This window comes from Epinephelus fuscoguttatus, linkage group LG22 (genome assembly GCF_011397635.1).
Source record: "Epinephelus fuscoguttatus linkage group LG22, E.fuscoguttatus.final_Chr_v1".
Taxonomy (NCBI): domain Eukaryota; kingdom Metazoa; phylum Chordata; class Actinopteri; order Perciformes; family Serranidae; genus Epinephelus; species Epinephelus fuscoguttatus.
This window is the reverse complement of record NC_064773.1, coordinates 25,052,018-25,196,196: the sequence shown is the minus strand read 5'-3', so window position 1 is coordinate 25,196,196 and position 144,179 is coordinate 25,052,018. Positions and strand designations below refer to the sequence as shown.

Sequence of the window (144,179 nt, the reverse complement as noted above, 5' to 3'; positions counted from 1 at the left end):
GAATATTCGACTGTTCAGATATTTGTTCATTGGGTATTAATTTTTCTATTTTGGGATTCTGATATTCAGTTGTGGGGTTTTTTTAATGACAAAAAATTATAAATATAGATCTCAGTGTTTGTCATACATTGATTTATTAGTGACAACCAACCAGAATAACATTGACCACCACATATTTATTTTTTTTCTTTCTTTCTGTCTTTCTTTCTTTCGTTCATTCCTTCATACATATGTTCATTCATTCGCTCTTTATTTCATTTCTGCTTTCTTTATGCCTCAGTACCAGCAATAGCCATGGCTGGAGGCTTAATGTTTTCAGGTTGTCCATATGTTCGCACGTCTGTTCATCTGCCCATCCTATTCTTGTGAATGTGATATCTCAAAAACGCCTCCAGGAGCTTTCTTCAAATTTGGCACAAACATTCACTTGGACTCACTCTATGCGCTGGTTAGATTTTGATGGTCACAGGTCAAAGGTTCAGGTCACTGTGACCTTATTCGTCTCATTCTGTTCTGTACGACATCTATTGCACGTCTGTCCGTCCTGGAAGAGGGATCCCTCAGTTGCTCTTCCTGACGTTTCTACTTTTTTTCCCCCATTAAAGGTTTTTTTTGGGGGAGTTTTTCCTTATCCGCTGTGAGGGTCCAAAGAACAGAGGGATGTCATATGCTGTAAAGCCCTGTGAGGCAAATTGTGATTTGTGATATTGGGCTTTATAAATAAATTTGATTGATTGATTGATTCTTGTGAATGCAATATTTCAAGAACACCATAAGGGGATTTCTTTCAAATTTGGCACAAACCTCCACTTGGGCTCAACGAACTGACTAGCTTTTGGTGGTTAAAGGTCAAGATCAGTGTGACCTTGGATTCATCTCATTGTCATAAAAGCAATCTCAAGAACACCTTAAAGTGAATTTCCTCAAACGTGGCACCATTGTTCACTTGGAATCAACGGTGAACTGATTAGATTCTGGGGGGCAAAGGTTAAGGTCACTGTTACCCTGTATCTGTCCCATTTTCAGGAATGTGATATCTCAAATAGGCCTTGAGGGAATTTCATCAAATTTGGCTCAAATGTCCACTTAGACTTAAATTTGAACTACTTTGATTTTTGTGGTCAAAGGTCATGCTCAGTGTGACCTCACAAAACATGTTTTGGCCATAACTCAAGAATTCTTACACCAGTTATGACAATATTCTGCACAGATGTCTAACAGGATTTAATAATGAAGTGATGACATATCCAAAAGGTAGAAGGTAACTATAAAAAATGAGTAAAACCATATTGCATTGTGGAGCTGCAAACAGTGTATTAATTTGCTTAGTCCCTTCTTGCCTTGCTCTTTCACTCTGTTTATCATGAGGGCTCATCTCTGCACTGGGGGTGAGAGTCCACCTGCACACACACGCTGACATTGCTTACTGTTAGCATCATACGGCTAACATTACTTAATGGTTATTGACAGCTTTAATGTAAAAGTAGAGCTTTTTCTGTGTTGGTGTGAGTTTGTTGGGACTATTAAACGGCTTGATGTCAGATGCTAGCAGCTGCTGCTGTGTTGGTTCATGCTAACCAGACAGACATTGAAACGCCCGTATGCCAGGAGGAACACGGCCCTGGAGACAGTCATTCAGTGCTGTGTAACAAAAACACAATTCTCAGATCTTAAAAACAACACTCAAAAACACCAAACCTTTAAGAATATTTTTTTTATATTAGCAAGTAACAGTACAAACAACATTACTGTTGAAACACAGCCTTTAATTAAACTGAAAGTCACACTGTGCTGTCTGGAGCCGAATTGTGTTAAGGACAGCCCTAGAACAAAATGTTGAGACATCATCACCTTCAAGTTTTTATGGTGAACTTATTAGCAAACAGTTGCTTACAGTATTTATACCTCTAGCAGACACTTGGTGTACTTATTTGGAGTCATGTTTCTGGCCACTTGATGAATGTAGGTCCAATACTGGTCAGTACAAGAGACCCCTGTAACACAAATATGTTTACATGATACACTGTTAATTGTTAAACTGTGATTATAGCCACTTTAAATTTGCACACACAGTAATAGCCACATTTAATTATCAGCTATGTCACATCTGACTTTTAAGAAAAAGCATTTAACTAAAGTGCAAAGCTGGTTTTCTCCTTTTTTCAAAAGATGACCTTTTTTTAATTTGCTTTCTAATTTCTTTTAGCTTAAAGAGAGCAATTAACTATTTCTAATCACAAAGTGCTGAACTCTTGATGTGTTTTACTTTAAAACAATCCAGTGTGTAGGTTACAGGGATAATATTTCATTAAGTGGAAAGTGGACATCAAGTGAAATCTATACATCATTCCCTCTTTGGCCTGCCCAAGCCCCCACTGTGCTCTCACTTCTTATTAGAAATAGGTCAAGGACCCTTGTGCCCTGAGGAACATGGGCTCCAAACCTCTAAACCATCTTACCCCCAGTCCTCATTACTTATGACCTCACCGGGTACCTCAATAGCAAAGCCCAACCCTTCCTGCTGTTTCTTTTTCCTTTTAGTGCCACCCCCAACTTCCATCATCTTAGCCCTATAGCCTTCACCTTCATCCCCTCCATTCCCCAGCCTCGACCTGCGGCCTCCTATCTGAGATAATCTTTACAGTGATTAATGCAAGAGGGAGGTTGAGACCCTGCTGCTGGCCCATCTCTGAGACCCATCTCAAATCTCCAGCCTGCTGTGGGCTCGGGCAAATATGAAGCGCTGCTATTTTAGTCTCTTTTTATTGCTGTTTTTGCATCTGTGTTGCTGTAATCTGCAGCTGAGAGCGTGTCACAATCATTGGCAGAAACACGGGAAAACACCTTACACAGCACCTTGTCTTTGATGCGTTTTCAGGGGTGATAGGAGCGTCATGGGATTCATTCATTCATTCATTCATCTTCTAACCGCTTCATCCTCTTGAGGGTCGCGGGGGGGCTGGAGCCTATCCCAGCTGACATCGGGCGAGAGGCAGGGTACACCCTGGATAGGTCGCCAGACTATCACAGGGCTGACACATAGAGACAAACAACCATTCACGCTCACATTCACATCTACGGACAATTTAGAGTTATCAATTAACCTAGTCCCCAATCTGCATGTCTTTGGACTGTGGGAGGAAGCCGGAGTGCCCGGAGAGAACCCACGCTGACACGGGGAGAACATGCAAACTCCGCACAGAAGGGCTCCCACGCCCGGGATCGAACTGGCACCCCTCTTGCTGTGAGGCGAGAGTGCTAACCACCACACCACCGTGCCGTCCGCGTCATGGGATATGTGATTAAATTACTAGATGTAAATTGTTTCCCACTGTATCACGTTTAGAAAGCCTGCTACTTTATTCAGTTCTCCATTTACTTAATTTTGCCTATTTTTTATGCCATCACACAGGTGACAGCTGTGGTCAGAAGCATCATGTTTTCAGATTGTCTGTCTGTCCACAAGTTGTGTATGTCTGTCCCATGCTCATGATATCTCACGCCTTGAGGGAATTTATTCAAATTTGGCACAAATGTTCACCTAACGATGATCTGAGTAGAATTTGATGGTCCTAGGTCAAGACCACTGTGACCTCATCCTCCCATTGTTGTGAATGCAAATATCTCAAGAAGGCATTGATGTCCACGTAGAATCAAGGATGAACTGATTTTAATTTTTGTGTCAAAGGTGAAGGTCACTATGACCTTGTCCATCTCAATCTTGTGAACTCAAAATGTTTAAAGGCGCTGTCTGTAAGAATGTGGCCAAAACGGTTGCTGCACTCAAATTCAAAATACTGCCGCGAGTCGTGTCGGCCGCATCATAATGTTTGCAAAACGCCTTTCTTGCCATTACTCAACACCATAACTCAGGAACAGAAAAGGAGATATTTGGTCAGATATTGAATTGGTGACCCTAATCGTGGGTGCCCACCTTTAAACTGTGCTTATTGTGTCGATCATCTATGCTACTGCAGGGAAGATGTGTTTAAAACATACAACATCCCTATTTAAAACATTGTCAGTTGTCATGGCTACATATGAGTCTGGACAGACATGGATGTAAACTGTAACTGCAAGGCTGGGGCGGTATCTAAATTTTAATACCTTCTTATCTTCCCGAAATTTCACTGGGGTATACGGTATATGACAGTATGAGCAGCGCTACGTCAGTTAGTTAGTCCATTGGTCCAACAATCACCAACTCCAGTTTCCTTGAAAATAAACCCTTAAATTCACTGCGTTAGATGTAAAAAACAAAACAAAAAAAAAAAAAAAAAAACGTGATGTTTTCCCACACGGCCTCTGTCTGCTCTTGCTGGAATGCTGTTTTCAGTCCTCCAACACTCGGCGTTGTGGTGTCTTTTAGCTCAGCTGCCTGTTCCACCAGACGGGAGGCTGACCTCTGGTGGCATGTGCTGAGCATTACGTACAGAAAGAGGAGCACAAAAAAAAAAAAAAGACAGTATTGAAAAGTGATACTGCAAGAGCCTAACTGCAACTTGACTGGTTCGCAAAGGCATACAACTGCAAGGCGGTAATTATAGTTTATTGCTATATGTCACTGTAATCAGTTCTGTGTTATTTAAACGTGAATACAGACTCAACGTGTGCATATATTGGGGCTGTATATTTGTCCATGGGATTCTGCAGATCTGAGCAACTGTTAGTCACCACAGTCTACCAGTCATAATACCTTTCACAGGGCTTTGTAAATGACAGACCTTGGTGGCCATTTTTTCATGTTGTTCCTAGGGTAACAGGTTGAATCAAAGGAGTGCTCACAAGTGCATGCATATATATATATATATCTATATATATATGTGTGTGTGTGTGCGCTGCCCACTGCTTGTGTGCATGACTGTAACTGCATGATTATTTGAGGGTTTCCTAATGGCTCAAAACCTCTTGAAAGGGTATGAGCTGTATAATTTGTTCAAACAGTAAACCAATTGAATAAGAAGGTCAACGACTGAGTGTTTTTGGATTACAGGGATAATGATCATGCTGACAGACAAGGGCTTCCTTAACGCATCTAAGAACAGCTTGTCTGCACTGAGATCTGCCTCACATTTACCTGCAATAGGAAAATCATGCATGTTTTCATGCTCTGATTGCTTCAAGCACACCATTCTAAATCTTTAAATCATCATGATGGTTATGATCAGGGTCTCATGACACAAGATAAATGTCTTATATGCTTGACAATGCCAGTTTTTTTGGCCAAAACTGAGAGCTGTTAACCTTTTTATTGCAGTCAAAGTGGCTGTATGGCCTGCAGGCGCTTTCGGAAAGGTGCCAGGCTTTAATTGGTGAGCCAGTGATTTTCTGTTGTTGGGCCATTGATTTTTATTTGCATAGTTATTTGTTGATGGATACAAAGCCAGTGGCAGTCTATTGATCAAGCCTACAGAGGCTGCATTGAAAAGAGATGAGGCTGAGGGAAGAGTGAGGGATTAACCTTTAAATTAGAAAATGTAGACCAATATTAGTGAAGCCTAGCTTCATTGTGTTGTATGCATACTACTTACACATTAACACACCTTTTGGAAATAGCTATGAGCGAATGTATTCAGTCAGATTATTTTATTAATTTTGTTTTTATATTATCTCAAAGAAAGGGTTTATTATTTTTCCTTGCTGTCATCTGCAGCATGACAGTCCTGTGCATCCATATTGCCAGTCCCCTATACTGTCTTCTTCTCTGCCCTCTGAGAGGCTCAGACTATATAAGACCCACCTTCTTTAAAGTTGGCAACCAATCAAAAGTGACAAATGATAGCCTCTGACTGTTGCATCTCAAAGGCTTGTCTTATAGGGACATAATTATGGGGCGAATAGCAGTAACCTATCTCGCTGCCTGCTTGTTTGCTTGCATGTGTGAAACTGGGTTGCTTGAGAAGTTGTAGCAAACATGGCATCTGTTTACATTAATTAATGACTCTTTGTTTAGTATTTTTAGTCTCCATTTTTGAGGCATATAATTGTTCATTTCTGCTGTGTTAAAAAAACTAAAACAGGTAGACAAATGGCTCTCATTAAGAATCTTGAAATGAAATGAAATTAATTATTAATTTCATTTCAAGATTCTTGAAATGAAATGACAGATTAACAGTGGATTGATTGTTTTAATTATATTTAATATATAATTAAAACAATCAATCCACTGTTAATTTGTCCCATTTTAAAAAAGGAACCAAAAAACACAAAACATCAGAGTGTTCATTTTCAAATATGACAGAAACACAACACTGAAAAAAGGTAATGCATATTAAATCAGCACTTTGAGAATTGATGTAGTACAGAGCAGTAATACTCAAATGAAAGCCCGCAGGCCAAATCTGGCCCACGACAGGGTGCCAGTTGGCCCGCTGACCATTTTAGAATTCACAATGAAAATAAATTGTTTCACTATGGGGATTTTTTTTTTTTTTTTGTAATTAGGGTGCCAAAGTGCATTGAAAAAACATCAAAATAGAGGTGGTTTATTTAAAAAAAAAAAGCCTGAATGTCCTCAGATCTTAGCAACACCCCTGCATACACCTAAGGCCTGTCCTACAAAGCCAGTTCAGCTTACTTAGGATATCTTTTTGTTATCTGGCTTGATTAAACCTAACATTGGCCATCTTGATAACTGGTAACACGAAGCTGGCCATCAATATCAACTAGTTCAGTCAGTTCTGGGTTTTCCCTTTCCAAAAGATGTAGACACTGGAAATCATTTCTAAATATGAAACATAGGCCAAGAATTAAAATACATGCAGATATTAGTACATATGAAATTAGTATAGAGGGAATATTTTTTGCTATTTAGTTGAATGATGATGAAACTACTCTGACTATGTCATATGAAACACTTTACAGAAATGGCAGACTGTTTCTGCTACTGAAGTAAAGGGTGAAAAAGTAGCTTAGTTAAAAACTGATTTTTATCTGAGCGAAATGTAGCATTTATAATAACAGGAGCCAATGAACAGCGTATGGATTAGATTAGACAGTTGTCTCATGTTACTTTGAGCTGCAGTCATGGAATCGGAGTGTAAAAATAGCAACGTTGTCAGCTATCTCAGTAGACTAAAATATATTTTGCATTAGTTAATATACTGCTAAAATAATGTGTTTAGTGTTGCAAATGATCTCTCCATATGTTAGATGCTCTGTTTTAAAAACAGTGGAAATACAGCCCTGAAACAATGAAATAATTCTACTGAGCTATAACAATATATAGGCAGAACCAGCCTCATAGTACTGAAAACCCAGAGTTAAACCTGAAGTTACCTCGCTTATTCCAAATCCTGTTTATAGTCCAGGCCTCCGACCTCCGCTGGGCTGCTGCGACTGTATTTGCCTCTTGGCAAAGATGAGTGAGGACAGCAAACGTCAAAAGGTTCAAGACAGGCAATTCATTTGTTGTATATACTCATAAATATTAATGTTTGTTTATTAACTGGCCCCTGGACTCCTGTCATATCGCAGAATTGGCCCTCGGGCAAAGCAAGTTGAGTATCCCTGGCATAGGGAGTCTCTGCTGATTCAAGCGCCCCTAAAAATCATGCAAATGCATGCTAATGTGTCGGAACATTGGTATAAAACACCTCCTTATCGGGAACAAGTCCAATTTATTTTTGCTCGGTGTACACAAACAATTTCTCCCAATGTTTTTATAATTTGACCAGCTCAACTGAGATTAAATAAAGGAAACTCAATTCTGCTCAGATTGGCTAAATCTAACAAAGATTGAAGGCATTGTTGGGAAGCTGCCACATAAAAAAATATTTGGGAGAAAGGTTTATTGAAACAGTGCCACAGCACAGGTGCAAATTGAAACAGTCATGTTTTATTTGATTCCATACAAACACGTTCACATTGTACCTTTTTTCACATAATGGCACTGTATCTGTGTCACCTTTACTCCAATGCAATATGTTGTGGTTTCACAGACACTAGAGTATCCTCACATTGCTTTTAAATCTTGAAGGTCACACCTGACATTGTGCTGGTTCAGCTGCAAAGGGTCAGGTCACGGCAGTGTTCCACAGGGTGTCTGTGTTTACTTCTTGGTTTGTGTTGCCTCGCTTTAGATCAATCCGTAGCCAGATTAGCTTTGTTTAACAAGGTTTCTGAGGCCGACTTTGACACATCTCGTCCGCTCCACCGAGAATTTATCACATTGAGGAGAGCCAGCGCAATCCCACTCAATCCCCCCTTCCATGCTAACACCAATGACAAAGGCTCTAAATGGATTAGTGTAGGTGATTATTGCCATTGTCACCAGTCAATAGCTTTTGGGTGCGTGTTGTGTGGTGCCGCCCGAGTCTGTGTGTGCATGTGTGTGTCTGAGCAAGTTAGTGTGTTTAGCCTTCCATGTTAACACCTAATGAAAACAGCATCCTTGTAAGAGATTTGAAGGCGCCGTCCCCACCTGACAGAATGAGACGGTGTGAGAAATGGAGAGACGAGGAGCAAAGGAGGAGGGGACGGGCGTTGCTGTGGTGTCATCAGTAAGGAGGAAGGGGCGGGGGGTGCAAGGTGAGAGCAATTCACACTACAAACTGCATCAGAGACCCTCCCCGCAGAGAGCGAAGGAAATTGCCCAGAAAGAAGATGGACCGGGAGGAGGGATGGAAGGAGCGGGTAAGATGGGTGATTGTGGCGTTAAGGAAGAGAAGGGGTGGGCTCCACTCCGCACAATGCAGGGAGACTTGGCCACAGATCAGTCAGCCAGGAGGAGGGGTGTTGGACAGGACACGAGAGGGACAGCGGGGAGATGGGTAAAAGATGCAGGCAGGGAGAGAGGCTGGGAGAAGGAGAGAGACAGATGGATGGAGGTGTGACGGAGGCAGCAGGATATCGACAGGGGAGGAATTGTGTTTCAGGAACTCAGTGCCAGAAATATGTTTCCATCATGCAGATAGGAGGAGAGAAGAAGAGTGATAGAGGCAAACAACATGGAGCTATGTATTGCAGGAATGGCAGGGGGGTTAGGAAAGGGTTAGAGAGTCAACTATAAATAGTGAGACCCCTGAGGCGATGATTTTCAGTGGGTTTTTTGGTGCACAGCATTATGTGCAGAACAGGGAAGTGGTGTGTGAGCTTTTTTGTGTGTGTGTGAGGTCAGCTGAAGTGCCTCTGAATATGACGGTCAAATAAAAGAGCACATCATGTGTGTAGTTATCTGCAGCAAGTCATACTGTTGAATGTGCTTCCCTGCAACATGCGCTCGGATGCTGTTATGATTCTGGAAATCTCATCCAGGCTCTGATTTCAAAAGAGCAGCACACATAGGAGCCATATCTGGAAGGTTAGGGGATGTAGTTAAAGCCATATCTCTCTGTCGCACACACACACTTACAGACTCTATCTCTCACTTCTTTTTCTGTGAATCCAAACATTGTTTACTTAGCTGTTATTGCTTCCTCGTGCAACTCTCGAAAGACAGACTGCAGCGAGCATTGTGGGGCACTGCTGCGCCGAGGACTCCTTTTAGCATCAGTTTTCAAGCCGGTGTTACCTATCTGTTTAATTAGCAAACATCATGCCAAGTTGAGAAGTTTACAGAGGACTGCAAGTGAAAGCCAAGTCCGTCGGGGGTACCAGGCGTCGCAGCGGGCTAAGATCAAAAACAACAACAAAAACACAGCCTCGGTCCGCTCCTCCCTTTAAATGCAGAACTCTCCAGAGTGTATGAGCTGTGAGTACACAGCATTACAATATGTTCTTCCCACCCATGCTGATATTTAGCCAAGTAGTCATATCATGCCTCAAGAAAGCAGGACTATGACAAATAAGATTTAAAAGTGTCTCCACTCAGTTCCCACACTACAAGGAAGATTATTCATAGTTTAGTCTGCCACACACAGCTGCTGTAAGTATGGCTCCTGTGTATTGAAATTTGGAAGTATGTCATAATATCCTATATCCAACCATACCTTTTGGAAATGTTTTTGTTTTTGAATGAGTTTTTGCCAAATAATATGCAACCCCCCCCCCGACATATTGTAGCGCTGTGCCAGCTAATACATAACACAATTTAGCTAATATGATCAGCAAAGTAGTTAAAGGCATACTAAGCAGGATTTTCAAAAAACAACAACAAAAAGACTCACACAAAACGAATCCTTCTCAGTCATCACTTATGACCCACTAGTAGTTTGCAGAGGTGTCTGTATCTGCAGAGAACCTGCCCTCTGCCTGTATTTTCCTATATTCTTCTTATTTGGGTTTGTTTGGGACGTTTTCTGGTCGTCATTCTATAGGTAGTGGTGTGTAGCCCTAAGCCGATAGCAGCATGATGTCAGGACTCTATAAGAATGCAGCAACCAGCCGTGTCTCTTCTCTGCTCTGTAGATGCGAGCTGCACGTCTGTGTGTCTGTTTGACCAAGGGCAAGGTCGAGTGACACACACAAGTGCTTTGGCGGGATTCACAAAAAATCCAGCAGTGCAGCACCTTCCTGCAGGGTGGTTCGGAGGTGTGAGTGTGTCTGTGCTTTAGGACAAACCTCCAAGAAACAATCGGCAAATAATGTTTTGTGTGGATTTGCTGCTTTGTTCTCATTAACACTGATCGTGATCCCAAACTCCAGTTCTTCTTCCAACACAACAAGTTATGTTGACCTTAACCAGCAATGCTGCTGAAAAGTGACTTCCTGTACTTTGGTGCACTACTTTCCTCAAAATATCTCATACACTGGCCAAGAAAATATTAGCAAGCAATGGTAAAAAGATGTGGCTTAAGGTTACGTTTAAAAGTTTCAACAGATGTAGAGCCGCCACTCTGCCGCTGCCGCTATGTGCCTTTTACTTCTGACCTCTACAATCAACAGGTTTGAGTCAGGGGGTCTGAAGGCAAAAACACACTGGCGCCATGCGACACGCGTCAAAACAGACGCCCCCATTATTCTCAATTTACAAACCCACACCAGCGGCGTGTCAGTGCGCGTCGACTTGACGCGCCCCGGCACTTCTCGCTATTGTCCTATTTTTCAGCGTCACCGCCCTTGAAAAAGCGCTTCTTTTTCAGAGAAACTCCTATTTTTTACTTTTCAGCTCCTGTAGTAGCAGCTCTGTTGAAGAGCATAGAAGAAGAACTTTGGCGTCATTTATCATTTGTTTTACTGTCGTTGTTATTGGTTAGTTATTAGTCATTAATAACATATAGACAACGATAACAAGCAACTCACATGGGTGCCGTTGTTGTCTGGTTGTCCTGGTCGTCCTGGTTGTCCTGGTCGTCCTGCGTTGTGTGTTTTCTTTTTCTTCCTGCATCGTATTTCTCGTCTTTTGTTCTAATTAGCGGTTGGCAACCAGCTAGTAGTCACATTACCGCCATCTAGCGGAATGGAGTGTGCAGTAGAATTCTGGTTGACACCCTGCAGCACAACACTTTCTGTGTGTGTTGGGGGCGGCATTTGGCTCATGTGAATGACGCTGTTGTCATGTAACGCCACTGGTGTGTTTTGGACTTTAGGGACCTAGCAGGCACATATATGTTGACCATGTCAGACAGATAAGTTTGGGCAAGGCCATTCAGTGATTTAAATCCAATAAAATAAATTCAAATTGATTCTGTAACAGACAGGTAACCAGTGTCATGGTTTTAAAACTGGAGTAATGTGGGTTGTCTGGTTTACCAATGGCTTTCTCGGACACACCAGACAGAAGAGCGTTACAGTAATCCGGTCGACTGGAGATAAAGGCATGACTCAACTTTTCTGTTTCTGCACAGGAAAGAAACGGCCTGACTCTGACAATATTCCTCAAATGATACAAGGACACTTCAGTCATGTTTCTCTTGTGTTGTTCAGAGTTGAGGACAAGGTCAATGATAACACCAAGGTTTTTACGTGTTCCTTGGTGCTCTGCTTTTGCTCCAACAACAAGAGTTCCAGTTTTTTCCTTGGTTTAACTGTAAGAAGTTCTGGTCCATCCACAAACTTATCTCCACTTTATGGTGAGTTTACTAGATAAATGTATGTATACAACCCCCATGGAGAGTGAGTCATCAAAAATCATTGGCTTTTACCAATAAAATCAAATATTAGAATTCAGTCCAGAATTTTTTTTGACCACTTTGCTGCACAACAAGCACTGAGTGCAACATTTACATCTACATTGCCTCAAAGTTAGTGTGGTGAGTGTGTTGGCTAACGGTTGCCTATTTACACATCAAAGAGCGTTGGGGAGCACCTGGTGAATGTAATGTTTTGGTCTCCAACAACTCCTGAGCAAAGTACCTGGCCCCTTAGCTGCTAAAATACTCTGCAATGAGTAGTGAGTCCACTGTTGATGGGGGGATAGGTAGTGTGCAGTTGGTTTATCAAAGCGTTTTCTGTGAAATCTGCTGTGCTGCCTTCGACTGGATTCGGCCTTCCCAAGAGTAGTGAGGGTGAACCAAATAAAGTTGCATATTTGGGTGATAATCATCTGCAGGTTTATCACAACGAGCAACCCCTTTCCCATTACCCGTCACATCTTTGCCACCGTTAATGTCACTAAGTCAGTATTGACGAGTACAGCCTAAGGACCGTCTTAGGTAGCTACTTTTCTACATCTGGAGCAATATGTGTTGCTGCAGGCCAACGTCACTTTGTTTCTTTTTGGATAAAAAAAAACAAACGTTGGCTCGGGAATCTTTGTCAGCAGCCAATAACGTCACACCAGTGGTGTGTGTAGCACTGAAATGTTATGGATGCATCTAAAAATCAGTAGCTCAGAAAGGTCAGTGTCGAGGTCAGTTATTCCATGTTTTGTATTTTGCCCCCAGAGGTCACGGAGAACGATCCCATAAATTGGTTGAGTGCTTTATTGGCTGCTGTAGGACAGGAGCTCCTTCAAAGGCACTCTTACACACCGAACTGCACAAAGTATTTGGAACATTTCCTGTTTTAATAAAGCACAGAGATGAGGTGAATGTCGGTAAAAGCCTTATTTTACCGCATTATTGTGTTATCACCCAGGGGTTTAAGTACCTCCCGATTCTTTGGAAATCATGATTTGTTTTTCAATTTAGTCTGCCGGTCTGTGAGAAGAGTAGGTATCATCTTTTCTAAATCTCATTATGGACCAGAAATCTTCAAATATGAACTCATAACAGCTGAGAAAAGATTAAAATATGCCTGGCTTAGTCCCGAGAACGTCATTCTCAAAGGCAGTATGGGTTGTGAGGTTTGAGAAACCATGTGCAATTTAGCATGAAGACAATTTCATACTTCCAGCTACATTTCTCTCTGCCAGCCTGGAGAGGCTGGCTGAAAAGCTCTTGGCACATTCTGTTTCTAATGTGTTCACAGGCACAAATGGTTAGTGGGAAAACAATCCTGGCAAAGTTATACGTCAGAATGTTTGTCAGCCTCCCTTTTTTTTCCATTTCTCCACAGCATCTTTACATCAGTGTGCATGTATTTCTGTCTTTCTCCCTCTTCCCTCCTCTTACATTTCTCCATCCTGCAGTCACACAGAGTTATCAGGTACGCAAGCTCCTTTTAAAATGATGTGAATGCTTCGGTGGAGCCTGTTAGAGTTTGTCTGAGTTCAAAACCTTCAGCAGGAGCTCCTTATTTAGGGCAGCACACACAGATTCCCTTTCCTTTTGGCCTGTAGTTCCACTTCATGGACATCTATCTATGTATACCTCCAAAAATATATCTTGAGCCGTCCTCCTAAAAGGCAACATACAGTATAAATAACCCAGTTCGTTCTAACACAATATAAATTTAACTGACATCTGTCGTAATTGCATTTCCCAGAGATCAATCGAGCAATCAAATTGCATGGGCAACACCGTGGTATCTTTTGCTCAGAGATTTGAGAAATTTGAATTAGTGTCCATCTTCTCTCAGACATATGGTGCCTAATGGTGCTCATGCTAACAGTTCTTCTCTCTAGTATTTATTTCACATAATATTCTGTAGCCCCTACCAGGGATGTTACATTGATGACTTCCCCTGCATTAGATACTGACCTTATTTTCTCTGCTTTTCTTGACCAGTGGCTCTGAAATTCACTAAAATCAACATGCCTGCTGCTACTTGTCTTTCAGTTTCTAAATGTGTTTAAATGGTTATATTGTCCTTTCTTGGTTGAAAGTTTCAAGTCTCTCACCTCTTAATGCTGGTCGTCCTGGGGTGTGATCAGAAGTGTGCTCTGTTAAGGCCTTTATAGACTGGGGACGAAACCAAAAAATGGAACAAAAATATGGAATATTTGATTTTTTGTCACGCCAAGGCCGACACAAATATTTGCATTCCATTCATTCCACCAAAAATTAAATGTTTGCCAGTCAAACAATCATCAAGTCATCGTTGTTTAAACTATATTAAACCCACACTCAACTCTATACACTGGAGATGGGCTGGTTATTTCAAGTGTGCAATTCTGTGTAGGAAATCCAAAATTCAAAGAAATCTAAACGGCTGTGGTAAAAAGAAAAAAAAAAGTGTCTGAGCCAACACCGACACAGATGTGTAAGGTTAGCTGAAAAATTTGGCTGATAGCTGATACAGATACCCATACTGATGTTTTGTAGTTTGTTTTTGTTGTTATTTATTCCCTCTTTTGTGCCATGGAACCAAAGAAATCATCATTATAAAGAAAAAAACATTATGAAGCAACCCTTAATATAACATTTCACATAAAAAACATCAATTGCTGTGAAACAAAGTTCTTGCTCAAACTGTATTTATTCAAGTTTTTTGCCAAAACCTAAATTTTCCAACGTGACACAACGCATTGTAATAACGTTATAATCTACCTTCACCTAATACTTACTTTTACTTAATAGAGCTTGAACGCATCGTCATGTAACTCAGTGCAACTGGATGCTAATAGCTAATGTTAACTCGCTCTCCTCTTGCTGCTCTCCCTCAGTTTTCACAATGATGCTGTGTGGGGGGAAAAAATAGGGTGCGTCCCCTGACGTGTCGTAAGTAGGGATGTCCCGATCCAGCTTTTTCACTTCCGATCCGATACCGATATTACAGCCTTGAGTTTTGGCCGATACAGATACCGATCCAATCCAAGCACGTATTATACATATTCACTTATTTTGTTGTCAGTCATGTTAGAAAAGGTTTGATCAAGCAAAGAACAACTACTTAATCAGGTTAGTTAGAATGATCCACAACAGTTGGTATGAGAAACTGACCTGTTTATTGTTAACAGGGTTAAATAAACAAACTTTAAACTTGAACATTAACATTAAATAAAAAATATAGCTGGTTTGCTTTGGCTGCTTTGGCCCCTTAATAAATAGAAAATGAATCCACACAAGAAATCTTTAAAATGTCTAACAATGAAATTAAAATAGCAGCAAGACTCCACACACTTGTGCTTTGGCTCCCTAATAAATAAAAAATAGATTAACACCACAAGACATTGTGGACATTTAACAAACAATGCAGCCTTTCTTTTTCAGTTATTTTAGTAGTGTTTTTGTAGTCCATCCATGGCTCCAGTTTCACTAATTGTGCCCAAAACAATGCCATCAGTGCTCTTTACTTAAACCAAATAAAAATATCACTCTCAAAAAACCAGAGCACTGGAATGGACTGCTTGAATCGCGGAGCGCTGGGCCGGAAAACCTGGCACGGATTCCGTGAAAAACTGGATCGGAGTTCATGGATCGGCATTTTTCCATGCAGAAAAAAACCAGAGCACTGGAATGGACTGCTTGAATCGCGGAGCGCTGGGCCGGAAAACCTGGCACGGATTCCGTGAAAAACTGGATCGGAGTTCATGGATCGGCATTTTTCCATGCAGTCCGATCCGATGCCGATGCCCGTTTTTTGCTAATATTGGCGGCTGACATCCCTAGTCGTAAGTGCGTTTACGTTATCTATCCGATACCCAATCTGCAGGGACAACAGAGCACCATTAAGCTCGAGCTCTGCTTTTTAGCTTGCTCAAAATCAATGTGACACAACAGAAAAACATTGGCTACTGCCACTGGTGAATGTCATCTTATTTACCAATCGGTGGACAGCAGTCAAAGAGCCGTATGTTGGCCGATTTGGGTAATCAACTGTTAAAATGGTGCATCCTTTCGGAAAATTAAAGTTTTGGATTTGGTGTAGAGAACCTCGCAGAGATAGATGGTCTCAAATTTTAAAAGTAATTTGACATTTATTTGCATGAATTATTTGCGTCTACATCTGTATCCACCCAACAGTGATGTCACAGTGTATTTCCCCACCGTGGAGTACACTGTGACATCACTACTGCAAGGAGGGAAGTTAAACCACTGGTACAACATTTTCAGCCAATTTTTAATTGCTCTTTAAGTGTTTTCATTATTTTGTCTACCCCCTTCTACAGCAAAGTGGTGTGATTAATTGTTAAATTGGAGAAATTGACAGAAATTGATTGTGTTGAAATGTTGTATGTCATATTTAAAATGGCAACAGCTGCATAATGCTCACCCAGTTGCTTTTATAGCTTTTATACATTATTGGTAGAAAACAATATGATCTTCCATGTTTGGCTTTACTTTGATGTCAGCAGTCTTCTTTGTTTTTGTCTTGTTTTCAAACACAAGTTCATGTGATTCTTAAAATGGTCTTTTTTTGGCCACGGCAGCACAAGAAGACATTATTTGAGGACCTGAAATGAAGCCTGACAACCAGTCAGAGCGTTGGGCTGTCTGGCCAGAGGGCCCTCACACCCTGCTGAGCTCAGTGAACGGACAATTGAACATAGTGCTCGCTTGTCCTCACACATTGTACTCGCACATAAACACAGACACAGGCAAGCATACCACAAAACCCTCACAGCCGAGGCAGGGGGAAGATTGCTGTAAAAAACCCACAGGCGAGGCTGTAGAAGAATGTAACGATGACGATACATGTCTGAATGCTTTCATTCTAAAGTTTTCTACATCTGCTTTTGGACAACAATTACCCACTGTGTATTCCTCAATGTTAAAAGCATATTTGCTTCTTTCATATTCATCGTTCTGAATGTTTCACTGGAAACCCATCGTGTACCAACAATACACACAGACACACACACACCTGGCTGGTTGCGGAGGCTTTCACAACAGCTCCTCTCTCCTCCTACTCAAAGAGATGAGTCAACCTTAGATTTCTCTCATTGTTCAGCAGTCTAGAAATACCTTATTGCTGATGGGATTTTATACTCCACATCAGTGTTTTTATATTATATTTATGCAAAGAGAATGCATGCTAAAATAAGAACACTTGTTTAGCTTTTTGTTAATTCTATATTGAGCACAGCCAGTTTATTTATATGAATGTTGCTTTCCAAATAAAGTCTGACTTGACACGACTTGACAAGTGTATCTACTGCATGGAAAGTTGGGGTCTGTCCTGCCTTCATCCCACAGCTCCCCACCAGCAGGATCTCCGAGCTGTCAGAAGGATAACAACGCGAGGAAGGTCACGCTTTATAATGTTACCTGTCAGCCAGCCAATACAGCATCGCCCCGGAAGAAATTTAATTAGCTTGAAACGGCAGCGGGGAGAGAGGCGACATTAAAGGAATTGAACGATAACCAGCTTTTAATCCCGTCCTGGCGAGAGAATAGAAGAAAAGAGGAAAAATCGTTCTCTATCGAACAGTCGTGACTTTGATGGAGGTGGAATTCTTTTAAGGTGATATGCGGTGTAATTAGTAATGCGCATGTGTTTACAAGATAAATAAACCACCCTCACTCGCTTTGATGTGTAATGGAAGCTTCCTTAGAAATCACAGGCTGGCAAAGACTGGGCTCGCTGAGACAGCTATTTACACCATGTGCTATATGAGGCCAGCAGCAAAAAGCTTTTAGTGTTGTTTCCAGCATATTTGGGTTGCAATTGTACTCATGTTTTAGTCACTTATGATCCAATCAGAATGTAAAAGGAGTCTTGTTAATGTATGATTTGAATAGAATTTCAGGTTTTTCATGCTCACAAAAACACTGGTGATCATTTATTGTGGCTTGCAGCATTCAAGCAAGGTTTGTCTATGTATGGCACTTTATTGCAGCATGCAGATGTTGGAGTTAGTGCGGCAGTGCTTTTTCTGAGAGGCCTGGGTTTGAAGATTGCGACAGCGAGCGCTCACTCTGCAGTGCCATCGAGCAAGAAACTGAAATCCTCTAATGTCCAGGTCTTGTTCGATGGCAGCCCCTGACCCCTGAGTCTTTAAAGTCCTCCTCACCTCTTCAAAGCTCTTCTTGTTTAAATTGTATGCCTATAATCGAAGGTTTACATGTTACTTATTCAGTTCTTTTATGTTCCAAAATGTCCTTTTCTGTCTGAAGATTTTCTAGTTGTTGTCCTTGAGAGAAGCAATCACTGCACTCAATGTAAAAGCTGGAAGGCATTCAAGTCTTTAACAGCTGCTTTTCTATTCAGCATCCTGTCAGCATTACTGAGCTTGGTTAATGAAATAACTTAGAAACAGACTGTACTCATCTTTCTGATGTTATCAACAGTTGTGGAAGTGCCACATTTTTATATGGTTTTCCTTAAATTTCTCATGGAGCTGACACAGATTGGATACATTGGTGGATGTTTATACAGGCTGGAGGCAGTATGTTTTCGGGTTGTCTGTCCATCCCATTTTCCGGAGCATGATAGGCTATCTCAAGAATGTTGTGAGGGAATTTTGGCAAATTTGGAACAATTGTCAATTTGGACCTCACAATGAACTGATAAGATTCTGGTGGTCAAGGTCACTATGACCTCATCCTTCCCATTCTTATGATATTTTGAGAAAGCCTTGCAGGAATTTCCTCAAATTGGCACAGCCATCCACTTGAACTCAAGGATGAGCTGATTAGATTTTGGTGGTCAAAGGTCAAGCTCTTACATCTGTGTCATTTTTGTGAATATCTCAGGAACACCTTGAGGGAATTTCCACAAGTATGGCACAAATGTCATTTGGACCTAAGAATGAGCTGATTAGATTTTGGTGGTCCATGGCCAAGGTCTCTGTGACCTTAACAAAACAAGTTTTTGACCAAAGCTCAAGGAATTGTTTGCTAATTATGACAAAATTGAACATAAATGTCTAATAAGCATTCGTTTACACACATTTAGTTCGGAAGTCAGGAACAGCGACACAGAAATATTAGCTTCCAACTTGCAATGGATTGCAGCAACTTACTGAAACCTTTCATCCTCAGCCAAACATTATTCGAGTGAATAAAAAATTGCAGTTGCTGTTGACGGTAGCTTGGCTATTTCAAATTGGTGGTTTAGTGCACAGTGTCCCATGTTGCTCTACCTTCTATTATCGGCTTAGCACACTTCAAATCTCGACTTATGGGATAAAAAAAAAAAAAAAAATACCAGGTACTATCCACAATTTTTGCTAATGGAAAACCAAAAAAAGTTTAGCTAAGTAGAGCCGTGCCGGACCATGCAGTCTAAATTCATCAGTAGTTGGCTGAGCTAGTTAGCTAGTAGTAACTAGTACACTAGAACACTCGCTAAGCTAGTTAGTGTAAGCAGGTTGGTCTGCCATAGTGGCTCAGACTCAACCATACAGTGAATGGCAGGGTGTAAACCCTTTAAACAAACTAAAATAAGCAAAAAAGCAGTGCATCCACCAGTGTTCTCGTTTGTGCAACAGAGGGTTTTTCACTCAGCCAGCAGTCAGTTTAAAAGCTGTAATGAACTCAGTGGCCAATATGTTAAACCACTCTTGTGTTTTATTAATCCAAGGCATTGATTTCTATGATTACATCAGAGATAATGATTCTATGAATGAAACTCAATTCGTCTGATAAACAGAAAGGAGTAATCGCTCCATCCAGAGAAAGCTGGTGTCCCTCGAGGGACATCATTTGCCTCATATTCATTTAATATTCTAGCAAACATGATCTGGATGCAGTTTACTGACGTCAGATTGCATACTTTCTGATGTTCACATTTTCAAACGTTTTCCTCTGACTGATCCCAGACTTTGAGAATTAGTTTTTAAGTATGGGAGTTCATGGTTTATTAATTAATCTACAAGAGGAAGCAATACTGCTAATTTGAATACTACACAAACCACATCACCCACACAGCCTCCCTTTGTCTGTCTGCGTCTCTCCTCCTCTCACTGTCAGAAGAAACAGAAACATACTTCTGTGTTTTAGCTCCTGTTTTTGTGTGCAGCCATTCAGAGCTCCTCTTCCTCTAAAATATTCCCTCTGAAGCACTTAGCCTAATTAGAGATCATTTATTCCCAGAACTAATCAGTCCAAGTGTTTTTGTGTCTTCTAAAATAATAACATGAGAGAAGGCTGTTGCACTAAGTGAGGGTTCAACAGCCCACGCTGCTTACTAAATTTGACTCGCGTGTTGCGTTTTGTGTGTGCGCATGTTTGTGGGGTTGCTGTTATGCAAACCATAGCATAATTTGATTAGTGGCTAGAATTACTTAGCAAAAGAAGGCACATTGTAGGATTCCTCTTGATCTGTCTTCATAAATGTTATCTCATGTAAAAAGACATGGATTGTTAGGGTTGCATGCTGCTTCGCTCCCAATTTGGAAGCAAGAAATAACTTAATGAAGTTAAATTCTGCACATTCTTGATTAGATGCAGTCAGGAGTTGGCGGCAAGCAAACTGCTTTCAAAATTCAGGCTTTTAATCAGTGTTAACTCATCAATCAAGTCTCAGCTGAGTCTAAATTAGAGCTGTGTTGGTGGGAATGAATAGACAAAATTAAAATGGGAGGTTTTAAAAGAGGGAAAATTCAAGTCAATTTTCTTTTAACATTGTATATGCCAGATGCAGTGGTGGAGGAGTATTTCGAAGTATTTACTCAAGTAAACCACATTTTAAAATTTACTTTGATACAAATAAAAGTCCTCTACTCAAAATTTTACTTAAGTATAGAAGTAGTGAGGCAAGTATATTTAGAGTATCAGAAGTAAAAATACTAATTATGCAGAATGGTCCCTCCAAATCCATTACAGTAGTGTATACTTTTTGTCATTGTATCAGTTATACATGAGTTAATCTACAAATAGTAATTGTAGCTTTTTAAAAAAAAATGTGGTGGAGAAAAAAAATATTTACCCCTGAAATGCAGCGGAGTTTAAGTTTAAAGTAGTAAAATGTGGAAATACACTGAACAAAAATATAAACTCAACACTTTTGTTTTTGCTCCCATTTTTCATGAGCTGAACTCAAAGATCTAAAACATTTTCTATATACACTAAAGACCATTTCCCTCAAATATTGTTCACAAATCTGTCTAAATCTGTGTTAGTGAGCACTTCTCCTTTGCCGAGATAATCCATCCCACCTCACAGGTGTGGCATATCAAGATGCTGATTAGACAGCATGATTATTGCACAGGTGTGCCTTAGGCTGGCCACAATAAAAGGCCACTCTGAAATAGATCAAAGGTTAAGTAGATCCAAAATACGCTTAATGGAAAACTTGGATATTTTTCAACCTGGACCTTATTTTCCAATGTTTTTGTGTCTAAGTGGTGAATGTGAGTTTTCGCAAATGATGGCAGTGAAAGCACACAAATCTGTCTGCACATTATTAAATTCTCTGTTTTCCTTTTTTTAAAATTTGGAATCCATAGTTAGCCTAGCTACGGAGACTCAAGATGAGCCACCGCAATTGAGGTTTGGCTAAATTTAGAGGAAAAGGCACAATGTTGCAGATGTGTGACGCACATTTTATTAGAAATAGAAATAAGTTAAAACATTTTTTAATTGGTGTATATGCTGCACATTTTTACAATCTGAGAATGTAAAATCAACTTAGGCCTAGAACAATGAATGAAAAATAAAAATGTGAAGAAATAACAGTGATTTATTTCCTTTTGTTTTGGACAAACCCATAGGGGGCCAGTGTAGAGGGGATAAGGAGCAACTTGTGGCTTAAGAGATACAGGTTGCATACCCCTGTCCTAAGCTTTTGTGTGTACTGATGCCAGGTCAACACAATATCTCTGGCTCGTATCAGTACCTCCGCTCTGTCTGCAGCAGGCGTCTCCACTCTTTGAACACTATTTTGCTTGAGGGCAAAGTCCTTCGGTGCAGGATTTCTTCTGCTCTTTGACTGGCAGTAGTCATGCCAATCAAAATGGACACTGCAGACCGAGTGGTCTGCAAGGTGCAGTGTATGGACAGGAGTGTCAAGATTAATTTGTAGAACAACGAGCCATAACTTCACTGTGTCCTGCTAGAGTGCAGCTCAAGCCGCATATTCTGTATGAACCCAACCCAAGCCCGACACAGTGTATTTTAAACTTACCATCCTTGCTGAAGCATAGTCACACTATTGTTGTTACCATGGTTACACCTTGCCTGTATAATATGATTACACATGTGGCACTGTGTAAATGTGTCATAAGGCATTGATTTATATATAGGCTTATATAGGTAGATTTGTTTATCACACACACACAAATTACTTAATGTCATCAGCAGTCATAGATAATAAAATTTGATCCTCACTATTGGTCTGTGTCAGGTCTTCATCGTCAGGGTGTGTTGCATATATTTGTTGTTAAGTAAATGACTAATTCCAGCACTGAACAAGAAATAGCCCAACACAGAGATCTGTAGTAGGCCAAACTTGGCACAACCTGCCGGGTCCCGTCAGGCTTGGGTTGGGTATCTACACACTAGTTTTCTATAAAAGAAAAGTAGTCTATGAAAGCTGTGCTAAGTATTGCTTCTCATTTTGTTGGCACGATTTGGAAATGAGCAAAAATGAAATATTGACTTTTTAGATAACACTAAACTATGCTTTTTGTACTACAACACAAAAAAAACTTTTGCCAGGGCTCCTCTCTCCACCTCTCACTCCCGTTTCCACCCTTGTCTTCCGGCAAGAAATCACCTCTCATGACATTTCAGAACAAGACCTCTCGTTGCGCAAGAGATTAGACACACAATAATAAACAGACACTTCTAATGACAATCTGAGCCTGTAACTGAACCCCTAGAAAGTCAGAGATTCCAATCATCAGTTTGCAGCCCCTCAGTCGACAAAGATCACTCCAAGTTGAGCAGTCTTTTGGGGTTTTTTTGCCAGTCAGTGTGCTGTGCAGTGTTCTTTTGGGGATGTTTGGGTCCCCAGAATTTGCTCTCGACTTTCACACTACTCTTTGGTACAGGCTGCTGTGGACAAACAGGCAATGGCACAGAGGAAGAGAGGCTTTGTACGGTCTTCTTTCTTCTGTTTAGGAGTGGTGAATTTACAGCTCACAGTAACTAAACACAACACAGTCTCTGGCTTATGTTTGATGTCGGCAGAAATGTTGTAGTGCATTTCCAACCAGTCTTTAGCGCAGTTAGCTTGTTTACTATATAACAAAAAAAACAACAACAACAAATTGTCGAATATGTGTGATTCGACTGACATAACTCTGAGTAGAGCGGTCTTACATTGACAGCTTGCAATTGCCCCGGATGATTACGCTGCAGCCCCTTTCGCAGCTGCTGGTTGCTTAATACAGGCCATTGTCAAAAATTGCTGTCCTCATTAATTATGTAGGCACAAAAACATTAAAATAGGGTCCAGGTTAAAAACTATAAACATTTTCCTTTAAGTGCAGTACTTGAGTAGATGTACATTCCTCCACTGCACAGATGAATATAAAGTTGGTTGGAGGTGTTGGTGGTAAAAAAGGAGAAACCTTGTGACACAAATCTGAACATTTAGCATTTAGCATGCACTTTTGTGACAGCTTCTACCTTGAGGGACTGCAGAGTCACGGCTCTTGCTGACACTCTGCCTGTCATGTGTCCATTCTAGATGTTATTCATAGTTATATTTCAACTGCTATTGTGGCAATAGTAAGAAATGCATAACACTCATAATACACACACACACACGCACACACACACACACACACACACACACACACACACACAATTGTCTGGCGGCAAATAGTGTGCAAATGAAATCCGCATTACTGTAGGTCACTGAATTCATTTCTGAAATGGCAATTGGTATAATCTCTCAAGGGACTTGTTGTGAGTAGTGGGCCACATTTACCCAGTTACCCTTACACCCCACTGTAGATTAAGGAATACATTTACCCACTATCAACCCATCAGCTAAAGCCCATTTGTTCCCCTCTGACAATATGGATAGAACTGTTTTTGTCTGCAGTAAATTTTAACTGGGATGTGGCCGGCTGTGAAAACTGCATCAGAGGACAGGCCAAAAGCTTTTCCTGGAGAACAAACATCCACCCTCTTATCTCGTCCTTTTGTTTTATGAAATACTCTCCTCTGGGCTCATTAAGAGAAAATCTGGCTTCTTCCAGCTTTATCCGCTGTGATCTGAACCACAGAACTCAGTCATACAATTCAAAGTCGACCTTGATCTGCGGGCTAACGCCGTACAAAAAGCATTTGAGAAGTTCGTCAAAAGATTAAGTATTCTGCAGCAAACTGAAAGGCATCAAATCTATTCAGCTATTTTCCAAACATGATTATTTTTGGAGAGCCTAGGTCAGTATGGTGAAATAAAAATCTCTGTGAATAAACACAAGAACTGTCAAGTTTAATGAATCTATTACTTAAGTTACAATATCAAGGCTTCGGCTCCTGCTAAGAATCCAGTATTCACAGTGCAATCTATCTACACTTAAGTATCAGCAGCACTGCAACACAACCCCAAACACTGCTCTACGCTGCTGTATCGACTCCAGCTGTCTCCCTCTCTCAGGACGACCTTGCGAAGACTACTCCCCTCTTTAACCCAAAGCTGTGTAGCTAGCTCAGCGCTGTCTCTCCCACACCTTGTCCCCATTGTTGCTGATCTTATCGTTCAGCCTATCAGAGGACTAATGACCCCGGCAATCGTTTCTGACCTGTCAGGGGAAGTGCAGCTGCCAAAGAGAAGGAAGGAGAGTCCATTAAAAGATTAATGTAAGGAAGTGGACACTGTCCTCCTGGACCTGTGGAGCACTATAGCAGGAGTGGGGGAATTTGATTTATTGTCGTCCCCCCCCCCTCCTGACGCGCTGAACAGGCAGAGAAGGATGAGCGAGGTGAATCAGCTTGCTTTGTCAAGAACAACTTGCTGCAGGAGTGATTTTTTTGTTTTTTTTAGATTTTAAGTTTGAAAAAAGATTCTCACTGATGCTTATTAGGAATGTCAGTTTTGGTTAATTTTGCTTTTGTTAGCCTGACACCTATTAACCAATTAATTTTTAAGGAAAAAAAAAAAAAAGCAAAATGACATCAAGAGGCCTTTCATTTTAGTCCAGGACTCCATTGACTCATTGAGCTTTAGCACCGCATTTCAAAGTGCTGTGCATTTAGAGGTCATAAAATTGAAATGTTTTGTGATGTAAATGCCTCACCTTTTATTATTCATTATAGACAGTGGTGATAGACAGCTGGCTAGCTGCAATAACATGCGCACACATAGTGCCCACTGCCCACCCTCTGGTCTCTAGTGGTTAGCTAACCTTAGTCTTGGCTGCCCTGCACTGCACACCACCCATAGATTTCAATAATACCTAAGTATCGGGTGGCAAAATGGCACCTGTTCATTCCAGTGGAGTTGCTCCCCTGGCGTGTATGTCAAAAAGTTTTTAGCTTCCAGGTTTACTTCTGCGGTATTTGGCCCAATATTAGTGTTTCTCGTGTTGACTTACCACTGTAGTAACGTCTCGTAGTTTTACAAATGGAAAACCTCCATGGATCAAAAATTTATAATAGAGTCATTACTGACCCTCTTTGCAGTTTGAGGTGTCCTGTCAACAGTTTTACTGACTTCTCTTTTATAATAGTGGTCTATAAGGAAAATGCTTTTTGGGCCGCAGAAATTTTTTTGTTGCAATACCTTGAGTGACCACTGTGAAAAATTGGCTGCAAGGTTAGGCAGCGTTTCTGAGACCTGGCACTAACCAGGTTGGATGGGAGCTAGCTAGCAGCGTGGTGGAATGGTGTGCTGCCGCAACAATGTGCCCACTCTCTGGTCTCCGCCCAGGTAGCCCTGGTGAGTAAGTGGCTTCATTTTTAGGCACAAACCCCCTTTAGCATTATTTTACTTGAGTATGTTAGCACCGCTAGCTATTCTGACACTGTTAAAGGTGCTAGCCGTGATGCTAAAGGAGGTTTGTGGCTCAAAATAAAGCTGCTTACTCAGGAATAATGTTTTCACAGCAACGCTGTTGGGTCAGGATGGCATTACTAGCCGTTATCACCAAATGAGCAGCCCCAATAGCTAATGATAGCTCTCACCAAACTTGGATGGTGTGCAGTGCAGTAAAGTGAAGAGCAGCAAACTTAACCTTTAAAGCAACATGCGTAACCGTCAGAAACATTCTCAGCAGTTAGCTGTTGACATTTCTAATGCTAATGTACACACTTAGTTGTGATTGTCATTACAATTTTAAAGGTTAAAAATTTCTTTGGGAGTAAAGTGAATGTTTCCTGTTTGGCCTGGCATTACTCAGCAGAAACTTTGCTTTAAAGCAAAGTCAACCCAGGGGTCTGACAGGCCAATTAACCCGCGTTTTTAGGAGAGCACACTGCCCTATTTATCATTCAACATGCAGCAAGTAAGCATTCTGTTACTTTGGCAATTGTTTTTAAATATTTATTTGATCAAAGCGTAGAGTGGCATGGGCCCTGCAACCTGCCTCCATTACTCATGTGTATGGCATATTGTTGGCATTTGTGCAGGAAAAAAAAAGTTTCCTATTATATGCTTTTAGTAAAGATTTGCTGTCAAACTTGAGTTGCCTTGTTTCGCTGGCTCCTTTAGTGAGGGTCTGAACTTTTATAATGGGCGCAAACAATGACTTCTCCTGCACTGCATGGGCACTGACAGAGCTGGCTCACTGCTGAGACAGAAGCAGAGGGAGATAAATTATTCTTCACTTTTGATTGTCAGGTAAGTGTCTCTCTGTTTTGTTGACATCCAATCTTAAGCTAGGGCTATATCGAGCAGTGCATGCAGCTGGATCTGTATTTAACCCTGGAGATACTTACCCTAGCCACATATAGACTCCAGTATTCACTTACACACCAAAAAGCTGTGTTGGGCACAATTTCTTGCTTAAATACCAGTTGGCATCCTTAATAGAAAATAGCAGCCTCTAAAGGTTGGCATCCAGAATGAGGGTAATTCACTTCACATTCCTCCTCCCTCATTCTCCACCTCCAGTTGATCGTATCCAGGTTAAATGTTAATTGGACAAAATCCCAGACCTTCTTTGTTTTAATGGCTGCACTCCTCATTTTCTCTCTCACCACTGCAATCCTTACACATACTGTAGAGTTTCAGGAGAGATGGATGGGAGTGATTTCGCAAACACAGCTTGGCGAACTCAAAGACTCACTGTCTACATTCCTCAATGGATCATAACGGGCTTTCTTACCATTTGCTGTATTTGCACCATTAGCCAGTGATGACTTTGCATCTTACCCTGACTGAGATGAACAAGGTTGTCACTGTCAAATGACAATAAATAGGCTACTGTGGGCTACTGTATTACAAAATCATTACAGTGAAACATAAGAACTTCATGTTTACCACCATATCAGGTGCTGACTACACATTACAAGACCAGCGTTCAGTGTTGCTGAGTTTGTCAGCATTAAAAATAACACCCTTCAGTGCTGACCATTTAACTGCAGCATTAAACCTGCATTCACTGATTTTCTTTTGGCCACTTGGGAGCAGTGGAAACAAGCTGTAAACATAGACAATAAACATAAACAATATCACAGTTTAAGTGGATATGGGGAACTTGCAAACAGTTGCTTATTTACACATCCAGCAGCTACAGAGCAACATTAGCATTCATATTGTGTGTCTGACCACCTGGTGAATGTAAGTCTTATTTTCACTCTCCTTTTAGCTCTGCTCTGGTCTTTACTAACTCCTAAGAGAAATATCTGGCTCTTTAGCTCTTAAATGTGCCGCTGTGTTCACCAGCTAGTCACTAACTTTGTCTGTCTGGTACTCAGTACTCCTTTCAAGTCGAGTAAAGTCAGTGTTACTTAGTATATATAGCCTAATATCACAAATCACGATTTACCTCAAGGGGCTTTACAATCTGCATAGCATAAGACACCCTTTGTCATCAGACTTTCGGAGCAGATAAGAAAAAACTCCCCCCACAAAACCCTTCAATGGAATAAAAAAGGAAGGAACCTAAGGAAGAACGACTGGCAAGATCTCTCTCCTTGTAACGACGTCCAATAGATGTTGCGTGTGCAGAATAGGCCAACATAATATATAGACGAAACATATGACAAAGTAATATATAAAATGTGAACATAGATGGAAAAAAAATGACCCAGGAGGATGTCAGGTAATGTCAAGGTGTCGCCAAATAGGTAGAGCCTTTCCTTCACCATATAACCTGGAACAGAAGTGAATCATTCATACAGATAGGAGAATGAAACCAACGCTGACAGACGCTGCGGTTGAATAGTAAAAGAAAAAATCCTTTTGTAATGACTTTTCCTTGACATCAATGGAAACTGTCATGAAGTCAAGGAAAGACATCATGGAGAATTCATAGGGTCTTGACACTAGGCTCTGTAATTATGTGCCTGCAGATGTTACTGACATGGATCTGAAATTACAATGTTCTGAAGATGAACTACCAAAAGCATAATTTTTTTTCTTTTATGTTTTATTTTAAAATCTGATGATTTCGTTACTTGAAAATGGCTCTTTAAAAACAGATTATGCTATTATTACTATTTTTATTGGTATAATTTTAGATACCTTTCCCCAGCCGTTCTTACTGTGTTCTTTCATGCACATTATATAAAAGTCAACAGCCCAGTGAAAAATACTTCGTCATTACTGAGGTTGAAGTTGAAATAAAAAAGAAATATCAGCCACCAGTCACAAAGTAAAAATGAAATGGTTGTCACATTGAGAATGCTTGATCATGCTCACCCTCCTGTCCATTAATTTTTTATCAACATGAATCCCAATTATCATGGTAGAATGAAAGTAATTTATGCATAATAGGAATAAAAAAAAAAAAAAATTGTGAACGGTCGAATAGTGCTTTGGTTTAAATGTTGCTGCTGCAAGGAATTATGCAATGGCATTGTCTCCTTCACTTTCATAAAGGATGGTCCAGTTTATCCTATGATAAAGGAGATAAGAAAGGAGCACTGAAGCACCTTTCTGTAGCATCTAGAGAATGTGACCAGCTCTTGTCATGGCTGCCACTTAGAAACTTCTGGGTCATTTCACTCAGTGATGGACCTTTCTAAGCAAAAAAGACTTTTCAGCCGCAGCCAGAGAGAGAACTAGACAAGAGGAGAGGCTTTCACACTGCACGTAGTCATTTGATACATAGTTATTTGGTGTTATTTTTGGCATTTAAACGAAAAGGGTTTTTTGGGCTTGGCAGGGCTTCTCATTGGTCTGGCAGCCCGCCAGGTCTGTCCAATTATGGGGAAATGCTGGAATATTAAAATACTGATTACAACAGTTTTGTTCTTGTCATATTAACTTTTTGAAATCTGTACAACAGCTATGAATTCCCATAGAGGCAGGATAGGCACCTACCCTGAGATAAAATAACTTAATACATTTTTATCTTAATTTATATTATTAAGCATCAAAGGTTCTGTTTGCAGCATTCAGAGCACTGATATAGCAGCAAGGCACTATTTGCTTTGCAAGGATATAGTGGCGTAATAGTGTTCTGAGCAGAGAATGAAGTCATGCTAACTCATGGTTTGTTTTAATCCAAGCTTCTTTGTTGTTTATTTTAATAATTTGGTCTGGCCACACATGTATGTTCGTGCATGTGTTTATTCACATCTTTTAAGATTATAAAGCCAAACGCTGTTCTTTTTTCCGAAACCTAACAACATGTTTTTGTTGCCTAAACCTAACCTCATCCGTTTGTTGTTAAAGGAAAAAAGACATCAACTTGCGTTGTTGTACTGATGTAGTACAATTATTTTGAAAGACTGTATGTAAATGGTAAATTTCCTGTGAAAATTGAAGTGTAGTTTGAAAGATGACAACTCATGAAACAGGCAGAACTTGACACAGCGTCTCAGAACATCAACAAACAACGCGCCCAGGGGAGCTTTCAAGTCGTATCTGGACGTGGAAAGTCCATAACCAAACGTTGATATGTGACGAGAATGGAGTGAGAATGTAGCCTGAGTGTCAGACTGAAGCTCCCAGAACCTTCAGTCTAACATCGCCTCCATTGAAGGCGATTTACAAGGGGGAGGGAATTTGATTTTTCCCGTCAGCGTGCTAATGACACAATCCCTGATTTAAGGTACTTTTTTTTCAATTACAATATCACAACCAAAGGACCTGACTGATGTCTAGTTTCATATCACAGAAAGGTTCCAAGTGCTGCAAAATGACAGAAATCATTTGAAATGCACAGTGCTTACTTTCACTTTCTGTGGCCCTGGAGAGACAGCCTTCACATAATATTCAAATGGAGACAGAGGGGTCAACTCATTACACAGAAATGAAAATCACCAGCACAAATGTCACTTTCTTTTGTCTTTCATCTCAGAAATGCTGATTGATTCTGCAGCCATCACCTCAGGGATGAAGTCAGTGTCAGGAAAATATGCAGGAAAAAAAATAAACTGGGTTGTTTCCTGCATTTCAGGTAATGTGTGATATTTGCACACAAAATTATTCCTTCAATTTCTTTGTACCGACAGCTGGAGGTCAGTGTAGACAGTTGCTTGGAGCTATTTTTTCTTACATAATTTCCCACTGCTGTTTACCCTGAGCCATGTTCTTTCGTCACTATTTTGACCCACAGTGGAGAGTGACAGCACGAAAGAATGACTGACATAATGCAGTTTGATCTAAAAAATCTGATCTCTAAAATAGCGCTTAAAAAAACTGTGAAATGACAGAAATGAGACTCAAAACTTAGATCAACATTTGGCATCTTAAGCTAGTTATAACTTGAAGTGATACTCCAAATTATTTTTTTGTTATTAAAAGTATGAAAAACATGGGGATGGAGAGGAAACATACTGATTGACAACTGATGGATTGAATTTCTGTGGGTGGACTTGTGCACTCAAAGCTAAGTTTAAAGGGACACTCTAGAAATTTTGCTTTGCATTCTCAGTGAATCGAGAGACACACAAAAGACAGACTGATAAAGAGCAGTCAAAATCGAAGCAGCAGAGGCCAAGATATTCTGACTTTTAGTCCCTAATGGCCTGTGTCCATTAAGTGTTTTTCTTTGGCAGAAAAGCTGTGGCAAGGCGCTGGGGAGTGCTTCCTCCAAGGGTTCTTTTTTTTACTGACACGCCATGTATGTGTTTTGTTTCTATGACGACAGTATCTTGACAGTATTATCTTGACAGGGAGTTCAGGTGTCTTGGGGTCTTGTTCGTGAGTAAGCGTAGATTGGACCCTGAGATGGATCAGTGGTTTGGTGCGGCTTCTGCAGTGATGCGGCCGCTGTTCTGGATCGTTATGGTGAAGAGGGAGCTGAGCCAGAGGGCAAAGCTTTGGATGTATTGGTCCAGCTACGTCTCAACCCTCACCTATGGTCATGAGCTCTAGGTAGTGACCAAAAGAATGAGATTGCAGATACATGTAGGCAAAATGAGTTTCCTTTGTGGAGTGGCTGAGGTCAGCCTTAGAAATAGGGTATGGAGCTTGGAGTAGAGCCTCTGCTCCTTTGTTTCGAAAGGGGTCAGTTGAGGTGGTTTGAGCATCTGAATAGGATGCCTCCTGGGCGCCTCCTGTTAGAGGTGTTCCAGGCACGTCCCACTGGTGGGAGTCCCCGGGATAGACCCAGAACACACTGGAGGGATTACGTATCTCATGTGGCCTGGGAACACCTTGGGGACAGATTTCCCTGTAAGATTTTCCCAAAATATTTTTGCTCTTTTTTACTAAAGGTGCTCTTAAAGGTTATGGTAACATATGAAAACTCAGTAAGCAGAAGGAAAAAAATGTTGGACAGAGAGAAAAAGTTGGGTACAGGCACAGAAGGGCTAGCAGGGAAAAGGAGGAGTGGGTAGCGAGCAGAGAAAAAAAAGATGAGGTCAAGGATTCAGTCGTTCTGGAGTGTGGTCAAAAGCACTAAAAGCTTTATGCTTTAACAGGATTGTTAGGCAAGATACCTCAAGCCTCACTGGCTCATGTTGCTTGGAGCATAATGATTGGTTGGTGGGGTATTTTATATGCAGCATGGGTAATTAAATCGGTGGATACTGTTCCGGAATCGATATGAGCCCAGTGACATAAAGTATTACCACCGAACCACTCTGTGTGTGTGTATGTCCACACGAGTGTGTAGGGGACAAAGTCAGAGTCAGAGAGAGGGAGAGAGAGGGTGAGGAAAGGGAACACGAGAGGCGGGGAGCGAGGGACAGAGTGGGCAGCACAAATTGCAAGCTAAATTTTTATTATGACAGATGAGATGGGTTATTGGAATCCAGGCAAGGCTCTTTGACTGTAGATGCCATTACAGGACACGGCTGCTTTAAATCTGGGTCACCTATCGACTTAACCTCACATTGGGCATCAGCAGGGCCTCATTGCCGTGTAATTATGCCTGGAATAAATAGGGCATTTGGCTTGTGGCACTACACCACATAGCGTCTGGTATAATGGACAGTGTGGAATTCATTTGTTCTCTTCTGTTCTTTCCTAATCCCTCCTCTCAACCTCTATTAACTCTCAACATTTTTCATTTCTTCCTCTGAGCCCCCTTCTACCCTCTGGTTTTCAAGCCATCATTGTTTCTGTCCTTTTTTGTGCCCCGCTTTATCTTATTCCCTGCTGTCCTTGAGCAGAAGGAATGGGGAGGGAGGGGGTCACACAAGCCTCGGAAGGAATACACCATTAAGAAGGAAGTGTTAGCAAAACACTGTTCGAGCTGTAACGCAGGGAGAGATGAAATTAAAGACAACCCCCACTATGTGAATTCAACCACCGCAGCCCAATTAGGGAGCATAAATATTCTCTCTACACTGAAACCCAAAGCCTCCTTATCATCTCTAGCTTACTGTTGTTGGGAGTTCTGAAGATATTTTAGGTGGCCATTTGGCTCCGTAATGCCTGTTCAAACCAGATCTGAGCGCAGCACATTACTGCCTGCAGAAACAGTGCTTCTGGCACTTTGGCTACACAGCAGCTCACAAAAAAACCCCTCCCCCTTAAGCTACTAGCAGGGTGTACTCATACTCATGTGTGTGACCGTCTTCCTTTGTGTGTCTTGCTGTGAGGTGACCGGCTCAGTAATTGGTCCTAGAGGCTTTTACCTGGTGGTGTGGACTGGCCATGTCCCTGACTTTTTTCTTTTTCCTTCAACTCCAAGTGGCCTCATTGGCCATTTAGAGCTCATTACCAATACTTTTATAAACTGTTTCAACTGTCATGAAAGGAGGGGAAAAAAATGGGAGTACATTTTTTTTTGTCATTAATTAAACGCCAGACTTTTGTTGGTAGAAGTATGTGAGCTATTTTCATGCACATCACAAAGAGAACAGACGCTGGTTCCTTTGCCTTCATTAGAATGAATTCTGTACAACTTGGCTTTTATTAAAAACAACAGGGGTTCCAGTCCCCGCTTCTGCCTTCATTGTTTTTAATCTTTGCTAATTAATTTGAAGAGGTCCTGATTAAAATAATGGAATTGTCGGGGAATACATTGTCTTAAGCTTATATGAATTCAGTGCAGCTGTTTGAACAGTACATACAAAGGATATGCAATAATTAAATACTTTTGAGTCACTCTGAGAATGTCTTATTCTAAGGCACATGCATGTTTTTAAAACGCTCAATGTAGTTGAATCCTTTTCAGCATTTCTTAGTAGAACGTCTTTTCTGTGTTTACAGCATAAGTTCTAGTGGAGTGGGTTTGAAAGCATAGCCTACAAGATTATTGGTTTTCTAAACCCAATCGTCGGAATTAATTTTGGCCTTGCATGTTTTTGCAAACCACAGACACGTGACATTTGTACATTGTTATGTAGCAGATGTGTCAAAAATTTACGCTTCTTTACGTTTCAGCAGTGCTGTGGTTAAGGTGTGGTTGGGGTTAGGCACAAAAAACCCAGCAATGTCTTGGTTAAAAAATATTAGGTTTTTGTGGCATTACCCTGGCAGGAAACGCAGCATGTGATACTATGTGGAAACACTGCAACAAGTCTCAAAAAACACGTACTTTTGGTGGCTAAAAAGCTGCTGAAAACACAGTGACGTCTAGCTAAAAAATAGTCGGTTTTATTGTTTGTTGGTCTCAAATGGTGGTCTGCAGTTTGGCAGGTGTCACGCCTTGATGTCATGCCATCCACCTTACCCTCATCCACCACATGACAAAGTCAGCTCATACACTACGCTGCTTTGAAAACGTTATGATACATACCAAATATAAAAATGTAAAGTACCCATTGTTTGCATTGTTTGTATTTTCATCTGACGACTGGGATGGTTTTATCCACTTAAATCTTTACTATTCAAACTGTGGATGATGTGGAATATTGCTTTGAAGCTGACCAACGATATTAGTCTATTGATCATAGGTAAATGCTGTATCAGGATGGTGCACAACTACCAGAGGGTTGATGAGCTGGTGTTAATTCTTTTCACTGTTAAATTTTCTACTGACTGCACTGACTTATGCTCTACAATCATGCTCCACATAAGTGCAGTCAAGACAAACATTTAACGTATGGCTGAAAGGTCGAGAAGTTTACTGGAGCATCCCCAGGTTCCTGTTTTCTGTGAGAGTTTTGGTACTGTATGGCAGTGGTGACAGCAGTGCTACACAAGCTTATCTTCTCCATGATAACATTACATTACACCCGTGCTGACAGGCCAGATGCTGCAGGGTGAAGAAAAACAAACAACAAAGGCATCTTCAGAGCACAGATGTCTCTTAGTGTACTAAAAGACTTCAGATTTACTTATTTTCAACTATAGATGAAAAGAAAAAAACAAACTTTTTTCCTAATACACAACCTCTTGTGGTCATGACAATAATGACTGCTTTCTTTTAGAAATAAAGGCAAATATATTGTTATGTTACAGCGTCCCAAAACCTGACCCAGATCGAAATATCTCAATAAGTATAGGATGGTTTGCTATCAAATTTTGTACAGACAGATATGATCCCCAGAGGATGAATCCCACTCACTTTGGTGATCCTTTTCTCCCAGCGCCACCATCAGAGTTGGGTATAACGCGTTACAAAGTAACGCATTAGAGTACTTTGATTAGTTTTTGCAGTAACGAGTAACCTAACGCGTTAGTTTGCTGTTTGAGTAATCAAATACTTAAGTACATTTTCAAACAAGACATCAGTTACTTCCATTACTTTTAGAACACTGGTCCTTCAGCTCCGAAACAGCAACGGCTGTCGTTTGGTTGCTAATAACGGAGATAACGTTAAACCTATCAGTCTGAAAGAAGCCACGGAGCTTGTGGCTCGCTACGTGGTTGGAGAAATGCTGCCGTTATCTATGATGGAGTCTCAATAGGTGGAGTAGGACTCACTGACAGACATATTTCAAACTCAGGACTTGCATTATGCCTGGTACACGCTACACGCTGGTACTCACCAATTATCCCCGGTCGTCTTTCACGGCGTGTGTGATGTCATCGGGTTATTCTTGTCCTATTTTTATTTCACTATTATTTGAGTCAGAACTGTGTCTGTTCATGTGCCAGCCGACATGTTGTTGTAGTCACCTAAAAGCGTCAGCAGATGGCAGGAGCTACATTCGAAGTGCCATATGTAAACTGTCAAGCTACTGTATCTTCCACAGGAAGTTTTAACAAATGTTTCAGAATAAAAGCGTATTTCGAAAATGGAGGGATTCTCTCAGCCAAGGTTTTAAGGGGCTTTTAATTTGAAACAAGTGTTGAGTTTGAAATGACGGTGCGATATGTTAACTTTACAAAGACAACAGAGTGGATAAAAAGTAAATCTATAAACACACAGAGGGATTAATAAATAACGGACCGTCTATAATGTAGTTTGTTTCAAATGAAGCTGGGAGCCTCTGCAGTTGTGGTGAGTAAAAGCCCCGGCGCTATTTGTTAATGTTATTACTTTATGTCTGACCGTGAGGATGTACCATTGTTTGCTAGCTTGATGCTAATAACAGTAACTCAGTGAATCTCAGTGAAGGGCAAGTGGTCCATAATGTTAATTTTGGAGACAAAAAAATGTAGGCTTAGCGCCCTGTGGTCCAATGCCCAATAGGAAATGTAGAATACTCAAAAGTACTTTAAAAGTGCTTGAGTTACTTTTGTCAGGGAGTAACGTTGGAAGTACTTTTAAAGTAATTGAGGTACTTTACTCAGGGAGTAACGCAGTAAAATAACTGGTTACTTTGATTACTTTTAAAGTAACCCTTACCCAACACTGGTCACCATCAGGTGGACATTAGTAGTTTTTCAGAGAAATGTCACAGCAACTTTTGTCATGAAGTTTGGTTTTTGTCCCCCTTAAGATGATTTGTTTAGGTAATCCCCTCATTTTTTATCCAGCACCATCATCAGATCAAAATTTTGATTCGTGCATTATCTTGGTTAATGACCAAATACCTGCATAACTAAAGACAATCCCATTAGCCTCAGCAGTTACTTGTTTTTAGTCTTGTGCAACTATGACTACAATCCTAACCCAACTTTAACCAAGTAGCTCTGGTGACCTAAACTTAACCATCCAGCTGGCAGATTAGTGTCCTTGTCTTTGGCTAGAGAGGATTTCTGATTTTAAGACATAAAACTCTTGAGTCTGTGTCATGGTATTTGACGTTCTATACGTGACCACCGATTATGTAGTCGTAAGCATGCTGGAAACATTCCTCAGAGATTTCAGTCCATATTGACATGATACCATCACACAGTTGCTGAAGATTTGTTGGCTGCACATCCATGATGTGAATCTCCTGTTTCATCACATCCCAAAGGCTTGAACTGTTGATACAAGGCAGGATGGATCCATGCATTCATGTTATTTACATATAAATTCTGACCCTACTGTCTGAATGTCACAGCAGAAATCAAGATTCATCAGACCAGGCAAAGGTTTCCAATGCATCTATTGACCAATAGCCTCAGTTTCCTGTTCTTAACTGACAGGAGTGGCACCCGGTGTGGTCCTCTGCTGCTGTAGCCCATCTGCTTCAAGGTTTGATGTGTTGTTCGTTTAGAGATGGTCTTCTGCAAACCTAGGTTGTTATAAGTGGTCATTTGAATTACTGTTCCCTTTCTATCATCTTGAACCAGTCTGGCCATTCTCCTCTCATCTCTGGCATCAACAAGGCATTTTCACCCAGAGAACTGCCGCTTACTAGACGTTTTCTCTTTTTCGGACCGTCTTCTGTAAACCCTAGATATGGTTGTGTGTGAAAATCCCAGTAGATCAGCGGTTTCTGAATTACTTAGACCAGCCCGTCTGGCACCAACAACCTCACTTAAATCACCTTTCTTTCCAGTTCTGATGCTTGGTTTGAACTTCAGCAGGTTGTCTTGACCATGTCTACATGCCTAAATGCATTGAACTGCTGCCATGTGATTGGCTGACTAGCTATTAAAGTGGCTGGTGAGTGTCTGTCTGGCCAATGGATGTTGAGCCACTTGCTAATGTCTTCTACCCACTTACTAAAAGCACACAGATATGGAAGTTGGTCACCATTTGTCAAAGTCAGTTTGTTTAGGTAGCATTTGCAATCTTTGGTGGTCAATACCCTTTCGTAGGTTGACAAGCTGCTGCACACCCCCATACCTTGGTTGCCGTACTGTGTGCACACATAGGTATGTTGTCATCGTTTACAAACTATAAAAGGGTCTATAGGATATTTTGGGAGGTGCTGATAAACACTGATTTGCAAGCAAAATGTCATATTTCACAATAAATAACATATTTTCAAGTGCAAGAAAATGAGTGATCCATATTAAAAGAATATATATTTTTTCCAATAGCATTTGAAGGATTCTTCTATGTCAGGATCATTTCTGTCCAAATTTCTATTTCAACACTCTCCCCTGGTGCTCAGCGGGCCCCATATTTTGTCCGCTCTAAACAGGGTGTTCTGGTCTGCTCCTGTCTGTCCGACGGGCAGGCAGCTAAAAGCTCATTTTGGGTACAGCGAGTCAGAACACATGGAACCTGTGGTAGAAACTCTCTGAGTGCTCATCTCAGGCTGACAGCAGGCAGTCCCTCAAGCATTACCGTAGTCGGCCATGACTGATTTCTCTGAGGCAGACAGAGCCACAGGAGGCTAAATGTTCTGCTTAGGCTCGTCCGTTTTGATTTGCTCTAGATGCACGGCTGTTTGACATTTTGTCTTTTGGATGTGCTGTCTTTGTATTCACACTGTTAGCGACAGTTGTTTACACTCAGTAAACACAGCTAAAGGACAGAGAAAGCAAGGACAGGTGTGTGGGATATAATAGGAAATTATTTTTAGATTTTAGTGTGCTTTTAGATGACCTTTCTCTTGGCTTTTCATTATGGTGAAGTACATTGTGTGTTTTCACTATTATTAACATGGCTGATATCTGATGATCAGAATGCTGCAACCTACATTCAGTTATTTAAAACTTGGAAATGTAAATGATATGAATTTTTCAAGTGAAGGTCTCTGATGCCTACTTTGCTCTCAAAGCACATGAAATGTTTATCCGTGTGGATGCAGGTGTCACCTGTTTAGCAGATGGTGGACAGAGGGACAGGATGATTCATGCAGTGACCGGCTGCACAAATCAGTCTGCATGTAGGAAAAGTAGTTATTATATTTATCCAGTCAAAGCCTGGGATATTAATTTAATATTTTCCATTTGCAGACAATCTCTCATGTTGACAGTGGCAGCAAGAGGGATGTACCGTGCATGGCTTTTGTCAAAGCTTTTGTGCACAGACCTTAAAAGATTGCAGAATGAAGCATTTCATTTACTTTATTGTCCGTTTGAGCTATAGGAGGATGTTTACAGTGACAGCCTGCCAATAGAGAATAGGCTCAGGGTAAGAATAGCTAGCGCTGGAGACCCTTATGGTGTATGTACACTGCAGAACAGTTGCCAAGGCGACGTTATCACCCATTATCCATCATTGCAAGCAACAAATCCGGGCCCTGCTATTTATTCTGTTGTTTTCTCAGAAATGGAGGCGACAGATCGTGTGATGGTGAAGAGAGTACATTATTGATCAACACAAGACCCGACTTGTGCGCTTGTTCGTTCTCTGATGGCAATCCCACAGGCCTTCCAGTGAGCAGAGCGGTGGGCTATCTTGTTCGACGGTGGTTTATGGGACCTGTCACTGGGATGTGGAGGAGCATGTACTACAAAGAGAAGCCAGGCCAGGAGACTCCCCAGGGGGGGACGAGATGTGGCAGGTGGGGGTCAGAGGTTACAGGCTGTGAGTACAACAATCTATGGCTAAGATTCCAGGATGGAAGAAAGAGAGAGGGAAGAGTTTGTGTCGTCTGTGGGAGGTGTAATAGTTGATACAATACTTCCACATACTAATGGATACCACAAGCCTTTATTGTTGTCCAGAAACACAGGAAGAGACTTGTACCTACATTTCTATGATCACATAGTCTGTCCTATTCATCCTCATCAGGTGCCAAAAATACTCACCAAACATCACACATCAAAAATTCAACAGGGTGCTGCAAATACACTTCTGTCTTGTCTCTTTCATGTTTAAAAAAAGTAACTATTTAGTGCTAAGATCTACAGTACAGGCCAAAAGTTTGGACACACCTTCTCATTCAATGCATTTTCTTTATTTTCATGACTATTTACATTGTAGATTCTCACTGAAGGCATCAAAACTATGAATGAACACATGTGGAGTTATGTACTTAACAAAAAATGAAAAATAACTGGTGAAATAACTGAAAACATGTTTTATATTCTAGTTTCTTCAAAATAGCCACCCTTTGCTCTGATTACTGCTTTGCACACTCTTGGCATTCTCTCCATGAGCTTCAAGAGGTAGTCACCTGAAATGGTTTCCACTTCACAGGTGTGCCTTATCAGGGTTAATTAGTGGAATTTCTTGCTTTATCAATGGGGTTGGGACCATCAGTTGTGTTGTGCAGAAGTCAGGTTAATACACAGCCGACAGCCCTATTGGACAACTGTTAAAATTCATATTATGGCAAGAACCAATCAGCTAACTAAAGAAAAACGAGTGGCCATCATTACTTTAAGAAATGAAGGTCAGTCAGTCCGGAAAATTGCAAAAACTTTAAATGTGTCCCCAAGTGGAGTCGCAAAAACCATCAAGCGCTACAAGGAAACTGGCACACATGAGGACCGACCCAGGAAAGGAAGACCAAGAGTCACCTCTGCTTCTGAGGATAAGTTCATCCGAGTCACCAGCCTCAGAAATCGCAAGTTAACAGCAGCTCAGATCAGAGACCAGATGAATGCCACACAGAGCTCTAGCAGCAGACCCATCTCTAGAACAACTGTTAAGAGGAGACTGCGCGAATCAGGCCTTCATGGTCAAATAGCTGCTAGGAAACCACTGCTAAGGAGAGGCAACAAGCAGAAGAGATTTGTTTGGGCCAAGAAACACAAGGAATGGACATTAGACCAGTGGAAATCTGTGCTTTGGTCTGATGAGTCCAAATTTGAGATCTTTGGTTCCAACCGCCGTGTCTTTGTGAGACGCAGAAAAGGTGACCGGAGGGATTCCACATGCCTGGTTCCCACTGTGAAGCATGGAGGAGGAGGTGTGATGGTGTGGGGGTGTTTTGCTGGTGACACTGTTGGGGATTTATTCAAAATTGAAGGCACACTGAACCAGCATGGCTACCACAGCGTCCTGCAGCGACATGCCATCCCATCCGGTTTGCGTTTAGTTGGACGATCAACAGGACAATGACCCCAAACACACCTCCAGGCTGTGTAAGGGCTATTTGACCAAGAAGGAGAGTGATGGAGTGCTGCGGCAGATGACCTGGCCTCCACAGTCACCGGACCTGAACCCAATCGAGATGGTTTGGGGTGAGCTGGACCGCAGAGTGAAGGCAAAGGGGCCAACAAGTGCTAAACACCTCTGGGAACTCCTTCAAGACTGTTGGAAAACCATTTCAGGTGACTACCTCTTGAAGCTCATGGAGAGAATGCCAAGAGTGTGCAAAGCAGTAATCAGAGCAAAGGGTGGCTATTTTGAAGAAACTAGAATATAAAACATGTTTTCAGTTATTTCACCTTTTTTTGTTAAGTACATAACTCCACATGTGTTCATTCATAGTTTTGATGCCTTCAGTGAGAATCTACAATGTAAATAGTCATGAAAATAAAGAAAATGCATTGAATGAGAAGGTGTGTCCAAACTTTTGGCCTGTACTGTACATCTTTAGTAGGAACAGAGTTGTGGACTTAAGTGACAAATTCAATTCATTTCCCCTTATTTCCTGAATCAACAAATGTTAACGCTACTCATGCCCAGCAAGTAGACACTCAGGCTGCATTCACATGCTCCTCAGATGGTCCCATTACCTGAGTTTGGAAGTTGTTCTTTTGACTTTCTTGCTCTCATGAGCTTTAAGTCTGAATGTGAAACAACACGGACGCTACAAAGATGTGTTGTACATTATTGCTCAGAGCATTTAAACAACATACTAAAAACCGTTTAAAGCTTTAAGTTACAAAGTAATTTTGTCCCAGACTTGTTGCTGCACTAGTAACACCCCTAAAACTATCGAAGTATTGCTTTACCAGACTAATTCTAATGAATGACTTTCTGATTTATCTAGGTCCGTCGCAACTAATCGTTACAACCAAATCCCATAATACAAATTACATGTGAACCAAAAATTGGCATGCAGTATGTGAAGGAATAAAAGTTTATTACGTCATTCAAGCATTTACTTTCATCCACCATGTTTCTGCATATATTATATCAACTTGAAAACTTGGGTACCGAAAGTTTTGGTGACTTTTTGAGTCATTGTTACAATTGAAGGCCAGGAACTAATTTTTCTGATTATTGCAACACCACATGAATGCAGGGTCAAGTCCCCAGATTCACTTTGAATCAGACAGCATCCATGAAGAGCTTACATTACGTTACTGAGCAGTGGTTGGAAAAAATGATAGCAAAGATACTTAGGTTTACATCCAGAAAACTAGGAATTGCTATGCAAAACCTGACAAGGACAGAACAGAAAGATACAAAATTCATTCTGTTGTACTACTGGGTAATAGTGCTATATGCTATAAAAGGGACTTAGGACTTGATTTGGACGAGTCAGTCTTGTCTTGCGACTTGAGTGCAAAGACTTGGACTTAGGGTGCTCTCAGACCTAGAGTTGTCTTGCTTTGGTCCAAATCAGGGACTAATTTTGTAACAAAGTTGCATAATTGCCTAGAGTTGGTCTGTGTTCTCACGGCAGCATTTACAAGCGGACCAGATCAAATGCCTTGCATGAGAAAGCTGCTCTTGATTGGTCAGAATTTCCATGCGAGAAAAATCCAGGACGCAACAAAAATGTTAAAGAAGAGTACACTTGCAAGATAAACGCGACACTTTCTAGTGTCACAATGGAGGGACAACTACGCAGGTTGATTTAAGCGCTAGTCATTGTGTACTGTATTGCTGTCATTTTTCATTTTAGGCAAACCATACAGTTTGAAAACGAGGCGCGGCTCCAAGTAGAAAACAATGTATTGGATGTGCTGAATGCACATACTAAAGCAGTACAGGAGGAGTTGCACATGAATAATCCTCCAGGACTGTAACATGCTCATGTTTAACCCAAACAATGCATAATGTGACTGCAGTTGGTTCGGATCGAGGTCAGAACACGTTCTCGCCATAAACAAACCGCACCAGAGTTTTGTAACCAGACTGAGACCACCTCTTCAAGAAGGTCTCAGTCTGGTTGTTTTGGTGTGCATCTGAGTGTGATTGCTGTGTTCACACTTGCCCAAACAAACCACACTTAGGGGGCAAACCAACTTTCCAAGTTTTTAATGAACCAAACCAAACAGGGCAGGTGTGAAAGCACCCTTACGTTTCACTTGCAGAACAGAGACTTGATCTCACCTTTGGGAACAAATGAGCCGCAGTGCCACAGAAAGGGGATAGAGGTCAGAAAGTATTTGGAGAGTAACTGACACTATGTTGGTTTTGTTGTTGTTTTTCTCTGGAATTGGGAAGAAAAATATAGCATGAACTTAGTATTATTCTCTGAATTTTATTGTTGAAATAAAATTAAAATGATTGAAAAATGATCAGCTCTCTTAAATGTTGTAAAGAGATACATCTTCAGTCGATGTAAGTTTAAAATGCTTCAGTGTGTGAGCTTATTGAAAGAAAAAAAAAAAGCATGTGTAGGCTATACAGGGCTATAATGTGCTCCAGCTGGTAGCACACTACAAAAGTTGGCAGTACGTCTCCTAGCAACACTGGCCCTAAAATGTCAGTGAATCACTGCCACGGGAAATACCCACTCAGAGGCCTCAGGCTGAGATGTTGTTTCCACTAATATGTTCAAAAACGGTTTTAACCTATTTTTAAAAAATGGTGCGCAGTAGTTGCAGCAGCATTATAATTTGTATTTCCCTACATATAAAGTGAGACAGAGTCAAAATTTTGTTTGTCCCGTATAAACCCACAGACCCCCCCCCCCAATCAAAATAAGAGCAGTGCAACACTCTCTCTATGACCGATACAAATATGGCCTTCCTCTGTTAGAAAAGATATATGAGATGGAAGATACAAAGCCAAGGCTCTTAATAAAAATCATCCATTTTTGTCAGAACTGGCCAGGGGAAAATTTGCAGCAGCATCAATAGACAGCTCCCCCTCCACCTTCCACCCCCCCACACACTTCTTTATCTCATCCTACTTCTATCTCCTCTTCCTTCTATCTTTCTCTCTGAACAGCAGCACGCATCTGCACACAGAGAGGGAGGGAGCGTCACCTCGACTGTCACCGATATCTCCTAAATCATTTTGTCTCTTTCTGAAGGCTGACCTCTCCGCTGTACATTTTTGGGCTATCAAGTAGCGCTGAAAGTCACACTTATCACGAGGTAAGGGATGACTACCAGACTGCCATCTATTTCTCGATTTTCGGCCGCGATGGGAGTGTGTAGGTGTGATTGAATTCTCCCCACTCACCCTCATCTTGAGCATTTAGGGCCCACTGTGGGAGAAGTTAAGTTGACTATCCAGACCTGCGCCATGCATCCCTCAAACTAGATTACTGTTACTTCCTCACACCCTGGATGGAGGTTTATAGTCAATATGCTGCTATATGAAGAAAAATGTTGCAGCAGCAGTCGAGCTGCCCCCACATTTTCAAATAATGCACCACTGTTCTTGATGGTTTGTGAATCACTCCCTGTAAATGTTGAGTAGTCTGCACTGAGGATACTGAGGGGTAAATATGATAAGAGAATGCGTAAACACATCAGTCATACTGGTGTTGCGGAGGTTGTTGATATACTCCTGTAGGTGGGATTGTCATGCCTGGGGATGGTGGTGCGACTCCTCTCCAGGAGAGCATGAAACAGGATTACGAGCACATCAGCAAACATGCAAACCACAACCTTTATTTCGGGACAACTACTTGTCAAAATAATATGGTTGCTGACTTTAACCTTTTTTATGTGTGGTTTATTTTTCTGGATGTAGCGCTCACCCTAATATGAAAAAAATAGAATCATGTAAATGAACTTCCTGCAGCAACTAGGCACTGTGGTACTTTGTTTAAAAATAGTGTGACACACTTGCACCCCATGTGGAGCATTTTCACACGGTGTGATTTGTGTGACGTCACCTATTTCCTGGTGGTAACCAATAAAGCTTGTCCTTTTATTGCGGGGATGTCATATGCCATCTTATCACCTGTACAGAGTGTCCAAAGTGATTCAAAGAGAGCTTGTCATTCAAGTGAGAGTGACTCTTCAGCATGACTGACAGCTCTCTGCTTGCAGCACGTGCTCTACCACAAAAATTTACCAGCAGACAGGGGGTAAAATAGATTATACATTTGTTTTTTTTAACGCCTGTGTTGTGTAGAAAGAAATTAGAAACACTTGACATCATGTGTAGCAAATGATGAATTTATGGTGTAAATGGTGTAAGTGCCACAAAATAATTTGTGAATGTTTAAAAAACTCTCTAAGTCGTAACAATTTTCATTTTAAACGAGAACATAATTACAACTTAATTAACTGACAATAGTTTACAAGTCTCTGTAATTATAGAACACTGAGCACAGAAAAAACAAAACAATTTTCTAAGAATGAAGGTACTGAATATTTGGGGACATTACATTGTATGAGAGTGAATTTATTGATTTTTTTTTTTTTCTCCACTGAAACTTCATCAAAAATACAGAGCCTTTTTTCCGTAAGTAATGCAGCCAGTGATAGCACGACATACACTGTTGATGCTTATCATGATGAGATTGCATTCAGCACCACCCAATGAGACTACTGGACAAGCAACAGCAAGAAAGGCTGCCTATCAACCAGCCTCAAAAAGCACACAGATCTTAATCAATCATTGTCATGTTTCATGCTAAAAGATATGATGCCATTTCAAAGAGTTCAAAAAGTTTTTGTTTTTCACTAAAACGTTCACTAAAAGATGTGTTTGCCATCTGTGATACAATAAAATATTTTTTTCTCAACAACATATAACCCAAAGTGACTCAAGCATGTTTTAGTGCCATATTTATTTAAACATATTTTGATTATTATCGGAATAATATCATAAATAGCAATTATTTTGGCCAGAATAATCGCAACATGAAGTTTTCACAGTGTCCCATTACTTATTGTAGTGTAATCCACAAGAGACCATGAATATGCAGTTTGTAGATGGTCCCTTATGTTGATATGTGGTTTGATATAGTTTGTGACGTCGGTAGGCCAAATTTAACGTTAGGACTGTGTCTAATGCCAAGGTCAATGTGATGTAGAATACTGATGACAGATGACGTTGATATGCTGTTGGTTTTCAGTTGTGGTGATACATAATCAAAATCCAACTCCTTTATCTAATTCATACCTAAGACATTTAGTCATCACGTATGGATGGCAAAACCCAATTTCTGCAAAATTTCACGATGTTAATTTCCACACAGTGTTAAATTTTAACGTCAGTGGACATTTAAAATATTGTCAATCCAATTTTCAACCAGTATTTAATGTTTGTCCGGCGTAGGAGTCCTCCCCCTTTTTGCACCACCCCTTTCCCTCTCATAAATAAAGAACAGTCCCTTTTGCTATGCCTATGAGTTATTGATCCAAGAAGTTATTTGTAAATATCTTTCCAGCTTTACCTTATTGGTTAAGGCAGGAAGCTGCTGCCCCCTTCTCCTGGTACTGCATCTTTTAGTGATAACCAGAACAGGACCGCACGGGCCTGCTGACAGATAGGAGTAAGGGGGAAGGAGGGGAGGATGCTGTGGAAGTATAGGTTCCACCCCTGCGTAGAGGAATCCAATTGGACCTTGGCTTTTGCCTGCCTGCTCATATGACTGGCTGCCGCAGTTTCTCTCCTGACGCTTGGCTACCCACCGTTTGTCAGCCAGCTCCCGTCATGCCACACGCCCCTGCAGCTGTGTAGCTGTGGGCAACACACACCTTGTCGCCAGCACGAGAATGATAATATATCCATGAGTTAAGTGCACAGGCCGTCACGTCCTGAACACACGCACCTCGTCTCAAACGTAGAAACACAAGCACTCTTTTTTTCCTCCCCTTTACGCCTGTCCGATCACATATCCAAACAGCACCAACGACACTGTTACAGACTTCCCCACTGTCTCACCATTTGACCACTTCCTGGCTCCAAATGCCACAAAATCCAATCGCTGCACAGGTTGTGGTGTGAAATGAGAGGCGGCAGACACCCACTCATGTGATCTTTCACAGTCTGTTGGAGCGGAGAAATATGGAGCAGGAGGATGGCTTACCTTGATAAGCAGAGGAACCTTTCCTGTTTTTACACGATTCAAATATGGATACACACTACAAAGATGTATCTCCTCCCACCAGCCGCATGTTTTTCAAAGGACCCTCTTCTCCTTTCTTCTTCTCCCCGCCCTCCACTCCAACTCCTGCTTCCTCCATCAGTGTCGCCAATTGCTTTTTTCTCAGCCTGCTTTTAAATTAGTCTGTCTCCCCATCCTCGCCTCTCATGTTATTTTCATAGAAGGCAATCCAAAGTGAATTGCATGTTAATTCAAATATGGGATCACTGTCCCTCACAAGAGATAGTGGACAGAAAGCAATTGGAGCCGAGGAACAGGGTAGACATGTCGCGCAGACAAGCCCCAAATGTGTCTCCTGCCGGGCAGAGTGACAGAAAATGCAAATAATTTCCCCAGCCTCACTTAGCCAGTGTCTAGACGCTGCACTCTTGACTTTTAAGATACAGCACACTTTTAAAAACAATGTATCTGTGAGTAGCAGTTATTTGTCAAGCCTCTGATTGCATTTATAGGTCACTAACTTTGCAGAAGGTTTTGTTTATTATGTGTCAGAGGAAGTAAAAAAAGAAAACTTCTGATTAAAGGGGTTATTAATTTAGAAGAAGGCGTCCACACATATACTGTACACACACACTAAATGGGGAAAAAAAAAAAAAAAGCAGTCCTGGCCCCCAACTCCTTAGCCATGGCATGAATCACAAGCAGGAAGCCTGTTCTTTGGTCACAGCCATATTGATGAACATCTACATCCAATATGTTGCTCCATTGATTCTTCATTATTCCAATTCCCTTGACTGTTTCAATGTGGCATGGCAGCAAGATGTACACAATTAATTTGTGCTTTCTATTAAAACCGAGTCATTAAAAGCATGCTGCACAACAATTCATAATTAAAATACCAGCACCAGCGAGAGGTGAGAGTCTCATTAGTATTGGTGCCATGTGCTGTTTATTTCCTTGACTAATTTAAACAGCCAGTTTTAGCTGCTGCTGTGATGATTTATGTACTGCACATATGTATTCAGGTGCTTAGAGGCGGTGACAATACTGGGAAAAGTGGGTTTCTTTAAATACAAATTGAAGCAGTTGATTAGGGTCTTTAACAGGTCTTTAAAATATGTTTATGTAAAAAGCAACATGTTTATCACATATCACATGTTCATGTGACAGTCTCTTTTTTTAATGACCAAATCCCTTTTAAAGTAATCCCCATTTGCCTTAGCTGTAGTCTGTGTTTATGCTTATTAGCAAATGCAAGCTACCTCTGGGGCTGAAAAATGAAGCCATTGTCAAGTGCCAAAAACTGCAGGTCCTTAAATGGCCACTTGAGGGTGGTTCCAAGAACAATTCAATCCCTATGGGTGGCCATGTTAAAATGTCACACCTTACAACAGAAATAAACATGTTTATAGCCTAATACAAAAAACAAGCTTCTTTTCCATTCATGACAACTACATGGGTATGAATCTGTATGTAACTCACCCGTTTAAATGCAATTAAGGCCTATAGTTGTACATAATTATGGGCGTGGCCACTTTAAGTGATAGGTGGGGGCCATCCGTTGACAAGTTGCTATCACAGCAATAACATTGGTCAGGTAACATAACTCCAGATTCACAGAGTTTAGGCATGGCTGTAGCTGTCCTGTTTCAGTTTGCTTACAATTCATTAAAGTTAATTGTAACATTTTGGTCGCCAAAAAACTCTAGTTCAATGTTTGATTGTGCATAAAGACTGTGTAAGGAGCTGGATGTTAGTTTTTTTCCAGTCAGTACATTTTTACATGGTTTTTAGCTAGCGAGATAGCGCATTGTGCTAACCAACTTTGTTCTGTTTGTCTCTGTTTCCCGGGTTCTATGTTCCCCGCTCAATCAAGCAGGAAACATAGAACCTTTTTTGTGTAAGCGGAAGCGGAAGCGGAAGCTTTTTTGCAGGGTTAAGTGGGGAACATAGAACCTGGGAAACATAGAACCCTGGAAACATAGGGATGACCCCCCAACTTAGCACCTAGCATTAGCTAGGTTAGCTCTACTCTCTTGTCCAAATACTGTCAAAATTCAATTAGTAGCCTTTGATTAAATCACTAAACTCCGCAGGTCTTTATTTCGGACAGGCATTTAATTCCTTATACACAAAACTATTGCTCAGCAAAGATGGGAAATACGATCAAATTGTTGATTTGAACCAGTATGAATATACTGTAACTTGTATAAAAATTAGGTTTCAATACCTTATTACTTGTGTGTTATATTACGACACTTGTTTCACAGCACCCGCGGATAACACCACTTTATCCTGTTAAAATGATACTCATAAATTGGATAATTTTTTATGAAAAACACCTTTTGATTGTTTTGGTCAGTGGACCGTTAGGAACTAAAGGATTATATACAACTTACTGGGTAATCGAGTAATAGACACATATTCTGACTTAATGAAAGCTTCAAAGGAAGGGAGTCACCACTTTTTTGTCATGTTTTCTCTAGTGCTCATGGTTTCAGTAAAATAAAATTAACTGAGCTAATGACGTGCAACATTTATATCTGTTTCCCCGGTCTAACTAACGTTAGCTCAAGTGGGTAGTCAGCAATCGGGTTTTGTACATCCAAAGAACTAATATAAAAATAAACTGCTTGGTAACCAGACCAGGCCTCTAGTTGAGACAGGCTTTTATTTGTCAAAATGTGTAGCCACACAAGGCTAGTGAAAGAGACTGGACGTTCAATTGGGATTAGGCTTTTAATTGAAGTTTTACAGTATGTTCGCTTCTCGCTCTAAAAATCCAAGATGGTGACACCCAGAATACCGAAGTCAAGGATTCAAATGGGAGTCCACAAACCCATGGGTGACATCACGGTGGCTGTGTCCATTATTTTATTCCAGTCTAACATGCTGAACTACGATGATAAACATGGGGAATTTTATCTGCTAAACATCAGCATGTTAGTCATTGTTAACATGTTAGCATGCTGTTGGCTTTTATAAAACCACTGAGGCTAGACTTATGTTTATAATTGCCTCTGACTCGATAAAACCTTAATTTTGAGTGCCATTTACAGGTGAAGTCAAACACGCGCAGTAGTATTCCAACCAGCTGATGTTCTCCTTTAGCGCTGAATTGTTGAAGTATCAGTCTTTTGTCAATATCAGTGTTGAGTGCACAGTGTCACAGACATAGATCTATGCAGCGATAATGAGACACAATTGATTAGCTTTGCCTCTCAAATGAGCCCTTCACAAGGAAATTGAAATAACACACAGTCAAACCACACGGACATGATTAATGATGTTTTGAGATTGGGATCTAGTGGTATTTACATAATCAGCAGGGGAGAATTAGCTATTTCCACTGCTGTGTTGTGTGTCAACAGCAGCCCTACACTTCGTCAGTCTGATTGTGTTGCATTGTCTTAAACTCTTGATTTCTAAAATGCTTTGATGAAGTGATTGGACAGATGATGAAGAGAGTTGTGAAACTGACTTGGGAAAAACATCATGAATAACCATAAAAGAACATGTATGGATCTTCATTATGTACTTCCTGAGGACACAGAGGGGAAGCTTTACAGTTTCGGTTTGGCAACACAAGCAAATATGTATCTTTGGGCTAATTTACATAAACAAATAACATTTGTTTGTTTGTTAAGGTTTTAAAATCCCTGAAAACTAAATATGCAACAATCTTAAATTTGATTTATTTACCTGATTTCCCAGATCAGAATGGATTGACATTGGTCTGACAACAATATTATAATTAGTCCCAACCACTTCAAACCAGCAAGGAGAGTACAGACAACAACACAAGAAAACTCATTTAAAAAAACTGAACTTTTCTAACTCTGGCAGAATGTCATCCCTCACAGTAAGCAGCTCACTGTGAAAATAGGCTTTCAGAACCTTTAATGCTGTCTCAAGGTTATCATTATCAGAATTAGGAGGAGAAAAAAAACATTCTTATGTAATACAACATTTGCCTGCAACTTGTGCATTAACATAAAAATAAAGAGCTAAAGCTGTGAAGATTCACAAACTGTTGTTCCCTAATGAACCTTAAAACCGTTCCCAAATTGAATGGAGTGATGAAAGTGGGATTTATAATCGTCAGGGCTGGATGAAATTAATTGCCCTGCACATTTTGAATGGTTAGACAAAGTTAAACATTGCCTGCTGCTGAACAGTGATTTCAGTGTGTTGTCAAATTAGAGTTAATAGGTTATTGCAAGTTAAAATCATACAGAAGATAGAATAATAACATTAATAAAGTGTGCAGGAAAGTGAAGAATATGAGGAAGCTACTACCTAAATAATATAAAACCAACAAGTCAAAACTAAATCTACATATTAAAGTGTGTGTGTTACTTTTACGTTACTTTTACTTCTGCTGTGGTGTGTCTGTGTCACTCTGCAGTTACACCTCCAAAACGCTAGTTGGCAGTGGAGGACTGTGTTAAGTGCTGTAAAGTTTAGTTGATTCAAAACACACATTAAATATGGCTTAATAGAGACAATTTCAAACACAAGTACACAAATTGGCTTCACTTTAAATCGCAGAATTGACAGACAAACACTTGTCTTTATCTGCACACATTTCCCCCACCAATACAACATGCTAACGTTATTAGCACAAGCCTATGGCATTTTACATTGTATAAATTAGCCTAGCATCTAGCGATCTTTTCCTCTTCTCATATAAAACCAGGGACAACAGCAACATTTAACAAAGTTAACGGCACATATTTTGGCTCCATTACAACTCACAACATTCCCCAACAAAACAACTGTCTCATACTAAACACGTTTTCCAAGCAAATACAACATGCTAACGTTATTAGCGCCAGCCTTGGGCATTTTACATTGTATAAGTTAGCCTAGCAACTAGCGATCTTTCCCTTGTTTCATATAAAGCCAGGGACAACAGCAATATTTAACAAAGGTAACGTCACACAATTTGGCTCCATTACAACTCAAAACATTCACTGACAAAACAACTGTCACACTAAACACATTTTCCAAACAAATATAACATGCTAATGTCATTAGCGCCAGCCTATGGCATTTTACATTGTATATATTAGCCTAGCGATGAGTGGAGATTTCCTCTGTTCATATGAAGCCTGGATAAATCACACACAAGACTTAAAATGCTATTTTTGTGGAGGCTCATCTGTGAAATACAAGTAAATACAAGCTTCGTTTCCACTGAGAGAAATGGTTTCAGTATACAGAAACAGACAGGAGGTCTGCGTCACCGCACTGCTGAGCGTAGGGTGGACTAGTTCAACTTTCTGTCAACAACGTGGGGTGTTTTGAAAACACCCACATTTTATCGTTAATAATTTTATGTTTTTTTTCCATCTGCATATTATTTCCCCAAAGGAGGAAAATTTTGTCAACATCAGTTTAAACTCATAAAATAAAGTTCTCAGTCTGTTCATCCGACTTTAATCATTTTTATTACAGCAAAATGTGATGCAAAGCAGACAGACTGACCAACACCGTCATAAAACCTGTCAGAAATGCTGCATACACCTGACAGACTGAACTGTTGGCAGATTTGTCGCCCTCTGTGAGGCCAGAATCAACACGAATGAAACACTTCACATGCAGGTATCCTGCTAACTGAATGGCAACACCCAAGTGTTGTCTGTTACAACCACAATCCCCCATTCTTGTCTGCAGTGTTTGCTCCAGTTTGACTTTCCTGTACTGCTCTAGTTTGGAGGACGTGAGAAAGCAGTCGCCAGTCCTCTGTGAAATAATGTGCTGTTATAGTCACATGTGAATCCACTGACCTTGAAGTCAAGGTGTCACAAGTTAATGCCACTCTTCCTGCTGTACTCAAAGGTTCTTCAGCTTTACGCTTCACTTCTCTGTAGAGCTTGGGTACAGCTGTGTTGTTGAAAAAAAGTCAAGTCACACACTAGTGCTTTATCATGTAACCAAAGCCTTCATTTTTAACAGTGCTGTATGGATGCAGATCTTTGCACATGAGATAGATGATAGACTGTGTGTCCAGTGTTGGTTGATTTTTAGCGGCAGTAGGTTTAGCGTGGCCGTCAGCGGCTAACGCTACCTCTGGATGGTGGAGTGTGCGGCTAATGCTACCTCTGGATGGTGGAGTGTGTGGTGAGCCTTCATGTCGGTAGTGTTTCCAGGGTGTTTTATTCTCATATGACACTGCTTGCAAATCACGTGTCATATCCAGGTCCTTCTTTCCTTCTGTGTCAAAAAAAATCCACAATAAGTCCTGAAAATAACATCATCACCATCTAGTGGACTGAAAAAGCAATTGATCTTATTACTCTAGTACCAAAAGTTGTATTAAAATGTGTATTTACAAAAATTAATCATGTATATACTACAAGATTGATACATGGTGGTATCGACACAGTATGGCCACACAAAATATTGTGATACTATGCTGTATTGATTTTTTCCCCCACAACCCAGCAAAATGAATCATTTCACGATTAGGATTTGATACATTCAGTCCAATAACACAGATAAGATAAATATAGTATTCATTCATTCATTTTCCTTAAACACTTATTCTGCTAGGGGTCACAGGGGGTCTGGAGCCTATCCCAGCTGACATTGGGCAAGGGGCAGGGTACACCCTGGACAGGACCCCAGAATATCACAGGGCTGGCACATAGAGACAGACAACCATTCACGCTCACATTCACACCTATGGACAATTTAGAGTCACCAATTAACCTGCATGTCTTTGGACTGTGGGAGGAAGCCGGAGTACCCAGAGAAAACCCACGCTGACACAGGGAGTACATGCAGACTCCACACAGAAGGGTTCCCCCATCCAGGGTTCAAACCCTCCATCCAGGATTCAAACCAGGGAACCCCTCTGCTGTGAGGTGACTATGCTAATTACTGCACCACCATGTCGTTGCCAAACCAGAAGTTAGCTGCTAGGCTGGTGGAAGTCTCTGGTGTGCTTGCTTGCACTTGCAACTGTATTAGGAAAAAACAGTGCTGCACCTCCAGCGCTGTATCCAGTTCTCTTCATACATCCATGGTCATAATGTACCAAGTATGGCTGTAGCAGCAAAACCAAAGAGTGTACTGAACGCAGCAAATGTATGCTTTATTGCTAATGAATCCAAGTGTCCATTTGTAAGAGAAAAAGTGTAATTTCTTCTTTTTAAATGAGTCTTGCTTTAAAGGTCAAATTGTTGCTTACTAGTTGTGAAGTGTTCTTATTACTGCATACATTTTACCTCCAACCACCATGGCCACCAGCGAATCGGGATTCTTTGTTAATTAATTCAAGTCAGTAAAGTCTGGATATTCATACAGAGATTTAAAACAAAGATGTTTTAGTTGTGGGAGCCTCGGCATCGACATAAAAACACAAACATTTGCATCAATGAAACTTAATACACTTTTGAAAACCTCTGTGGTCCAGTAAACACACATGAGCCACGCACAAACGCACACACAGTGAGAAGTTACGCCCTGGGACAACTAAAGCTACTGCCTGTCCTCTGCTTGTTCTACCACAAAAAGGTCACTGCATGATTTATGCACCTGTTTAGTGAGTTAGATGGGAACTGTTTGTGCTTTGGGGCACCTGACCCGATCGAAACGTTGAAATATGAAAATGAAATTCTGTTCGTGAATTGATTTACAAGGTTGAGTGGGTGTTAAGCTGCCCAATCGGGAGCAGCTGGATAAATACGTACTTTGTGTTTTTGTGTATTTGTGTGTTCAGTAATGTGCTTCCTGGCTGCTCGAAGCATGTGTGTGTGTGTGCTCCATGCATGCATGAGGTTGCAGTGTCAGATCAGGTCAGTGAACAATGTGTAAGCCAACATTTGCATACACAAAATTAAATATCAAGTCTTGACATTTTTGCATGTGCCTGTAGTCACCACTAGATGAAGATATCAGGAAAAAAAAGTGCATGTGTGTTCCCATATTTGTGTGACTGTGTACTCACACTTTACTCCATTTCTCCATCAGATGCGAGCATCTGTCTCAACACGGCAGTGCGCTGTGTTGGAGACATGTATTCTTTAACATGGCAGCTCACAGGGGAGAGACACAGATGGATTTTGACTTCCTAATGGTTCTGGATGGCCACGGATGATGTTATTCTAGTTGACAAGGCGCTCCATAGCTGCTGTAATCAAACACCACCTGCATGCTTTTTTTCATAAAAATTTGAGTCTTCTTGTCAATGATTAATTAAACAATTAATTTAGTGGTGGCCTACATTTGGAAAAAGGCAGAAGTTGGCAGCATTCCCAAATGAGTTTGTGTTTTCTTGTGAAACTTACAACAGACTTGAACAAAACAGTAGATGAGTACATTTTGAAAACTTTAATAAAACATGGGAAGCGTGTACCGAATCCTCCCCTGCGATCTGCGTGGTATTACGACTCTTTTAGTGTCTTGTTGGATTCATCAGGCACACTTCAACTCATCCAGGTGGAAATTTTCACTCACATGGATTTTTGCTCCTGCACAGTATGTCATACAAAATCACGGAGCATGTTTTGTCACACGTTTATTAAGCAGCTACGCTTGCAAAAACTTCATTAATGAATAGATGTGAAGTTAATGATATAGAATTGAATAAAACAAATGACTCTCGCACTCGGGAGCTTTTAATTGAGAGCACGAGGCAGTGCATTCGAGATAACGCATTCACGCCAGAGGTAAATAGATGGTACTTGTGTGCACAAGCTTGTTTAGCATGACAGCTGTGTTGGATACATTACTGCATTAAATCAAACCCAATTACTGCCAGCTCATTGCCCTCATGCCCCGAGAGGTGTGTGATGCAAACGCACAAGCACACAATCCCTCAGCATTTCTGCGTTGAGGGGGAATCTTAGAATATGTGATGTAAAAATGGAGGGGACAGATGTTTATTTCAAAATGCATCTCCTGAATATTCATCGGAGGCAAGATCCCGGAAACATGGACGTTAACACAAACTTAAACATAAATCTCATTCATTTAAGATACTTCAACATGCACTGTAACAGCTCCTTTGTTGCACTTTCTCAGTGCTTTTTGATGTCGAGTTTGCTGTGGTGTGCTAAGGAATTGCTCCAGTGTGGCCCAGAGTGCTGATGTTGCTTTTATGTGCTGCTGCTGCTGCTGCCGCCTTGCTTTTTGTCACTTTAGAGGGTCAAGCAACACACTGTGATATCCGCTCCAGCACTTAGATGCAGTATGTTACGCTGATGGAGGAGGCTTTTTGGGGACAGCACTACTGGGATTGGGTTTGAGTGGTAACCTCTGAAATGGAACGATGGATGTATGTGTGCGTAGCCGAGTGTGTTTAAAAAAGAAAAGCGGGGCCACACTGAATGACAGGTGAATGGACTGGTAAAAGACACAAAGGGGAGAAGGCATATTTAGAGACTTCGAGGGCACAAAACAAGGAACAGGAATGAAAAGAGAAATAGGTTGGGGGACTTCAGACCCTAAGACAGCCAGATGACAGAGAGGAGTGCCATACACACTTCAGCTGAGCGGAGGAGCCATGCCACCAGTTCTCTCCACTGAGACACACTGGAGGTGTCTGTCAGGTCAATTAGTACTACTGTGCTTACATTTTCCACCTGACTTCCTTCATTAGTGTTTTTGTCTGCAGCTTTTAGCCTCCTCAATGTGTCTGCATGTTCAGTCATACTTCGAGCCTTTCCCACATACTCTTGGTGTGAACCACGGCTTATGAAAGTACTGCAGGTTTGCCAAGCACCCGACCTAGAGGAGGTCACAGCTTTAATGTTTTGGGCTTTTAGCCATGCTAGCTGTTTATAGTGTCGGCCTTTCAGTTAGTCGGCCGGTCTCTCTAAAACTTTGTTTCAGACTGAAATATCTCAATCATATCATGATGGATTACCATACAGTTTGGTACAAACATTCCTGTTCCCCAGATGATGAATCTTAATGACTTTGGTGAACAACCTGCACTACCAGCATGTTAACTTTGGACTCACTTACTCAGCTGCATCTGTATTTGAGTTTAGTACTAAGCAGTAAATGCTACCATTAAGGGGGATTTATACTACGCACGTGGCCTATGCTGTTGTGAGCATTTATACTTGTGCAGTGATGTGTCTGTGTCACCCTGCAGTGACACCTCCAAAACACTAGTCGGCGGGAGGGTTTCTGTGAAGTGCTGAAAAGTTTAGTTGTTTCAAAACACACGCAAATACACAAAACCAATCCCAAACACAAGTCGTTGTTGGACACATTTTCCCCACAAACACAACATGCTAATGTTTTTAGCACAAGCCTGTGCCGCACAAAATTCAGCTCCATTATAACTCACAAGGTTCGCTGACAAAATGACTGTCTTATCCTAAGTAAGTTTTCCAAATAAGTGTAACATGCTAACATTATTAGCACAAGCCTATGGCATTTTACATTGTATAAATTAGCCTAGCGATGAGCAGAGATTTCCTCTGCTCATATGAAGCCAGGATAAATAACACACTTAACACTTGACTGAAAATGCCATTTTTGTGGAGGCTTTATTGTTTTCACAATTAATTGTTTCGTGTATGTGAAATCAAAGTAAATAAAAGCTTCAAAAAAAGGAAAATCCAAGGCACTCTTCTTTAAATGTATAGAAAGCCTTTGCTTTCTATACATTTAAAGAAGAGTGCCTTGGATTTTCCTTTTTTTTTGACGTCTATATTCCCACCAAAGAGCACCTTCGTCACATGATTAGATGAACCTTCTGAGCACTCTGGACTTTGACTAAATAAAAACTTCCTTTGCACTGAGGGAAATGGTTTCAGCTTACAAAAATAGACAGGAGGTCTGCTTTGCTGTGACATGTAGTTACATTTCTGGGGAGGTGCAAGTAAGGCTATGGTGTAGGGTATGGCATGGTATATCACCAGGGCCAATCTTCAAATGAATGGCACTACTAGCCAGCTCCCACCTGACCCAGGTGGTGCACAGTGCAGAGCTGCCAAGGCTAGCGTTAGCCAAGCAATGGAGATCAGAGGGTGGGCAGTGGGAACTATTTCTCCATATGATAATGCAGCCAGCCTGCTGTTTGTTAGTATAGCCAACAGAAAATAAAATGAAAGACCAGACATGTACATCACTAAACAATACAATTTCACCACCTCTAAATGGATAGCAGCTTGAAATGCAGCACTAAAGCTCACTGAGTCACTGGAGCACTGGACTTAAAGGAAAGGTCTCTTGTATTTCATGTCATATTACATACTTTTCTTAAAAATAACGGGCTAGTTACCCATTAATGGATGTTGGGCTGTCGAAAGCAAAATTAACAAAAACTGACTTCCTTAGCTAGTATGCTAGCACACTAAACTACAGTGGTGACCATGGTAAGCATTAACTGCTTAACATTAGCATGTTAGCATTGTCATTGTGAGTATATTAGATTTAAGATTCAATACTTTTTGCTAATACATTTTAGGAATTTGTTGCAGTGTTCTTAATCACAGCTCAACATATATCACAGTAAGTATATCATAGACAAGACACACAATGTCAATAAGAAGTGAAAACACATAAAATATATTCCACACCCCAGAGAAGACTGCAGACATCCATGCCTGTAAGATATTAACAGTCTGTGAGGAAAGTCAAATGCAAAGTAAGAACAAAGTGTCAGGTGCTTTAAAATACAGTATTAGTTCGTGCTTTGCTTTGGTAAGGTACTGATGTAGAGTTTGGGAGCCATTTATTAATTGGATGGTTCTGCAGTTAAGTGCTGTTGAGGAAACGGGATGTCTCCGTTTGGATAGCTCTGAGCCTTGCTCTTGAAGGGAGAGTTATTAGGAGGGGGTTGGCAGGGTTGGTGTGTGGAGCCCTGTAGTATTTTTAGACCTTTGCACTGAATGCGGATCTTACAGATGTCAGAGATGTGGGTGAGACTGCAGCTGATGTTAGCTTTTAGCTCAAGGAACTTTAGTTGTACAGCCTCACAGAAGCACTGGTGTGGCTGTGTACATACTTGCCTATGTGCTACACGTGTTACTGTAGGATTGAACTGGTGGGCACAGAGATGGTAAGGCCCCTAAATCAAGCATGTTGTGCCAATGGCGAGTATGTTTCTCACACTGCCCCTACCATTTGTGTGCATGTGCATCTTGCTGACACATTGTGTTGCTTTCTGAGTTTGCAAGCAGCCGTAATGCTCACGGGAACGCATAGTTATAAGTTAGTATATCTCCAACCTTGTCATTTAATTCTCCCACAAATAGCTGTCAGCATTCTACTGAAGCTCTTCAACTGCATTTAGATTTCTCCAAAGACACGTTTTTGACATTCTATACTGGAGCTTTACAGTAACAGTTTTGATTGTTGGTGTTTTTTTATTTTATCCAGCTATATTCCTCCTTGTTAGGGCTGTAGAGGTGGTGTACAGTGCAACAAATTGTGCTGGGCCCAAATGAAAGATACTATGGTCCAATGCACATGGCCTGTGTGTTAGCCCACCCATCCAAAGGGACACCTATAATTTTGATTACTTTTTTGTGTGTGTGAAAGGGAATATAATTATTTAATCAATTTCTCTTCTTTGTTTGAGCCTCGCGTGGGCCACTTAGCTATTTTGTCAATTCTACCTTTGTTTTAGGCTCCTTTGAGCCTGTGTGTGTATAATTGTGGGCTATGAGTCTGGATGGCACAAAGGAAAAGTAAAAGGAGAGCTAAGAAAAGGAACATAACTACAGCGGCATCTTTATAATCCATGATAAACAGCGGTGAAGTGAATGGGTGTATTATTGTTTTACTGAGTAAACTCAATAAAAATCAACACAATCAACAGCAGTCCCCTGTGCTTGTTCGTTTATTGTCTGTTTTATTGATCGTTTCTTTGTGTGAGTTGCCGAATGACCCTGGATTGCGCCAATTATGATCATTCCCAAAGGTCCACTTATGCATGATTTAAATTCTGGTGATGTCCAGCAATGACACATCCTGTCATGTGTGATGGGAAAGAAGGCAATATGCATTGAGATATGTGCATTTGAAACTCTTGCCAGTCAGAGTCAATTATGGGCCTCCATAAAGGTGATTCCACTTTAGGAAAATGGTGTATCCATCACCTAACAAATGAGTAAGTCTGTTGTCAGGCCATTATAACCGATGTGTTGACATTCAGTGAGTACAACTCTTGTTATCCCCAACTTGCAGCATCTTACAGCATGTACCGGCTCAGAAATGTGTGAAAAGCACAATCGCAGCATGAAATGCTTAGTCATTTTCGGCCCTTTAAAGATTCCTGAAAACGACACTTTTGAGGTCCGCCTTTTAAACGCAGCGTTTTGATGTGTCGCACTTTGAGCACACACAGAGCGGCTGTTTTGTGGGGTCCGGGAGATAAGAGACAGAGAGGTTTGTATGTGTGATAGAGAGGTAGGGCAGCGATTCCCTTTCAGGTTTGATTCGGGCCACCTGCTGGGTCCTCCAAACAGAGCCCCACATGGCAGATCAAAGCATGCCATCAACGCTTTGTTTTGCTAAGGTTTCTTGTAATTAGCAGTTTATTCATGCACAAGGAATGGATTTGACAGTATTAGTAACTAACTGACTTGAGCCAGTGACAGAAGTCATCTTGTCTAGCACTGACTGTCAATGTGTAAGTAAACAAAACTCAACCCCTTTTCTGGTATGATCTTGGGTCATACATCGCTCTGACTGTTGTCTGAAAGTATGAAATTGAAACGGGCGAGGGATGACTTGTTTAAGTAATACAGTAAATATGTAACCAGTGTAACATTTACCCCCAATACAATGGTTTACCACGATCTATGTTCATTTGTCTTGTGGTTCCAAAGGACTGCTTTAAGGCCTTACTAGCCTTAACTGAGCGAATAAATCGCTGTCACAGTCCTCAAATGGTGTGATCGCCTGTCACAGCCCTTCACATCAGTTTGCTTTATTGGATGTGGCTCACGCCTCCAGATATTTATATCTTTTTACAGCCATGTACTGTAGTGGCTAACAAAACAAAAAAAAAAGGAGGGAAAAGAAATCAGTGAGGGGGAAAGAGGAGGCAGGGAAGCTAGGCAGGCGGCTAGACAAGTAATGGTGTGGAATACAGAGGAGGGATGTGTGGAGCTTTGGCTGGGGACAGCCTCTAGATCCATCTTCCCCTGCTTAAAGCCCCAGTGCCTGGGTAATGGTCGCACGGCGGGTGCTTTCAGAGGTTACGGCGCAGGAGATGAGGGATCTAGGAGTGGAGAGGCCAAACTGAGAGGTGATTTCCCCAGCAGAGGCCTCTTCATTTTGGGGGTAGAGGAGGTGTCGGCACTGCTACTGCTGCTGGAGCCTGGAGGAAAACAAGCAAATTGCTCCCCACAGGAGCAGGGCGCCGGCAACAAACTGGATCCGACATGATATAGAGTGTTATCTGCCCTACTGCCTTTCTGTTCTTTATATTTATTCTCTGCACACATGAAATGTTAATTTCATCTCTTGATCCATTTGTATGTCGGTTCTTTCTTTATGTCCCCGTCATGGGTGGGCAAGATATTGATTAAAATAGAAAATGTCCCATCGTTTATTTAAGACACCATTATGAGACTTGCTTGCGCTTTTTTAGTTCTCGCACTCTCTCTACCTCACACGTTGTGTGTGAGCAGGCAAGGTGTGTGTTTTTGTATCTGCAGGGCTGCCACCATTTAGTCCCATTTTGTAACCATGAAGCACCAGTGTGTCTTGCAAATATTAATATTTGTATTGAAGAGCTGTGAGTTTGTTTCCCGCTCACAGTGAATAAATCCTCACGTCTAATGGTGCCACTGTGACGGTTCAACTTTCTGCTCTCTGCTAACATCCGACTGTTGAAAAGATTCAAGTTCTCAACAAAAACATCAACACTTACAGCCCGAAATGAGCCAGATGCTTTGTGTCATTATAACAGTACTTTATTTTACTTTATTGTAACAGTACTTTATTTTACTTTATTATGACGTAGTAGATTGTTTAACTTTGTTATAATAGTACTTTTTTTTAAACTTTATTGCAACAGTAGTTCATTTTGTAGTTGAATATCTAGTCTCTTACACAGACGCCGATGACCTCAGTACGCTGGCTGACTCTTGTCGTCTGTGGACATTCCCATAGGAAAGTTGTAATAGAACTAGCCCTGGCTCCAAGCAGCAGTGATGTGATTGGATCCAAATCCTTGTGCTTCCGTACTTCCTCGACCAACGGCTGATAAGCTTTGCCTTACACCCGCCTACACCGGAAGTGCTGTTCCCCGAATTGTTGTCCGTAGTACAACAGAAAAGGAAGTGTTCAGTGCACTTCACGAGTAATGTAATGTAACCTTTTGCTGTGTTACAATAGGGTGCTGGTTGGCTGGAAGGCATCTGTTGCAGCGGTATGATACGCACGGCATCAGTTTGAAACCAGGTAATTATGTAATAAAAGGAGCTGGAAAGTTCCTATAGGGTGGGTGGGAGGGGTAGTGGATGGGTTTAACAAATGTGGACTTCGACCTGGGAGTCCAGTGTTCTCTTCCAGTATGAATGTCGAGCCAAAATTGATGTTTTTTCCTAAACCCAACCACGTGCTTGGTTTGCAGTGCAGTGTTGTAAGTGTATTTAGAAAAACACCGTATACATTTAATGAGTAGAAGCTATACATTTCCTGTGGAAAGGGAAGTGTATTTAGGAAAGATACAGTGCATTTAACAGGCATAAATTCACACTGCGTCAAGGAACATCAACAGCAAACAGAGGAGGATACCTAGTGTGTAATATGTAGACATGAACAGCTCTGAAAAAGCAGTGAAATGAATGCAGATATTCTACAGTGGTTTAGAGGAGTTTTCAAGATATATGTTTGTATCACCATAAAGCCTAAACATATTGCACTGTTATTTAGAGGCCATTTTGCCCAACACTAGACTCCCTCCATCCATCTGAACATGCATAGGTCTTTGTGGTTTATGCATACAAACATGCATCCTGGAAGCAAAAAAAGATCTACAACTGGAATACAACACACACACACACAAAAAAGATATATTGTCACCCACGAAATCTATTGCAGCTCAGCGCCTACTCATTTTATTGAGGTCACCACGCTGACGAGAATGAATAGAGTGCCAGGCACATGCTAAATGATACAGCCCAACTAGTGGGGGGAAATATCTCTTCTGGGTTTTGCATGAAAAATCACTGGTTCCTCTGCTTTAGGTATAAAGGTAACAGTTTTGAGCAGGAAAGCCAACCTTTACAAAATGTTTGTGATTCACCATGACAAAGGCATTGGTTCCACATTAAAGCTCGAGGTAGTACACTAGAGGAAGACAAGGCCCTTACATCAAAGCTGTCATCTTGCATTGTGAACAAAGAAGGTAAAGCCCGGTGAGTGGAACAAATGCAACGCTGGGCTCGCGCCTGCTTCTCTCGATAGGAGGACGGTTATTGCTGCAAAGCTGTTGAGGCCTCTCAAGCTTTATCCCATTCAGTGGTAAATTATATCTTCAGCTTTTCAGCAGCAAGATATGGTCTTCCTCCCACGAACCCTCCCTTCTAAATACTTGAGTGAGATTCAGTCCATTTACCTGAATCAACCCGAGCCATCTCCAATTTGTTAAAGGCTCCTTGGCACCCCCGAGTACGGAGGGAGATAATTGAATTGAGCTCATTCTTCTTGCTGATTTCTCATGTTACCTAAAGGGACTAGGGGAGGAAAAGCATTCTCAGAAAAAGGCCTTTCTCAATTTATTGCAAAGGCTATTCATGAAAGGGAATCTGAAAGTCATATGCATGGCTGGGAGGGTGGGGAGGGGGGTGAAAGGCACAGAGAGAAAAAGAGTGGCACTCTGAGCTTTATTGTTTGCGAGAGATGTGTAGTATGAGACTGTTCCTGAATTTCTTGCTGCTTCTCAGAAGCACAGGCATTTAAGTGGAGCAAATTGTTCTTTGAGAAAATGTTACCTTAAAAGAATATGATAGAAAAAAAAGTGACAATTGTGAATACTTTGGTAAGAGAACAGGTTGTTAAAACTGCTGGTTATCCTGCTGGATGCAGGGTTTAAACCACTCAAAATCACCACTTAAAGACAGGAAATTTTATTTTTTTAAAACCTTACTGTGCCAAATTGTACCCTATAAAATCAAGGCACAATTAGAGCTGTCAGCACGCTCCGACTTTGTCAATTTTATAAGAAACACTGTGTTTTGAGTCAGTTAAAACTACCTGACAGTATGGTGCTGTAAGACAGCATCATACTGTACTCTCAGCACAAGATGTTTTTAGGGAGTGAAATGCTACTGTGTATTCTTTAAATGCTTAAGAGGTTACAGTAATTAGGAATGCCAGCAGAGTGATGGGTCCGTTGGTCAATTAACAATATAGCATTGGATCATTTCCTAACATTTCCAATCTCTTTAATATGATCAAAAACAAAATTTGTTATATGTTAATATAATGCTGCATGTAAAATATCAAGTTAGTATCATTGGTGGCATTTAAACAGGGGACGCCGGGGACATGTCCTCACCACTTTTTGAAATGTTAGATTTGTAAACACCTAATTTGTCAAAAATGTTCTGAAAAAATAGCATGCAGTAAGAAATGTTAACAAACTGTTACTGTTGTTTCTTTTATTTTTCATTTTCACACATAAAACTGCATAAAATCCAAATAGTAAAAAAGAAAAAAAAATAATATGAGAGGTCAAGGTCAATATTTAGCGAGCTAGCTTCCCTGATACCTATAGGTAGTGTGTTCCATAACTTTGGGGCATAATTGGCAAAGGCTGCGTCCCTGATCTTCTTTCGGCTGTTGCTGGGAACCTCCAACAAACCAGCAGCAGATGATTGCAGTGGTCTTGGAGGCAAATAGTTAACAAGGGAGTTAGCAATGTAGTTCGGTCTCAGCCCATATAGAGCTTTGTACACAATGAGGAGGACCTTAAAATCACTTCTAATAGTAGACTTAGTATTTGCACTATAAGAACTTATACAATGAAGTGTAAAAATAGAGGAAACAAATGTGCATTTTCCCCCCAAAAAAGTAATGTAATATTGATTCTAAAATGACCCAGAAACATCTATTTTATTTTATTAATTCTTGTCTGACGCCTACATTTTGTGTGATGATCGTAGATTTCCATTAATTGGTGTATTAAAAAGTCAACAGAATGCAGGGAATTAAATGTTTGATGCTGAGAATTTCCTGGGAGAGGACCTTTTTTTATGTGCTGTTTTTTTTTTTTTCTAGAATGGCCTTAATTTAATGGCCGTACTGATTCCCCCATCACATTGACAAAAACCGCATATGTTAAAGACTGTTTAACAAATGTTTTTTTCATCCAAACCCTTATGTCCTCACCACTTCTCAGCACAAAGTAACACCCTTGAATCTTGTATTATTTTAGTATTATTTGACAGCCCAAACTGGTGTACAGCTTACAAAGAACAGTTCATTGCTCCCCTCGGATAGAGCACTGACCCCCTTGAAAAGAACTACTGGGCCCGTTTGACCTCTGTCTCCTGGCTCAAACACTGTGGCTGTCAGTTTCAGGGTAAAATCTGTAGCGCTTACAGATAACCCAGCGCACAGAGTGCTGAACTTTCAGCCATCTTTAATTGATGTCGATATACCAGAGGGGCATTTTAGGAATAAATTAGTCCACTGAAAACTAGAATTAGAATTCTAAACTGTGAAACTCACTGTGAGAATCAGCGAAATAGTCGTGAGCCTTGGGCCTCTCTTAAATGTGTGAAATGAATATTATATAAAGCCATAAAATGTCCTTATTAGAGCAATAAGAAATTGAATTACTAATAGAAACGGTAATAGATTTAAAGAGGCACCATATTCATAGAGAGATCTGTGTTTTCTGTGACATGTGTGAAATGCAGCAGAACATAAAGCAGAAGTCTTTAATAATGAGGTGACAGCTACTTCTATTAACAAAAAATGTAAGCTCTCCAAACGAAGCCAGCTCACTGTTAATTTCTAAAATGCCGCAGCATTTTGACATGCTTTTCAAAAACTGTTGACACATTCTAAATTAAAATCATCCCTCTCTTTTCTTTTCTTGTGAAGTAATACTTCGTTAGTTGTGATTGTTCATCCATGCCATGAATACAAAGGATTATTTTCTTAGAAATAACAAAGGGCCTCTTTTGCCTCAGAACCAGGGAGGATAAAAGAGTAAAGCCTTTGATGAGTTAATGAATTAGTATGGATAAAATCAACAGTGGCTGTGTACTCACACGGCAAGTAAAATTCAATTATTGAAAAAAAAATGACAATATGCAACCATGGGGAGAAAAAAACACATCATGGTGTGGTAGAGATTTTTAAAAGCCAAGATTCCATCAATTTAGGTTTCAGGTCAGCTGCTGAGAGTGCTTTGACATTTCATTTTACAGCACAGTGAAACCAATAATAGATTAACTACTTTTATAATTTAAATGATAACATTTTATTGTGGGTCTTAGTGTATGTACATTTTCAGCCATGCAAGCAGCTTGTCTCTGGGGTTGGTCTCATAGATTGCCATGAAATCATGTACATAATTCCAATTACACATAAATAGTGCCATCATCGATGAACATCATCATGACCAAACACCTGTAAAAGTTATGAGAAAATCAGCTGTACTTGGTGTTAAGTGCTATTTACAAATGTTTACAATGTCCTGAAATCTCATTAAAAATAGCCCATGTGGTTACTACAAACATGGCTGGAAATGTCTCAAACTTCCATTAAAGTATACCTGCTTTTGTTGCCAGAGACATGGTTGGAAATGTCACAGACTCTTGTTAAAAAATAACTGCTTTCAGCGCTACAAACATGGCTGAAAATGTCCCAAATGTTTGCTAAGAAAACACCTGCTTTTTTCACTACAAGTATGGCTGGATATGTCCCAAACTCTTGTTAAAAAACACAGTTTTTGTCGCTACAAACGTGGCTGGAAGTGTCCCAAAGTCTTGTTAAGAAAAACTAGCTCTTGTCACTACAAACATGGCTGGAAATGTCTCAAACTCTTGTTAAAATACAATTTTTTGTAACTACAAACATGGCTAGAAATGTCCCAAACTCTTCTTGAAAAAACCCAGCTCTTGTCGCTACGAACATGGCTGGAAATGTCCCAAACTCTTGTTAAAGAATGCCAGTTTTTGTTGCTACAAACACAATCTGGAAATCCATCGGTAAAAAAAAAATTCTTCCTTTACCTCTGGAGGCACAGCCCGGAGTTTTTCGACTAACCGGAAGTGAAGGGGCCTCACGCCCTTCACTTCCGGTTACACTTCGTGTAGAAAACCAGCAGAGTTTAGCTATATATCACATTTTTCACATCACTATATCACCGTGTAGACTAATCTGATGTTTGTTAAGTCTATAAACACAATGACTGAACAAACGTTACTATTTCTGTGTGCACGTAATTAATATGGTTATTGTAAATTAGCTGGGCTAACCGTTAGCTCTTAACGTTAGCCGTTAGCGTTGTTTATAACCATAGACTGTATAAAAATAATAACTCAATAAACGGTCTGTGAATAAAATATTTTTTCCAGCGGATATCTTAGTTACAAGATGATTGAGCTAGCAAAGCAGTTTTGTGTTGCTATGTGTGGTATTTATTCAGTTATGGGAAATCACGATGTCTAGAAAGGATCAGTGGCTGCAGCTGACAGGGACAGTTAACGTTAACAAAGCTAACGTCAGGACGTCATCTGTTAAAAGCCTCCCGTTGCCGGATACGACATGAAACTACTCCAGCTATTTCAATCATGTTGTAACTCAGACATCCGCTGGAAAAAATATTTTTTTTCACATTGACGAGACGGCATTACTGGAGCGGTTGCTATGGACGCGCTATGGACGCGGAGCTTGCTGTTTCTGTAGGTACACATTTCCTGGGGACACCTGCACGTCTCGGCCGCACCCCCTCCATTGTGATTGGCTAAAGCGCTGCATCGTTCAGACTCAAAGCCCCCCCGCCCCCCCAGTCATCTTTCACACAGGGCTGCCGACAGATTCTACAATGTAGATTGCAGAATCTGTCTTGACAGATTACTACAAACATGGTTGGAAATGTCCCAAACTGTTGTTAAGAAACACCAGTTTTTGTCGCTACACACATGGCTGGAAATGTCCCTTTGTCGCTTCAAACACAGCTGGCAATGGCTCAGATGTCCATTAAAAGACACCAGCTTTTAACTTTCAAACAGCTTTTGTCGGTCGCGAATAGTAATCTGCTGCTGTCTGCTGCTTGATTACCATGTCGCCTAGATGTCATGCCATCCATCATCCCCTCTTCCTCCTGATGAGAAATTCAGCCCATGTACATGTAATCTGAACTACATTAATGTAGAAATGTTGATATATGTGTGAAACATAAATGTAATGCATCTGTAGTTTGCATAAATGTACAATACCAACATTTAATTCTGGTGACTGGGCTGCATTTAGCTCAAAGCACTGTTTCACCTAAATACAACCTCACAGAGCTGCTCGCATGACTCTAGACTCTTAGTATTGTTATAAATATTTAGGCACATTCATTATGTGTATGCAGTATCTATGTAAATGCATATGTCTGTGGATGTGCATGCATAATGAGTCTGTTCATAATTTCTTCTGTCTGACTCTGTATAGGTTCATGTGAATATTTCAAAGACCTCTTGCTCGGTCTTCATTTCCCGGGCACGGTTTGACTTGAGGAAGGGAAGATGTTCCCTGTTGAAAGGGATGTGTATCTCCCAGATTGCCACACTGCTGGGCTGTCAATCAGCTAGTGTCTTTAACTGCACAACAGCTGCAGTCTGCTGCTTCCCACACACCCAATCACATCGGCTGCTACGTTCCTATGAAGATAGTCGAAGGCTTGATGTATGTGTTTGATAGGAACGGCCAATGTCAGTGTGAATGGAGTTGACACCTATCTGAATGGGTCAGGGCTGTGTTGTTGTATGTCTTCTGCCAGGTGACTTTTAAGGCTTATATTGAAACAGTAAAAAGGACATATTGACTGCAACCGCCGACACTATGCACACAGCGATTGCCTATAATTCAACTGACTGAGACATTATAGTCGCTGTGGGAAGGAGGTGGTTGCAGCAGCCTTGCTTTGACAGTCTTGAGTGACATTGGCAATGTGTGCTTACACACAGGCCCAGGGCAGATGGACACAGACGGGCCTACAGAGCGACAGAGGGAAAGAGAGAGAGAGAGAAAGCAGCCAAGGGTAAATTCAGCACCATGGACAGCTACCATCAGACATCTCTCCAGGCAGCATTTGTTTGCTTTTATCTCCAGGAGATGAATCACTTATAGCCAGCAAAGCCAGTGCTGGATAAGCACACTGTTTCAAAATGTCACTGTATTAGGAATGCTTTCACGAGTACTCCATTATGTATTGGTCCGTATTTTTCCTTTTTTAATTAATTTTGAATTAATTGTTTTTCAGCCTCACAAAAAATGAGTGAATAACTCATTAGTATTAATTCACTTCATAGTTCTGTATGTACTTTACCAGCTCTGCAGTGGTTTGCTATTATCAAATAAAGCTTCCCACTCCGAGTGTGACAACAGCTCGCCTCCTCCCGCCTACTTACAGCTTCCAAGCGAACTACGCACTGCCTGCCACTGCAATGGAGGCGCTATATCTTCATTTAGTGTTACTGTCTCACTCTATACTGTGACAAAGTTTAGTTTTAATAGTGTGGGTGGTGATACCTGTTTGACTCTTAGAGTTTGTCATGGCTTTAAAAACCACTGAGGTTTTTTAATTACTAGTAGCACAATGGATTAGTCACTCATTCTACAGCAGAAAACAGCACTTCAAAATAAATGCTCTGTGATGGAAATGTACTTTTCATAGAAATAAAGTGTGTTTTTTACAAACTTGACATGATTGCAGGTCAGTTGTGGTCCATTCAGAATCGGCCTGTGACCCACTTTTGGACCACCCATCAATAGGGAACCACAGGATTAGACGAGTCAGATTTGGCTGTTCAATACGAATATTTGACTCTTTGTTCCTTTTTTTCCATACAGAGTTTGAGAGTTTGAACGGGATCCAGCAGGACATTAAGGGTAAGTAACATTCAGGTAATATAATACACAAGCCAAATTAGCGCTCAGAGCTACCGCGTGCTAACTGCGCTAACAACAGATCGGAAATGTGCAACATTTTTTGCCAACACTAGATATCAAACAATAGCTGGAGTCTGTGTCACATTTAGTTGCTGTGAGCTGTAAATTCACCACTTCTAATAAGAAGGCAGAACATAACATTATCTCGAACCCTGAATGGGCCAAGCCTCTCTTCCTCCAGGTAGCTGCCTCTGTGTCTGCAGCTGCCTGTGCAGAAGCAGCATGAAAGCAAGGAGCAGTTTGAAAAATCTTAAGCGACTGTGGGGTTTCGCATTTTTGAATCTCTGACTTTTAGCGGGCAGCCATAGTCCAGGTGATATGGGACACTGCAGACATTGCTCATTTAGGTTTGCTCTGTTAACTAAAATTCCCTTCCCTCAGTATTAGTGTAGATTATTAGTAGACTAGTGCTTATTGCTGTCACATGTAAGAGGCACACGATACTTAATTAGAGAGTCTTGAAAGTGTGAAAACTGGAACTCATTATGTGCTGAATAACATCCCACTACCACTGCATTGTTAACACAACCAGACTATAACTATCATCATAGCTATTCTGTCACAGTGACAGAATAGCTATGATGATAGTTACAGTCTGGTTCAATAGTTTTCTAAGTCATATATTCGGATGATACCCTCATGACACAAGACAGCTTTTTAAAAAGCCAACAATCTTCAAAATGTCAAACTATTCATAGAAATACTTGTTGATGTCTAGTAGGTATGTACCAAAAAGTTAAGTTTAGAAGCTTCACTCATGATGTTGACATCTTCTTCTTCATCTTCTAACCGCTTCATCCTCTTGAGGGTCGCGGGGGGGCTGGAGCCTATCCCAGCTGACATCGGGCGAGAGGCAGGGTACACTCTGGACAGGTCGCCAGACTATCGCAGGGCTGACACATAGAGACAAACAACCATTCACGCTCACATTCACACCTATGGACAATTTAGAGTCACCAATTAACCTAGTCCCCAATCTGCATGTCTTTGGACTGTGGGAGGAAGCCGGAGTGCCCGGAGAGAACCCACGATGACACGGGGAGAACATGCAAACTCCGCACAGAATTGAATCGGCAACCCTCTTGCTGTGAGGCGAGAGTGCTAACCACCACACCACCGTGCCGCCCTGATGTTGACATTTAAATTCTAAATCAACATTTGAATGCTGCTCAGCTTTTTTTTAAATTTTTTTTTTTTTATACATATCCTCCTGTTATATTAATGTTGCCTTAGGGCAACATTAATAATGAGTATTAGAATATTTCTATAATTAGATTCTAGTGGTGGCTGTGTGGGATTGTTTCTGACTCACGTGATCCAAACTTTTCCAATAACTCCAGAGCATTGTAAAGTTTGAAGGTCAAAAGTATTAAAAAAAAGATTAATACCATGTTTTTATCCAAGGAAAGTGTTGGCTTTTAGCTTTTCAAAATCAACAGTGTCACTGCTGTCAAAAAACTGTTTGCTCTCCAGCTTGCCGTTAACAAAGGGAGGCACACACCTATATTAACAACACCATAAATTACATATATTTAATAGAACGATAACTTAAAGGTCCAGTGTGTAGGGCCTAGGGGGATATATGGGCAGAAATTGAATATAATATTAATAACTATGTTTTTATCAGTGTTAATCACCTGCTACTAAGGATTGTTTTGTTTTTGTTACCTTAGAATAAGCCGTCTATGTCTACAAGAGTGGGTCCTCTTCCACGGAGTTCGCCATTTTGTTTCTACAGTAGCCCAGAACAGACAAACCAAACAGTGAGTCTAAGTAGGGTCATCCCGGCTTTTGCGTCGGCCATATGTTGGTTACAGTTCGCAACTTCACCACTAGATGCTCTAAGTGGGGGAAAAAATCAGTACAGTTTGGTATCACAATATTTTGTGGGGCAGTATTGTGTCGATTGTCAAGTATCAGTATTTTGTTATATAATTTATTAATGTTGGAAATACAAATTAAAGTTTGGGTAGCCTATTAGAAAAATATAGTCAATTGCTTTTCAGTCCTAGTTACATTTTACTGCAGTAAAAATAATTGAATTGAGATGGACAGACTGGAACTATCATATTAGACGAAAACGGACGTTGACAAAGTTTTTCCTAAATTTGCAGCTGAAAAAAGGTAAAAAAATAAGTTGCAATATATGTCACTGCAATACTCAGCATATTGCAAGACATTTAAAATTGCAATAATATTGTATCCTGACCTAAGTATCATGACAATATCGCACTGGGGGGGTCTCTGGTGATTCCCACCCCTACTAGATGCCAGTAAATCTTACTCTTTAAATTTGATAAATCATGTTATTCAAATGTGAGATTTTTTATTTTTTTTATTTTAAGGATAATGACATAATAAAATAAGACATTTAAAGCTCCATCCAAAAACCTCAGAAGATGCTTTGAATGTACAAAAAAGGCATTCAGTTACGCTGTAGTTCCTCGAACTCTGGGCATGTAACACTGTGGGGGGGTCACTTGGGGCTGTCAGCTCATCTTGGCCCCGGGGCCCTTTAGTGGGTTAATGCAGCCCTGAATGATAGTAATGTAGGCAAGTCAGTAGTGGTGAAATGCCTGCAGGCTCAGTGAGGCTCCTACTTTTTACATCCTGACTTCTGATTTGTATCACATGTGTGTGGGCTGCTTCTCAACTTGTTTCTAATACTTCCTCGCTTAGTTTGGTATTGGGTTTTTCTGGTGCACTGAAGGTTGATCAGCTTCAGGTGATATCTGTTCCTGTCCTCCTCCCACTTGGTCCAAAAACCTGCCTTGACTTAGTTTACTGCTGACCAAAAGCAATTTTTTTCCATGGTCTTTCAGGAGGTCACAGTGCTTGAAAACAGCGCTGTACTCTCCTCTGTGGCATTCTGTTTTGCTTTTGGCCTCCCAACATTTGATCCATAACAGCACTCAGATTTTAATCAGAGCTTTCAAATTTGACCTTGACTTAAATCCATCAAGCTGACATTTCTGGTGAAAACGGAAGCCCAGTGGCAGCCTCAGAAATCCAATGATCAGCTCTCCAATGTGCTCTCAGAGGGCACCATTCTCTGTACTTGGGGCATTATAATTACAAGCTAGTTCCATTTGCACGTTTCCAGCACCTATAAAAAAAAAAAAGGTATGGAGCCGATGAAAGCTTGCAGGAGATAATTATCATAAGAGTGTGTGGAACAGAGCCTCATGCCGAGGAGATTACAGTCCTATCCATCCCTCTGTCTCCCCTCTATCCTCTCTCATTCTCTCTCCTCCTGTTTGTGAATCACTTTTAACCTACAATCCAAACAGCTTTGACAGGGATTATGGAGTTTTGATGAGAGACGGAGAGAGGCTGGGAGAAAGTGAGTTTGGGGTAATGAAGCAGCAATGTCAAGGAATGATTTATGAACGGCTCTTTCCTTCACTCTCCCCTCACCGAGATGTAGTCAGTTCAAATATCGCATTTCAGATAAATTCAATTCTGACCACGCACAAAGTGATCAGTGTACCATTTCGAGAAATTGGATAGCATTGTTTGCTTAATACAGTATTCGGAGCCTTGCAATGATATGTCAGCAATATTTCCACATAACGGCAGAACAATGCACGTTCGGGACCATATTTGAGCAAGATTGTAAAGCTGGGCGAAGGCGCCTTTACTGGGGCTTCACAACTTTTCTCTTTTTAATTTTCTTCCTGTGGTGAAGCGTGGGAACGGTGTCTTGTGTTGTTTATGATTTCAGACAGATGAGTCACAGGCAAACCAGGCCTAGGGTCAGTGGCTGAGCTAATGAGCAGTATACAGACGGCATCATCAGTCACAGAGCAGACGACATCTCATTGTTTCAAACAAATCACTGCAAAACATTATATACTCAAAACTAACAAAACACTGCATTCTAGATATTAGCTTAAATTGGATCTCACAAATGCTTCGTTTTTTGGCGACAACATTAAAGGTAGTGTGTAGGTTGTTATGACAACCATTGATACTGCCTTTATTGGATTATGGTGCGGTTTTGCCTCCCACTAGATATTTACATTTTAGACAGTAAGCTGACATTCTTATCCACTGCTTGTATGAGTAAGCAGGTAGGTGTTCAATGTCTTGCTCCAGGACAGCAACAGAGACGGAGATTAATGGTGGACACACAATTGTGTAACGTCCCAGTTTGTGGACAGATTTAGCTAAACAGTGAGTGTGTAGTGTCTGGCGACAACCAGAGGAGGAACAAGTTGTTAGATTTTTTTTATCTAAGTAAAACTACTTAGTACTACTAGTACTAATGCCCAAATGTGGAAATACTCCACTACTCGTAAAAGTCCTGCATTGATAGACACTAATCTTTTTAAGCACTGGCCCCATGAGCCCCTAAATGTGGTGGCCAAAGTACATTTTTGATGGCCCAAAAGTAAATTTAACATAAAAACAATAGTCTATAGCAGTGGTTCCCAACTGGTGGGTCATGGTCCATTTAGACTGGACCGCAAGTGACTTGCAAAAAATGTGTCATTTAAAAAAAATAATAATTAAAAAAGAAAAAAAAAAAAAAAATATATATATATATATATATATATATATATATATATATATATATATATATATATATATATATATATATATATATGAAACAAAACAAATTAAAAGGTTGTAAATCACACTTTTTGGTTGTTAAAATAATTTCTTTCTGATGGACATGGTTAAACATTTTGAAAAATATTCTTATTTATCCTTTCCCTAAGTGATAAAGGAGAAGGTACAGATCTCACAATAGTTAGTTAATTGCAGTATCATTGCAATTGCAAGTGATTAGCTTGGGGGGTGGGTATTATATGCTAAAACTATTTGTCAGCAGCTGATTAGCTTAGCACAAAGACTGGAAACAAGGGGAAATGGCTAGCATGGCTTTGTCCTGCAAAGACTCCAGGAAGTCACCCTACCTAAGATCCTAAGTTACTAGCCTAGATTTACAGCTAGCCTAGCTTGCTGTTTCTTCTTACTGTAAGTCTTTATGCTAAGCTAAGCTAATTGCCACCTGCTCCAGCTCTGTACTTAACACACAGACATGAGAGGAATAGATCTTCTTATCGAACTCTTAGAAACGTAATAAATTAGCTTATTTCCCTGAATGTTACTGCTACTTTAATATGGCAGTAATGTCGTCTGCTATATAGATGACACTCATTTCCCTTTCATGAATATGTATATATACACACATACAAAAAATACATGTCTGGGGAAAAACAACCTTCAGAAAAGTCTGGCATAAAGTACGGGAGTGTGTAAATATTTCCTTTACTCAACAGTAAAATTTCAAGACCCTCAAACATCTTGCAACTTATCAAAGTCGTGTGTATGTCTTTTCCACACACAACAGCGACCGTAGGGAAATATGAATCGTTCTGAAGGCCCTCCATCTTCTCTGACATTTATACTGACTCCTGCCTGTTACAGTCAGTGTGCTGCTCTCTGCTAACCGTAACATATTGTGGATTTCCATTTGTCTTCATCGCCACCACCTTGCAAGGCAATCACGGTGCTCCATCTCGCCCAGAACCATGAAGGATGGCTGTGACTGTTGGAGGCCTCATGTTTGTCTTCCTGTACAGATGATGTGTTACATCCCTGGCAGGCCTTTGATGTTCCTTATGTCCACCAGTCAAAATGTATTACCTCATTTGACTGAATATTGTTATGACTGAGCAACAGAGAACTACAAACACATGGCTCTGCTAGTCCCTGACTGACTAGACTATTACCATCTGTCTTTGTAAAGTGACTGGCCTTATTCATAAAAGCCTTGGACGAGTGTGTATTGTGTTGTGGGAGGGACAGAGGCAGCTTTTGAATGAAGCCTTGATCATCACAAATGCGTATCAACAGACATTTGTTGTGGAGGCGCTGCTTTGTATGCAGGATACCACTTCACTGGTAATCAGGAAGAACAAACTTAACCAAGCTTTTAATTGTTGTTTGTGTAACTGTCTGATCCCATTTAAATCACACTGCGGGATCCGCACAACATAAAGGCGTATAAGTGGCATAATAAGGGACTTTACAGTATATCCTCTCAAAATGGAATTGGAGGTTCCTGTAAGAATAGAGTTAGCTAAGCAATTAAGACATAATCATTATAAACTCTCTGTAAATTTGTGGTGTTGAGCCAGCGAGAAGTTTTGCAGAGCAAACTCAGGGCCCAAATTTGTTCTTTCTTCCCTTCAAAAAAGCCCCACTGAAGGGCCGTTGTGCAACTTATATAACCTCCTCCAAGTGTCCCTGACTGTAGTGGTAAGAGTGCAGTCTTTGGACAATGTAATGGGGCTAATGATGACAATCAGGAGAACTCAACCAGTGCAATTTCATTTTCAAGATGTGTCAGTTCCACTTTGTTCCACTGTGCTCCTTTATCAACTTGTTTAACACCAGCAAATACACACATAGCACCGGCATGTACTGTGAATTTTAAGTATTTCAGCCAATTATCACAGCCACCTGCCATGACGTCTACCCTCAGCCCTACTACAAGCAACTTACTGTCCCTCTATACTCTCATACATCTCATTACAAAAATCATATTAAGAGATCATGGTCTACTTTGCATATATGCAAATACCTCACTTTTTACTGAAATCTGCTGCATCATCCTGAGAGCTTTTTGTTAACTGGGGCAACAATGTATGAATGTAGTATATGTAATGTATATTTACTCTCTTTTTGGCTCTGTTTTGTTCTCTACCAGCTCCCGATGAAAATATCCGGTTCTGTAGCTGCTATATGTTAGGTTTGGGTGCCATTTACATTGGCACTGATACTGTTACTAGTTCTGGTACCTGGAATTAAGAATAGGTAGTACCAAGAGTACCTTTTTTTGATACTTTACTTTCCGTGCAATAACTGTAATTTTAAAAATGTAATTTTTGAACAAGCTGCAGGGGTGACATAGTAGACTTTAACGCAGTTCTGCTCCTCTGCTCTTTTCTTATCACACATAGAGATAATCTTCTTTTCCTTTCTATCTGCTCGCTTTTGTGTGTATATGTGTCTGTGTCTGCTGGTCTAGCAATAACACTAGGCTATTACTAAAATGATATGGAAAAGAAAATAGACCAGCACTGAAACTGTTCCGTTGCCAGCCTCGGCACTTCGTGGCTGACTTTCAGACTTTGTAGCACTTCCACAGCTTGTTTAAACCTGGCCTTCTCATCCACTTGGTAGTACCAATGTAATTCAGTTGGTATCCTTTGAAATACCAGGTTTGCTACCCAACCACAGTAAATGCTCTGATAACCTACAGGTCCGGTGTTTGGTGCCACTTTGGTTTTGCTGGATAATGGCTGGATAACACCAAACCAAAGAACGAGTCACCGCACAGCCACAGACTCCCCTTAGCAGCTAACCCAGTAGCACAGTAACATACATGACCCCTGAGCCCAAGCACAAGACGCTGCACAGCCACCGACTCTCTTTAGCAGCCAAGCCAGTACGCACAATCTGGTTTTGCATCTAAAACCCCCCAAACCAAGGAAGGAGAGCCTTTGCGTGGCCATAGCCTCTCATTAGGCAGCTAACAGTAGCTAACGTTAGCGCAAAGCCAGCGTTGCCAGGTGTACGATAATTATCGTATTTGTACGATAATTTGGCCCTCTGTACGATGTACAATCAATAATCCAAAAAAGGCCAAATGTACGATAATTTGACCATTTAATGAATGTGTGGTTGTAATCAGTATGCCGGAGTTTTTTTTGTTAGCCCTGAAGGCACTCGCACTTTGCTTAGCATGAGATACGGGTGACGTTTGTCTCTGAACAATGAGCACGATTGGCTGAATGGTCAGCTGTACCCGCCCCATGAGGTGCTAGGACCCATCAGGAAGTCGAGCGAGAATGAGATTCAAAACAGAAGAAGAAGAGGAAAAACAGAAACAAGGAAAATGGAAAATAAAGTAAACACTAGAGTGACTATATTTAAGCAATATCACACGAGAGGGAGTGATGTTGTAATGTATATTGTCACGGCTGTGATTCGGTCCTAACCCTGACCTGAAGACAATTACAGCCGTGAGAATATACAGTACAACATCACGACCTCAAGTGTGATATTGCTTTACACAACAGGTCAACAACAGCTTAAACAGCAATGCTGAGTAAGGACATGTTAACAAAAGGTGATGAAATAAATTATTTAACTATGTTATGTAGCTCCGCGAAAACAAACATTTCCCCCAGTCCGTTGCCAGGCAACGCGGAACACACACCAGGAACTCACAAGCTACTTTGTATTTACATTGATCTGCAACTGTGTAACTTCGTCCAGTTCGGCTGATGAAACGTTGGCAAACCTGGATGTTGGCACGGCCGGATTCAGCTTCCACTCTCCCTCATCCTCATCAGTTCCTCATCAGATGATCATTGATAAATCCTGGCCGTGTTTGTTTAATTTTTGCTCCTCTCCAGTTTGTCGAGCTCGGCTGATGTTACACAAACACACCTGGAGGTCTGCACAGAAGAGTCCTGGCTTTGCTTTTCCTCGTCCTCTCCTGACAGCCACTCATAATTGAATTCAAATGTAATTTTGGGGAAAATATCCATCTTCTTGGTGTAACGCTATAGTGTCAGTTTGCGTCAATGTAGCCAGTGTGACAGCTGGTTAATTAACAGTTGTATTTATATTTATAACACCTGTGAGCGGAGTGATTTTACTGATTTTACTACACGTCCCAGTGATGTTATACTCTATATCAGCACTCACGGACGGAATGCCTCTCGTCCAGTCAAATTACTCGGTCGAAACTAACTGTTGTATAATTGCCTATAGCGCATAAATAGGATTGTTATTTTGGTTATGACAGATGTATGATAATTTCCCTCAAAATACGATAATTTTGAGTCTCTGGTACGATAATCCTACATTTCCCACCTGGCAACGCTGCACAAAGCACACATCCACAGCAATGAGCGGGGTCGCCAATTCGACCAGACAGACTGAAAGATAAGTTAGTGATGGTGATTTGGCTTGTGTTATATAATTGTGGCATAGATCAGAGATGTTTATTCATGTATATATTTGACTGAATGAGCTAAGAGAGCTTGCGGACCAAAGCAAATTCACCACTGACACACAGTGGGCGAAAGAAACTACTTTTAGTAAGGTAGTATTATGTACTAGGGAAGGAGTTTTGTTAAAGACAGCTCCAATGGGTCATTGAGCAGGCTTTTAGGCCCACCCAAAAGTCCTAGACACAGAAACGATGAAAAACTGTTTAATGGTCTAACTCCACAATTCAGTATTACACATCTCACATTTTTACCACGTATTTTCCAATACGGATAATGTGTTTAGAAAGAGATCACAGAATATGCTCTAACCCAGACTTTAATGAGCTCAAATTATATTAGTTTTCATACATTAAAAAAAAAAAATCAAGGAAATTTTCTCTGGTATTTCTTTTGCTCTATTGAAAACATACTGAACCATGATACCGCTGTATGGTATTGAACCGAACCATGAATTTTGCAAACTGTTACACCCCTACTCAAAACACCGCTATGAGAGCAGTGGCAGTGAACTGAAACCATAAAGTTTTAGTGGCACCACTGAAACTTGCAGTAAAGCTGCAGATTCATGTGATACTTCTGTGTAGGTTTGACCCTACCAGCAACCCCTTTTACACTGCCACTTTGTTTTCACATTGTCAGTTTACACATTGTTATTAGCTGTAGCTGGTTTAAAATACATATTCATTTGAACCATTCCCATATCCTAAACTTAAAGCTGGACTGCAGGAATTTGTCTCCTGTCTCTGACAATGAGCTTGCAGTATCTCCCCCACCACCAGGAGCGCTTTTTTATTGCTTTAATCCTTCCCCTGAATGCAGAGTTTCTTTTTTTTCCTGGAACATTCACAACATAATCTTTTCTTGGACTTGGGTTTCCTGCCATAGCTTTCATCTTTCTCCTGACTGCTTCTTTGTTGCTATGGTCTCTCCCACCTTCCTGTCCCCTTTACCTCTGGCTAGTTGGCATAAAATGCATCATTATAACTGTCACCATAATCGCCAGACACCACAACGCAGGTATATCGTAAAATACAGAGCTCAGAGCTCTCCCTGTCAGCAATTGGCTTAATCAGCACTGCGTGAACTTGTTTGAAAGGGGCTTGGATGTAAAGGACATTCATTTATATGTAGAAGTCCTGCACTCCAGCTTTAAAATCAAAATTCTGCTTTAGCACTGCTCTGGCGCATGAATGAAAAATACATTTGACCATCGTATCATTACTGAATTCTGTCTGTCGCAAAGCCAGACCTCTACTCCAAACCCGCTGACAGCCACAGTAGAAATCTGATTCAAACTGTACAGTACATGAATTACAGCCTAAGTTGAAACAATTATGGTCCAGAATACCTTCTAGGCATCTGAGTGACAGATCAACGACTCACTTCATCGCTGTTAAAGTAGATATCGCCCATTACAGGAAAAGGAGATTCTGTACTTTTTTCCCCCCTCAAGTGGTGCAGTTGAATCTCTTTCTGCTGACAAAGTTGTAATAGTTGTATAATTCAAATAAATGGAAGTTTTTGTCTCACTTGAGCTTATTTAAATTTTCACATAGGATTGCTGTCATTTTACAACTGTTTTTTTTTTAATACAGTGCAGGTTTGTCACAATTTGACAGTAAAATATTTGGGTGGAAAGAGCAAATTGAAAGCTGAATCTGGCAGTGGGTTCACGTACACTCTTTCGCCTCTGTGGATTAATCCAGTATTCTACTTCATGTTCGTCTTTTTTGGCTTTTGCAGTTCCTTTGAGATAGGATGAAAAATACATTTGAGGGTCGATTAATAAAGAAGCGTGTCTTTTATTTACGAGCACATCCCACTTTGGGGTTTGCGAATCACTTAGTCAAAAAAGTCCTGGTTGAAACTGGACTGGTTCAGACCTTTTTAGTAGACATTAAATACAATAACAGTATGAGATTACACCTACATGCCTATATTAAGACGGATCACGCACAGAAACACACACAAACACACATTCCTAGAGATCGTATCCCACTGTGAGCCCTCCTAAAGAGGTGCAACACGCTGAGCCAGAAGGCTGGCAGCCTTTTTTCAGAAAGACCCCCCAGCAGACTCCAAAAACCCACTCTCCTGCTCCTGTCCATGAAATATGGAACAAAGATGAATTATACACAACACCTGCTCATTTGACATGCCAAATATACACGCCTTATGCGGCGGTGTAGGAGCTTCGGCGGCGGCACACCTGTTCCCCAATGTGACAAGGCAGTGACGCCTCATTTATGTGCCCCCACTGAATCATTCTGCCCGAATGTATTATTGATACATTTAATCTTTCATGTCGCTCGATGTTTGACCTCTCACTGCAGGCTTCGCAGGCAGCGTGTATCATAGAATGTACTCTTTGATTTGTCAGTGTTTAATTGCTTTTTACAGAGATGAATGTGTTTCGAGAGGAAGGGTATTGATTCAGGGTTGAGCGAGCAGTAATTTTGAGCTGTAATTGTACTTACAAGACTGTCAGTCACATGAACTTGCAGGTGCACTCGAATGATCTAAGAGCAATGAATGGATTCAATGTTTAAGATGTAGCAGGAGAGAATGGCAGATTCAGGCAGTACACGTGGAATGCATTTAAGAGCATAATGGAGGAGTTTACATTCCGGTATTAGAGCGTCACTCAAGGCTTTGCTCAGGCTATCATCACATGTACTGAAGATGTTTGAAAGATCTTTCCTTTGGATTTTATCTTACTACTACTACTTGCTACTGAAATTTAGTACTTAAAAGTTCAGTGTGAAGGATTTAGAGGGATATATTGGCAGAAATGTAATATATATAATAATAAGTACCAATGCACCTAGATGAGATGGTGTATCATCTCTATGCAACAACTCTCTGTACTTCCTTTCTGATTTCCAGCTTTTCAGTCTTATTTTGTGGCTGAATATAAATTGTAGCTTCTTAAAGTATGAATGAGGATAGTGATGATGAGATACTGGCTACGGTTGCATTTGTAGTAGTGGTGAAACAAGCCGATTGACAGTAGAAACAGGTGATGTGCTTAACATTCTCCAACCAGCTGCCTGCGATTTGACCAGCGGAGTTGCAGGTGACATCAGCCCGCTTGAGTCGAGCTCAGATGGCCACTTCACACCACTGCAATGGTTTCGTCTTGTCGTGAATCTTTGGTCTGAACTGGGTTTTATCTTAGTATGGGCTGCTTATCTCTACATAGGGAGCAGGTCCTCATCTATGGTGACCGCCATGTTGCACCGCCATGTTTCTACAGTAGCCCAGAACAGACAAAACAAACACTGACTCCAGTTTTGGTTCTAGGACCAGTAGTTTTTCGTGTTTATCACATTGGCCATCGTAGTTTGCAGTCCCTTTGCGACAAGAGCATCAGAAAAACACTGATTTCTTTTCCATGAAACTGCTTTATTCAGTGTTTTCTCTGATTTAAATCAATCAGGTCTGTGTGTTTTGGAGAGGAAGAGTCCTCTGTGGATAATTCAGCTCCTGGTAAAAATCTCCTGAACGTCTGGATCTGAAATTATCTGAGAAAAAGGGTGAGCACACATTAGCAGGTGCAAGGCTAGTGGCCCACTTCCAACATGCTGAACCGCGTCAGAGAAACACTGATTTGTACCATGAAACACCTTTATTAAGTGTTTTTACCGGTTTAAATTATCTGGTCCATTTGTTGAGGAGAGTAAGAGACTTCTGCGGGTAATTTTGCTCCAGGTAAATACCTTGCAGACATCCGGATCAGAAAAAAGGAGAGCACATTTTAGCAGATGCAAAGCTAGCATCCAGTCTACAACATGCTGTGACTCTGCTTTTTCAGTGCTTTTTAAATCACCATGTCTGTTTGTTTTGGAGAGGAAGAGACCTTTGCATATAATTCGGCTCCTGGTAAAAATGGAAGGAATTGTAACCTGGAGAAGTTTTGGCTTGTTGCAACCTGCAGTCCTCACCACTAGATGCCACTTAACCCTGTAAGACTCAGATATAGAAAAAAATGAGCAATTTTTTTTTACCTCTCAGATATTGGTTTAGGAGGCCTCTGATGTGGAAATTAAAGAGTTTTCAAATTTTTTACATTTTAGTAAGTTTTTAGGGAAATGTTGTAAATTTGCAACGTTGGGCATAGTTGGGAGCCGAACTTCTGTGTTTGTACTCACTTTGTCTGAACAGATATACAGAACATTTAAGTATTCATTTGCAGGGTTGATTGCTTACTTAGCCCCATAACAGTATATATCATGAGTAATAATCACACAACAATCATAGTTTTATGAATAAGCATTTATAAATTAAAATATTGGAAAAAATGTATTTACAAAACTTTTTCCTCCATTACCTTCAATGTGGTTTGAATGAAGTCTGTGTTCACTTGCAGTGATAGTCCCTAAAACTGTTCTTTTCATCTGTGAAGCACAGGCGAAAATTGCACTTGCTACACAATGTGTTTGTGTATCCATTATTAGAAAGAATAGACAGGGTGGTAGACCATGTGTCGAGGGTAGAGATCTAAGTATTACCATTAGCATGTCCATAAGTATTATCATTTCAATACAAATGCTTATCAAAATTCCACTACATTCAAACAGTACTGTCTGGCTGGCCTATTATGCTCTCTACTTATCATACTAAAAGGAACACATGCATCCCCCCAGAGCACTTACAGGTTCACATTCAAGACCATTCGCACCTGTCCCTGAACAATGCAACAGGCATCCCCCCAACAAATCCAGAACATTCAGAACCTGTTTTTCTATCTCTATAATGCTACAAACTGCTGCTTGGGCAACACTGAGAAAAATAGCTCAGGATCATTTAGAAGTTAAAAAACAAACTACAAAGATACAGGGAGTTTCAAATACTGCTATAGATGCTGGAGTTTCAAATACCCCATACAATTTATTCACGTGTTTAATTATGGTCTAAGCTAAACTAAGTAAAAATTTAACAGAAAAGCACATTTAGAGCTTAGTTACAATGAATCATCCAATACTTTAAATTTCTACTACATTTTTTTTTCAATTTGTAACCATGTGAGAAGTGCAGTGACCTTATGTAATGTGTAAGGAGGAGCACAGGCTATTTTGACTACCACACTGACCCAACGTTGTAGAATTACAACATAGACATAACAAGCTCTAAATCAAATTTGATGAATGTTTTCCGAAATAACTAAATATGTACATGTTCTAGACATTGTAATAAACACAAAAAAAAATATTTAAGGAATTTTACTTACTTTAATCCTGACAAATCCAGTCATGCAAAAAAAGGAGATGAGCTCAACAGGATGTTTGCAGGTAGAGTGAGTTCATGGCCAGATGACCAGACCTATAAACACTTCTTCTATCCAATAGCATTGTGAGGACAAACAATAGGACCCATTAACTATGTAAATGTGGTCTTGAGAAGAAAAAACATTTGCAGGCCTTTTTTTTTTAGAATTGTTAAAAGTGATGTTGTAAATTTGCAACAGTGGGTTTTACAGGGTTAACCCTCCTAAATCTCACACACCGCTCCTTTAACTGAAAGCAAACTCTTTTTGAAGCACTCATCGTACTTTTAAAGCACAGAGGGCGGTCCATTAAATCCCATATATTGGATAAAACCTCTCCTGTCACACTGTTCGCCATTGTATGAAGAACTCTGTCTGTAGATAACTTGTAAAGCTAGACCAGGCTGTAGGGAGTCTTTAAAATGCACCACATGCTGACAGTTATATTTAACCAACATTCCTTCTCTGTGTAACTGTACCTGCATTTGTGCTGTTAAGGCATGCTGTTCCTCTCTTCTCCTGTCCCTCCCCTTATTCGCATGGCTCTGTAATTTATGCCCACTGTCTGCCTCTGCCTCCTCACATTGATGATAACAGTCATTATCACCCTCACAAGGAGGCATGGCACCCCCCAAGACAGAGACTGCCAAGGCACACCACTGAAAGGTCACGCAGGAGGGGAGATAGAAGGGGGGTAGACAGGGCGAGGAAGTGCAGTACTGATCCACAGAGCTGCTGCCCAAAAGAAGACTCAAGAGGTGAAAACAGTCTTTATAGGTCAAAAGGCATGATTGCAGTTGCAAATGAGAAAGTAGTCAGACCGGGAAATGAATCCAGAGGGATAAGGGTGGCAGATGGTCATTAAAACATCTGTCCTCTATATATTGAGGGTGACTGCTCATGAGGAGCAGCTGGTTAGGCAGGTGATGAAGTGAGGCGGGAAACTGAATGGTGACGGCTAGTGGACAGGTGAGGAATGGCAGGAGAGGTTAGTTAGCAGTAAAAGTTCTCACGGGTCCAAAATGACAGATCCAAATCCTTATGGACCTGAGACTGGACCCAATATTTTCATATATATACCTGACCCAATTTTGACCAAGATATTACAGACCTGACCCAGTGCACGTCTGAGAGGATAGAGATGGGTCTATTTTATGAACCCAACAAACCTGGTAATTAAAATTAGACGTGCTTTAAAAGATGCATGTTGCTTATCTTCTTTGAGTTGAGGGCTGTCAGCTGTGTATTAACCTGACTTCTGCACAACACAACTGATGGTCCCAACCCCACTGATAAAGCAAGAAATTCCACTAATTAACCCTGATAAGGCACACCTGTGAAGTGGAAACCATTTCAGGTAACTACCTCTTGAAGCTCATGGAGAGAATGCCAAGAGTGTGCAAAGCAGTAATCAGAGCAAAGGGTGGCTATTTTGAAGAAACTAGAATATAAAACATGTTTTCAGTTATTTCACCTTTTTTTGTTAAGTGCATAACTCCACATGTGTTCATTCATAGTTTTGATGCCTTCAGTGAGAATCTACAATGTAAATAGTCATGAAAATAAAGAAAACGAATGAGAAGGTGTGTCCAAACTTTTGGCCTGTACTGTATATATATATATATATATATATATATATATATCTGTAAAAAGGTTACGCATTTGTATAGTTAGACAGGAGACAATGCCGAGACAAACCAACTGAAAGAAAACCAACAATACCAAAAAATAAAAATTGATAAATGAATAAAAAAAAATAAAGGCCACTGTGGCTGGTGGATTCCAAAATCTACCATCCATGAAACAGTTTACTATTGTTTTTGGCTTGTGGGTAAAACAAATCTAGTAGCCACTTGGATATTTTACCAGCATTTGGCAAGGGGCTGTTGCTGATTTCCAACCCTGAATCTGATCCTAAGTCAGCCCTATCATCACACAAGTTACACATGTAGCACTTATTTGTTCCTCTTGTGATCAGAGCTGAAACCGAGCCTTCTTGGATCCACTTGGGTATTACATGTAATGATAAACAGACCCTGGTATTAGAATGGGACCTGTCCAGGACCTGACCAGACTCAGGTTTGGGTAGAAGTGAAGACCTCTAGAGTAGGGATGTAACAAATACATTGTTTGGATATGAACAAAATGTACAGCAGTGCCAACTATGCAGGAGAACTACAGGGGCTGATGCAAAAAACCTTGGGTTGGTTGGTTAGTCACTTCCGGGCTGCTGTAGAAACAACATAGCAAACAAACGGCTCATTCTAAGGTGACAAAAATGCAAGGGTTTTCTGTTTCAGGTAACACTAATAAACACATAGTTATGAATATTCCATTTCTTCCAATATAGCACCCTAAATCCTACACACTGGACCTTTAAGATCAATATTCATACAGCAGCAATCATCTTCAGTAATTTCTCACCGGATTTATTGTGCAGCGCCTGGCACAAGTTGACTGATGTTCCATGTCAGTGTTACTTTTACCTCCATGATTATATTTGAAGCCAGTTACCTTGCAAAAAATACTTAGCTCAAGTTAGTGATCATCTGAATAGTGTATGCAAAAAAGCCAATATAGCTTTTAAGATTTTTTAACAGACACTTCAGATCAACCCTCTTTAAGTTATTGATTTATTTTTATCTCACCCATTCATTACTCCCTTAATGTATATTGTTTTTTGTTTCTTGTTATGGTCCTGAATGCCACTAAAACACAACTAAATAAGCTATTATGGCCTGTTTCTTGTCGTTAGCTTCATAATTTTGTTATCACAGACACCTCAAACCTACTATATATTCATCTGAACCACCTGCTCCATGCACAACCTCCATTGTTTAATAGAATAATCTTTTCTAGAATCATTCAATATGGCCGAATACAACGTCACGTTACTTTGTACATCTTGTCAGCAGCATAACTTCAACATATACGCGCTGTAAATGGCAATGGGAATAAATCGGACACAACAATTGAGACAGTCTAGACTATTTCTAACCACTCCTGGTATTGGCCCAATAACAAATGTAAAAGAAAAAAAATGTATGGATACAAATGTAGGCGGATTATGACACAGTGGGCTCCTCCTATCTCCCCACACAGTTGAAGGGCCCATATTGCACAAAGTACTCAGCCTGTCGAAAGTCATATAGATAAACTGAGAGGATAAAAAACACTCAATTAAAATGTATTGTGATTGGTTCTTTCTTGTGACGTCTTAAATAGAGTGTTTAGGCTATTGAGTGACTTCACACAAAGGTTCTGGCTTGGGGACCCCCTAAGCCCCGAGGCCCCAGGGCTGGGCCCAGTAGGCTTGTTAAGTAGCGCTCCCATAGATAAAAATACAGATACATATATTGATGAGTAGCTTTTGTTACACCCTTTCACCACAAATTAATCAGATCAACTGGAAGCAATAGATAAGACAGGAGGATGGAGCTGCTGTTGCCATGTCAGACAGAGCGTAGTGAGGAAGTACGAAGTGCATACTCGACACAAAACCTTTCAGTACACTGTAAATAGCTGATAGATAAGCTGGGCCACCAGGGGCAACTGCCATGAGCCATACATTTAATATTGAACAAAGAACAAAGAGCCTCTGTTTGAGAGTTGATTAGATTTGAGTCCCTATAGAAATGAAATTATATGATCATCAAATATAGTTCATGAACATCAACTGCATCGATTTCCATTATGAAAAGCACCAAACAAGGCTTGCGTGAGTGGGCGTCCGCTGCTCTACATACAATCCACACATCTGTCGAGGAAAGGAAGACATCAGGGAAGCCTCATGATTTACCTCTGGCTGTGAAACAAATAAAGGTCCAACAGTTAAATAGAAAATGTAAAAATTGTTGTTGCTAACAGCTCAAACGCCACGTTTGGAGAGTTTACAACGCCCCCTAAATAGCCTCTGAGGATTGTTTCAGTGCCGGCATTTTCTAGTCAATATGATACATGTTAAACTAGCTTAAATAGAAAGAAAATGTTGAAAGCACTCAAAGCGACAGAGTTTTACAAAGTGACAGACGTGCATTACAGGAGCAATTGAATAAAGCGGGGAGGGGGAAAAACATTCAATCCATTTACGCTTGTACAGATCTGCTTCCTCTTTGCTAAATGCAATTAGGCCCATCCACTCTGTCCAAGTGACACCCTGAAGGCCTTTTAAGAAGTCAGCACAAATAGATCTCTGGGCTAAAAGACAAGCGGGGGAGGAAGGGGGAAGCGTAAGGTAAAGACAGTGGAGTGCTCGCCTCTCCCGCTGTGTTCGTGTGCGTGAGATAGGCAGAATGAAACAAGGGCCGTACACACATTCCCTCAGAGGAATCAGCATTGTTTACCCCCACAACAGGGAAGCGGGGAGAGTGGAAAACCAGAGCAAGAGGAGCTTTCATAAATCATACTTTACAGTTTGTTCATCCTCGCTCCATCTTCATCTCCCGCCCCCCCTTGTTGTTTGTATCAGCCCCTCTCTCTGCTGAGAGGAGAGAAGGATGCATGGTGGTTGTGGAAGAGTGAAGAGCCCTACTGAGATGTGTTATGGTGCTATCTTTCCTCGCGCAAAACTCCTCTAGAGATCAAACGCAACGCCCCGTGCCTTGGAGTGGCGAGCAGACATTTCTTACTTTCCACCCCTTCTGTTAATCTCTGCTTGTCTTGCGTGTCCCCCCCCCTCCACTTCATCTTGTTTGTGGATGCTACACCACCACCCCCATACACTGTGCTCTCACTTTGTCACGCGCTTTCACTGTCTCCGAGTGGTTTCGATGACCAGACTGGGTCTGTATCAAACTCCGTCTTGATGTTTTTTTGAGGCTTCATGGCGGTGGTGTTTACTCATTCCAACACTACCTCCAGCACTGCATCATGCACATCAAACCAGTGATCGTGTTAGTAAGAGTGTGTGTGTGTGTGTGTGTGTGTGTGTGTGTGTGTGTGTGTGGATCAGTGTGTGGCTGGAAGTCCTCTGTGTGAAACCATAGAGCAAGTTTTGAAAAATGTTCGACTCACTCTTGACTGACTACTACCCTTCATCCGTGTCAACACCACACTTTCGATTTGATTCTGTCTGTAGCACAGCTGTCTGTCATGGTACTGAGCTCAGAACTGTGAGGCTGTTAAAAAAAAAAAAACGGGACTCTGGAGGGGGAGTTAGACTTGCTGGTAGCCTGTCTGCACGACACCTGTAACACCGACGCTGTGATCCAGATCACATGGCCGACCCAGCTCCAGCTGGAGTCACGACGAAGGTTTTTTGGAGTTGGTTGAAGTCACAAGGAAATGACAGTTTGAAGGTGTCTCGCCTCTGCGATTGGACGTATTTGGAGATAAAACAGGATGTTTTGGCAGAGCACAGACTCCACACTGTGCCAGCACAGAAGGAAAGTCTAGCTCGAGCATCATTCTGTTATAACAGCAATTATGTCAAGGGCGTATGTATTTCTTAATCCAATCAGAGTTATGAAGGATAGGGGCAAAACTCTAAGCTTCCCCGCGCCCTTGCAAAATGTCACTTGGGGAAAGATATCTTGTTTAAGTTATATAAATGAATTAAGATCTTTTTATGATGCAAAAATGGGTGTGTACATATATTTAAAACTATGTGCAGACTAAATCAATCAGGCGTAATTACAGCATAGGCTCTATCATTCATCGGATTGAAGCACTCTAGATTAGTTGATATGATTTTTTTCCTGTAACACCATGGAAGTCATTAAAGGGACAGTTCACCCCAAAGTCAACAGTACATATTTCTCCTCTTTCCTGTAGTGCTGTTTTTTCAGTCTATTTTGTTTTGGTGTGAGTCGCAGAGTGTTGTAGATATCAGTCTTAGAGATGACTGTCTTCTTTCGAATTTATTGGAACTCAAAGCGCCAAAAAAATACACTAGAAAATCTCAACAGCAATGTCTCTTCCCTGAAATCATGACCAGGGGCCTTATTTATAAAAGAGTGCTTAGGATTCATACTAAAAGTTGACCTGCGCCCAAAAGCTGAAAATGGCGTGCGCCAAAAAATAATCTGATTTATAAAACCATGCGCATGCACACTTGCACACAATGTTCTCTTTATAAATCACAGACCTCCTGGAGTTGTGCGCACCCAGATCCGCCTCATATTCCGCCCTCTACACGCCCTAGTTCAACCATAAATGGTCATGCAAATCACCTCATGAATGCGATCTGCATATAAATAAGCCGACATGCGAGTGTTCTCTCATTGTGAGTCATGGCGACAGGTGTGAAAAACGAACCAAAAAACGTAATTTCTCCGAGACTGAGCTAGAGACCCTTTAACGGGAGAAAGATTTTATTTGGTGGCCACAGCAACGGGATCACTAATAAAAGAAAGCGAAAAAAAGTGGCAACACATCAACGCTGCTGATGCTGTCAGCAGCGTTGTCTGCTGTGTCTGTGGGACTGCACGGACAGTGACAGAGGTAAAAAAAAAAAAAAGTGGTCTGATTTAAAGGTACACCAAATATTTCTACTCCTTTACCAACATGTAGTTAATGTGTTGCTTTTAAATTTGAGGATGTCTGACATTGATGTGCGACATAAAGAATCACATTTATTAAAGGTGGAGGCAAAAAGGAGTATGTGCCAGCGCCATCTTGCGCAATTACGCACAAGGCTCAGTATTTATATGTTCATGGCAATTAGTCTGATCAGACACCCGGCCTGAATTACAGCATGAACCAGTGGTATCCCTGTCCCAAAATACAACGTGTAATTTGAAATACAATTCAAAGATGAAAGTGTAATAGGCGAACACGTTTCTTCATGCTGGTTTTGACATGAAGAGCAAATGTCTAAGTAGGGCTGATGAAATGAGTGTAACGGTTGTGCTTAATGGCTGTATTTCGAGACATGATAAATGCACTGGAAATGTTTAGCTAAATAAATAAATATATTCCATGCAGTCGCGCCATCCTCTCCCCCCCCTGTGCTCACAGAGTGGACAATGAGACGTTAGAGGCAGTGCGGATTAAATACGTATTTAGAAAGAATTCCAATTCAGGATTTGAGTTGGATTTTACAACGTTTTTATGAAACAGTTATCACTCACTCCAAGCGCAAAATAAGGCTGCTGGATTTAATTTCAGTGATAACGTAGATCTAAGGTGAATATAGCGTGACATTAAATTTGTGTGAGACATCAATAAAAATCTGACTCCACTTCTCCACCTCGCCGTCTGCGTCGCCACTTCCCAGTGTCTCCAAAATGTGCGCATGCATGACTCAGAGTTTGCTTACAGGTGCACACATTCTCCCGCCAAGTTTATTTTTATAAATCACAACCTTTGTGTGGGAAGTGGCGTATGCCACTTTCACGCCCCGTTTTGTGCGTAAGCAAGCTTTATAAATGAGGCCCCTGAATACTCAAGATAATCCGCAGACCTTTTTGTGAGGGACTATTTTTTTCCTACCACGCTACATCCAATCAACACATCATTCAGCAGAAAGAAGCTTGCATCTACTCATGGAGAAGAGTTGTAAACACTCATGGTGTCCTCTTCAGCTGAGCTGTAATGTTAGCTAGCTCAGTGTTGCTAGGTGAGATAGTATGCTCCAACTGTTATTGAAGCTTTTGCACATTTATATGGTTGGTGTGTGTAGGTTGAAAACAGAAAACAGTTCCTACATGCTCACAACAAGGTCTGTGGATTGAGTAACCAGGTCATGTTTTCAGGAAAGAGACATTGCTGTTGAGTCTTTCAAATATACTTTTTTACCACAAGCTAAGTGCCATTGGCTGTTTAGAAGGCGGTCATCTCCAAAGCCGGTATCTCCAATTCAGCAACTCAGACTAAAACAATATAGATTCATGAATTGCTTTGGTAATTAGGTTGATAATTACCAAATATTAGCATGCTAAAATTCTCAGATGGCACACATTAAACCTGCTCAAACCACCCTACCATTAGCATGTTAGCATTGTCATTGTTAGCTTGTTAGCATGTAGATGTGAGCAAGTACTGCCTTAGAGCAAAACACATGACTGTCGACTCTTGTTACATGTATATGTTACCTCTCTAAGACTAGATTTGGAAACTTGAAGCTTAGAAATACTTCACTGTCATTTTGCCACATTACGCTGTAGTGATTGTGCTGATTGGTTGATCCTTTTTTACAAAAAGTAAAAGAATGAATAAAATAAAACACAATAATGGTTGAGGTTACACAGTGGTCAGTATGTAGTTTGAAACCATTCAGCTATTATTTCTGATAACATCTGTGCAATTTTTGGGGCGCCCAGTTGCTCAGTGGATGGAGCAGGAGTCCCATGTATGGGGGCAGTGTCCTTGTTGCAGTTGCCATGGGTTCAATTCCATCCTGCTGCCTTTTGCTGCATGTCATCTCCTCTCTCTCACATCTCTGTATGCTTAATCCTGTCCTATTAATGAAAGGCAAAAGCCCAAAAAACCCAACAAAACATGTGCAATTTTGTTGTGGTGTGGTGGACATTTGGGGCATTTTGCCATGAAACAGGAAGTTGTTGTAACTCGAGCCCACTATGCCCAATTTGCCGTAAACTTCATATGCTGCATCAGACTCTATGCCTGAAGATATCTGCATGTCAATATTGAGTTATAGTCATAGTGCCACCTACTGGCAACAGGAAATGACATGTTTTATACTTTGATGTATTCTGCAGTAATATTTATGAAGTCTGATTTAAATTGACAAAGCAAAACCCAGGTGTTGCAATCATCAAATTGCATGAGCTGAGCCTCCCAGGCAGCACTCCCTCCCAGCCTCCCACTGAGACTGGCAGACCCAAAAGCCCCAACAATGGCCGTAATCCTAACCTGTGAGTAAGCGCTGCCTGAGAGGCTCAAATCCCTTTACTGAGCTAGTCCCTTAACTGGGCTCTGTTCCTGCTCAAATTTTCCTGCTGGAACTCCTTTGGGGTGAGTCCCGACCCATTTCCACCCCTGCTTGTGGAGACAATAGAGACAGGGACTTAGAAAATGGAAGCACGGGGAGCGGAAAAGGACAGCAGGAGGAAGCGAAATACAACATTTTGCCGATGGGTGGTTTATACTTGTAGTCTACATGGTTTGATTTAGACAGGAAATAACACAGGGGGCTGTTCAAATGACTGAACTGTATGATAATCAAATGACATTAAGCAGGTTAATGATGCTTTGCAAGTTCCAGATGTTTCAAATAATAAGTAATTTCCATCTATTGGCATGTTCTTCCTCTCAAGGAAACACTTTTTAGCTGTGAACATCATGACTGCACAGATTAACCATTTTTTCCAGATGTGCTAATTACGACTCCAGGTTTAATATGATGGATTGAATCCACTTCTATTTGCTAATCTGACAAATCCATCTGTGTATTTATACAAGCATGTGTGCAAGTGTGTCTGTTTGTGCCCACAAACAAGCTTACACATTTGTATGGGTCCAAATGTCTGTGTACATGCTACACATGCATATTCAAATATCTGTGTCTCACGTGCACTCAGCTATCTGCCAGATGCAAGCAGACGTGTCTCACATGCCTAACCTCGAGCAGTGGCCTGCGCTCACTGCCAGCCTAATAAACTTAATGGACTCATGGCTAACCCAGGATGAGTTCATCAGGTGGCTTCATTTCACACTGGCATTTTAAACTCCTCATATTTATGCAAATTGAGAAAGCAGGCAAGGGCCAAGGCCAAGTAGCACCAGTGAGACAGCATCAAACAGAATAACTACTTACTTAAATGTATTATTTTTGTTAGAATTGTTATTATTATCCCTTAAAAAGAAACAACAGTATTATTAGAATTATATCTGAGACTCTCGGAGGATGACAAGCGCCTATGAACTTGTCAAGAGCCGCATTCAGGATGTGACAGTAATGTGTTATATATCAGTCTGGCAGCGTGTCATCTGTTATTTTCCACTCATATCAACATTTTGCATTTCGGAACATGCCGTCACAAAGGTGCCAAAACTGTAAAGTGATCAAAGGCCCAGAGACACCAAGTTCTCAGAATCTAGTGTACCTAACATTAAACTGTTCTTTATGTATGCCTGCACACTCCTCTGTTCTCTTTGTGTGGTTCCTGTCTGTACACAGGGCTATACTTTTTCCTTTGCATTCTTTTCCCGTTTTTCTCACGAAGCTTGGCTGAACGCTGATGCCATGTAAGAGTCATGGAAATTGATTCTCATGAGTCTCTCTTTGCCTTCGTATGTCCTCTAGCTATTTCCCTCTCTTTTTCTTATTTAATTTTTAGATCACTGATGAAACAACAGCAACAACACAGCTGTAGCTACTTCTACATTCTTTGCTGCTTTTTACTTGAAAATTCCAATTTGAACACTACTAGTAATCAGAATAATACCTTGTTGGTTAAAGTTGATTTAGCATCTTAATGCACCACAACTGACTGATCCTAAGTTCCGCCCCTTTAGTTACTGTTTCTAGGTGGGACAAGCTTGACGAAGTAACACATTGCAATGCTGGGTCAGTTTAATCATGTGCCACAGTGTTTTATAGATAGTTTTTGGGCGTCAGGCAACATAGCTTCAAGAAACAGACAGCAAGGACTACAGAATGTGATGGAAGGATATATTCATGATATTAACTTTTAGTAAAAAGGCAAAATTAGAACTTCTGGTGTCAACGAAAAAGGGAGAAGTCATGTAACATTAGAGACTGAGGATGGCGAGACTATCAGTCAACATCCCAGCTGGCCACCAACGTCGTTAGACACTGATATTTGGTTGAATTTAGGTTGTGACGTCAGGTGACCAAAATTCAATGTCAGGACAGTGTCTAATGCCAAAGTCAATTTGACGTAGAATACTGAGAACAGATGACGATATTTTATTGGTTTTGTGGTTGTGTTGTTCAACAACTAAAATCCATCATCTTCCAAACGCCTCATGTCAAAGTCATCTTGATGTGGAATAATGACATATAATAAATATGAATAATGACATTTAGTCGTTATATGAAGAACAAAACCTAACGTCTGCAAAATATCATAATGTTCCACTTCCACATAATGTGAAATTCTAACATCATTAGACCTTATTTTTAGTCCTTCAACCATTCATTTTCCATAACTGCTTATCCTGTTTGGGGTCACTGGAGGGCTCACATTGGGCAAGAGGCAGGGTACACCCTGGACAAGTCGCCAGACTATCACACAGGGTATCCGCGGATCCTTGAAAAGTCTTAAAAAGTCTTAAATTCATGTATCTAAAATTAAGGCCTAAAAATGTCTTCAATTCATTAGAAATGTCTTAAATTGGTCTTAAATTCATTACTCAAAGGTCTTAAAATTTTTGCGGCAGGAATATTTAATCTGACTTTCTTTCTTTTCTTTTTTTTTCTCACAGCACTTTTCTGTGAGTGTCCATGCGCTGTCCAATAACGGCGCGCGCTGGCAGTAGCACATACACAATGAATGGTGTCGTCGGCGGAGGTCTGTGCTTTGCGCGCTCTGTGTGAAAAGGGCTTAACAGTGCGTGCTGGCCACCTGGCACTCAATATGCTGCTGTAGTTGTTTGTTTTCTAGACGTGAGTATCTTTGAGCAGTGAAAGTTATTATTTATGTCTTTTTACTTGTTGGCAGTGATTTGTTTTCCACAGAGCTCTACGTGTGAGCATTTTACTCGCATTTGCGACTAAAAATAGTTTTGTGCCAGCAAAATAAATCATTCAGCACGCTGTGCGAGAACAGATTTCAACCAGCAGCGGAAACGAAAGGCGAATCCTGCTGGTTGTGGGTTGAACGGGGGTCACGGACAGTAATACGGTGGTCAAATAGCCTATGGCGGCTCTGCGGTGCAAGATAATGGCTTACCGGCGGCGACAGAGAAGTCCGACTCCAGGTCCAGTAGCCTAATTTCCTCTTTCGTTGGCGTCATGACTGCCCAGTAGTACCTGGACAACCAAGCCATGGCGGCACACAGGTATGTGGCGTGTCAGAGGAGAAACGAGCCGTTCACATTTCTCTCTGTGGCAGGTAATGGCCCACAAACCTCACCGCACTTAAGGGACTGTTCTTTACTTATGGAGGGACTGTTCTTTACTTACGAAGGGACTGTTCTTTACTTACGGAGGGACTGTTCTTTACTTACGGAGGGACTGTTCTTTACTTGTCAGGGGAGGAGGGTGGCTGGTTGATTTTGATTTTATTTATTTATTTTATTTCAATCCCCCCTATGTTAATCACTTATTGATGCTGTTTTTGAAGTATGAATAAGTCAATAAGTAATTTATTCCATTGAAATATCATTGATGTATTATAGAAAAGTGATTTATCTTTTTATAAATGACAAAAGGCACATCTGCCTCATTTTTGCTGTGGTATTGTGATACTACTCAGAACCGTGATACTTTCACTGATATCGTACCGTGGGTCCCAATTTTGGTACCGTGACAACACTAGATGTCACAACCATTCCATTCGGAGTTGCGCAGTGAAGCGGCTCTGGTGCCACTTAAAAAAGTTTTGGGAGTGAGGGAACACTGCTCTCTCAGAGGCCAAAAGTGTTCCCCTACTTCTAATTTTACAAATTAAGCACTGGTTATAGTACAGCGGGATCCCCCAACCATCGCTTACATTTATAGTTTTTTCGTTCTTAAATTCCATTCAAGGTGGCATTAAAAAGGTCTTAAAAAGTCTTAAATTTAACTTAGTGAAATCTGCAGATACCTTGATTCACAGGGCTCAGACACAGAGACAAACAACCATTCACACTCACATTCACACCTACGGCCACTAGCCTTCTTGTCTCTGGACTATGGGAGGAAGCCGGAGTACCCTGAGAAAATTCACCTCGGGGCTCGACCCCCCGACACCGGGTTCAAGTCAGGAACCCTCTTGCTGTGAGGCTAAAATGCCAACCAGTGCACCACTGTGCTGCTTACACTTATTCATTCATATTCCAACCAACCAAAATCTGACATCTGTCTGACAAAAGAGTCCAATGTCTTTCTAACATCATATTGACGTTCAGTGCCGGGTATGTGTCCCCTTTTACCCTGCTGGGGATCAGCAAAGTACCGTAACTCTAATTAATCATTACTGACTACAGACCACGGGGCTGTCGTCATGTTAGTCTGTCTTTACTGTTGAAAGTTACATTAGTCACTTTGGGGTGGCGGGTAGCCGTACAGAGATAAGGTAGGGACGCTATCCTTGATCTTAAAAACATGTTGGCAACCAACACATCTGTCCTTTTCACAAATCTTTTTCCTGTTACAGTGGAAATTAGGAGAGAGCAAACCTTACTGACACTGGTGATCTGACATTAGGCTAACTCCTCCTGATGTAGCTGTATGTTAGCTAGCTAGTTGGCTAACATTTCTGTGAAAATTATGAAAGACCCCCAGTAAATCTGACTACATGTAAATGATCTTTCATGATCTAAACACTGCTGCAGCACCGGCCCATTACAGTGCACTACTTTAATCTAAATCACAGTGTTTGTCTTTGAATACAGCTCAGATTTGAGCTGATCAGAGGGACACTTGTGATGGAGGGTTAGCAAATCTGCAGCTGACTAAAGGGCACAGAAGCAGAGACAGATGTTGCTGATGCTGCTTCTTCTGCTCACAGACAGTACAGCTGTTGAGGCTGCTCTGCCAAGACGATCATACGCCCCACTACACCACAAACACACACATACACAGTCTTATAGTCTGCTATGCTGATCTCTTGCACCATCCATTGTTTTCAGCATGTTGTTCTGCTGCTTATGTTTCAGTGTTGAGTTCTTATACACTGTTGATTCTCCTGCTTCCCACTGCATGTCTTCAACCACTCACCAGACTGTCAGTTTAAGTTCCACGGACCCCCCCGCTTGTGTAAAGTTAAACCAAGTAAATTAAAAAAAAAAAATCTTATCTATATCTGTCTGTCTCCGGTTCATCTCTCCTCCCCTTCCTCGCATTTCCCCCTCTTATCTTGAATTTCTTCATTCAACAGCTTCATTTCTCTGCAGGATGGATCCTCTCTGCCTGCTGCCGGCTGCAAAATAAATTGCTCCACAAAAGCCCAAGCAGCTCATGAAAAACCCACCTCTGCCCAGCTTAATCAATAGCGAAGCCTCTAATTAAACGCTCCTTCAGTTTCATACGCTCATACACTTCAACCAGTAATTTTCTGTACATTTCATGTGCTCTGGCTAATCTTTGCCTTTCTCCGGCAGGTTGGAATTAGATTTTATCCCCACCCCCCTCCCCCCTTTAATCCACACTACGCTCTCTACCATACCACAGGAGGTGACCCTTCATAAATGTCAGGCACCTCTGTGGGTTTTGTACTCGCACGAGCCGATCATAGATTTAGAGCTTGCAATTATGTCAAAGTGGCCGCAAAAAAAATTGATGAAATGCCACGTCTCGCAGGACCCTAAACCTTACCTTCACCCATCATTTACATAAATTAATTTCACTCAGTATATTTTTTATGGATAGATCCATATTGGCGCGGTCACATTTCATGGATCTTTCACACAAGACTGAAACCCTTGTAAAACCACCAACACAGAGCAGAGGATGTTTATCCCCGTATGCCACAGTTTTTCATGCTTTTTACAGTGACATCACTACAAACCATGCCGTTTGCAGGCTACTTGCCATATCAACGAATCAGTGTTTTCCAGCTTAAATGGTCTCGCCGCCATAAATCTTCCACTGTGTTTTTGCTTTATGTCTCCAGGTGCAGCAGGAGTAATTGGCAGCTTTTTGTGTGTACCTTCAAAAGGAATTGGTGGGAAAATTAATGGGATGAATATCACAAAGGTCAAAACAGGAGGTGGGTTTCAAATTGACAGCTTGCTCCGGTGCGGTGACAGAGGAGGCACAGTCACCATAGAGAACATGGAGAGTGTCATGATAAATTGCGTTGCTGAATGGTTTGGCATTTCTGGCAGACGTGAGGCAGGACAGCTCAGGGATGATGGAGAAGTAGATGACGGAAGATGATTGGTGCAAAACAACAGCCTGAAAAATCTCCATCAGCTGACACACCGGATATCCCCTCTTTATGTAATATATATTTGTAATAATAAGGGTTTAAACTAAAGATCACTGACCTGATCATGTTTAATGATCACCTTTAAGACCTTCAACATTCATGTTCAAATAATCTCATTGCACCAGCTTGTATAATCCGGCAGTGTAAGTGGTTTTACATCTTTGGCCTTTGCAGAGCAGGTAAAACCTGATGAATGTTGGAGTGACTCCTTCGGCCTCAGCTGATTAATAACTGTTTAATCAGGGTTTAGTCGGTAACAGCTGTGGACATCCTGCTCCTCATTTATTTAGCACGGATGCGTCAGTCACTTTCTCCTTGCTTTTCGCCCTCTCTTTCACTCATCCTATTTTTCTGCACTCTCGCTGAATCCAAGCTGTGTCTTTTACCTCTTATTTTATACTAGAAAAACTAGCTGAATGTACATACTTTTTTTCTAGCAGCACACTGTCTTATAGTCATGTGGAAAATATTGTATTAAGAAGTTGTTTTGTGAAATACCAGCTGAGATTGATACCGCTCTCCTTTCTTAAAGAGGAATATCACCCAAATTAAAAATTTCAGTATGTTTTTCCATGGCCAAGGAAAGTTTATTTAATACTGTAAACATGAGCTACTCTCACTCAAAACCAAAAAAAAAGAGAAGAAGGTCTCAAACTTGTGATGTCATAGGGTATAAAGTCTGGTGCTGCTTCATAGACATTAGGCACATTTGAGATGAACTGTACCCCCCTGGAAAGTAGATGACATCAGGCAGCTTCACCGCGGACAAAACGCTGGGGTGAAGCTGACAGTTTCCAGCAGCCTTCAGTCTGTACAGGAAGTCACAGAAACACTCACATCCTGTCTGATATGTCGGTTTATTAAAATATTATCAGACTCGTATATCAGTTTGTTCTCAGTCTCCAATTGTTTTAATTATGATCAATTAATTCATTAAAATGCCTTACAGGCTTTCTGTAATTTATGTTTGTGGTTCAGCCTCCATTTTACATGAATTCTCATGTAAACCAGCATCATATCAGTTTGCTGCTGCAGGGCAGACCTGTCCTCTCTACTACACAGGCTAAATGAATTGTGCTTGACTATCAGGTTAATATTTTCAGAGGAGAAAAAATTAGCTTTAATTCAAGATCAGTCAGATATAGTCAGGGCTTCACATCTGTATATAAAAATGGCTGTAATTCCCCTATAACATCCTAGACATTAAATAATAGGGGAAGAAGCCACCATGACGTCAGCTACTGGTGTATGAACTCCCATTTTGAACCCTCAAATTTGGCATTTTGACCGTTGCCATATTGGATTTTTGAAGCCAAAAGCGACCATGTTTGGAAAAGAGGGTGGAGCTAACCCTAACCCTATGGTTAGCTGCTATTTTGGTTAGCACGGTGCATTTACTGCCTACATTTAACTATGATAATGCCAATGCTAATTTTTGCTAGCTAAAAACAGGTTTAAAACCATTAAAACAAAATGTACTCACTGGAAAAACTTTCTTTCTTGTTTTCTTGTTTTTTTTCTGTTTTTTAGTACAACCAAATGCTGAGCAAGAATTAGGAAACCAAAATGTTATAGTTAACCTCCATGAACTGAAATAGGAATGACTACATTCATACTCTATGAATCTGGGATTACATCGTTACGTGACTTAGGGTAGTGACTTGTCAACAAATGGCACCCACCTGTTAATGTTATGCATAACTTTAAGCCTAAATACAATTGAGACAGGTGAGTTATATGAAAATTCCTTCCCCATACAGTTGTCATGAATATTGAAATTAGCTGTCTTGACTCACTTTTGGAGCCAGCCTCCAGTGGCCATTCAAGGAACTGCAGTTCTGGCATCTCTGCATTGGCTTCATATTTCAGCCTTGGAGGTTTCTAATTGCTTAAGACACAATCAGACTCCTTGTTTAACTCTCAGCAAGAGAGAGAATATGCCTATTTTCCAACATAAACTTTTCCTTTAACAAATCAATCTGTAAATTTCTGCTTATAAAGTCAGTTCACCTGTGATTTAACATTTAATCTACAAAATATAAGATAAAGGCAGGCCTAAGTACCCTGCCTTATGTGCAAAATATGAGGGACATCTTCCTAAAATTGACTGGCAGCAATTATTTTTTAAAATAAATCTTCCCCTAGTTGTCTCAGACCATAAAAGTCCCTCTTTAACTGCCTCTGTTTTTATCTGTAGCTTCTTTGTGACTGGCAGCGAAAACAATAAGGAATAATGGCTTTTACCTTGATTCACCTTATCAGTAGTGTGTAAAAACAGGACCTGTCCCTAATTTTTAAAACACTGGCTTATTTACAGTCACATCTGTGCCTTTACAGCCAGTAGTTTACTAATGGCCATTAAACAGATTAGGTAGAGTTAAGCAACGTACTCACAGGTACTTCAACAGCACCTCCTGAGAATGGGATAGAGTCACTTTGGCTACTATGACTCCAAGAGAGTCAGATGTCATCTAAAGCTGCATGCAGCAAGACTCTATATGTCATCCAACGGTCAATTACTCCCAGTGCCAAAAGGCCCTTCTCAAATCCAACACCATCAAAGGGTCAAAACCACCAAAGCTCTCTTCAAGCTGCCTTTTCCCCCCAGTCTTTCTTCTCATCCTCTGTGATAAATCACACCATCTGCATCGAAAGCACACCACCTGGATCTGGGAGCCACCTTTAAGGAGTTTCATTGCCCATAGCATCTGAAATCCCACCATAGAATTAAAAAATCTAATGGTACCCGATGGTGTTAAGGTTGCAGCCATATGTAGAAAGAACCAAAATAAAAAAAAAAAAAAAAGTGGATTAAAAGGAAAACCATACTGATTTCAGTAATTTACACCAGAGTCAGATTGGGATCAGCTAAGTCTCTGGTTGCAGGCGTTGCAGTTTGTTTTGTGTGTGAGGTTTTTTCTTTTTTCCTCTGGCAATCTGTGCTCTGCAGGGACACGAGAAGAGCTAGCTCTGAGAGGTTTTGCCCGAAGATAAATTGGGTAACCTTCTTCTGTCATTAGTAATACCTTTTCCACTGGTGAACAGCAAGACAGAGCAGGCAGAGGGGTGATGGAGAGAAGAGAAAGCAAAAGGGGGAGGGGGAGGGGAGATGAGAGCCAGGAGTCAGCGGTAATTAGCCATGAAACAAAAGCCCACACGGCTCAGTTATGGCTTGAGTTTCACACCTTGAGCCATCTCTCCGTGCCTCCGAGGCTCAGAGCACGGCAAGGGCTGCGGCTGCCGCGATGTGTCCTGCTGACACAGAGAACAGACCTGCAGTAGCCCTGTCCCGCGTCTGTCTTCAATCCATTACACCACCCCCGCACTTCTGTCTCATTCTGGCCGACTGGCAGGGAGGTGCTTTGTCTGGCTGACTTGTCATGTCTGTCTGGGGCACATGACGATGGATCCCACTACAGTCAAGGGTAGAAGCTATATCACAGGTGACACCACTCGTCTAACACAATGTGCTCCTTTATTTTGCTGCGATTTGCTTGTATTAAACAAATAGTTCTACGCTTTCCTTTTCTTGCTGAGAGTTAGACGTGAACGTTGATGCCACTTTTAGTATGAAGCTACTTAGAGCCATGACACACATTATGCCAGACATGTTGATTGGCCAGTTACTAGCCCGTGACAGCTAATCAGAGCCTGCGACGGGAGCAATTTTATCGTTTTCAAGACACTTGAGCAATGAAATGCGTCATGATTCGCTGATATACAGGTAGGGATGGGAAAATGCAATATGAAATGTACTTTAGCCTGCTACCCTGGTACACAGATGGGGCATCTTTGCTCCTTTGTTACTGTTACTCAAAAAAAAAAAAAAAAAAGTGAGTGGGCCCCTCTCTGCCTACCTGATTTGCACGTGTATGTTGTGAAACCTTTTCTTCTCATTTCAGCGCCCACCTTTGTCATTAACGTTTTGTTAAATTTAGAAAGGCATAGGAGTACAAACAAACAGAAAATGAGGAGAAAGGACAATATGTACGTTTGTAACTTAACACAGGCGATTCAGACATTTGCATAAATATGTCTTGTTCCAGTCGCCCATTTCTCATCAGGCTGCCCTGGTTCCTCAACACCTGATGCAGACCTTGTTGACCTGGGCGATATCTGAGCTGTTATGACTTTTGTGTTTGTGGTTTCACTCATCCTGAGGCAGGCTAGCAGCATTAAGAACCTTGCCTCAGGGTCCAGACTGGATGTGTGTTATCCCACCCTAACCCAGACTCAATCCCCTAAACTTCTGCATCAAAGTCAGTAGCCTTAACCAATATATAACGTGAAAAGTAGCAGTGGTGTAAGACTAAAAAAGAGGCTGTGTTGTGCAAGTAGAACCCAAGTAAGCAAAAGCATGACTGTGTATTTGCATGTGTATGCATGGGATGAAGCTAACCTTTGGGTTTGTTTTTTAAGGGCCGTAAGTGTGTATTATTACTAGTTAGCTGCGAGTAGTTTACAGACTGGTGAGATGATTTCCTCATCCTGATGAGTGACCCGCAGCCTCGCGCCACCACAATCCAAAGCCAACCACAAGAAGCACCACCAAGACTTGCAAAACAGACATAAGAGCCTAAATTTAACAGAGCTGACAGGGAAGCAATTGGAATTGTCCATGCTTTGTTATCAGATAGAAAGAATTTTTTAGGGTGATTGGGGTCATAAACAAATGCAAAAGGGACTTCCTGATTGATTATTCTCTGGATACATTCATGAACTGATGTCCATAAGTCACGTACTCAGGGGCAGTCCCATAGAACATGAGTTAACTTACCCTCATCAGGGCACCTCCAGCACCCAGGGGCCACACTTAATCTTAGCCCTATACAATCTAGAAGCTGTCCAGTACATTTGGTTAATAATCTTAAATTGAATTAAGCTAGTGCAGATATCACAGGACATGTCCTTTGTATAACGTAAACATTAACCCATTCATTGTCTGTAAATGTAATTCCGACATCTGTTCCCTTTAAGCTTTCAGGGAGCTGAAAGTGTCATATTTCTGTAATCGCTTAGAGTAATAAAGTGAGGCTTAACGACCCCAACTACAGCATGCGATAATAAAAGGGGGGTCTCTAAAATTGGTGGGATGGAGCGTGTTTAAAAGTTGATTTCAGCAAACTATGAATTTGCGCATTTTACCAGTATAGTTGCTTGTGCAGCTTAAATTCAGCCTGCAAGTTGGTGAAAGATTTGAGGTCCTGCTCTGTGTAAAGATCACCAAGCACTGCAATACCCTTCTTCATCCATTCTCTCCAATAAAAAGAGCCTTTACAAAACCGCAGGCAGGAATTGTACCATATACTAGCGCCAGTGTTAACAGCAACACAGCCAGTGTGCGATTTTGTCAACGTTAAACCTGTTTTTCTTTTGTTGATAGTCATACCAGCTGCTAGGCCAGTGAAAATATACAAGGGGCCAGTAAATCTCCGATCTGCTGGCCTGCGGCACCAGTGGGGAAAAAATGTTATGTTGGACACTAGCTGTTTTCTTCTTGCTCCCATTGGGTTCTGTTTTTAGGCCAATCCTTTTTCCCCACGTTCCACTGTTAAAGAGAAGACACGCAAATTTACCTGCCTTTGAAACAGAAAGATGCAAACTCTTTAAAACCATTGTTGGACTGTCTCAGGTGTATCAAAGCTTGCATTGCCTAAATTCTTTTAGCTTTAGTAAGAGTTAAACTCAAGTCCTGGGACCAGTTGCACAAAACACCTTAAGTATGACACTTAAGGCTAAATATCTCCTTAGCCAAGGGACTTACACAGTTGTACAGAATCCCTTGAAAGGGTTTCTTAGTTAAGGAAGAATGTTACCCATTTACTGCATTAAAAGAGATTTTACAGCGCTAAAGGTTTCTGTGGAGATTGTTTGTTTGCTTGTGATACCCGATTTCATCTCACAAAGTTGGATTATAGTTAGTCAAAAAATGGCAGAAGAGAAGGGGACAAGAGGAACAAAACATTATACTTCTGGAGGAATAGAGTTCTCAATTTCAACCTGAGCCCGACCCCGACCTGAATAAGCCCGACAGGTTGGGTCGGTTTGGGCCAACTAATTAAGTTAACTGGGGCGGGCTGTCGGGCTCGGACAGCAGAGAGAGAGAGAGAGAGAGAGCTTTGGTTGCTAAGGTCTTTTGTGCAACAGTCAAGGGATTCCTTAAGTATACCACAAAGATGAGGAGAAAACCATAGATACTTCAATGAACATTTTAAGGAGAACACTTATGGGTGTTTTGTGCATCCGATTTTATTTCGAGTAAACCTTAACTAAGACTTTAAGGAAAATATTAACTTGCAGTGTTTTGTGCAACCGACCCCCTGATATAAGGACCCAGTGGTGCCTGTGAAGCATGCCCCTCTTTATGTGTCTATATGTGGACTGGTAGAAAACAAAAACAGGCGCATCTATAATCACTGTCCATTATCAATCAGAAACAGATAAACTCAGTAATCAAATGTTTTTTCCAGCTGAGGCTCCTATCTAAAGTCAAGTCCTTTTTATCTTTCAGTGATTTTAAAAGGGTTAGCTATACATGCTATTATCTCAACGCAACTTGATTACTTGATTACCGCTCTCTATGTTGCCAGGCCTCCCTCTCGCGCTTGCAGTTGTTCCAGAATGCTGCAGCATGTCTTTTAACACTCAAGCAAGAGCACATTTCTCTCGTCCTGGCCTCCCTTCACTGGCATTCTGACTTCCCTCACTCCGTTTTTGGCCTGATTTAAGATTTTATTGTTTGCCTACAAATCATGTAATGGGTTGGCTCCAGCCTATCTCTCAGACCTTTTACAACCTCACGTCCCATCAAGGTCACTCAGGTCCGCTGACCAGCTGCTTCTGGTTGTGCCAAGATCAAGGTTGAAGCTCAGGGGAGATTGTGCCTTTGCTGTTGTAGCCCCCTATCTCTGGAATGAGTTACATGTTGGGCTGGCCCCTGCACTGCCTCTTACTGAATCCTGTCTTAAAACACATTGTTATTCCTTGACTTTAATTCGGTATGATAGTTGCTGTATTTTATTTTTTATTTTGTTTTCCTTTTGCCTTTTGAACTGGTCTCTGTGTGTCTATTGTGTTGTTTGAGGCAATTTATTATTTTTGACTGTACAGCACTTTGTTTACTATTGTTTGCCTGTAGCCTGTTTACTAAACAAAGCTAATCCCCTGCTCACTTTAGCTTCCAGTACAGACTATGTGGGGTAAAATAGCATTTTAGAGGAAAGACCATTCAGGAGTGCTTAAGACTTCATATATTTTTAATTAATTAAGCATATTTTGTAATAGTTGCATGCCAAGATATGGAGAGAGAACTAATGGGGTAAAGGGACAGTTGACGTACCCCGCCTCTCGCCCAGCTGACATTATGCGAGAGGCGGGGTACACCCTGGACAGGTCACCAGACTATCACAGAGCTGACATATAGAGACAGACAACCGTTCACGCTCACATTTACACCTACGGCCAATTTAGAGTCACCAATTAACCTGCATGTCTTTGGACTGTGGGAGGAAGCTGGAGTACACAGAGAAAACTCACGATGACACAGGGACAACATGCAGACTCCACACAGAGGGGCTCCCTGTCATCTGTATCTGGGGGTCATCTGTACCTTTTGACCCCCCCCTGACTGCAGGCCTGAAGGGTAACTTGTATAGCTTTTCAACATTTGAGTCTAAATGGGGTCTAAATCCTGCTACAGACACTCTTTACATTAGCCTGTTAAGAATGGCGGAGTCATTTTCCTACAGAGCTTGCTAGCTCCCTAGCTACAACTAATGAAACATGGCAGTAAGTGTGGATGACTTCATTGTATCTGTACACATTTTAGTGACTTCACTCACAAATGCTGCTCTTAGCAACTGCATCTCCAACCAACCTGATCTAACAGAAATACGTGAAATGACCACGACCTCTTAACACCGCATTCCGTGGTGGCAGCACGTAATGGGTTGAAATTACGTGCTGCCACCACGAAAACAATGCCAATGTAAAGTCAATAAGGGTCCTCTCCCGTGGTGGACACACGGATTCCCTGATTCAATCACGTCACGTCAACCTCGTTTTCCTCAATGATATCTTTAACATTCCTGTATACACACAAAAACGCGGAAGTGTCCTTGATAACTCAACAATATGACAGGTTAATGTCAAAGCCATGAAAATAAAATAAATGTATTTTGCCAGCTTTTGATAGCGTAGAGCTTTAAGAGCATTGTGCTGTGGGCGGATGGGGCGCGTTCCACTACTGTTTTGTAGCTGCTGTCTGCCGTCTGTGGGCTTCATTCCATTTCAGATTGCCATCCGTCTGCCGTAACTGAATCCAAACGCCACTAATAAATAAATAAATAAGAAGATAAAAATAAGGCTGAGCACGGAAGAACCAGAGAGGAAACACCATCACATGGAGCCGTCTGCCCCTGGCAACCCGGCCACCCTCCACTCCACCAGGGGAGAGCGGACCCCAAGCCAGCGCCACAGAACCAGCGGCTGCCCCCTGGTTATGCCTCCGACCGTGGCAGCTGTCACACAAACCGCTGCTGAAAATTATACATTTTGATACAGGTAGGCTATATACATATTGCAAAACTCTGTAAAAGTACACCAAAGCATATTTTCGTTTCCAAATATTTATTTGAAAACGAAACCATTCATGCGGTCAATATAAAACATTTTGTTAGTAATAAAAAACAAATGTAATCTCAATGTGACCATGCCAGCCGGCAGGACTGCGGCTGAACCACTTCCAATGTTCGTTCATTCATTCATTCATTCATTCATTCATTCAATCGCATGTTCAATGTGTGTGTGTGTGTGTGTGTGTGTGTGTGTGTCAGAGAGGAGTATCAATAAAAAAAAGTAATTATTTCGGTGTTTATTTCTTTTATTCTTCTGTTTTTTTTTAATTAAAATGCCTAATATAGCCAACAATATTATAGACCAAATGTTAATCTAATTATTATTGTAGAATGTATTTAGTACTATTCACCACTTTCAACTGGAGACAGCAGCAAAGAAAAAAAAAAAAAAAAGGCATTATAAAAAGCCGACAAATAGTGTTAATTAATTGACGTGAGACATTGAAGAGGTTGTCTCCTATAGTCTGTAATTTTTTTTTATTTTTTTATTTTTTTTTTTATCATGACTTCTCGGAAATTACTCAAAAGTAGAACATGCTAAAAGTAAATACAATAATAGGCTAAATAGTATCTAAGCAATAATAAAGTGTCTAAACAATAATAAATATTATCTAAGTTATCTATTAGGCTACCATTCCACTCTGTAAATAGATTTTAAAATTTCAATATGATTTTAATATTATTTTTGCTTATTTCATTATTGTTATTATTGGTTTACTTTTTACTAGTATTGTATTGTCTGAGGATGACTCATGTTAGTAACTATCTACAGTAAAAAAGATAAAAACAAGCAAAGAAACAAGCAAAACTCATTTTATACACTGGGCCTTCAAAGTGCTCTCTGAAACTACACCTGGCATGGCTTGTGTCCAAAAAATGAAAAATTCTAAACTTTGTCGTAGAGCTAAACCAAATACATCATTGGAAAGGTCTCAACCTGGAGAGTAACATATGTCAGTATGAAGATTCTACATGGCTCCTGCTTTCAGCCATTGACCTTTGAACCTTGACCTCAGTGCATGTTTGAGGGCTTATAACTCAGCAACTAAAGGGGGTACAGACATGGGACCAACTGTTATAGAGAGCTCTTGACCTCAGCTATCATGTGAGTGTAGTCAACAACTGAGGGTGCTGTCAGATATGGATAAAATATGGATAAAATTATTGGTATTGAATATTTGAATAGGCTATAACAAATCTCTAGAACAGCCCAACTATCACGTTATTATCATTATTATTATTATTATTGGTGGGAAATTATAACAGAGGAATATATTTGCCGTTTTAATATCAAGAACACTTCCGCGTTTTTGTGTGTATACAGGAATGTTAAAGATATCATTGAGGAAAACGAGGTTGACGTGACGTGATTGAATCAGGGAATCCGTGTGTCCACCACTGGAGAGGACCCTAATTGACTTTACATTGGCATTGTTTTCGTGGTGGCAGCACGTAATTTCAACCCATTACGTGCTGCCACCACGGAATGCGGTGTTAAGAGGTCGTGGTCATTTCACTTATTTCTGTGAGATCAGGTTGACTCCAACTACTGCAGCTTCCACATCAATGAAAATGATGACAAAATGGTGTTTAATGAAACCTTTTCTGAAACAAGGTAGCCAGAAATTGTGACAAATTTGTTACATAAATAGAAAAATAGCTCCCCCCTCTGTAATGACCATGAATCAAGTCTGGTAGCGTTGCTAGCAGGTTAGCTCTACCCCCAACGGCCCTTGTGTATCCATTAGAGTTTGCATTTCCAGGTGTGCACTGAGCAAGCATTATCACTATGCAGGTGCTGAAAATGCACTTGAACTGTTTTCGCTTTCCTCTTCAAGATCAGATCCAAGTGGGGGGCTCAGCACAAGCGCCCCTCCCACCTCTGTGACTGCACTGTTTTGGGGAAAGGCCTGTGTTGACAGGCCCTTCATTAGAGTCTTTGTCCTGGAAGAACCGAGTACATAATTAATGTCTCCATGATGGATTACATGGGTGGGTTGCAAACAGCGAAGAGGTCGGCAGAAAATGGTAGAATTGATGCAAGGCTATTTTCCCCTATCGAACACGCCTACTGTGTGCCCCTTCTGCACTGGCACCAGAATTGCTGATTAGAAAGTCACAATATTTACAACAGCGGTGACTTTAGTACAGGTGCTATTGAAAATTAACCCCCTGTGTCTTTTACTTTACTGTTTTTTTGTTGTTGTTTTTTCTCCTATTTGTGGGAATTGAAGGGGGATGCAGCCCGACAAATGATCATCTTTATTGCGATTCTCACAGGTGGGGCTTTGGGCGGATGTAAACCATTAATCAAAGCCATCGTTAATGAAGCAGAAAGCGCTGTGGAAATTAAACCCCTTCTGTTCCCCTTTCCATAATGTTGAGGTGCTCTGCGTTCAAGCTGGTATGATGGAGAGTAAGATATCTTGTTGCGCTGGTTCTTTTTCTTCATTTATCAGCAGGAAACTGGGCACACTGGCATCACATCTGTAAGCATTAGCCAAAAGTTAGCCACTACTCTCATATTATTGAGCTGTAATGAGCTTGAGGTATGGTCCTTTATGTCAAATTGCAGCTCAAGGGTTCAGTTTAATGACTTCAGCATTTGACTTCCAGATAGAATGCCAGCATGAACATCAATGTGCTGACTTTCCTCACAACCTCCAGGCTATGTTTTGATAAAACAAACTAAGTAAGAGCAAATTGCAACACATGGCTTTTTACATAAGAGATCAAGTGGGCTCAAGTGGAATTGCATCTAATTGAAAGTGCAGGGAATGTTTGATCTCAGTGTTTTCATTTAATATCATCCCGGGGGAAGCCAAGCGCAGTTTTATCCACCATTTCCAAGGTTTTTGGAAATATAGTTTAAATCTGACAGGAACTGTCGGATGGGTATCTGTAAAAACAGCTGATTTGCGGGTGGTTTTTAAAAAAAAACATTTTTTCCCGGGTTTGGATCTGGGTGGAAAAAATAACATGCAGGTCGGATCGTGGGTTTTAGATAAACACAACAGTCATTAGTTCGGTAAACTACAGATAACTGTCTTGGTCATTATTTACTCTCTAAGGATCGCCTCCGCTATTTCGCAACGGTCATTGGTTCAGCTGTTTACACACGTTTCACCATCTAATAACACAATTTGTGATTGGACGACAGAATCAACATGGCTGCCACTGTCTAACAAGCACCACTTCCAAAACAGTAAATAATTATTTAGGTGTTTGAGAAATAAGTGGATAAAACATACAACTGTCACTTTATAATGTTTCTGAAGTGTTTCCCTGATGGATTACTTCTCTCCTCGATGGATTCTAAAAACGTGACGGCTCGTAACTGCTGAACGTCGCTCTGGACAGAAAGTAAGTTTATTATTACACATGTAAAGTTCCTTAACATAGATTAAAAGTTTAAAAGCATTAAACGTAACAAACGAGTGCTTTTACACTCGTATGGGAGAAGAACACAGAGGGTTGATGATGGAGCTGAAGTCAGGTTTTTATTGTGAGAGCTGCTTCATTCAGGTCGTTGTTTACTTACTGGCACCTTAACTGTGATGATATGCTGTTCAGTATTCAGCAAATATGACCCAAAATGATTACTTTAAATCCGGGTTACGGGTCGGGCTGCGGGTCGTGTTTCAACGGGTCGGACTGGGTTGCGGTACTAATTGGCCTGATGCGTGGGTTTGCAGTTCGGGTGCGGGTTTGTATGTCGCCGGGTCGGGTTGGGGCGGATCTTGAAAACTGGACCTGTGCAGGACTCTGCTGCTAGTAACACTGTCCCGAACCAGTAGTGTTGTTGTGGATATATTGTGCCCACCAGTGCTAAACCCCCTTAAGCATTGTTAACTATGTTATCACTGTTAACTCTGTTAGCACAGTTAGCAGTGTAAGCACAGGTAGTGGCGCTAGCATAGTTAACAATGCTAAAGTGGGTTTTACGGCTCAAAATTAAGCTGCTTACTCACCAGAGCTAAATCAGGGAAGACTGAAGGGCAGTGCCATGTTTCCTCAGCAACGCTGTCCAGCCACCTGGACAGCATTACCAATGGTAATTGCTGAATAAGCAGCATAGCTAGCTAGCTCCCACCTGACCCAGCAGAGTGGTGTGCAGTGTAGAGTGGCCAAGGCTAACGTTAGCCAAGTGGAAAACGGAGGGTGGGCAGTGAGCACCATGTTTCCATAGCTAACCAGCTGTCTGTCATCAAAGCCTACAGAAACCTAAATAAAAGGCAAGACAATTTACATCACAAAGCTAAAATTTCACCACTTCTAAATGGATAGCAATTTAAAATGTGGCACTAAAGCTCACTCTGAGTCAATGGAGTTCTGGACTAAAAGGACAGGCTTCTTATTTCATGTCATTTTGCGTTTTACGTTTTCTTGAAAATATAATGCTAGCTCACCTAGCGCCACTGAGATAGCTAGTAGCGAAGCTCAGCCAAGGAGGACGGGGTCTGCCCATTGGTCCGACAGCCCATTATTCCGACAACCCATTGGTCTGACATCCCATTGTTCCAACCATATTAAAACCATTGTTCCGAAGTCCCGTTGTTCTGAAATCATCATGATGCCCTGTGGTTAAGGTCTGGTTGGGTTTAGGTTCAAGAACATTTGTGTGATTTAAAACTTGTTTTAATGCTGACAAAACTAAAGTCATGCTGTTCTCTAATACAAAATCAAAACCACAAAATCTGGCCTCAATCCTCTCTTCTCAGGGTTTGAAGATTGAGTGTGTTTCCAATTACAGATATGTTGGTATATTAATTGATGAATCCCTCTCTTTCACAAATCATATTCAGCAGCTGGTAAAAAGAATGAAACTGAAACTGGGTTTTTATTTTAGGATCAAATCCTGCCTTTCTTTTAACTCAAAAAAGAGACTGGTTGCTGCTACTTTTATGTCTGTTCTGGACTACGGTGATGTTGTGTATATGCAAGCTTCATCTCAAAGCTTACATGCTCTTGACACTGTGTATCATGGAGCTCTGAGGTTCATCACTGGTTTTAAAGCGCTTACTCATCACTGTACACTGTATGAACGGGTTGGATGGTCCTTCTTATCTATACGTAGACTGAGACACCTGCATATTCTCATTTACAAGGCAATCTTAGGTTTTCTTCCTGCTGTCTGTCCCAAAAGTCAGAACTGAATTGGGAAAGAAAGCATTTAGGTTTGCTGCTCCCTCTGCCTGGAACATGTTACAGAAAACTTTGAAACAAAATGAGTTGGTCTCATTGAACACTTTTAAGGGGAAATTGGATGATCTGGAGGCAGAAACATCTGGTTGTAGATGTTTTGCCTGAGGCTTTTATTATTGTAGCTGACCTTGAATTGTTGCTGTTTTGGATGCTAAGGGTTTTTAATGTTTGTGTCCATCTTGTGTTTGTGTGTATGTATGATTATGCTGCTCCCTGTCTTGGCCAGGACACTCTTGTAAAAGAGATTTTTAATCTCAATGAGTCTTTTCCTGGTTAAATAAACGTTAAATAAAAAAAAAAATAAGGCACAAAAACCACTTGGTTAGGGTTAGGAAAAGATCATGGTGTGGGTTAAAATGAAAAAGAAAGCGGCAAACACATAAGCTGTGAGCCTGCTCCGCCTCAAGCCTTTCCCAGCTGATCCAAAGCCGGTCGCGGCGCACCATCGAGGCAGAAATATGCCTGCCGGGAGCCATTCAGCACCGCGGAGAGCTCCCCACACAACCCGGACCCAGAGTTAATAACAGGAGGTTATGGTGTTTCACTCTGTCCTTTCTCTGACACTTGTATCTCGACCAGTAGCCTACTTTTGTTGCATTTGCTTATCCTCTATGGTACACAACAGTATAGCCTAGTGTAATCACATATTGGAACAACGGGACGTCGGACTAATGGGATGTCGGACCAATGGGCTGTCGGACCAATGACATGGACCCAGGAGGACACCATTTATGGTTAGCCCTTGCTCTGTCACCAGCACAAGCCTCTCATCCGTGAGTAGATGCACTCTTCCTTCTGCACAGTGATACGGGTTATGGGTGTAGTTCTGCAGAAAGAAAATAGTTCCTACATCGAACTGCACACAAAAAGATATGTGGATTATCTTCAGTAACTTGGTCATGATTTCTGAAAAAAACAAAACAACCATGTCAAGTTTTTCAAGTTTTAGCACCACATGCTGAGTGCCATTTGGTTCCATTATATTTGAGAGAAGGCAGACATCTCTACGGCCAATATCTCCAGCACTCGCAGCTCACACCAGATCAATCTAGACAGATAAATAACACTACAGGTAAGAGAAAAAAAGAAATGTATTTTTGTTTCTGGCGTCAACTGTCCCTTGAAGGTTGTAAGAATCCCATTATCCTGAGCAGTCCTGATGCACGTGAGTCATCTCCCTGGCAGTTTTTAAGATTTCAGTTCAAATAAATTCGTCTGTGTCTTGCCAGTGTTCACAGTACAGTCTAGTGCACCAGTGGATAAAGTGACTCGCTCAATTATACATTTACTTAGACAAGTAATAAAGCGCTGCCACTCTCTGCCAAAGCTGGGGCTGATTATACCGGCTGTACAAGCTGTTTTCCCAGCCTCCTGTTCCTCCCCTCTCACTGATCAAGACATTCATCCCAAAGAGAGGCACACTTATTGGAGCGATTGCAAGTCCCAGCTCTACACTGTCAAAAGCCCCTCCTTACTGTTTTTCCCAATGAAAAGATGCATGTTTTTCCCCTCACATGGGGTTCTAATCTTCAGATCCAGAATCTGAGCTTACTCTCGCAACATCCTCATATGATGACACTATCAGTCCAACCTCTAAGCGTGCCTCATGTCTACAGACGTGATAAGCTTTATCAGGACTACATGTGTGATTTTTATGCTCACCCCTCTCAAGGTTATGATAAAGAAAATCTGCCCATAATTCTTTCAAAGGGTACACAGGCATTATTTATTATTATTTTACCATCATCCTCCTCTAAATACTGTAACTTCAAAAGAGATGATGCAATTACATTTTCATCAAGAAAAATAACTTCTCCCTTTGCGCATTGTTTGTGTGTGCTCTTTGATGAAAGCATGTTAAAGCTGACATGTAGCCTGGCTGTTTTATGCTGTTAAAACCTGCTGCTTAGGAACAGAAACCTCCATCTGTTTGTGTAGCTGCATAAAAGAGCATTTCTTATGAGCTCTAGCACGAGAACGTACTCAAATACTGAATGCACGATTGGGAAGCAGCTTTTACACAAGATCTCTAAAACAATAGCATTTTCTGATTTTATTTTATATGCTTGTTTATATTTTATTCTTTTTTTAGTGATAGAGTCCTCTGGGGGTAAAGCTTGTCTTTGAAAACTAACTGCAACTCAACTTATAACATATACCTCAATTCATTGATGGATTTTTGAACAGGCCTGGGTAAAGGCCCAGGGGCCCAAATGTCAGGGCCCCAGTTGGCCTTCACTTGCAAATTGTCACTCAAATAAACATAGATCGACCAGGAAGAGACTTAAAAAGGCTAAAAAGAGACACAGAGAGACTGCAAAGACATGCAAAGGAACTGCAGAGGACAAAAAATAACTACAAAAACAGACACAAAAAAAAAACACACAAGGAGACACAGCCTGACTACAAAGCAACAAAAAACGACAAAAAGGACATAAAATTGCCTCAAAGAGACACAGAATTACCTCAGCAAGGCACAAAATTACATCAAAGATACCCAAAGACACAGCATTTCTTCAAAGAAACAAAACAACCATAAGAAGACACAAAATGACTGCAGAGGCAAAAAACAGACCACAAAGAGATACAAAGGAAATGCAAAAGACAAAAATAACTACAAAAACAGGCAAAATCACAAGGTGACATAGAATGACTACAGAGCAACAAAAAACAACAAAAAAGACTGCCAAACAACAACAAAAGGACACACAAGAACCCTAAGAAGAAATTAGAGACACAAAGACACAGAATTTCTTCAAAGAAAGACAAAGCAATTGCACAAAATGACTTCAAAACAAGCCACAAAATTACCTCCAGGAAACACAGAATCACCACAATAAGACACAAAATTACATCAAAGAGGTGGAAATGACTACAAAAGGACACAAAAACAACCTGAAGTAGACATGAGAGTACTACAAAGAGACACAAAGACCCAAAATTCCGTCAAAGAAACACAAAACAAGTACAAGGAGACACAATATGACTACAAAGCAAGACACAAAATATCCTCAAGGAGACACAGAATCACATCAGTAAGACACAAAATTATATCAGAGAAAAGCAGAACAAACATGATGAGAAAAAAAATGACTCAAGCACGAACACAAAATAAATAAACAAGAAAAAAATATAATTACCTCAAAGAGACACAGAATCACCTCTTTAAGACACTTTACATCAAGGACACCCCAACAACTTCTAAAGGACAAAATGACTACAAAGCAACATAAAACGACTAAAAAAGAGAGACAGGATTACATCAATAAGATGCAAAATTACATCATAGAGACCCAAACGACTACAAAAGGACACAAAACAACTCCAAGGACACACAAAAGTACTACAAGGAGACACAAAGTACCTAATTTCTTCAAAGAAACACAAAGCAAGTACAAGGAGACAATAAAAAGACTACAAAGCAACACAAAGACAAACAATAACATCAAAGAAATACAAAGCAACCACAGAGACTTCAAAGCAAAACACAAAATTAACTCAAGGGCACACAGAATTATCTCAATAAGACACAAAATGACATCAATGAGACCAAAACAACTACAGAAAGACACAAAATAGTCACAAGGAGACTACAAAGACTACAAAGCAACACAAAACAACCAAAATAGACATAAAATCATTTCAGAGGGACAGAATTACCTCAGTAAGACACGGAACAACCGCAATTTAACACAAAGACACAAATTTTCTTCAGAGAATTAGAAAACAACCACATGGAGACACAAAAACAACAAAAAGATGCATAAAGACTACAATGAGATGAAAAAACACTACAAAGTCTGTGTTTCTTGCTCCTATGTAGGAGAGGTTTTGGGGCCTTTTGCATATCTGTGCCCAGGGGCCCATTGTCTCATAATCCACCAGTGCCTCTATTCTCCATTTACTAAGCCTACTTTCTTTCCAAGCGCTCTAAAACTACTAACTAGCATAATACCTAAGATCCCCCTGGACGCCATTTCTTCTTCCTTACAGCGAGAGTGAGAGAGCCTCTGATTGAATTGACAGCTCATGACTGGCGCTCGGCTGCTGTGTTTGGTGGTGTCAGGAGGAGATTCTCTCCCGAAGTTAGCGCTTCACTAATTGGACATGCATGCACGAGAGAGAGAGCTTCATTTAAAACCAATTAGCAAACTAGATAGTCTTAAATTAACCTGAGCTAGATTCATGCTTATTTCCATTCCCTGCAACCTCAATTTCTCTCACAGTCACACACTCTGTCACTTTAACACGGGCTCTGCCTTGTAGCTGATAATTTTGCAGCTATCACATGATCGTATACAGTTTCCATGAGGTAATGGTATTGACACATTTTTGTTCTTGCTGCCGAGTTGTGACTGGAGGATAGCAACAGCTCTTCCAATTAACACTGTAGCGCCTTTGGGTGCAAATGATTGTTCATCACTTCAGCATAATGTGTCTTTATGAAAATGGATACCTGGAAACTCTGCATATGCTGTAGAAATCATCTGCATATCCGTGCAGTGCGGAGATAACATCTGTGGAAGCACTCTTATCATAGACTCTGTAATCCATTAAAGAAACTACCCCAGCTGTTAGATATGAACTCAGTTTTTTAAAAGTCATACACAAGTTTTTACTCTATTATCCTTGCACAAATGTTTATCTGTTTTGCGTTTTCGGTTGAACGATTTTGGATAAAATGATCAATTCTTCCAGGAGCATGGAGATTCAACATGTGGTCAAATGATCGCATGCACTAAAACACTCAATACAAGTCATTTCTTGGCCTCCTGTTACCAGGGAAACCTTTCAGCTGTGTGTGTATGTGTGTTTTAATGTGTTTGTCTATTTGTGCTTGTGTAATTACACAGATGCAGCTGGCAGCATCTGTGAGAGAGGGTTTCTTTATATAACCATCGATATATGGCTGTATTTATACACCTGCTACCCAATTTTTAGAGTGGTGTGAGGCAGGGTTGGGGCTTATTGAATGGGGGTCTTGTAGACGAAAAAGCCGACCTGATATGACCACTAACTATCCTGTGTCTGTGCAAACACAAACACAAAATTGCTCAGATACATAATTCTTCATATTAATATTAAGTATATGAGGGCTAACTACACAAAAGGCGTTTTTGAGGAAAGACGTTTTGACATGTCACAGTTGGAAATGCACAGATATAATAATAACATTAATTCTAGCTGAATTCCATTTAGCTGCTTTGAATCCAGGGTCCCAGTATTGTGCAGGATTTTAATAGAATTGAGCTATCATTAATTTTATTAATGATGGTACTACAAATGAGCCCCTCTGTAAAGACCCAACCATTCTCATTCCCAGGGCATCAAATACCAATGCTTTGTCACACCCTTCCGTGAGAGATATTGACAGTAAAGGCAACCATTAACTTCTTTATGAGGTGCATGAGGCTTTCAGCTAACATTGTGTCAACCCATCTGCAGCAATATTTGATGCTGAGAGCAACTGATGCAGTATAAAGAGCGAGAGAGTCTGTATAGGGCAGCTGGATGGGTCAAACAAAACCAGACTTCTATCCAGGAGGCCACAATTCGTGTCCTATGTGAAACCCAAAGTCAGTGTAGTTATAACATAGCGTTATGTCACTTACCTACATCCAGTGTGAAACCAAGTAAATAATGTTTTAACATAATGTTACGCACTTTACGAACTGTCGCTGCTAGGGTATCATTTAAAATATTCATGACACCAGTACTAATACCAGTACCCTGCCAGTGCCAGTACTGATTCCAATAGCGTACTTTATTCGATACCCTAATGTGTAGTGAAGTCAAACTTTGAAACGTTCAAGAGCCATATTGGCACTTTGAACCGCCAGCTCTATCAAATATACCGTACTCGCCTTTACCGCACCACAGACTGTATAATTGTAGCTGCTGCTGAGGGAGTGTAAGCTCTGTGCCAGGGACAGAGAATCCACCCGCACACACAGTGAAAGGGCTGCAAGCATCACAAAAAAGTCCAAAAAAAAAAAAAAAAAAAAGTCAAAATTTATTTATATAGCACATTTAAAAACAACCTCGGTTGACCAAAGTGCTGTACAGTTCATCCAATGAATGAATAGCAAAAACCACAAAAATTATCAATAAAATCAATAGGTTTAGACAATAAAACATCAACACTAGAGTACAGGTAAAATACAAATAAAAGCTGTAAAAGACATGTCTGTCTCAACTAGAGGTGAAAGCAAGCGAAAAGAGGTAGGTTTTTAAAAGAGATTTAAAGTGTTCCAAAGTTCGGGCTGCCCTTATATGAAATGGTAAAGTATTCCATAAATTTGGCGCCACAATGGAAAAGGCTATGTCACCTTTGCTTTTAAGTTTAGTTCTGGGACAGGCCAGCAGCAGCTGACAAGGCTAACATTACCTAACAGCTATTAACGTGTTAAACAACAGAGTCCAGTTGTTTCAGTCTCGCTGTTAGTTTGTTGTGACCATTTAGTGGTTTAGTGTTGGATGTTAGTACTGCTTCTGTGTTAGCTTGTGCTAACCAGCCAGACTTTGAAGTGACCGCTCTCTGGAGGGAGAGTGGCTCCAGAGCCTGCACTTACTGTTCTAGCGGAGAAGTTTCAATACTACTTGAGGTATATCAGTCAATACCTAAAAGATATTAAGCACTGATACCCAGCCCTGGACACTACACACTGACATTACATATTTGATGTAAATAAAAACATTTTGTGTTGTGTTGTGTAAAGTCTAGTGGTACACAAGTTGTGTACCATCTCACCTGCCCTTGTAAATGTTTTAATATTGAGGTGTTTAAAAGAGAGTGGCAGAACATAAATATGCCCTAAGAACCAATAATGTAGATTACTCTATGGCACACTATTTCCATAGTTTTATAATGATGGCCTTTTGAAAGTGGAGGGTAGTGAGTTTGTCCATCAGTCTATTAGAGGTGTTGATGAAGACTTCCTGTTTTTTTACATTTAATGCTTTAGTTTATCCAGACCTTATTTGATTTCACCCCTTTTTTGTTTGTAGTCATTTAATTGTTGGTGTTTGGGCTAATTTTATTGTTGTTGTTAATGTTTTCATTGTCATAACAATTACTGTGAATATGAATTTTTGTTTGCCACATAGTCTACTTGTGGTATATGTACTGTATGATTTACTGGTGTAGTTTAGCCTCCAGGCCACTTGTTGTCTATATAAGGAATCATGACAGTCCAATCTGGTTGACTCCTTCTTCCTGTCACACCTTATGTGCACTATGAACTCATTGGCGTAGTGCGCACATTTCGACAGGATAGTGTTGTCTCAAACCAAACACGGCAGTTGCGCACTCACCGTAAATGACGACCGCAAATTAGCTAGTTAGCAAACTAGCATTAGCATTCACGTTATCGTTCGCAGTACCAAATCATTACAGACTGCTAATTTAACCCAATAAACATACTGCTGGCTTATAACCGACAACAGTATAGTGGTGCTTAGTGCAAAAAACAGGTGAATTTGTACAATGCAGCTACGTTCACGGTCGCACAGTCCTCGGCCGCTATTTCCAGTTTGAAAAGTGGTCCCTCCCCTTCCACTACGTAGCCAAGATGGCGACCATTGAGTGCAAGAAGTGTCCATAGTTCCACACTCAACTTCTTGACCGCTTTGAGTGCACGCCCAGGTCCCCACGAGACAGCTTCCCTGCACTGATGCTGGTCAGCCCATCTACATCCTTCTCTGGGGCCACAGCGTTGGTGAACCTCTCTGTGTTGATCTTGTGGATTGAGTGCATTTTGAGTCACTCAAAATATTAAGTGTAAGTACGGAAGTATGCGATTTGAGACACAGCACCAGTGTGGGTCAAGACTTGTTGGTTCTCTCTTTTATGTGGGTTTTAACTTTGATATGCTCTAAACAAATAAAGACATTTTAACTAAATATTCATGGCTTGATGCTAGTGTGCCTTAAGGTAGCACAGTTGCTTCCCTTATTCCATCATTAATGTTATTGGTAACACCTGAGGGTTTCCTACTAAGTCAGAATGTCTGCTGTGAAAAAGTTCTATCAGCCAAAGAGCCCATTATCTGTCATCATGTTAAAAATATTTAGATTACAGTTATTGAGCACAACATAATACTAGTTTTTCTTTTCTGTCAGAAATGATGACCAAATGCAGAGATGCTTCCCGTCCTTCTACTTGAACAAGGTTGAGTCATCTTTGCAGGTAAGTTGCAAGTGCAGACCCTGTCACTTCAAATATTGTGCTTCCTTTTGACTCTCTCATCTTGTTATTTCAATAACAAAATATTTCTCTTCAAAGAAAACTTCTTCTCTCTGGGATGTTGTTTATTGTCTCTAAACCTCTTTGTTACCAAGGAGATTTTTTGATGCATTCGGCTCGTTTCTGTAGAATAAGTGTGAGACAGGGTGTAAGTGCTAAGATAAATCTGATCACACTTTTAGCAGGTTCTCTGTCATCTCACTTTGTAAATTTGTGTGATATGATTACAAGCATAGATCAAACCCAAATATCTGTGTTTCAGAATATACTGGTATCTGGTCAGAGATATTAAGGTTAACGCCACTTTTTTTTTTCAACATGGGTTTTCTATCAGTAAGGATAACAATATACTCCTGGAAACTGGCAAAATGTCTAAGTCTAATAGGGTAAGAAATGCAAGAAAAAAAGACAAAACCATGAAATTAAGATGCAAGTTTTAATGGCTTGTGATAAGTATGTTCATTTCTAATACCTCATAAGAACATTTTGTGCAGATTTCCATATTTCCATGTCATCAACAGGTGTAGCTTATTCTTCATGCCTATTACAGTTACATTAGTACGGCAAATTCGGAGAAACTACAAGGAAGAGACAAACAGGGTTGACAGCGTGGAAAGATTAGGAGCTGAAACAATAAGTTGACACCCAGAGGAAACGTTCTTACATTAATTTTTTCTGGCAAAACTGCATTACTTGGCCAGACTTCAGACGGTGAACCCTTTTTCTTTATCTTGTCTGTTCACACTAGGTGATGCTGACGTGTGTGGCCAATCGGATCAAGCGGATGCACTGATTTTGACTTGAGGGAAGAGCTACAGTCGCTCATGCGGACAGACTGATGCCACAGAGAGAGAGCCGACTGGTGGAGGTAGGATATGAGTCTCCCTGTCAGCGGCAGAGGAGAGGGGGAGTCAGGTGTAATGAGGGAAGACGTTTCTGATTTACCCTCTCCTCCCCTCAGTCACATATCAAAGGACTGAAAGCAGTGATGAATCCACTCCTTACATACAAGTACCTCCAGTGCACTACTGCATGTGCACTTCAGCTCACATACTCGCAGAAACATGCTGTTAGAGATTGTTACATCCACAGTATCCCAAAAAATCAGTCTATATGTCCATGTCTGCATAGTTAACTATTATGTCAAGTAGATTAGAGCTGTGAAGCTTAACATTTCAGTCCTGGTTGATCTAATGCTTGTAAGGGCAAATTCTGAAGGTCTTTGCAAATGCCCTTATAACTAAAATATTAATCTGATGTACCTGTTGGTAGTTCCACCATAAACAGCACAAATGATTTATTATATCAGTAACAACATTTTTATATGAATAAACTTAGCTTTGTGCAGTTTGTTTTTGATAGATTGTTCATAACCTGGCATTGGATTCTGTTATTTGGGCTCTTGTAAATATCTTTTTAAGCAGCAGGAACATGAAATAATACAAAAAAACTCAACATGTTTCCGAATATCCATTATATTCAATTTTCCCACTCTTACCCCATTGTCAATATAGACATGTCACAACTATTAAGTAGCAGTGGGTGAAGGCTGTTGTTGCACTCAAGTGACAACCATAATAGTTTCATAAGCAGGGTTTGAGTTCATGAAAATCTTAGAGATTCTTACTTTAACCAAGAATTATGGCTGTGTTCCGAATCACATGCTTTTTCTTTTTTACTTCTAGTAGGTACTGCAGCTGCCCTTAAAAAGTGCGTACTGTTGCATGCAGTATGCACACAATCAGGGAATACTACTGTCTCATAACATTATGTCCTGAACTTTGACCCTCTTGCTTTTTATCTTTTACCATGGAGATAAAACAAACACCAATTACCAAGTTTGCCAGGGACAGAGATCACCCTGTAGAGCTCTGCTGTTGTTACTTTGCAATGTGTGTAGTTTAACTTTCAAGTTATAACTGTAGAGATTGCAGATTCCAACATACTATATTTGCCACAGTGAAATTACATCTGCAGTTCTCTGTAGTTCTTACTTTCATGGTTATGTCCTTTTGTTGTTTGTAATATTTATTATTATTTTCTCCACTTATATAATATTGCTATTATTACTGTTCAACTGGTCATCAGTTACTTGAATGCGCTCTCAGCTGTCAACGAGTTGTCAAGCTGTCATGTGTTTGCGGCTCAGTCGATGTGACGTATCGTCCAAGGATTGTGCGTCAGAAAAGCCAGAAAGCATGGTGGCTTGCATACTGCCAAATTGGACAGGATGTAGTAGAACAGCCTGGTATTTTGCTGTATTTCACACACTGTGTATTGGGACATACTTAATCTTTTTCTGGCATACTATATAGCATGATAATATGGGCATAAGAACGCACAGTATGTTATTATAATGTCTGTAAAGGGCACACACCCTTCTAGGGCACCAACTAATGATTTGTTTTTGTTTTTTCTGATTAATCAGGTAATTGTTTATTGTTTAAAAACATGGGACACAGTGAAAATGCTTAATTACAATTTCACAAAACTCAACTCAACATACTTCACCCCCTAGCTTTATCTGGTGGTATCATTGTTGGCGTCATTGTCACAAAGACGACCAGACCACTTTCCTCAGACCTCAGACAGTAACTGCAAAGAACTTACACAGATGATCTTTGGTACCCAGAGATAGCTACTGATGGCTTGCAGGGAAAACAAAAGCTGTATCCTCTTCCTGTTTTGGTTTCGCAATAGTTGACATATTTCTTTTGCAGCCTATATTGAGCCTTCATTTTCACAGATTGTACCCAGTGACAGACAGAATTGTACAGTGAAAGGGATGCTTATAGGGAACAGATCTAAACACATTGTCATTATTCAATAGCCGTTTTATTGTACAGTCAAAATATACTTCATAATGATAACTTAAAGCAAAAAACTTTACTATTTCCACTTTAAAATTGTTTGTTTTTGGTCCAGACAAACAGAAAATCCTCACATCTCAGAAGCTGGAAAAATAACTTAAACCCTTTATTAACTTTCACAATTTTTTTCGTCGATTTATCACTGAAACATTAATTCACTGTACAGAGCCTTCCTGTTTGTGTGCTTTACCTTAAATGACACCAAAGGGGAGATGGTGTGCGATGGATGGAGGTGGAAGGAAATTTGCACATTTCCATGAGTGTATGAGCGAGAAAGATCTGTAGCACTTTAAGGTTGTTGTTTTGTCATATCCCCTCCCCTCTCCCTGTGTGGCGTTCTGTCAGAGCCAGCCCAGTGACATTTTCAGGCAGCTGAACTCCGAGACCTTTCAGTGTCACCCTCTGTTGTCATTTCTGACTGCTACAGCCCAGACAATGATGCACTCACACTGAGGGGGGAAAATGATATACAGCCAACCTCAAGGTCTGCCTGGCTCAAAGTTGTTTTTCCACTGCTCCATCAAACCGCCTTTCGCTGGAACAGAACACCACTCACTGCAGTGATGAAAACACAAAAAAGGAGTTTTTAGCGATGTAATATGCACTCAAGATTTGAGGAGAAGTCAGACAAAACTTTGATATTTGCTATTCACTGAGGCTGATGCAAATATGTGGAATAAGTGCAATACTCGCAGCACATTCGCTACAAAACATAATTCCCAGTTGAAGCTTCTTTTCTGCTAAATCAAGAATCACAAAGCCTAAAAAATAGAAATTATCATCAGTATCTCTTCATAGTTCATCATTTTACAGTTTGCAAGCAACATTGTGGACTGGTTAATTGCCCCCGACAAAATCAAATAGGCTTGGTCCCTGAGGGAGTGTAAAACCGCACGCATCTTATCCATAAATCAGGTACATAGGGCCGATGCAAGGTGGCAGTGGCAGTTATATGGGAGTCTCGGCTGAATCACGTGCCCGCTGCAAGGAAATGGACCTGTCGGAAGGGCCGTGAAATAGTGCAGCAGCCGCGTCACTCACAGCTCTGCTCCTTTATTTCATTATCACACTGGAACAAAATGTGTGTGCGTCTGTGTGATGTGCCACAAAGGCAACAGGTGCAGCTGAAACAATTTCCAATTTGTGCGTTTTTAAAGATTCAAACACGTGTTCAAGCAGCACGCACCTGCTTGCCTCTGCCTACGACTTCAGTGAGAATTATCTAATTGCCTTTGAGGGTTCAAACTCTTTCTCAGAAGACAACCTGGGGACTATTCAGCCTGACTAAAATCCACATCTGCTACCAATAGAAAACTCTGTCGCTGCATTACCCCTCACACATTCTACATTCACCCATCTCCAAGTTGTTGAGCTGCTCTCTGTGAGCGCAGGGGTTCAGCACAGCTGCCTTTAACCATGCTCTCCGTATTGATTTGAGTCTGGCTGTAACCTCGTATCAGGGCTTTGCAAAGTTCTCTGCTGCATTAAGTCCTGGTCCTAATTGAAGCCTCCTGGAGGCTAACTTGCTCGATTGCTCCGACATGTCAAAAAGCATCAGTCAGTTAAATGGGCCTGGGAGATGGAGAGCCGTTATTGCTGCTACTGCTGCTGCCTGCAGACTGTGACCTTGTGGTGAGACTGAGCTTGAAATGTCTCCTCTGAACTCGCTGCTTCCCTGGAACTTCAAAGGATTCTTGACTAGATATCCACAAATAAATAAGGGTGTGTGAGTGTGTGTGTCTGTGTGCGCGTGTGTTTGTTTGTCTTTTTTTTTTTTATGTATGTTCCATGCCGTCTGTGAGCATGCACACAGATTTCCGAGGCCCAGGGCAGCATGGGTAGAATGACAGTTGTTGTGAGTGGCTGGTGATCCTGCAGCAAATCCTCCCAAAAATTCATCTTGGACAATTACATGGCTAGATCTGCCAGGAGATAGGGCCGGAGCATACAGCACTGAATGTAAGGGATGACTACAGAACGTTTCCATAGTAACACAGAGGTGATGACAAGGTGTGATAAGCAACATAGAGTTTGTGCTTTCTGTAGATATTGAGTAACTTTTCAGCTAATGTACTGTGAGCCACGAATGCATCTAATAACAGTGTAATGCTGGTGTGATATTGAAGCCGTAAAGAAGCACCATTGCAAAAGTTAAAAGACTCGCTGCTAGAAATAAAGGTGATAAATAAAACCATATAGGGTTCTTTGGCTTGTCTCCATTGGACAACCCTTTTTGGTTCCTGGTAGAATCTTTTATAAAATTTCAGAGAGGAGATGACAAGGTGTGATAAACAACATTCAATTGTGTTCGCTGTCGATATCAAGCAACTTAACATCTGTAATGTGAGCCATAAGTGCAACCATCAAATAATACGTAAAACCATCTGTGAAAGGTTCCACCCAGAACCTCCCACAAGAGGCTCCACAGAGAACCTTTACATAGTGTAATTATTCCACCCGAAACCCTCTCTGGGATTCCTTTCCGAAACCTTTCCATCTTTTTGTGGCGCTAAAAAGATCCCACTCAGTAGGTATACCAAGAACCCTTTTATATTCCAAGGGTTTCATCTAGAACCTAACTAGGAGGTTCTACCAAGAACTGTTTTTTTTTTCTTCAAAGGTTTCATCTAGAACTTATCTAGTGTGTTCTATGAGGAACATTTTTTTTCTTCCAAAGCTTTAATCTAGAATCCATCTAGGGAGTTCTACCATGAACCATTAATTGCTTACATTACCCATAGATCTCTCTTCCACTATTGATGGTTTTAGTCCAACTAGTTAATCTGAGGCCATGGGCTGATGAGGTCTAGTGCAACCCACAACACTCATGGTTCAAAATCACGTTTTAAGGGGTTGAGATTTCATAAAATCAGAGCAACTAAAACAATCCTTGAAGATTTCTTTTTTTCCAAAGGATTCTTCAAATGAAAAGGGTTCTTCATGGAACCTTTTATCTTACAATGAACCTTTGAAGAAAATGTTCTTCAAAAAAGGGTCCTTCAGAAGCAAATGGTTCGGGGTGAAACCTTAGCCCTTCAGGAAGAACCTCTTTGGAACCCTTGCTTTTAAAAGGGTGGTGAGGATAGTGTTTTATTTGAGTGTAGTGAGGGTTCTTGTCGTGTAGCTCTTACATAGCACTCTGTGCACCCTCTCTTTTGATGGTGGTGTTTGCTGCTCAGTGTCAGCAAGGTGAAGGAACTGGTGGATGACTTCAAAGAGAAAAAGCTACAGACATTTAGCAGCATAGAGGTGAAGAGGTAGACATGGTCACACAAGTAACCATTCATACATGCCAGTGACTACAGACTTACATGCCACTGTTAAATCAGTGGTGCCCTGTGTGCTGTTGTCGACTGTGGCGTGCAGAAGAGGCAGCACCGAGATGGAGGAGGCAAGCAGGATAAACAAACTGGTTTTTGAAAAAAAGGCTGGCTGCTACAGCCTGAAGGCAGTAGCAGGGTGGAGGATGCAGACTAAACTGAAATCTGTCCTACACAAAACCATCCACCCCCTCTACGGTGAGTTGTCATCGACAGAGCACCTGGAGCCTCTGGCTTTTACCCCCAAGGTGCAACATGAAGTGCTTAAGGCGCTCTGTTGTGCCAACAGCCATCAGACTGTACAATACCTGTTGTGTGAATAGCCTCTCTCACAGCCACCAACAGTGGTGCTGGAGCACAGCACCTCTTCTTATTGGGGAACACCTAGGCTCCAAAATGGCTCATTTTGTATTGATTGGAGAACTCTTGTATATATATTGATATAATAAGAGCACTCAATTTACATATGCCTTGTGCATAATCACTTTTTCCCTGTAGATATGACCAGTTCTGTTGCTACAGATAGTGCTGCTGCGAATGCTGTGCATCTTATTAAAGGGGCAATTTGGTATTGCACTTCCATACAGTATGCAAACAGATTAAAAAAGAGTGGTCAGAATTGAAGCAGCAGCATGGGCAGAAATACATGTCACTAGAAACTGAGTTTGAATCATTTATATTTGAATTGCTCAGCTCGAATTATTGCATTCAAAAACTGAATTTAAATCACATCATTTGAATTTGTAATGTTTAACTTGAATAATTGCTGAACTACATCAGAAAAGAATAATCTTATATTGAATTTATTATTTTAGAATTGAATTCCAATAAGCTTGAAACTGAATCTCATATTATGAAATTTTATTCAGTTGCTCTGAAACTGTTTTTAATCATCACTGAAAATTCAACTCTCACTATACTTCCACATTTACTTCCCACAATTCAAATTCAGTTCTTGCAATTAAATCTTAGTTCACTGAAACACACATCCGGTCATTGAGTAAGAACAGTCTAAAGCAGATCTTACAGAACTCCGGCCCTTGTCTTATTAATAAGTACAACACCAAACTAGGCAAAAAAGCTGTTTTTCAACTAAAATTCAGCTCGGCAAACTCGGATCAGCTGATCTGTTGGCCACATTGTAATGGTAGCAACAGAAAGTTTGCAGATCCCAGACCACTGGTGTGATAAGTTAATACAGCATGGAGTCTGGGCAAACTTTCTGTTGCTGCTGTCACACAGGTCAGACCCTAAGTGGTAGGGTTTACACTGTCTGAAAATTTTAGTTGAGAAATTATAATTTAAATACAAATAATTCAAATTCTAGTGATACATATGTTTGCCTATACCAGAGTGGCTAAGTTACTCTGACTAAAGTTTTTAGTATGGGTTAAGCTCATAGCTAAACACTGGATCCTGCACTTCCTGTAATGTGTCTCAATGGTGCCTTTCCCTTACCTCTTTAAAGGGACACTGATTTGATTTTCAACCGGCTTCGTATTAAAACAAAGTGGGTAGTATGTGTAAATACACTGTTTTAAACGTCCCTTCATCTAACTATCTAAACTCCGCCGGATGACAGACTTTCTCTGGCTCTTGGGCTGTGGCTTGAAGTACAGGCTGTACTTCCGCATTTTCGTATTGCCTGCAACCCACGTTGCCACCGCGGACACAGTGTATAGAAGCAGATCAAGAGACTGTCCCACCCCTCTCTCAAACTCAGACCAAAATCTGATCAAACAATAAAACTAGGCGGTGCCGATAGAATATAAATCAAGATTATGTTACTGTGTTGCCTATTTCTCACCTCAAATGTTTTCAGAAACATGTTTTAGCTCACCTTTTGATGGCTGCCCTTTTGAAAGGATGTGTTCGCATTACGTCACCCACCAGCGGGAGCGTTGATTGGTCTGGTGAGGTGCAGTGCATACTCGCAGTTGTAGGTTTTCTCCCTCTTGAGCAAAAGCATCCTTTTTCTCTGTTTTCTTTCATCTTCTTCTGTAGACCCAGTTTTAAAAGTATTTGCGTCTTGCTACTGCATAGACATCCTAGTTTTATTAAAAGGCTATCTCTCCGGTAGTGAAATACTTATTTAATGCCCACATTTCAAACCCCAAACCCTCAGTTTGTAACACAGGCTTTCCTCTGTTGCACATCTAGATATGTAGTCAGTGTACTGTCACTGCAGAAAATCAGTCTGCTTCACCCAGAAACATGGATGTGCAATACAATCCCATGTTGGTTCTTTCTGGTGTAACTTCTGCCACCATACAAATACATTACCATACAACAGTTCTCTCTAATCAAGGGAAAAAAGACACGGCGTACAGCACAGTTCCATATTGCAAAGTGCATTACATATGAACCAGAGTGCAGTTCCCAGGCACCTAATTGGCTTTTTGCTTTATACCTATGTATAGTGTTCTACAGGACAAAAGCAGTTTGATGTCATAGTAATAAACCTTCTGCCATGGTGACAGCCACCTATTGAAATTCTGAACAACCTGACTAATGTATTAGTCGCTGCTATGTTTTGAATTCAGCTCAATGGAAGAATCTTAATGAATGACACCTACCTGTCAACAGGCAGCAACAGCAGCTGCTAGTTGCAGCCTAAACCCTTTGTCTTTGTTGGTTATTTGTCATCAGTGAACTAGACATTACAATTAAACCAATTAAAATGGAAAGGAACATTGGACAAATATCATATGGCACTCTGAACACCCACTTGTACTCCTTTGGCTGTCAGTATTTTTCAGTCCTTGTAACAGTCATCAGCAAATTTTACCATAAAGCCTGACATTGTTTTTCTTTTCTTTCTTAATGTAGGTTAATCTTGCTGTTTAGCCACTTTAGGTCAAAGGTATGGATAGGACTAGGTGCATGCATAGGCGTAGATTTTGGGAGGGACGCAGGAGGCATGTCCCACTCAATGTTTAGAACATGTGTATTTGTCCCCCCCAATAAAGACATGAATGAGGCAGTGGACTTTTACTTTGACAAAATTGAAGACATTTACACTATGAATTGATGCAGAAAAGGCACATATTGGTGCATTAAAAACTCACCAGAATGCTGAAATGAACTCAAAATGTGGAGGGCCTCAAAACCCCTGGATGAAAACACCCTTGGGTGCATGAGTGGCAGTATCTCACAGGTAGACTTTCTCTTTGATTAATGCTGAAAAACTGTGACTTCATAGTCTTTCCTGTCACCCAATGTGCCAGAATGGTGGATAGAGATGCCGGAAGGGATCTTTGCTTACACAGCCCTGTTTGCCTGGAACCGGCTATCGACATGGACCATAAATCACTCTCTAATATTTTTATGCATCCAGTCCATCCAACTGCCACTAATGTTTCCTCTCCCTGCTTCCTTTGTAACTCATTTGAGCTGAGCGGTGACGCATGACAATGTGCGCGTGATGGGGATTGCTAGAATCGGCTTGGCAGAGACGCGGCTTCCGTTTGGATTGGCTTAAAAGTGCAACTCCCGTGACCTTGCAGAAGTGGGTGACATCAAGATTATGCGAAAAGGGCAATTGAAGACAAATCAAATGCAGCCTTGAATTGTAAGGGCCTGCACCCCCTTTGTCATTGTAGAAGTCCTAATCCTACATAAATCCTGTGTCAGTATTTAAATGGTTTACATAATTCTTAAAAAACTGTCAAGTTGCATTAAGAAACCTGTCTCTCAAATGCACGTTTGCTTTCCCATCCCTTGCACATTTGCACAATTGAATCAGACTTGCCAAGCAATTTGCCTCCGAAGCAGTAAATCTCCTAAAGCAGCTACATCATTTGCCTTGGTGGACCACTTCATCTTTGACCCCAGCCCTCAACAATCTCCCTCCACAGCACAGCGACTGGGGCTGTTGTTGCCCTCATTGCCATCATGTCCTGACCTTCGCTGCCTCAGCTTGTCACACTCTTATCAAATGCTATCTGATGGCACCGCAGGGCCCGAAGCAAGCAAGCAAACACTCTGATACGATCTGTCTGGCTGGTTAAAGGAGATGCCACTCCCCTCACCCTGCCTCACCCCCCTCTGCTGCTTTTCCTCCTCTCCATCAACACCTGTGGTGGCTTAAGAGAAACTAAGTACTCCATCTGTGTCTTATATCTCTGTGCTTTTATTTGCACAAGTATACATATCTGGATGGCTCATTTTGAATGTGTGGATATGATTGTTTGCTCATGTACAGTATGTGTGCATGATAGGCAAATGGAATCATACCTATAGAACCAGTAAAAGAGTTGGGGAAATAAGCTGATGATCTGTCTTGCCGAGAGTTAGATGTGAAGATTGATGCCACTTGCGTATCCTTTACAGCTTAGCTTAACAGAAAAGCCTGAAGCACGTGATATCTTTTTTAATTAATGCAAAAAAACAAAAACAAAAAAAACAACGAAGATGGCAATTGACCGTTGCTAAACCCCTCCTCACAACAGCAATTGTCCAGTCATCGTTTAGCATCCATAACCAGGTATGGCAGTCCTGTAGAGCTTTAAATTTTGAATACTTGACATTTAAGGAGTTGGAGTTTAGCCTTTTCAAAAGTGTTAAAAAAAATAGTATGGTGTAATAGTTTGAATGGTGTGGTATCTGTTCTAATATTGGCATGCCCAACTATACCAACAGCAGAGGTTCCACTAGACTTTCTCGTTGTCTGTCATTTTGACGGACAGGGTCGTAAAAAATCTGTCAAAATCTCACATTACCCATCATTTTAATTTTAGCAGCTGCTGGCTGATTAATGTCATCGGAATTACCTCCTTGTCCTTCATCCTCTGCCACATCAATCACTCTTTTTTCTATTTTTGGACTCTAAAGCTTTAGTAGTATTAGTAATCAACAGCGAATGTTCAGTGATAAGGCCGTGGAAGTGTTGCTTAACATGAATTCCCTAATTTTTTTCTATTTAAAACAGGTAAAATCTTAGATTCATTGTAATGGTAAGCACCGCATATTGATTTGCTCAGCTCGTCCTTGCCCCGCTCTAGCTGCATTTATCATGACACTGCTGCGGGAGTGTGAGCTCCTTGCCAGGGACTGTCTGTAACCGTGCGTTCACACCAAACGCGATGGTCGCAATGTCATCGCCCGTAACGCAAGTATCGCGTCGCTTGATCACAAATGTCACCTTTTTGATCATCGCTTCATCGCTTCAATCGCGATGACGCAACCCTCCTCCCGCAATTTTCTTCACCTCCCGCTATTTTCTCGTCAACCATGGCTAACTACCGTAGCTGCTCTTTATCTGTTGTGGACATCTGATTTGGATCGGAGACCCAAACGCCGCCGTGTCTGGGTTCACAATATCCTCCAGAAACGCACACAGCTGGGTGAATATCACCTCCTGCAAGAGCTGCGTCTGGATGACGGTCATTTCCAGCGGTACTTCAGGCTGATGCTGGCCCAGTTTGAGGACCTGTTGGCCCGTATCGGTGCGAGGATCTCCCGCCTGGACACCAACTACAGGCGCTCCATCCCAGCTGCGCCTGTCCATCTGTCTCCGGTTAGTTGCTTGTAATTTCTTTATGAATGGTTGGATATCAACGCTGATTGGATGTCGCGGCACAGCATCACGCGATGTTGCTTGAAAAGTTCAAATTTTTCAACTTCAAGTGTCACACGTGATCAGGCGATGGACGCATCATCGCTTCATCGCGTCGCTCTTATTGCCTGAAACGCGTCACCCGAAGCGACATCGCGTGTCATCGCGTCATTTACATTGATTTTGAATGGAAACTTGTGGCGTCCATTGCGTTTGGTGTGAACGCACAGTAAGAGTCCACACAGTAACAGTGCTAACTGTTAGCAACACACTGCTAACAGTCATTTCCATAACTGCTTATCCTGTGAGGGGTCGCGGGGGGCTGGAGCCTATCCCAGCTGACATTGGACGAGAGGCGGGGTGCACCCTGGACAGGTTGCCAGACTATCAAAGGGCTGACACATAGAGACAGACAACCATACACACCTACATTCACGCCAACAGGCAATTAAGAATCACCAGTTAACCCGCATGTCTTTGGACTGTGGGAGGAAGCCAGAGTACCCAGGGAAAATCACTGCTGACATGAGGAGTACATGCAAACTCCGCACAACCAGGATCCCTCTTCCTGTGAGGCAACAATGCTAACCACCACCAATTTAACAGCAGAGTTGAGCCATTTCACTGTTTTTTGGGACCATTTACTGGCTTGGTGTCAACTGTTAGCCGCTGCTGCTATGTTAGCTTGTGCTGACTGGGCAAATGTTGAACGGGCCATCCCAACTTTTATCACCTCTTTTATCGACAGCAATACTATATTGGGCTTCAGGTACTCAGTTGCTGTGACATTTTGCAGTGGTATGTGTCCTACCAGTCCAATGGCTATAGCTAGCTACACAACAAGGTCACGTACATGAGATCAAAGACAAGACTGGACAATTGCTAATTAATGTGCACACACTACCAAGTGGACAGGGGTGTGTATTAATTAAAGGTTAGGTAGATCACTCTTAGGGCCAAATTCACAAAAGGATTGCGTGGCTTTTGCGGCCGCTAAACCGGTAAAAATGGAGCAAACAGATACTGTCTAATTCACAAAGCACGTGCAGAGGGTGAAATGCTCCACTGACTGCACTACCAAGCAGATTGCATCTCGGTGCTCCAGTGTTATTTGCACATATTTAAATGAGGTAATATGTATATATTTGGCGCAAAAAATTGCCCCTTTCTATGCAAATGAGCCTTTTGTGGTGAATGAGCGTTCTCAAAACGCACTTCTGTCATGCACTTCAAAAGCAACTTTAAATAATTTATTTTACGAAACGGTGGAAACAAACGTGAACAAAAACGGTTCCATAATTCATATTAAATTCAAAGATAACGAAAGAACAGCTACAAGTGAGAGGGAATAGTGATAAAGTGGTCAAACTTGGTCAAATCCACAGCCTCAATCCATCCGACACTGTTAGACTGACTCACCAGCAGACATCACTACATGAGGGTATACAGTATTCAGTACTTTGCCAAACAAAGTCTGCCATTGTTCTGCCACGGTGTTCTTGGCACAGAGCCAGCATTTATACTTTGCCATGTGGCTAATTGCAATCAGGGGCAAATCAGGGGCAAACTGCACTCAGGTGCTAAACTTTGTGGACATGTTTGCGCTGGTATATCATTAGCGCAATATCCTTTGTGAATAGGACGTTAAGACGGAGCAAACTGTGGGTGCAAGTGAAGTGCAATTCAGGGTGCTATCAGAGGCCGCAGTTCATTCTTTGTGAATTTGGCCCTTAGTGTTTTAATCTGTAAAAATGATGGACTGCCTTTTAGAATGGTCAATTTGTGGTTTTAAGGGTGTTAAGTACCAAATTATTCTTGGCTGCGAGCTGTTACTTCATGTTTGTTTTGCTCTTTTTGTATTGTGAAGTCTGCACTTGTTTACAGACATTTTCTTGTTCATACATCACCATAAAATAAAGCAATTAGAAATTCCCAAGGTTGCAAAGTCATTTCGTTCTTTCAAACCACACACTTGTGGTAAATTGTACCCAATGGGAAAGTAGAGTTTGGAAAAGCTTAAAACGAAGACTCACAACAAACGAAAGTCTACAAGACGTATTGGATGACTGCATTAAGACGCATGGAAAAAAGGCAAGTGCGGAGAAATGACTGAGAGATTACGTTTTATTATTTACCCCAGAGTGGGTTTATGGCCTACTGAATGCATAGATAATAAGCAAAAGAACATCTGATGACAGTTTTAATGATCCTCTGTGTGACTTCAGCAAACAGTGCCATTTGCTGGGTTTTGTGTGCAGGAACCTGACTAATAGTGCGCAATGTAACCTTGTATTGCAATTCACACAGATGTTTTCAGGGAACTATAAAGCAAAAGGAGGATGCGGCTAATGCATCATCCCACACACATCATTCATCCTCTTTTGTACACAAACAAACACATACACACAATAAAACACACATATAGACGTGGCAAACGACTATGTATTCACATCTCCCTCGCCCCAGGTGCGCTATAATGAGCCGACATTATTTTGCTGCTTTGCTTTGAATGTGACGACACTCAATGAGCATTCAACAGTCAATGTTTCCCCCTGTAAATGCCTCTGAATAGACTGCTCACTTTTGCATGCTGATATAAAGTGACAATAAGCAAAACGAGGAGCTGCGCGGTAATTTGATTTTACAATTCATTCTGGTTTAAAAACTGTACAAATTTAGCCTACACGAGGAAATATCTTCACGGGCTCAGGAAAAAAAAAACAACAACTTACCATCACTAAGGTAATTTAGGGCTTAGCATTGCTCAAATGGGTAACTGAATGCATCATCAAAAAACAAATCCCTTTCAAAGCCCCTGAGATGAAAACATGGCACGAAAACAGAACAGCTAGTGACAACATTTTGTCAACCGGTAAATAAATGATGCATTTAAAATGCAAGTCAGACTGCCACAATAATGGGCTTTATTCACGTTAAAAATAATAAATAAATAAAAGAACTCGTTCCTCTATTTACACTACTACAGTGAAGTGGCAATCCAGTTTGCAGTGGTCATCAGGATGTGAGCCACTTTTGAAAGGTGATGGCCCTAGAAGCACTCATTATAACAGCCGACCGTGAGAGCTGGATGGAGTGGCAAACTGAATATATTTGTTTTGGAGGCTTGTGATTTTCTGCATGTCGGGCACTGAGCCTCTCAGCTCTCAAACATTAATCTGCACATCTCTCTCCATTTGTTTTCCCCTCCTTTTTTCCACAAATATCAACTTTTTTTCTTTATTGACCACAGAGAGTGGTAGCCCCCTGTCTGGCTTGGCAAACAAGCAAACAGACCCGAAAGCACTTAATTGATTGTGATGGCCCATTTGGCCTTGTTTCAGCCACACCGGGTCACTTTTTAAAACACTAGGCCGGGCCGACATGACACAACGAGACAATTCAATAAGACTCTGGTTTGTGTTTTGATTTGCCGGGTGCCCTCCGATGCCTTGGCCCGCTGATTGCTCCTTTTTTTTTTTTCCTACAGTGAGCTCATTTGACAGCAGCGCACAAATAACAGGCTGTGAAAGTCCACAACATTCACACACACATAAACAAACAAACACACACACACACACACACATACACACACACACACACACACACACACACAGATATTGTCTTTTGGTTTCACACAAACTCCAACACACCTGCACACACGCTCAGGCTGTATTTATTTTGCTCCTCTCTCTCTACCGCCACAATTTGGCAGGTGGCACAGTGCCGGGTTCCATTAGAAAAAAAAAAAAAAGAAAAGGAGAAAGAGAGAGGGAAAAAAATCTATAAAGGCAAATAAACAAGAGTGGGAGCTGCTGCCAGCTTGCTTGCATTCTCCTCCGGATAATAGAAATGGAAGTACGATAAGGTTCTTGTATAACCTCCCACGTAGAGGTGTAACTGAGTTCACTTTCCTACATTTAGATTTTGGCTTTGGCACCAGTTCATGCTATATGATTTGGTGTAAATAAATCATACACACCTATACACACAGTGTACAGAGACATGCACCTAATGTACAGATATGCAGCCCAGTTAGTTTGTGGCACAGGTATCCAAAGTAAATCTCAGATGTCCTTGTATTCTTCTTGGGACATTCCTTATTCATGTGTTTATTTCAATAGTGTACCTTAAAAAAAAAAAAAAAAGAAAGAAAGAAAGAAAGGTTGCAGGAGTGGTTCACACAGTTTCACCAGAAGCAGGTGCAGTTGCAGTCATGCAGGTGTATCAGCCTGATTTGATCACGGAGGAAGTGCTTGTTGTCATGAGGTAATTACACATGCCAGATAAGTGACTTTGTTATGCATGCGTCAGACGAAGCTAGGCTCATTATCAATTAGACATCTGTAACATGCAGAGACAGGTGTTTCTAAGTGGAGAGCAACAATAAATTATAGCAAAGCTCTTTATTTTAGTGAGGGATTATCAACAAGTCTCTGACCTTGACAGTGCATTTGGGACATTCTAAGAAAATACGAAGCTGGGTGAGATAAATCCTCAGAATTTCTGAGATTGAAGTCATAAATTTCCGAGATATAAACTCTGATATTCTCTGTGATAAAAGTGGTAAATTTAGTAGGAAAACCCCCCACAAACTTACCATAAAAAAAAACTTTAAAAAACATGAATTTGCAAGAAAAACCTTTGAAAAAGTCATGAAATCATATATCTAACCCAAAACACATACTTAAGCCGTATTGATGTACAATGGGTTGTCCTTACTACATCTCTAGTTAACAGTAAGTAGTATTACCAGACATAAATGGCTAATTAATGCACAGATTTGCATATTTTAGTACACGGGTTAGATAAATGTGGTATTTTTACTAACTTCGGGTTTAGCACTCTGCTAACTTGCATGGGGATAAAATAACCTATAACCTTTCCGACTTTCCAGTTGTTATCCAGGGGGTGGGGGCACATGTATGCAGATGATGCTATTCTGTATAGCATCATCTGTATTCTCATAACGTGACCTTCAGCATGCACTGGGGCGGTATGCAGCCAAGTGTGAAGCAGTCGAGATGAGAATCAGCAACTCCAAATCTGAAGCCAGGTTCTCTTCCGGAAAATTGGCCCCTATGGGTTGGGAGTGAGTTACTGCCCCAAGCTAGGGAGTTCAAGTATCTCAGGGTCTTGTTCAAGAGTGAGGGTAGAATGGAGCATGAGATGAATCAGCAGTTTGGTGTAGCATTTGCAGTGATGTGGGCACCACACCAGACTTTGTGGTGAAGAGAGAGCTGAGCTGGAAGGCAAAGCATTGAATTTACAGGTCCATCTCCATCCCAACCCTCACCTATGGTCATGAGCTACAAGCAATGACCAAAAGAATGAGAATGCGAATACAAGTAGCAGAAATGAGTTTCCTCTGAAGGGTGGTTGGGCTCATCCTTAGAGATAGGGTAAGGAGCTCGGACATCCAGAGGGAGCTCGCAGTGGAGCCGCTGCTCCCTTGCGTTAAAAGGGGAAAAAGTCTTTTGGGGCACAATAGCATCACATGACAGACTCAGAAGTTGTTTGGCCACTGCCAAAATTGGCTTTTAACACCAGCACACTTCTTCGGGGCCTGGTTCCACCTCACTGCTCGTTTGCCTGTAAAAGCAAAAATGTGCATCTGAAAATCACTTAATAGTAACAAAATAATTGTGAATTGAGAAGTATAATGTAAGTCTCATGCTAAGCTAAATGTAATAGTAAATTGAAATTTATCTATGTCATGCACAGACTTAGCTCTACCTGTTCTCCTTCGCCCAAGGTTTTGGGAGAAAAGAATTTCCTATGAGTTTGCACACCCATTAGTAGTTTCAGGAAGGTAGCAGCAAGCACAAAGTGGGTAGAGGGGGGTTTACACACCCAAATATAAACTTAATAAATGCCAATAAATATCCTAAGTGAATAAATACATCCTTGGTCTAATTTGATACAAGTGTGACTTATTACATCTTAATAGCATACCCTAAAATAAAGAACCACCCCAACAGCGTCTGTGGTGTGATGGGGTTGATCCAACCTTGCAAAGTGAAGAAATGTGGTTCCTTGCCAAAAAAAACCCAACATATTAGTTTTTTCTTGCAATTTATGGCTTTATAGTCTCACAGAATACCTGTGTTTTTATCTCTTGAAATTGCAATTTTAATCTTGGAAATTCTTAGTTCTCAAATATTATCCCCCTTTCCTGGTTCCCTTTTTTAAATTTTTTTTAACCTACAATGGCCCTTATACGTTTGGATTCTCCATTCAAGAAACAGGGGAAAAACATCTGTTTTTGCAGACAGACAAAAGGCAGACAAAGCCTCGTCAGTTATGTACCATTTTGTACTCTAATCAAGTACCATGCATCGCTTAAGGCTTCAGGTTTTATGCACATTGCAGGGACATGTTGGCTTTTATGTTCTGTGGAACAGCATGTAACAGTGCCGCGCTGGGGTTGGCTCATCAGGCCATTCCCTCATATTATATGTCCTTATCCTTGGGACAGCTATTGGGGAGAGAGAAGGAGCCTCTTCAAAGCTTGTCTTGTCGTCTGAAGGAATACACAAGGCGCTCTCTTCCCCCCTGCTGAAAGCAAAGAACGGATAATAGAATCAGTGGAAAATACAACATGGGCAGTAAGGAAGTATTCAGCAGAGAGTTTCAGAGCAAGATTACCTTTCTTCATATCATGTGAAAAGATATGCAGTTGCTAGTGCTGAAGTGGCCTCTGTAAGAGCTCATGGAAAGACTGGGTTTGGAGTTTTCCTTTCTTTCTTTCTTTTTATGATACAAAGCTACTATTGCTCAGACTGGGCATATTAAAAACAGAATTGCTGATAAATGCTCAAAATATGCTCATTATCGCTATTGCTGAATATTAGATGTGGGAATCAATATCACTTGCATAACTGCATGTTAAATATGAATCTACAGCTAGAAGATGGTTAGCTAGGGATGATTTTTTTTTACCCTGGGACGGAGCCAGGCTTTCTGTTTGCCCCCTTTTTCCAGGCTTTGTGCTAAGCTCCTGCCTGTAGCTCCATATTTAATGCACAGATATGAAAGTGGTATCAATCTTCAGATCTCACTCTCAGCAATAAAGCAAAGATGCCACTTACCAAAATGTCAAATTATTCCCTTAACAATGTGTAGTGCGAGTATCCAGCACTGCGGACATAGGGCACAGTAGATCACCAACAGTTCTTGAATCAGAGGAAGCATCCACAGGTTCACAGGTGAAAAGTGCTGCACTGATGTTTGCCATCTCTCATTGACAAACAGCATCGCAAGAGCTCAACTGTTCAAGGTCTGAATATGAAGCACAGACTTCAATAATATAAACTCAAAGACGTGATGTGACAGACAACATTAGCCTCCTGGCATCTCTAGCCCTGTGCAACTCTGCGGTCCTTGGCGGCGTGGGGATGATGCATGGCCCCACTCTGAGTGCTGTAGACCTGCACTGCTGAAAAGAGCTTTTTGGAGAAAAGACCAGCCCTTGGGTAAATTGCCTGTGAAATTCCAAGTGCTCATAAAGAATCCGTACGGACGTTAGGCACAAAAGCAACCCCTTTTGTGTTCTCTCAATATTCTGTTTATCCTAATTAGGCCAACTGGGGTCTGTAAATGTTTGAGTCATTGTGGGATCACAGAGGCCCGCAGGTGAGGACGCAGATGAAAGGCTTCAGACAAAGACAAGAAAGGGGCTCCGGTGGTACATGCGTTGTACAACACAGGGTTAATGTATCAACACAGAGGGAGGGATGGTGAAGGAAGTGTGGTGAGGCAGAGAGAGAAACAAACAAAGGTGAAAGAGAGGGAGACATGGATTGGAAAAGGCAGTGTGGCAAAGACGGACAGAGAAGAAGCTTTTAAGGCTCTGAGAGAGCAAAGATGAAGGGAGATGAAGGGAGACGGAGAGAGACTTCCTTTCACCCTTAGCTCATTTGTCCTGTGGCCGCAGAACCTGAGGATAGATATGCTCTAATGAGCAAGAAGAACACTTCCTTATCATCGTGTTCGTGTGTGTATGTGTGTGTATCAGTGACTACAGCTCATACTGCAGGCAGTGGGGGTTTTAAGTCATGGCATTAATCCCACAGGATATCATGGAAGCCACATGCAAGTACTGTACAATTTTGCTTGAGTGGGTTTATGCTTTTATAGAGTGGCAAAGTCCCTCCCTTTAAGGTGGACCAACATAGGACCGTATTATGAAAAAAAAAAATATGTAGGACAGTTAAAGGCAAGAGACAAATAATTTTTGATCCTGTTTGAATTTTACCATGAATTACACACATGATGTTTGGCAATTAAAAGATTATTTGCAAGTCAAGAAAGTCACAGTTTGTCATAAAACTGTTGAAGTGTAAGGGCGCAGTCACATGAGCAATATTAACACTGTATCCGCCTCCCGTTTACTTCCATTCAGTGTGAGCAGAGGGGCAAATAAAATATTTGTTTTTGGTGGCAAAACATTTTCACATCATTGCATCTCTTGGAGTTCAACTTTGGTGAACTTTGACCAGGGATGTTGTCACATCAACCCTCAGCAAAGAAGTATGTGTGAAGGAGGCATTGATGGTTGCCGTATTTAACCAACCGATATTGTATATTGGCTATTAAAAATACAAACTGCCCTGAGTCATGAAGCAAGCATGGAACGTAAGAAAATGGAAAATGCAATAATATCATACTTGACTGTATTTATTAGCAAGCTGACTAACATTAGTTAGGAAGTCAGCTTTCTATGTCTGTTACGACAGGATTTGCCCGCATTCAGCACAAAAGTCGCGTTTTCACCAAACACTTTCGGTATGGTAGCTTTGGAACCAAAAGTAACCCTTCAGACATGGTACCTAGACCCTAGAGTTACCACCGCAAACAGTACTCTTAAATGTGGGCAGAGTTGTTGTCACACACTGCTCTGTCCAGCACTCACTGTATTTCCTAATTATCGTTGACACAGATGGAAGTCTCTCTCCTAATGGGATATTTAAAAGTAGTGGGTTTGTGCATTTAGTCCTTTTAAGGCAAGCTCAGGGGTTTAGTGTTTTTTTTTTCTCTGAGTGAAGATTAGAATATATGCAGTTCACGTAACCTTGTCGAAAGTAATATATATAAACGCTTGAAGATCCACTCATTATTAAAAGTGTGTCATATAAAAACTAATGTAATTGGTCAAAGTTGTCACAGTGAAATGTAAAGGATCTGTATGTAAGAAATATAAAGCAAATACTCATAAAATCATCCTAATATGTCACAGAGACTAAGGAATAATGTTCTCCTCAGCTGTATCCCGGCAGCAGCGTTAGCAGCATAGAAGCCCGACTTGTTCGAATCATCCGCTGGAAAACCGAAGATCAAGGACGCAGCGACGTAGTCCTGCCAGATCTGTGTGCTAGGTACCCCAATAGAAGGGAAGCAAATATGGGGATGGTATGGAACAGTTCCATTGGTACCATCCACAACTTTTCACAGTGGAAACGGAAAAACAGCGCCCGTACCGTACTGTACTGCTTGGAAAAGGGGCTTAATATTGCCTCGGCAGGAGATAGTCACTTGCTTGCGTTCACTCATGTGACCATGACCCAAGACTGTGAAAATATATAATTAGAAAGACTGCGCAAATCAAGTGAGTGACGTCATAGCTTTCTCTCTTGCCGAAGCTACAATGTCTGTGTTTCTCGTACCAAGGTGGACTCACACAAGCAACAGGTCTTGCTTGTTCTTTCGCTTCCTTGCTTATAAAATGACCGGAAAGAACACATCAGGTAAGATTTCATAACTTTTGTTTGTGGAACATAGCTATGTTTGCTCCAACATAGCTGAGGGCTAGCTAGCTAGCTGGTGTTGGTGACATATATTGTGCAAGATGAGAGATGTTCACGGAGTGGTTTCACACAAAACTGCATGGAATTATGACAAATCTACAACAAAGTGAGACTTCCTTGACTTGCAAAATTATTTTTTAAATTGACAAACTTCACATCTGAAATTCACAGCACACCACACTCAAATAGGATCAAAAATTGATTTGTCTCTCCGCTTTGACTACCTTACATATTTTTTCCCAAAACTTTATAGTGTAGCACTTATGTTCTTCACTATTTATACTGATCTTCTATCGCTGTAACCTGCTGTGCCCACAAGAATAGTAATTTTAAGTTCCGGCATTGTGATGTCAAACAAAAAACGTTCCAGATATACCAACACTGAAAGAAACCAGAGTAAGAACAATGAAAAAATAAATTCTTAGCAGCAGAAATTGAGCTGAAAATGAGGCAAAAGGAAGCTTATAGCTGAGATCCCCGAGTGTCCTTGTGTTTTTGTTTTTCTCTATATTTCTCTAAGCAAAATTCTGCATAGAGAGGAAGTTGCATATAAATCCCTCATTATTCCTGTTCTTTGAGGTGAGGTGTGTGTGTATATGTGTGTGTGTGAGTGCGCATCCATGGATGCAACGGAACAATGCAATCAGGGAGTGTGTGAGAGTTTTGGTGTGTGCATATGGGAGACAAAGGGAAAGAGCTTCTTGTCAGGAGCACATGTTCTCAAAGAGCCCCCCCCACCCCCACCCCCAAGCCTGTGGGCTGATGAGCATTGATTGGCTGAATGAAATTATCAGATGCTGCTGAAGGCCACCCAGTACTTTGTGTGTATTTTTGTTTATTTTTGTTTTAATTTACTTTTTTGTCTTTTTTTTAAACACAAAAATTCCCAAATGTATTTGTGTAAATGAACATACAGTTGATTTATTGTTGTCTCTTGTACTCAAGGCCGCCCAACGTCCGTGTTTGTGTGTTTACATATGTGCCTGCACGTATGCTGGCGATGATGCCCTTGTAGATTACATGGGGAGCACAATCTGTGTTTAGCACACTCGCCCTTAGAGGGCGGATTATGGGATAAACAGAGTGGCAGGCTCCTGTCGCCATACACACATTAACTCATACACACACACAACTAATGTAGGTATTCCCGCCGGGTCCTATAGGACAGATGCAAGGTGGTGATCAGCTAGGAGGGAGCAGTGGAAGTTGCGCACATACACCGATGCTCATTTATCTGCATTTGCACATGTGCTGACTGCCTGATTAGTTAGTTGCTTACAG

General features: G+C 41.0%; 1 long non-coding RNA gene across 1 annotated transcript; it reads left to right on the top strand.

The window, feature by feature from the left end:
• The first annotated feature begins 69,856 nt into the window (after positions 1-69,856).
• On the top strand, positions 69,857-122,340 carry LOC125883045 (uncharacterized). Its single transcript, XR_007448446.1, has 3 exons — positions 69,857-69,896; positions 121,225-121,291; positions 122,097-122,340. It is a non-coding gene; the product is annotated as an uncharacterized LOC125883045 (long non-coding RNA).
• Positions 122,341-144,179: the final 21,839 nt, after the last annotated feature.